Here is a 144,179-nt window from a genome sequence, read left to right as displayed (position 1 = left end):
TACTGTATACTTACTATTTTTCAAGTTTCTATTTATTACCCGATAATCCCGTTTATTCCGTTTTTATCAATCTCTTTCTGGTAAATATTTACGATAAAAGCTTTCAGTCATTTCTTTAACACAAACTTTGCCATTGTTTAAGTGACTATTTATAGATTTAATGAAATATTGCCACTGAATATGCGTCAATCCCCTGACCTGTTGTGTGCTTGTTAAAACGCTCAATACACGCCATTTGTATGCAATAGACGCGACGTTGTACATGCTGCATAATTTTCGCGCTCTTTTTAATTGAGAAAAAGATTCGACACAAAATAAATTTGCACTGCTAATTTGAAGCAAAAATATTTAACGTTGCGGTAACATTTACATACGGAAGTGTGTTTCGGATTAAAACCGCGTTAACATCTACTTACGGTAATGGGTTTCGGATTACAAATTTAATTATTCCCATTTGAGATTCCAACAAATATTAACCGTTGCGTTATAAATTCAACGATAATTTGTTGACACACTTTACGAGTCGAATAAATGTTTTGACGGAATTATGCATGAAATTCACGTTGTCCACGAGGATCACGGCCGGTTGCCATCATCAGTCTTCTAACTATCCATTATCGGACGAAACATTTACAGGTGTGCGTAATTAATTCAACGAAAATTTGTTAAAGCGCATTACGTGTCGAATAAATGTCAGAAAAACAAGGTGAATCAGTTCTATAAATGGACATGTTGAAATATACATGTACTGGAATTAAATAAATTGTTATCACATAATTGTAACCGCTATAATAATTAATTGTTTACCACTTGCAATTAATTTCTCGTATTAATTATGAGTCATAGGTAAAACTTGTTTACAGTAAAAAGGTGTGATGATGATGCCCGAAACCGTCTTTAATGTTCTGTACTGTACTAATTACCGGTTTTATATTACTCAAATGGTACAACTACTTGCTAATCAAGCTGCGATGAACTCTTTCTTCATGCCCGACGTCAATCAAAAATAATGGTCGATAGTTAACCCCGCCCTCATAAGCATTCGCGTAACCGATTGGACGATGAACTTCACAGTTTGACAACTGGAAATTACCAGATACATCCTTGTCAGCATTTAAATGACCGTGTAATGTGGCTAGAATAATCGATACGCGCGTCATGCTATTCTCTTATCAGTGGATTATCCAGTACCCCATGTGGTGTTTATGGCGATTACTTGTGAAAGTAGGTACCGAGTGCTCTTTTAAAACAGGGAATATTGATACACTGATAGGGAAACCTTGATTTTTTTGGACAATCTCCACTTTCTTTTACTGAAGAATACACTGATCGGAAAATTTCCTGCTTAAATGGCCTGGGGAAGACCCTGCTCATAACCATTGGAAAGAGAGCCACCTTGTACAAAACTGCAATATTGGGGATGAATTTATTTATTTCCAGCTAGACAGACCTAGATTTTCTTTCACAAAGTACTCCTTAATGTATTTTTATTTTCTAAAGTATTAACTTTCTGGGTAAGGAGTTCTCAGCTTGGCATCAATTGATGCTTGTAAAACTATAGTGTCTGAAAACAAAGAGTAATTACGGTATTTACCGTTTTTAAAACTTTAGAGTGTCTGAAAACTAAGAGTAATTACAGAATTTACCAATCAAAACACTGTAGTGTCTGAAAACTAAGAGTAACTTCAGTATTGACCATTCTGAATCTTTAGTGTCGAAAAACTTAGAATAATTATGGGATTAACCATGTCTGAAAACTATGAGTAATTACGGTATTCACCATTACTGAAAACTTAAAATGTTCATTCTTATGTCATAGATAAAAATCTAGGATGAATGTGATAGCAAGATGCTCTGCCCTTTTGCCTGAGGGTGAAATACGAAAAACATTTCTTCAAGTCAAGTACCTGATTGAATATTGAGTAATTGATTAAAGTTTGGACCATAGGATACGCAAATACTAATTAGAGATTGAGTAAATTATTTTCTAAAAGCTTTTTTGATTGAACAACATGATTGTAATCATACGATACGCATTTACTCAATTTAATTAGAGAAAAAAAATATTTCGATTGGAAAACGCGATTTACGTCAATCAAAAATCTTTTGCATACATTCTTATTTGTTTTTTTACACCAAGTCAGCTTTTTCTTGACTCATTTAATGTTTGATCATTTTAAATGTTATTCGAGACATTAGATCAAGTGCGGGTCGGTGGTTTAATTGCCGACGCGATTTGCACCTATCATAATTTTGATTCAAAGTGACAGACTTTGGTCAATTAAAGTTTCTTAAAGGTAGGCAATTAGCAGGATTTATGACAGGTATGCTGTCATTGCCATAACGACGCATTATCGCACCTACCGGAATAAACACTATGACACGAGGAACAACTATTTTTAACAATGTTTGAAGCAAATTTCACGAATACAAAGTCTTTGAAATTACTCGATTTTTAGCTCCACTGGCCAGAGGCTAGCGGTGCTTATGTCATGGTCCCTGTCCGTCGTGCGTGTGTGCGTCTGTGCGACTTTTGTATAAGGCATACATGAATGTTATCAGATCAGTAAAGGAACTAGAAGAAATTATCACATACTTTCTATCAATATCTGACAATCCAGATGGACTATGTGAATGTGAGTCAAATAAGTAATATAGATTTTCACTTTTAAATACAGCAGAACATACTGAAACAATCATCACAAGTAAGTATGGTGATTTCTGAAATCCTGATTGAAGAGACTGATGCAATGATGGCAATTCTAAAGTGGCTTGTTGAATACAAACTCCAGATAATACTTCACATTTCTCAATATGAACACTTATGTTTAAAATTTTCACAACAGTTGGCGTCTCATCAAAATTCAAGAGGGCACTTTTGAACTCTCCCTTCTCTTTCAGGCCTGTTATAATTGTCTTGTACAAACAATCACCATCAATAAGCACGTCATTCAAATTTTGTTTTGAAGAGAGTTGTGCAATATTTGCATAAATCAAAGAACAAAGAGCATTGGCAGTACACTGATTTCCTCGAGACTCAACACTAAAATTGTGATCGGCCTGATGAAATGATCCAAAGATGACTGTATGTTTCTAAAACATTTTTATTGTGCATGTAGTTCTGTTTTTTTTGCTCCATATGAGTCTATATCTCCATTTATTAATTAACTTTCAGAACAATCTAATCCAGTTAAAAACTCAACACCTGTTCGCTTGACTGTATTGATAGATGGATGTGGTACTTCTGGGATAAAATTCTCATTTTCCTCTGATGATCTTGTTAGCGGCTGCAATGGGGAGGTAATGGACATCGCATTTGATAAATTAAGAGCTGTTTTATCGCCGATGAATACGTCATCTTCAGTCAAACTAAATTTATTTTTCTTCAACGAAAACTTCTTTAATGAAACCTGTTTTGGTTTCTTAGTTGCATTGATCAGACAAATTCATTTTCAAATCAATTAAAGAGTTCAGACACATCTCAGAAACGCTCAAAACATCAAAAGCATCAGACGGCTTCTGGGGCCGGGCAAGCCCACCATCTGATTTCAAAGATACGCCCTTAGCATCAGATGGTTTGTGTGGGTGGGCAAGCCCGCCATCTGATCTACAAGATACGCTCTTAAAAGCATCAGATGGCTTCTGGGGCCGGGCAAGCCCGCCATCTGATTTCAAAGATACGCCCTGAGCATCAGATGGCTTCTGGGTGCGGGCAAGCCTGCCATCTGATTTACAAGATATGCCCTCTGAATCAACGGCTGTCATATGAAATTCCGAATGGTCGACTTGAACCTGACTCTGGAGTACATTCTTCCTTGCTTTCGAAACTTTCCAGTTCTTCTTCCGAGGCATATTGGTATCAAGGAAACTGCAAAAGAAAGCACATTTCATAAATAATTTGGAATTAATTAAAATTTATTTCTCCTTCAGCAATTTAGCAAACATTTTTGGAAAAGATGAAAATAAGAAAGAGCAATTTCTCCTTTTCCAAAAATGCTTGCTTTCTTCCAGAAAACTGCAATATATTGCTTTTGTTTGTTTGTGTTTCACATTGTTTTCAACTATCTTTTAGTTATATCATGGCGTCAATTCACATATATTCATGCACCCTGGGTTGCAAACCATTACTAGACCAAAGGAGAATTTGTGATTTATTGCAAGCAGCTTTACAAATAGTTTTTTTGTAAAAAAGATTCAATTTGGAAAAGTCTAACAAATTATTGTTAGATTGAAGTAAAGAGTTATTAAAATCCCAAAATGAGAAATGCACTGAAGTCAGCTGCCAAACTGTCACTAAATTTGCCATTAATTTTTGTAAAGACTGCCAAAGAATGAACTCAAACTGTACTATTTATACAGTACCAGGATCAAGGTAAAAGTTTCTACAAATGCTTTTATGAAGCCTTGTGAATAATTCATTGAAACTACCTAGCTTTGACAGTTGTCAAATAACAAATGGCAAAGTGTCTAGTGTAAACTGAACACATACTTTATTTATTCAAAATTGAAGGATATGGCATCAAATTGTTGGTCATCATCATGTTGAAAACATGAAATAAATATTTAAACAAGAAATGTGTCCACATAACAGGGATGACCCCAACTGTAACTTTGTCACTACATAAAAGCATACACCGGAAATACATGCATATTATTGTTATCTCTTTTGTCATAACACCTATAATGTAGAATTGGTCGAAAAATACATTTGGTCTTGAAAAGCCTCTACATTCTTAATTAAACACATTAATTATACGTAAGAACATTTCAGCTCTTTAATACGATTAAACTGCTGTTTAAACATACACATATGGGACAAGAAGAATAGCAAAAGGATCGAATAAAGATACCTTTGTTTACTCGCACGCAAGCCTGAATCCTCGCTCATGGTTATGTTGTGCGTATTTCATAGGTTACTGACAGGTCCATCTAGGTCTTCATGACTGCATTAATGGATGTTACTGCCCTTGAAACGTTTCAGGGGAAAATATTTTGATAAAAACTAGGTTAAATTTACCCTGGCTGCACTAATATTAACAGAAAATATAATTTTGATAGGCGAGTGGATGGTAGTGATCCTAAAATTTCTACAACATAATTTATAATTCTCCTTGTAAAAATGCAGTCCCAGAATGTGTAATATTGTGTCTTCATTTTCCTTACAAAAGGAATACAAGTTCATTTTATATAGCAAACATTTGGTTCCTAAGATTCTGTTAATAATTCTTGTCTGGAACCACTGAGTGTACATGTATGTGTCTCTAGATATAGTAAAAGTAAGTGCTGTATATATCCTTCTGGATTTAGCAGGCACTCTGTATTTGAGCAATATGAGACCATTCCTTTTTCTTAAATGCTATTAAGAGTTCCCCAACACTCTTTATGTTCCCATGCATGGTTAATCATAACTTAACAATTGTGGGGTGGTTTTTTGCACCCAGAATAATATTTCCATCAGACCTCCATATGGCTTTTGCTTCTGATATTTCTCAAAAAATTGTGTTACCCATGTACTTCTGGTTGATTTTCTCATTGAATGCATGTGGAAAGTGGCTACATGGTTAAGCAGGTTAAACACACCTTGATATGGAAAGTAGCTACATAGTAATTCATGTTCAAGCTCATTCCAGTAACCTCTCTTCATAATCATACGTAGAGCAAGCAGGACACAATACCTTGTGTTCACTGATGTACTTTCAAGTATATTTCCAAGGTTTGGACATTAAGAAGCACTTTTTTCCAGTTATTTTTCTTATTGATTGTTTTTGTTTAACCCAGGACATGAAATCTTAAGTTGTTTTGATATTTTTGTAACATGTTTTCCACAGCGTGTTTATTGCTGAGAACTCTCTCTAACAATCGTTTTTCATAATCGTATTTCGAATAGACCAAACATAAAGACGGTTTGAAGTATTTTTCCAAGGTATGTTCATTAAGAAGCACTCTTTTTCCCTTTCCAGTGATTTTTCTGATTGATCGTTTTTGTTTACCCCAGGACATGAAGCCTTAAGTTGTTTCGATATTTATGTAACATGTTTTTTACAGCTTGTTTATTGCTAAGAACTCTCTCAAGCAATCGCTCTTCGTAACAGGGCTTCCTTTGGCTCAAAAATTTCTTTAGCCAACATTTTAGCCAATTGGATTTTTTTGTAGCCAAATTTTAGAAACTGTAGCCAAAGTTTTAGCCAAGCATTTGGGACCGCCTCGTGAAAGTCTAGGGGTGTAAGAACACACAAATAACTACAATATGAAGCTTAAATATATTTATTACTATAATCATCCTTTTAAAATATTGTACATAACAGAATATCAGTTTATAACAAAAAACATTTATAGATATGCATACATCTAGATATACATACATCAATGTAATAATCATACTATTATTCTACATAACAGAATATCAGTTTATACATACATCATAAGCACATGTTCAGTTCACATTGTTTACAAAATAAGCACATTTTCATTATATTAAAGATATTCATTCTTGAGCACATATTTCAATCTTTGCAAAACATAACAGTTGATCAAGACTAAAGATGCTTTATTTTCAAAGCCTCTCACTTCATATTGTTAAACAGTTATATTTGGTCATTTGGATATGATATACATCAGCTTTGACAGCTTCTGTTGTTAAAACATTTTCTGTAAGTGGTGGATGATTTCTAGGCTCAAATAAATGAATGTTTTTTACGCATATTTCTTGACTGAAAGGCCCAGATAATTGCCACCATCCATTCTAGTTGCCTGAAATATGATAAAACATAGTTTTACAAACTATCAACAACAAGCCAACACATAAATGTCCGTATCTTTAAATGTCCGAATTTTTAACATATCCAAAATATATTACAACGAGTGAATGGTATACTTTTTATTTCCGAAATTATTGGTTTCTTAATCAATCTTTACCTTTCCCAAAAAATTATAATAATGAAACTATTAAACAGAAATGCTCTCAAATTCCTGTTGAAACAAGATTTCATGTGTTTTTGTGAAGAAATAGTTTTTTGTTAAATGCTTTTGCCAGGCCCGTGGTATTGACATATTGTTCGATAACACCTTTTGTTTTCACACCAGCAAGCGTTCTATTTATAGATGGTGACGTCACTGCCAGGACACAATGCACCAGCAAGTTTCCTTTGTTTCGATGACCGGTTCTGACCGGTGTTGCTGCAGACTGCGTATCAAATTTTCTGGTTAATAACACGATGATGTATTGACGCACAGTCGACGGTTTAAAGAGTTTACTATCTGGGATGGTACTTGACAGGCAAAAAACGTTTCACCGAGCATTTTCGCCAACCGAGAATTTTATTCGCCGAATTTTTAAAACGTTTCGCCGAGCATTTTCGCCAACCGAGAATTTTATTCGCCAAATTTGCGAAATTTTCGCCAACGGCGAATTTGGCGAACGACAGCGGAAAACCTGCGTAATCGTATTTGGAATTGGCCAGACATAAAGAGCCTTTCAATTGGTTATTTATAGTTTGCACTTTCTGTATCTAGGCCACACTACCATCTCTCCTACGGGGTGTATTATCAATCCATATCCGGACCTGCAGGTAGGGAGACCTTGCAAAGGTGACTTGCACTTCATCAAAGCACACACCTAGTTTAGCGATGCTAAAGTAGCACAGAGAAAATGTGGCGGACCAACTGAAAACCATGTCTAGCTTTCCCTGCAATTTTAATTAGTGGGCCTTACATTTTCCTGCATGAGACCGAGGGCAAGGGCTTTAACGTCACTTGAGTCCCACACCCTTAAGACTTCTAGTTGTGGAGCGACCCATTGACATCTACAAAATCAGTGAAGTCAGAATTAATTCAGGAATGTATGTTTGCCCCTGTGTTTTTCACATGCCTTTTATACAAAGTTTTCATATTTGATGTGGGGTGCATAACACTGCCCCCTTCCACGTTTACTGTCCGTCCAGAGCCATATCTTGGAAGTGCTTTGGCGGATTTCATTGAAACTTGGTTATGAGTATATATATGGATAAGAGAATGATGTACGCCAAATGGCATTGTACACCATCTGTTAATAATGGAGTTATGGCCCTTTGTATCTTGAAAAATTGCTTTTTTAAGTGTCAAATATAATACTTTTGTGTCCAGAAGCATATTGGCGGGGTATATAAATTCAATGAATTTGCTTGTTGTTTTTATTATACACTGCTTCTTTATTGTTTACCACTGATGCAAATGATGAATTTATTTTTCCACCTTAGCATTATGTAGTGTTTTCCAAAGCCATTTGATTTATTATCACTTTCCAGTGACTTCCTCATATTTTGAATATATCAGACATGAAACTCAGAAGTGTTCTTCCTTAGCCTGTGGAATTCATGCGAATAACTGAGATAAAAGAAAAAAATGCAACAACTTACAAAGTCCCTTGAAATGAGTTACAGTGTAAGTTTTCTATTACAAAATTGTGCTTTGATCTATCAAATTTCAGTTTTGGCAACTTCTCCTGAAGCATCTTATTGTCACACAGATCAATGCTTATTGTGACAAGATGTACAATCAGCACCACTCCAGGCACTCGGTGAGCGGCAGGATGTCAGGAGTATTAATGGTAGCAGGTTTTCAAAACATGCTCATTTCTAAGCACTCTTTATAGCACTGGTTCCTCCTATTTGGTATGTGCCACACATACAACACCTTTGCTTCTTACACATTAATTTTTTTACCCAAAGGGCATGTGTTCTTTTCTTAACTGAAGCACGTTATAGTGACATGGATCTATGCTTATTGTGACCAGGTGTACAATAGGTGCTGTGCATGAACAGCATTACTCAAGGCACTTTGTGTGGCAGGCTTCCAGGAGTATTGATTGTTACCTTTGGTAATTTTTTCTGAAGCACCTTATAGTGACAGGGATCAATGCTTCTTGTGACAAGGTGTACAATCAGGTGCTCAAACAGCACCACTCCAGGCACGGTGTGAGCAGCAGGCTGCCAGGAGTATTTTTTTCATTAATCAATTTGTTCATTTGTTTATTGATTCTATTTTCTATTTATTCTCTGTTTATGTACATGTATACAATATTTCTATAACTTCATAAATTAAATGCTGTATTAATTTGATACTTTGCTATCAGAAAATAAAGTGCACAATTCCTTACATAAAAATAAGTGTTACTAAAATAATACAATAACTATTTAAAATTTTGTTAATTGAAATTTATTAAAACTATGTTAATTATTAGGATAAATTAAAATTAGAAAAATTTAAAGATAAAAATGAGATAATAACATAATATCATGAAATTGTAATTTTCGATTGGATTACATGTCTTCATGATGAGGAATTGTACGCACAGGGCAATCATCAGTATCGACACTGGATGAGTGTCAACCACATGGTTCAAGAGTTAACCCAATAGCATGGCTGTTGGAAATGACCCTATTAACTACAATATATTCCTTCTTATTCAGTGGAGTCTCTTTAAGAACTCATATTTATGAAAATATGCAAGAAATTATTAAAACAAAATAAGTCTTTGTATCTAGTTATGTACAATGTTTGTGAAAATCATGACAAACACCTATAAAGGGAATCAAACAAATATAAACCATTTGAAACAAAGAGCACTGTCCCTTGAAATGGCTCTTCTTTTTCAACATGGATTCCCATTGTCTATGTCAGACCCTTTGAATGTTTTTGTACTGTTTTTTCTAACCTCAGAAACATTTTAATTAGGATAAATTAAAATTAGAATAAGTTACAGATAAAAATGAGATAATACGTTATATCATGAAAGTTTAATTTTCAATTGGATTACATGTCTTTGTGATGAGGAATAGCACGCACAGGGCAATTATTAGCATCGACACTGGATGAGTGTCAACCACATGGTTCAAGAGTTAACCCAATAGCATGGCTGTTGAAAATGACCCTATTATCTACATGTACAATATATTCCTTCTTATTCCGTGGAGTCTCTTTAAGTACACATATTTATTAACAGATGCAAGAAATTATGAAAACAAATTAAGGCTTTAGATCTTGTTATGTACAATGTAAATGTGTAAATCATGACAAACACCTATCAAGGGAATCAAACAAATATAAACCATTTGAAACAAAGAGCACTGTCTCTTGAAATGGCTCTTCTTTTTCAACATGGATTCCCATCGTCTATGTAAGACCCTTTGAATGTTTGTGTACTGTTTTTTCCAACCTCAGAAACATTTTAATTAGGATAAATTAAAATTAGAATAAAGTTACAGATAAAAATGAGAAAATACGTTATATCATGACATTACATGTCTTTGTGATGAGGAATAGTACACACAGTGCAATCATCACTATCGACACTGGACGAGTGTCAACCACATGGTTCAAGAGTTAACCCAATAGCATGGCTGTTGGAAATGACCCTATATTAACTACAATATATTCCTTCTTATTCAGTGGAGTCTCTTTAAGAACACATATTTATGAAAAGACGCAAGAAATTATTAAAACAAAATAAGGCTTTGTATCTAGTTATGTACAATGTTTGTGTAAATCATGACAAACACCTATAAAGGGAATCAAACAAATATAAACCATTTGAAACAAAGAGCACTGTCCCTTGAAAAGGCTCTTCTTTTTCAACATGGATTCCCATTGTCTATGTCAGACCCTTTGAATGTTTTTGTACTGTTTTTTCTAACCTCAGAAACATTTTAATTAGGATAAATTAAAATTAGAATAAGTTACAGATAAAAATGAGATAATACGTTATATCATGAAATTTTAATTTTCAATTGGATTACATGTCTTTGTGATTAGGAATAGCACGCACAGGGCAATCATCAGTATCGACACTGGATGAGTGTCAACCACATGGTTCAAGAGTTAACCCAATAGCATGGCTATTGAAAATGACCCTATTAACTACAATATATTCCTTCTTATTCCGTGGAGTCTCTTTAAGTACACATATTTATTAACAGATGCAAGAAATTATGAAAACAAATTAAGGCTTTAGATCTTGTTATGTACAATGTAAATGTGTAAATCATGACAAACACCTATCAAGGGAATCAAACAAATATAAACCATTTGAAACAAAGAGCACTGTCTCTTGAAATGGCTCTTCTTTTTCAACATGGATTCCCATCGTCTATGTAAGACCCTTTGAATGTTTTTGTACTGTTTTTTCCAACCTCAGAAAAATTTTAATTAGGATAAATTAAAATTAGAATAAGTTACAGATAAAAATGAGAAAATACGTTATATCATGACATTACATGTCTTTTTGATGAGGAATAGTACGCACAGTGCAATCATCAGTATCGACACTGGGCGAGTGTCAACCACATGGTTCAAGAGTTAACCCAATAGCATGGCTGTTGAAAATGACCCTATTATCTACAATATATTCATTCTTATTCAGTGGAGTCTCTTTAAGTACACAAATATTTATGAATAGATTCAAGAAATTATGAAAACAAAATAAGTCTTGATCTAGTATGTACAATGCAAATGTGTAAGTCATGACAAACACCTATAAATGGAATCAAACAAATATAAACCATTTGAAACAAAGAGCACTGTCTATGTCAGACACTTTGAATGTTATTGTACTGTTTTTTCCAACTGCAATGGTGACTGATTTGTCACTGCTTTATAATAGATTGCAAACATCTCTGAATAATCTGTTCATTAATTCACTTTAGATTTAAAGCTTCTTTAATCAAGAGAAATCAAGCAGAAGTTGGTGAGGATTGGCATACATGCCAGTAACAGTTTGACATGGATTGAAGTGCAGGGAAATGATGGAGAAAAAGTAACTTTACTATATGCCGAAAGCTGGAGAAGTAAAAACAAGAAATATCTTTAAAAAAGATATACGGCGATGAGTGTGGTTACAGTTAATGAAAGGTAAAGACTTCAATGAATGAGATCAAAGATAGCGAATGTCTTTATCTGTGCAGTTCTTAGCTGCAGCAAACGCAGTACGGGATGATACGCGGAGTTTTCGCGGCTTATTTTACATTATTACATATTGCTGGTCATAAACGCATCGATACAAAACAGAAAACCAAAAGATGAATGGAAGTGAAATTAAAACATATGAGTCAACTGGCCACACGCGAAGTATTTGTACATATTTTAAATATTTATACGCGCGTTCTTCGAACAAACCTGTTTTAGTGGTTTGTCTGGCGTTGCTTCGATTATTAACAGTATCGAGAATCAATGCGCTCATGCTTAATTCATTAGTCAATATGATGGCATAATTCTTGTTAAATTATTTAAAAATAATATTTATCATGGTATTGTTGTAAAACACATTAAGAATCTATTATTGACATACCATATGATATCGCTGGATATCTTCATTTAACATCTGTCTGGTCTAAAGAAAATTCCAGTTCACCTAGTTCACGCTATAGCGTCTTTATTATGTAACAATTATTTTCCTGGCCGCGAACTCCGATCAGCACATAGGGTAGAGACGCAGCGATGACCTGTACGTAAACTCTGACATTCACTCACAGTGGCCGCAAATTGACCCGATGATGTACCTCGCGAGTTGAAATGCATTGCATTAAAGTGAGTCTTCGCTTCCACTGCTCTCTATACTTTAACATGTTAACATGTTGACAGGAATATGGAAGTTAAATATGAAAACATAGCCTTTAAGTGCAAACGTTCTCGCGCTGAAAATCTTCTGAAAATAAAAGGTGGACGCACAAACTGTATTGATGTCGAGATTGAGTGTAAAACTGTTCTATCTATTAAGCCTTTTCATTAGATATAAAATTGTTTCATGCTGAACACGCAGTAAAACAGTGTTACAAAGACGCGGACATGTTTCCAATGTTCTGGTCGTATTCTCAAATCAGCCAATGCAGTCAATTAGGGAAGTTTTATTTGAATTCTATTGGACGCTAACAAAGGTCAGGCTAAGGTGAAAAGCTGGCTTAATACAGCTTACGCCGAACAATAAATGTGTTGTATTTAAGAAGAAGTTTGAAGAAATATTTCAACTTATGGTGGCTTTTAAACCATGGGGCTTTTTAGCCTCTCAATGAGTTTACTTGATTTAAATAAACATCTATTAAAATAAGCAATATTACTTGATATTAGTTAACCTCTATTAAAACAAGAAATAGTACAAAGAATGCATCTACAGAATCAAATGAATTCAAAACCATTCAAAATACTGTTATGCTGTATAACGAAGAAAACAAAGAGTTAATTCAAAGTTTCTACTTTTACTTTCAATTTCAGTTTCATTATTATTTCAAATATAACAAAACGTATATTCTTAAATATCATGTACAATCAACAATAAAATATCCGTACCTGCATCTTATTCTGTAGTTAGTTTATAATAATCTGTTTCTTGTTTAATAATAATGTTAAATAATTTATCTTGACCAGATGTTTACTTTTCAAATCAATATTCCAAAACTGAAACTTGTTTATTTTCGAAACCGCTATTTATACTTTTTTGGCAGTGACGTCAGTGACACATGACGACCGTTAAAGTAAAAATATCTACCAATAAACATTATATGAAATGGCGGATTTAATTAATGAATGAGATGCAAGCGTTAACAACAATATTATACAAATACAATGACAAAAACGCAAGTTAAGCAATAGCCATCGGTTGAAATATATAAATGTGATGTTTATGCATATTGTAAATAACAAGTTATTTTAATAATAAGCATTTTAATTTAATAACGAGTGTTTGTTTACGTTACGCTTTGTATAATAAAATGGGTGGGGTAACGGCAGTACCCTCACCTTTCTAACAATTGTCCCAATTCTTTCGGACCATACAAAAGTTACAAGGTAAGTATATTACTTTAATAACATAAATTATTATGACCGAAAAATGTGTTTTGAATAAATGTCACAATACAAATTTGTCAATATTTATGATATTACTTATTACATGAACGAAATAACTTTCTGGCAAAACATTGATTCTGTTATGATAAAACATACACACATAAAATATTGTTATGACAAATACTTTCATGAGATGTACAACATATATTTGTTGTACAGCATATATTAATATAATCTTACCTTACACTGTATGACAAATGTGACTGTTCTAATACACCAGAACAACATTATAATAAATTGAATATAGACTATGTCAATATGACACATACATTCAAGATAAACAAAACAAAGCAATTAACTTTATGTTTATCAGAGATATTCATATATTATGTTTGATGAACTATGAATTTATATTTAAAAAAATAAAATTAACCTATAATTAGTTTCATACATATACATTTGAAATAAGAGCAATACATACCTATAATTATAATATTGTCTAACCAACAATTAACAGTCCATTTTATTCACAACTTTGTTAACTTAAAGTTTGTACTTTCTACTAAATGTCTTTACTTCGTAAAGATACCCGTCTTCTACGAAGCTGCTCGACTCCACATTCTCTGCAATCAGGGTCCTTGGCCGATTGAAAAGTTCCTGTAATTTTGACTGCGCATTGTCCAGCGATTTCATCTCGTCGTCTGTCATACCTGTTTTGTTTTTTTTCTTTTAAGGAATGTCTACTTGTTCATTTTTTCTCTTCTTTCCTCTGTTTGTCAATTTGTCTCCATCAATGTCTTTTATCATTTCTTCCTTCATCTTCTTCTGTTCTTCTTTTCCTTTCATAGATCTTTCTTCTTCCTTATTTTTCTGTTCTTCTCCATTCATAGCTTTTTCTTCTTTCTTCTTTTCTCCATTCTTTCTTTTTCGCTCTTCTTCTTTTATTATCTCCTCAGTTTTATTTTTCTGCTCCTCTTCTTCCTTCTTTACTTTGTCTTCTTTCTTCTTCTGTTCGTCTTTTGTTTCTTCTTCTTTCTTCTTCCGCTCTTCTTTCTGCTTTACTTTTTCTTCCTTCTTCTGGTCTTCTTTCATTTCTTCCTCCTTCCTTTTTTGCTCTTCTTCCTTTATTTTTTCTTCCTTCTTCTTCTGTTCTTCTTTCATTTCTTCCTCCTTCCTTTTCTGCTTTTCTTTCTTCTTTACTTTTTCTTCTTTCTTCTTCTGTTCTTCTTTCATTTCTTCCTCCTTATTCCTTTTCTGCTCTTCTTCCTTCTTTACTTTTTCTTCCTTCTTCTTTTGTTCTTTCATTTCTTCTTCCTTTACTTTTTCTTCCTTCTTCTTTTGTTCTTTCATTTCTTCTTCTTTCTTCCTTTTCTGCTCTTCTTCTCCCTTCTTCACTTTGTCTTCTTTCTTTACTTTTTCTCCCTTCTTCCTTTTCTGTTCGTCCTCCATTTCGGTTCTTTCCAATTGATCTAATTCATACATCAGGACCTCATTTTCCCAACTCATCTTGAAATTCCTCAAAGTTGTTGTACATCTTATCTTCATCGTCACTCGCCCTTCTCAAAATAAAATACACTTTTTAACAAAATACGCTTTAAAAAGTGTATTTTTTCTGCATTTTTACCGAAAAGTGTATTTTTTCTGCATTTTTTTCATAATTAAGTGCACTAAAGTGCATTTTTTCTGTATTTTCATTATCTTTAAGTGTATTTTACTGTACTTTAAGTGTATCTTCTGTAGACAAAGTGCATCTTTTTATATAATAAGTGCATTTTTTCAATGAAGTGCATTTTTTGTGCATATTAGTGTATCTTCTGATTTGCAAAAAAAATATTCTTTCTGTACAAGTGTAGTTTTAGTGCATCTTCATAAAAAAGAGCAACACTATAGCAAATAACTAAAGTTAAAGGACAGAGATATAGTGTTTAATAGGAGGATTGTACTGAATTCTTTTTTATCTTCACATAATGTTTATGGTCTTATTATTACAATTTGTCTGCTCATAAAATATGTGAATCAGTAGAGCAGCTTTTAAAGGGAAAAGTACAACTAAATCAGGCTGTGGGTAAATAATTAAAAATATTGAAAGTGTCAAAAAAATTATGTGGGCTCGCCAGAATCAATTATATCTTCACAACATAAAAAACAAGTATTTGAACTTTCTTACACTGATATTTAACCCCAATTCAATTAATGTCTACCACATTGACTATTAACATACATTTTAAAAGACAATTTAAATAATATTTATAATATTATATTTATTTCATAACACCATTCAGTATGTTATATTGAAATATTCACAATTACATATAATATGCTAAGTGTGCTGTGTATTATTCAATAAATATCAGATAAGATCAGGATCAGATAAGAGATCAATTAGCATCATAAACACTAATCCCTATCAGTGCTCCATCTAGCCAAAACAAAGGGGTGTTTATAGAATTTTGATTGGTTCTGGGACCATCTATTTGAAAACAAACCACTTTTGATTGGTTGGAGCACAGCAAGTTATTTGGAGCACAGGAAGTTATTTTTGTAAACACTTTGGTTTCAGCAACTTAAATTGAGCTAAATTTTTAGGTATAATTCAGCAACATTAATTCTAGTGTCAAATGTCTTGAAATTCTTTCAGCACATGAACTATTGTGTGATGAAAACAATGTGTATTTACTACAATGTGTAAATCAACAATAAGTTTGTTGCAAAGAAGATTCAAAGTGGGTGGTTAAAGTGATCAACAACTGCCGTTTTTGTTTTTTTGGAATGCTGAAGAACAGCTGTAACAGGTTTGTATTTTCATTTCTGCATCTCTTTTTAATTAAACTAATTATGATCATTATCATATTTATGTATTGTCACTGGGAAATGTAACTGGATGAGTAAATGTAATGCAATTTTAAGGAAAAAAACACCATTTGAATTATTATGGCTGTATTTTATGGTTATTGTCATCTTAAAATTTATTTATACCTATTTCTTGTCATTAATGAACAGATTTCTTTCCCCCATATTTAATCAGAACTTTAATATTTTATATTTGAAGGTTAAACCCCAAGGTGAAATTTACATTGATCGGAAGATCCATTGGACAGAATGTGCATCATCACCTGCCAAAAAAGGGAGCAAAAAGGGGACTACCTGATGTATGGACATGTATACCAGGCCAACTTGAGGGGAACAGAAGTGGGAAACCGTGCCCTGTAGCTTGTCCTTGACCAAGAAAAGATGGATTTGTTGAGAGGTAAAACTATATAATAAAGGTTATTGCAATTCAAAGACGTCACACTTCCGACCAGTCCACACAGCCAAAGGAGACCACATATATTAGTACATTTATTAACAGTATTTTCTATCAAACATAATTTCTTTAAATTATTTATGAAAAGCGTTAAGTCACATGTGATCACGAGATTAAAATTGCAAAAATAAACAAACAAAAACAACAAGCCAACAAACTTGTTTTGATTTAAATTTATGATATTTATAGCAACTGTTGAACAAGATTACCATAACAGCAATATTTAACACTTACATTATAAAATATCTTTCAGGACCTGATGTCAAATGAGATCATGCACGAGAAGCGCCTCGCAGACCATGACAGTAGTATTCAGACCTGATCAGCTGGTGAAGTGCTCTATAAAGGGTTGTTTATGAATGCATTCTTTGTAAGGAACAGTGCATAACAACAAATATAGTGACAGGGGCTAAGCTGCTAAATATTGTCAGAATGTATGCAGTGAATTTCTTTGGAAATTCAAAACAACCTGTACGTACTGGCTCTCAGAAGGGCATGTTTTAGCGCAATAATGAACAAAAAAAGGAAGATCTTAATAATAAGGTATAGATTTATATAAATTTCATGAATACTGTTCATTTATCATATATTTGGATCCAGAATGTCCATATTAAAAAGGGATTTGGAATTAATGTAATATATAAAAATCTAGTAAATGATAGGGAAAACATTTCAGCTTAATGAGGGGAAATCTTTAATATTTTTGAAGTGGAAACCACCTGTATTTGGCTGTTAATCAGTTACCGATAATCAGAAGGGAGAAAAATCACTGGTATGAGCTTGATATTTTCAATTGTTAATTCCAGATAGGCAATAGCCCGTTTGAATCCTCTCTTTTATGTAGATATGTAACATTTGTTTTTGTTTTTTAAGGTTTAACATTCTAATAAAAGTGTGTATTTATCTATTGAATTGTACCTTTTGTTTTTTATGTATGTGTTTACACTAACCATTCATTTAAAGAATGAATGCTGACTTCAAAATGCTGGGATTTTTTTATATTTGGTTAATTTTTAAGCATATTAATTTGAAGTGATGAAAAGTACACTTGAGCGTATAATGCGCTTAAAAAATTCACTTCCGACACTTCAAAAAGTGTATCATTTGTATGACTGAAAATGCACTCAAGTGTATTAATGCGCTTAAAAATTCACTTTTAATATTGTAAGGTGTATTATTTGTATCACCGGGAATGCACTAAAGTGTATTAATGCGCTTAAAAAAATTCACTTTCAATTTTGTAAGGTGTATTATTTGTATCAGTGGAAATGCACTCAAGTGTATTAATGCGCTTACAAAAATTCACTTTGAATACTCAATGAAGTGTATTTTTTGCATGACTGGAAATGCACTCAAGTGTATTAATGTGCTTAAATAATTTGCTTTTAATTCTGTAATGTGTATTATTTGAATGACTGGAAATGCACTCAAGTGTATTAATGCGCTTTAAAAAATTTACTTTGACCATGAAGTGTATTATTTGTATATTCTATCTTTATTTCTGTCTCATCACTGTACAAGTATATACAACAATAAAAGTATTCATATCAATTACAGTGCCAATCATATAATGGATTTATAAGAGACATAACAGTAGTCAAGAACACAATTACTATGCATCAGTTAAAAGTTAACCAAATATGTTAAAATTATAAAACATGGATTATAAAACAATAAAACAATATTGCATAAGTGGAATATTGAGACCTTTGATAGTTTCAATATAAAAATAATCTCATGAAACCTGTGTGTAGAATTTAAAAGTATTAGTTAAGATATTTACTTCCAGAGTGTCATGTTGGAATAATTTAAAGCAACAATCAAAGGTCCTATTCCCTTATTGTACAAAAATGTAGTTTGTTTATGTTATCTACAAATAATTGATAAAATCTAAAAACTAAAATGCCATATAGAATGTGTAACCTATCTATACAAATAAGCATTTCTGGTCATTAAAATATTATAGCAGGCTTTGGCAGTATCTCTTATCAATAATTTGTTGGAGAATAAAACTACCATCTTTTCTATATCTGACATAGAGTTAAAATCAGTAATGGTATGACATTTTTCAAAAAGAGAGGTCCTGATATCAGAATAAAGTGGACAGTATAGCATAACATGAGTTTCTGATTCAACACAAGTTGTACAATTAGGGCAGAATCTATTTTCAACAGGCACATTAGCATAACGCCCAATTTCCAACATACCCGGGTGTACTTTGTCCAGGGTTTTCCATGGAAATCCATGGAAAATATGAGGCTGGAGTATTCGGACTAAGTTTCCAGCCTTTTCCAGCGTCAATATTTAAAAAAAAAGGGTGGAAAATTGTCCATGGTATGTGGAAATAGCCTGGAATAGTTTCCATGGTTTTCGAGGCTCCCTGGAATAATTACCATGGAACAATTTCCAGGGTTTTCCAGCCAGCATGGAATAAATACCGTCCGAATACTCCATGTAATCTGGAAAACCATGGAAAACCATGGATTTTTTTCCAGGGTTTTCCAGATTACATGGAGTATTCGGACGGTATTTTTTCCATGCTGGCTGGAAAACCCTGGAAAATGTTCCAGGGTTTTTCTTTGTTTAATATTCCATGGATGCCTGGTATAACATGGAAAATTGTCCAGCGTTTACCATGGTCACTGAATAGAAAAAGAAATTTCTGGTCTAAAAACAATATTCATGTATTAAATGAATACAATACTCACAGCTTAAATAAATCATAATTTAAGGTTAGATTAAAACAAAACAAAAAATCAACATAATGCCTTAGTTTCTTCGATGTATTATTTTGTTCACAATTATATATTATTCATCAAAATATAACATCAGATTACAAATTGTGTTACATTTATTTAACAAATTATTCAGATCAAACAAGTGTTGTTTAATACATGCTTACAAAGCCTCTAGGTCCATTATCATAAATCAGGCCCTTACATAACAGAACAGGCGCTACTTTAAAAGTTAAAAAGTATAATGCAACCTTAACAACATGTATTCAAAGTAACAAAATACAAGCAAGTCAAGTAATATACAGTAACAATTCACGAACCCTGTACAAACGATATACAAGAAACAAAATGAAAAATTTAAGTTATTTTAGCTACTTCATGTTTGTCACAATATATGTAGCTGCCCATGAGCACATGGATACTATTTTTCTCAGCTACTTTCACTTTAATGCAATTTAGGTGCTCAATTTCATTAAAATACTTTTATATAATTTTATTGTTCAAAGAAATTCAGAACATAATGCATGTACATGTATTACTTTCCAAGTGACAGTTTAAAATATAATTGCAAGTCAAAAACTTGTGAAGGCAGCTTAGTAAATTATAAGTACCCAGGTGGGATAAAATTACAGTTTTTAAAAACTTTTTTGTAAATTAGCTGGGCTTCAGTAGGTCGTGGATCTTTTATAGAACTTGTACTGCTGTTATACTGTACGGCTCCTGCATGATCTCTGAAAGAAAAACAAAGCAAACAATATTACAAGAAAGTCATAAGTTTTTTACATTCATCTGTAAAAGTAAATGTGCAGCAATCATATGATTGAATATCTATACTTCAATGCTCATTCATATTTTAATCTATTTTAGATATTTCATATCACTGCTCAATTCGGTACATCTGGCTTTTTTGTATTTGAGCGAACATTTACGATCCTAAGTAGTTAGCAATTATTTCTTTTCCATTTACTGAAATTTATTCTCTTAAAGTTTGCAAGCGGGCTTTAATCTACTTGCAAACAGGCAACCACACAGGAAAACTGAAACTTTCAAGTGAATAAATTGGTGATTTAACTTATATTTTTATATGACTCTCTTTTATTTTGAAATTTATATTGTTGTTTTCTTAAATGCCCCAAAACGGGGTACACTAGCATGTATCTGGAAACTCAAACATATATAGGAATTTTATATTCAGATATAGCTATATGAAAGATATGCTAATTTGCTAATTCATATAAAAATAACCTGTAATTGAAACTAGACCAAAATATTGGATACCAAAAAGACAAAATACTTTCAGGTGGTTAACACTTAATTACTTATATGAGCCCGGGGCATAACAATATTTACCATGAATTTGTGGCCATGTTAGTCCTCTTGGTAAATGCGCCAAAAGAGCCGCTTTGCTGTCTTGGGTTATTTCCCTGCCAAACTCTGCAGTATCTTCCATCAACTGGTCAGCTACAGTTAAAGCACATAATGAAAATGTATATAGAAAATAATTCAAGTATTGTTTTAAATATTTAGTAAAATTGTCTTTAAATAATAACTTACAATGAAGTTAATACATCACAAAGCATAGCATAACAAAATTTGTAGGTATGATTAGTACAAATTTATTATTGCTATAATTAGAATGATGTGTAATTCTATTGGTATGAAAATGCACAGTGAACCCTAAAAAACAATGCTATTGGTTTAATTAATTTATTTATAAACATTAACAGCATTAATGAGCATTGAGTTCTCATCATGCACAGCACATAACTCCCTTAGCCTCAGTTCCCTAGCCATGCATTATAAACTTCCGATACTACATTCAAGCTTATTAATATCTCCACATAGGACTTCCTTTATCAAGCTGCAAACTGCACTTAGTGAAAATGTGTGTGACAGCTGCTTTTAAACTTCTATATTTGCCATACTTTTACCTAAAATGTCACATAAAAAAGGTCTACAATGATGACATAAGAAGAATAAATTTAAAGGAATATTTAGAAATAATGAAAAGCACAAACCTTCAGTTGTTGTTCTATTCCTAGACAGACTTCTGAAACACTTGTATGCATCACTTTTTAACAACATTTCATGTCACTTTCCAAATGATATCCATACATTATTATTTTAAGAAATTCTTGTTAATGGAAAAACTCATTAACTCTACTGTTTGTGAACATTACATTAACTTCATTTTAACAACAAGATTAACCTGCAAATTTTCTACAATACGCCAGAATTTCAATCTAACAGGTAAACTTTCTGTATTTGAACTCAGCCAATCAGAAAAGGCTGTGATATTTTATAACCAATAGATTAGCAGCAGACATATCGGACTCACACACAGGTTTATCAGATAGTTTGTTAATTGCAAACATGGACTGTAGTTAAATATTGAGTGTGTATACACCTTGAACAGGGTTAAAGAATTTAAACTTGTAGACATTGCTTTGAAAGTTACTACTATTACTTCTACTACTAGTACTACTACTACTACTACTACTACTTCTGCAAAACTACTACTACTATTACAACAGCCACAACAACAACAACAACAACTACTACTACTACTACTACTACTACTACTACTACTACTACTACTGCTGCTACTTCTACTTATACTACTACTACTGCTACTTCTACTTATACTACTACTACTACTACTACTTCTACTACTACTACTATTACTACTACTACTACTGCTGCTACTACTGCTACTACTACTACTACTGCTTCAACTTCTACTAGTGCTTCAACTACTACTACTACTACTGCAACTGCTGCTGCTACTGCTGCTACTACTCCTGCTGCTGCTGCTGCTACTACTACTGATGCTGCTGCTGCTACTACTACTACTACAACTCCTGCTGCAGCGACTACTACTACTACTACTGCTGCTGCTGCTGCTGTTACTACTACTACTACTACTACTACCACTACTACTACTACTACTACTACTACTACTACTACTACTACTACTACTACTACTACTACTACTAGTACTTCAACTACTATTGCTACTACTACTGCTACTACTACTGCTACTGATGCTGCTGATGCTGCTACTGCTACTACTGCTGCTGCTGCTACTTCTTCTACTACTACTTCTACTACTACTACTTCTACTACTACTGCTGCTGCTGCTGCTAATGCTACTTCCTTAACTACTACTACTACTGCTGCTACTAGTATTGTTATTATTATTTATACTACTATTGCTACCGTTACTGCTACTATTCCTGTAAATGCTATAACAACAACACAATAATAACTGCTACTACTGCTACTGTCACTTAAATTTGCACAAATAGTATAATTATCAGTAGTTTAACTGCTTATACAACTTATACAACAACCACTTTTACTTCTACTCCTACAACATATTCTACTGCCAGCCTCAGCATTACTACCGGTACTTCTACCACTACTACTACTACTATAACTACTACTTTTTCTGCCCAAACTATGCACATTGTTTTATGTTTTATTCATATGTTGTGTAAATTGTTGAACTCTGATTTACTTTGAATAAAATGTGTTGCATTTTTATAAGTTATTTTCTCCTCTTATAAAGTCTAAGTTTTTTCCAGGGTCAGCTGAAAATGTAAAGAGTCTTTTCCATGCTTAAAAAATTCTATGTTCCACTTTCCATGCTATCTGGAAATATTTTCCATGGTTATCCAGCCTAAATCCAGCGTTTTCCATTCCTTTTCCATGCTTTTCCATCCAAGGCTGGAAAATGCTTGGAAAAAAAGTCCACGTTTCATGGACATTTCTAGAACAAAACCCTGGAAAACCCTGGAAACTGTTTCAAATTCCAGGGATTTCCATGGAATTCCATGTTATACCATGGATTTCCAGCCTAAGTTCCATGATTACCCTGGACAATGTACACCCGGGTAATTGGGGCTACCCCACATCTAAATTTAGCAAAAGCAGAACGATGTCTATATGGTAATATCATCTTACAATACTCTTCTGTACAATATTCATTCTTGAATTGACAATAGGTTCTTAGCTTGTTTCTGCCATTCCCTCTTATTGCATTTGGTTGTAATACAGTATCTTTCCAATCACTTTTAAACTTACAGAACATAGCACTATCAACCTTGTCACTAAAAGTTTGTTTAGACACAGTAGCTGGATAAATACAGAATTCTTCAAGATTCAAATCTTTAAACATCATTTTCACACTGAACACCCAGTTCTTACACTTAACTCCAGCAGTATTAACAGTCCACTGAAAAACCTTCCTATTGACCCGGTTCATATTCATACTACCAAATCTATGCCACAAATTACAAACATGTTTGTACTGTTTAACTAGAGGTGGTTGCCATCCCATATCACCGGCTAATGCAGCTGATGGAGTATATTTACCAACACCCATAAAGAAGCGTAGGGCCCTATTTTCAACAGCATTTATACATGCATATGTCCGTATGCCCCATATAGCTGATGCATATGAGATAACTGGCCACACTGTAGAATTGTACATCTTGCTATAAACTGCAAATGACATACCACCCATACTTTTATATCTAGCAATAAGTAAGCCAAGTGCTCTACTAGCACTCTGTGCAACAGATTTGGCAGAAATACTAAAGTCCAAATGTTCTGATAGTAATAAACCTAAATAGGAGTATTTGTCAACATAAGTTAATCCATGAACACCACATTTGAAGTTGAATTCAGATCTGGGCACAGAGTTTGGCCTGAAATGCACAATGTTACTTTTATTTGCATTGACCACCATACTATTCGAGGTACACCATTGGCTTAATACATCTAACATGCATTGCAAATCTTGCTCGTTTTCCGCAATCAACACAAGGTCATCTGCATAGCACAATATACAAACTGGCTCGTCTTCAATCAAAACACCTTTACCAACCGCCTTAATCTGCACAGATAAGTCATTAAGGAAGAGATTAAATAGCAACGGTGACAACGAACAACCTTGCCGTAAACCAGTGGTAACTGCAAACCAATCAGTATAATGGCTATTTATACGAACACAAGAGGAGACCGACGCATACAAGGATTTGATTGCATCTAACATTTTTGTTGGGACACCTATACTATTCAACCTCTGCCAGAGTAAATTCCGCTCAATACCGTCGTACGCACGTCTAAAATCAATAAATGAACAAAACGTAGATTTATGTAACTTCTTGCGAACATCTATAATATTGGTCAGTGCAGAGATATGATCTAAAGTGCTGCGCTTTTTGCGAAAGCCGTTCTGTTCATCCTCTATTTTATCATTAAGTTCTGACCAGCTTGACAGCCTATGGTTCAAAATACTTAATTACAATTTATACATAGTACAAGCCAAACTAATACCACGATATTGTAAAGGATCTCTCTTATCAGCAGTGCTCGACTTAGGGATAGGGTTTATGATATTCTTACCCCACATTGATGGGACCATACCAGTTTCATAACATACACAGAATAAAGAATGCAAAAAGGAGACAGACATGTCATTCTTAAGAACTTCATTAGGAATTTGGTCAATGCCCGTCGCTTTATTCAACTTGGCTCGGTCAATAGCTGCTTTCACCTCAAAAACTGAAAAAGGTCTATCCAACTCCTCATGGTACACATTATCAAAACTACTTGTATGCTGGCCGACATTTGAATTAACAGATTGATTCAAAAGATTTGCAAAGTCATTCTTCCATCTCAACAACACATCCTCCAATTTTGAAGAAACTGTCCCATTGTCTAACACAACTTCAAGAGGAATACCCTTCTTACGTTCCTGGCCAACACCACAAGTTCCAATAGTCTTCCAAAACTCTACATCATTATCAGAAGCTAAGTTAGATAATCTAGACTGTGTAGAAAACCAGTAATGTCTTTTGGCCTTTTGTACCGCTCTATCAAAAAACCTCCTAGACCTTATATAGTCAGTCTTAAGCTGAACTTTTAAATGCTTATTGTTACATCTTAACCATAACTTCTCTTTTTTGCACATATCTGACCATAGACTACTTAATTCATTACTCCACCATGGCTTACCAGACCTGCGCTTAAAATTCTTCTACAGGAATCATGAATAATTGTTTTGAACGGAAGTTTATCATACATTTCATCCCGTACAATACCACACCAATCTCCAAATGCCTGATCTATGTCTGATTGTGTTCTGTAACCCTGTTCAAGGTAAGAAATACAGTCGTTAATCTGACCTACCAGAACTTGGTTTAGCAGAAAATCATTAGGAATTCTGGAGCAATCAAATTTATCTGTACTTTGTACTGACCCAGTCTTATCTGTAGCAAATTCCAAGTCAGTGGATTCAATTTCCATAACCCAGGTGAGAATAGAGTGGTCAGGGACACATGTTGGAGCAATACTATCCTGCAATTCAATACTGTTCATAACATCAACAACTGTATGCACATAGAACTGACTATATAATGACAAGTTTTCATAAGGTACTATGCAATAATCTACAACTGATTGACCCTTTACAGAAATTGACGTGTAATCATTATGGACTGTATTACGTCCATTTAACATGCAAAAATTGCAGTTAATTAAAAAATCAATAAAAAGATCTCCATATTTGTTTGTTTTAAAGTCTATCACATCTCTCTCAATAATATTATCAACACCTGCTATGAAGTCCTCCAAATCGCCACAACGACTATTAAAGTCTCCACAAATAAAAGGCAGACCTAGGTTTTGATATTCATATAAGTTTACAAGTATTGTGTCAAAAAAGGCAGTTGCATCTACATGCCTAGCAGAGTTTTCTGGAGGAAGATAACAAACACATGGTAAAAAGCAAAAGTTATCATTTTTGTGTACAAATTTCAGCCATAATATACCATCTGTGGAGTCATTTAAAATAGATACATCAAAAACATCTAGAACACTGTTACCCTTGTCAAAAAATAACCCACTTTCATACCAAAACACACTTAAACCAACATAAAACTGTGTTTTTTCTGAGTTTTTCTTAGCGGAAGTTGGCTTTTGCTAATAAAAGTGAGTTTTATGTGCGCTAAACTGTGCTTAACTGAGTTTAAAGTTGGTTATTTTAAAAAGATGTGTGTTTAAGCGAGTTTTTTTCTGTAAGAAGTCGGTTTTGTGTGTGTCAAAAGTGAGCCTTTTTATTTTTGAGTTGGTTTATGTGTGTTTAAGTGTGTCTTTTTGTTTTATAAGCGAGTCTTTTACAACAGAAGTTGGTCTTTTTATAAACAGAAGTGGGTTTAAGCGAGTTTAACTTGGTCTTTTTGTAAATAAGTTGAGAGCTGCAACGAGGCTTAAAGACTCACTTTAACACACTTTTCAACAAGTTGGTCTTTTGTTTATTAATATAACTCATCAATGAAACAATAATTCTTCAACTGGGTCTTTGTTTGATGTTTATAGCCATAAATAATACAAGTCAATTGTAAAGGGGCTTTTTTACAGCTTGTTTGCCATTGTCCCTATTGTACATTTGTGTGCTCCCCATAATTTTTAGGGAATATTGGATGAAAATGGCTCTTTCAGAACATCACAGGTTCACAGATGGACAACAAGTATCACTGACAAAACTATAACAATGGTCAAGCTTAGTTTTATACATGAAAATGAAAGAGTTTGTGTTTCACTTTGAATTTTTTCTTTATGTTTGTTTTTATTATAAACAATATCTTATGATTGTTTTATGTCTTAATATTTTTTTTTAAACAATCTTATATGATTGTTTATATTTGTTTAAAACAGTATTTACTTATTAAATCTGCATATTTAAATAATTATGGTATTGGAAACATTATTTTGGAAATAATCTATTTATTTTTGTACATAAGTTATGCAAGATTTTGATATTTTCATATGATACCATCATATCCTTTTTCTTAATTTGCAATAAAATAATAAAATGCCAAACATGACCTGTGTTACATAAACTGTTAACAAAATAACAAGACAATACCTAAAAACACCCTTATTTCACACCACAAACAATAAACAGATAACAATCTGTCAGGCATTCAGAGCTAAACAGAGTACTGATTATCTAGGGGTAGATAAGGCTACTGATGGGGTTTGCCTAGAGATAAGACTGTGTGGAATGAGATATGAGGCTTTTGATTGGCTAGGAAGAAAACAACAACTTTTGAAAAACAAGCTGGTGTCAGCAATTGAATATTGAGCTAAATTTAATTCAGCAACATTAATATAAAGAAGTGAAAGACTTATAATGGTAGTGTAAAATGTCTTGAAATTCTGTCAGCATGAAGTATTGTGTGATGAAAACAATGTGTTTTTACTGCAATGTGAAAATCAACAATAAGTTGGTTGGAAAGGAGGTTGAACTGCATGTTGTTTTTTTTGGAATACAGAAGAACAGTCTTAACAGGTTTGTATTGTCATTTCTTCATTCCTTTTTTTATTTAGTTTATTGAATTAATTTTGATCATTATCATATTTATGTTTTGTCACTAGGAAATGTAAATGGATAAGTTATTGTATTGCAATTTAAAGGAAAAACAACACAATTTGAAGCAAAAATAGATAAAGTTACACATGAAAAAGTGTAAATGTTGTGTACAGTGAATAATTATGGTTTTGTTTCATGGTTATTGTTATCTTAAATTTTATTTATAGCTATTTCTGGTTATTACTGATCGGATTTCTTTCCCTCATACTTAATTAGAACTTATATATTTTAATTTTGAAGGTTAAACTCTTGCCACAAGGCAAAATTGACATTGATGGGAAGATCCTTTGGAAAGAACGTGCATCATCGCCTGCCTGATGTATGGACTTTTATACCTGGTTTTTACCCTGCACAAGCTGGCAAACTTGAGGGGAACAAGAGTGGGAAAACCTCGTCCTGTCCTTGACCAAGAAAGCTCGATTTGTTGAGAGGTAAACTATACAGGTTATTGCATTTACAATGCCACCTGACCAGACCACACAGCCAAATGAGATTACGCATCTTGGTACATTTTCAAACTGCATTTTCTACCAAACGCAATTTCTTTTAATAATTGATGAAAAGTGCTGAGTCACATGTGATCACGGGATTAAAATTTCAAAAATAAACAAACAAAAACAACAAGCAAATAACTTAAATTTATTATTATTTAGACAACAAGATAACCATAACAGCAATATTTCATAGTTAAGTGGAACGAAAACATAACCAATCAACATGTTTGAAGAATGCCTTGCCCTTTTGAAAGTGATATGGTATTAATCCATTGCAGATCAACTGGCGTAAGAGATGCTCAAGAGGAGAAGGACACAAGCAGCATCAATGGTACATGTAGCTCCAGCGCCTGCTTTCCAGGTCTCTCTACCAGCTGCTTTCCAGGTCCCTCCACCCGCCAAGATCAGGTCTAGGTCCCTGCACTGGCTGCTGTCCAGGTCCCCTAGCATTCAAGGTCTCTCCAGTGGCTGCTGTGCAGGTCCCAACACCGTATGCCGTCAAGGTCCCTCCATACGCTGAAATCAAGGTTCCTCATTCCACTGCGGTTCAGGTACCTCCAACAGCTGAGATCCAGGTCTCTGCAGCAGCTGCGGTCTAAATACTCCACCCGCAGTGGTCCACTGCGGTCAACCTTTTGCTTTAAAATCTTCCATAAATGTCTATTATTGTATAATGTATTGTAAAAATAATCTGTTTGTATTAATTTGCGGTGTACTATTTTTGTCATATAAACATAATTTTCGTACACATTGTGTTTTTTTCCCTTTTAACCACATGGGGCTTATAATGAACTGTTGTAATAGCTTCACAAAAACCATTTTTTCTAGAATATATCAGTCCAAAATTATTTTTTTTCACACTGCAAAATCCCACAAAAGGCTCACAAAAAACCTACTTTCTTAAAAAAAACTCACTTAAACACTGTTAAAACCCACAAAAATCAACTTACCCAAACCCACAAATTGCTTTTGTTTTCTTCACAGATAAAATACTGTTAATAACTAGGTTTAAAGCGAGTTAAAAGCATGTTTTCACTGTGAAAAAAACTAAGAAAGGCGTGCTTTCAGCTCACTTTTTGCTCACTTAAAAACCGTGTTTAGCCTGCTTATAGCTCACATAAAAACACACTTTTTACCCACTTAAAACCAACTCCACAGACAGTTGGTCTAAGCATGTTTAAAAAACCTCAAAAAACCAACTTGTAGAAAATCATACTCACTTTAAACCCACTTGAGATGGTTAAAAAACCCACTATGTTGGTTTAAAGCGAGTTAAACCAAGATTTAACTCAGAAAAAACCAAGTCGGTAAGCTAAAAAACCCAGTCGGTAAGCTAAAAGCGTGTCTGAAAAACCCGCTTTTAGCACAGTGCAAATACCGCAGAGTTAAACACAGCTGCCTGAAGAAAACTCACTTTAAACCCACTTAAGACGGTTAAAAAACCCACTATGTTGGCTTTAAGCGAGTTAAACCAAGATTCAACTCAGATAAAACCAAGTCGGTAAGCAAAAAGTGTGTTTAAAAGACTCGCTTTTAGCTCGGTGCCAATACCGCAGGGTTAAACCCAGTTTAAAACTGGGTTATAACCGGATTTTGCTCACTTTTTTGACAAGGGTACGGACCAAAAACCCAACTCCACCAGAACCAGTTCTTGCATTCACATGAATATTTTTACGATTATTACCAAACCATGTATAATCAGAAACATCAATACTATTAGAGTTCTTTAAATGGGACTCAGCAATCCCAATTAAATCAAGGTTCAAATGCTTAATACATTGTTCACGTAAAATAAAATTGTCACTAGAGCTCGAACTGCTCCAACCATGAACATTCCAAAAGCCTGTTTTTAACTAATAATTGTCTCCTCCTCGTCTTCCTCTGTTCTGCTGTGCTCTTTGCCATCCCCGATCACTGTTGGTACCACGCCCAGAAGACCCACCGCGTCGAGGAGCACCACGAGGACCATTCCACCCAGTGTTGCGCTGTGAGCCATCACCCTGTGAATGACTAGTTCCTTGGTTCTGCCTGTCATCACTCGACATTGGCCTGTTTCGCACCACACGATTCCCTCGAACACTCACCCCCTCGGCATTCATTGCGCCAACTAAGGTTCTAAAGTTACTCATCATCAAACGCTCTTCTCGCGATTGATCGCACTGGATGTAAACATCAGAATAAGTTCTGCTTTCGTTCAGCTTTGACTTGTTTTTCAACACTTTCTGCCTATCTTCTTGTGACTGCATGGTAGCAATAACAACACCCGGCTTGGAACTGTTAGCACTTGTCTTTCTCTGTGTGTTGCATACTTGCACATTACATTTCATTACGTCTTTGAACATAGATATCACTTTACTGTTCAGATTTTCTCCCTCATGATAGGGAAGGCCACGAATTACCAAATTCTTTGAGATATCCTGACCACCACTGGGTCCGCCAGCTGCAGCCGTGACTGAGGAACACTTTTCACTGACTTCTTGTAACTCTTCAGTAATTTTCTCCTTAAATGAGTCAAGTTGCTCTTGCACATTCGTCTTAATATGACCCAGCTCAATGTTAACTCTCTTGTCCAACAGTTGTGCAAATTTATGGGTCAACTTTTGCTCTATGGAACTTTCAAGTTGATCAATACGATTGTTTATCGAGACATTCATGGCACATATGTCAGTAGAGAGCTTTGATAATAGGGCCTTGAGATCAGAGTTAACTGGATGAAGTTCATTGGACACCGGCTCAGACAGGGAGCTCATTTTATCGCTAGAAGAACTTTCACAAGCAACATCCTCCTTTACCTTCTTCGCGGATCCATGAACTGGGGACGAGTGGTTTCGCTTCCTGTTCTGTTTGACAGGTGTGAACTTGTGTGATGGACGGGCCCATGGTCGACTCGACATACTCATGTGACTCTTTAGTGTCTAAAGATGCCATACTGAAACAACTTCAGGTTTACACAGGTTGCTTATGGGCTATCGAACACTATAATGACAGCAGTTAAAACGGATACAGTGTGTAGAAGATAATAATCGACAATATCTGAACCACGAAAACTGATGACACTTTCGGATTATCCGGATTATCCGGTGCTCAGATACAAAGTTCCCGTCCAAATGGTCCGCTTCTAGCAAACTGATTATATTTCTTCAATTACACAAACTACCATGCACAAATACCACTTTTTCCTTGATGCACAATGTCACATGCCACTTACTGCCTATAATAAACTACTATATAACTTGTTAATCTGTAAGTTTTTCTTAAAATTTTCAATATTTTTCCCCGTCTTCAAAAAGCGCGTGCAGCTTCTAGGTTACAATGTATGTCTTAAAATACACTCAAGTGTATAAATGCACTTAAAAATAAACTTAAGCGCACTTATTATCATAATAAATGCACTTAAGTGTATTATTTTGTGGAAAAAAAATACACTTAAATGTATAAACACACTAGTAAAAAGTGTTTTTTTTTAACAGATTAAAATGCACTTGTTAAGCAAAAAATACGGTGCCAATAACATGCGCATTAAATGCGCATTTAATGTGCATTTAATGCGCATTAAATGCGCATTTAGTGCACTTTTTCGAGAAGGGTCCCCTCTAGGTCCCCCAACAATACGTCTATCTTCTCCTTTGCTTCCTTTCTCTTTTTCTCCATATCTACACATAACTCTTCCCTCGCCTTCTTCATAAACACTTCTGACACCAATTTGTTATGCCGTATAACAAAGAAAATAAAGAGTTAATTCAAAATTTCTACTTTTACTTTCAATTTCAGTTTCATTATTATTTCAAATATAACAAAACGTATATCCATAAATATCATGTACAATCAACAATAAAATATCTGTACCTGCATCTTATTCTGTAGTTAGTTTATAATAATCTGTTTCTTGTTTAACAATAATGTTAAATAATTTATCTTGACCAGATGTTAACTTTTCAAATCAATATTCCAAAACTGAAACTTGTTTATTTTCGAAACCCCTATTTATACTTTTGCGGCCGTGACGTCAATGACACATGACAACCGTTAAAGTAAAAATATCTACCAATGAGCGTTATATGAAACGGCGATTTAATTAATGAATGAGATGCAAGCGTTAACAACAATATTATACAAATACAATGACAAAAACATAAGTTATGCAATAGACATCGGTTGAAATATATGAATATAATGTTTATGCATATTGTAAATAACAAGTTATTTTAATAATAAGCATTTTAATTTAATAACAAGTGTTTGTTTACATTACGCTTTTTATAACAAAATGGGTGGGGTAACGGCCTAGCAATACATGACAGCAATGTTTTATGTTTGCATGGGTGTTCTGTTTTTCGGGACATCATCTTAAGTGTGTCGCACATCAGAATCTTGGACCATAATCCACGGACGTCTAATGTAATTGTTTTTACGTCTCTTATGTTGAATCTCTTTTTTCGCGGAAAATGTCACCACAGCCCCCCATCCCCCCTCCCCATAAAAAAATAATATCCTGCAGAAACCAGAGGAGGCTTTAAATTTAAATGTTTAGCAGTAGCAGTGTAGAATTGAATCAAGTGCAATAAATGTGTCATGCACGTGATTTATTTCCTTGTTCACCTTTACATTAGAAGTTTTTCTTTTTTTTACATATGTTCCAAAGTATGCACATTCCATAAAACTCTTTCCTGTAATGTTTCTTCGTAATCATACCTTGAGCAAACAGGACACAATGCCTTTGGTTTGTTTCAGTTTTTTCCATTGCGTGTTCCTTACGTAGCAATCATTTTTCAAATTTTTCCTATTTGCTTATTTTCAACCAAACATTCCTCAAAATCGTAGTTGGAATCGTCCCTTTGCCTGTTTGGTAAAAAAGCAACTTTCATGGTTTCGAGCATTTCACGGTCCTAGTCTAAGTAGCCCGAGTCCTCAAAATTGCCTACCCAATCTCCATTCTCGGTTTCAGTCCATTGTTGAAGAGTTAATCTACTGGGTTCACCCCCTCTTCTAGCATTAAATAATGTAACATGACTTTAAAGCAAATTCCTTAGAGTTGTAAATTTGTCGCTAGACATAAACTTGTACCTGTCTGATGTAAGTTTCATTATTTGGTTTTGCATATAATTCATTAATATATTCACATTTTTCTCTTAAGGTAACTCTTTTGGTTTTCGTGTGTCTGTGCGAGCAATAACTGCTTGATATTCCATTTCTCTGAATAAAATGGGCCAAAAAGCAGTCTTTTTTCGTTCCATTTTTGTAAGTGTCCTTGAAATCCAAAAATAACTTGGCAATCTGCCTGGCAAAAGTTTCTTATATTTGTTGCAACATCACAGTTTGTTCATTGCTAAGCACTCTTTGCAACAATAAATTTTCCCTGTAATTGTATGTGGAAGAGGCTGGTTTTTTATGCTCCCGGTAGGGTGGCATATAGCAGTTGAACTGTCCGTCAGTCAGTCTGTCCGTCAGAAAACTTTAACAGAAAACTTAAACATTGGCCATAACTTTTGCAATATTGAAGATTGCTACTTGATAATTGGCAGGCATATGTATCTCATGGAGCTGCACATTTTGAGTGGTGAAAGTTCAAGATCAAGGTCATTCTTTAAGGTCAAAAGTAATAAAAAAACAAATCCAAGGGAAGTAACAAGCTATAAAGGGAGATAATTTATATTTATCATTTGGCAGGTACAGATCATTTTGATGCCCCCGGTTTGAAAGATCGAGCCTATATTGTTTTTGGCCTGTCTGTCTGTCTGTCACTGTGTCAGTCAGTCGGTAAGTCAGTCAGTCAGTCAGTCAGTCATTGTGTGTCCCAAAACTTTAACCTTGCTTATAACTTTTGCAATGTTGATCATAGCAACTTGATATTTGGCATGCATGTGTATCTCCTGAAGCTGCATATTTTGAGTGATGAAAAGTCAAGGTCAAGGTCATCCTTCAAGGTCAAAAAAATTAATCAAAGTGGCGCATTAGGGGGCATTGTGTTTCTGGCAAACACATCTCTTGTTACAAGGGAAGTAATATTTTTTAAAGAGATATAATAAAAAAAATTAAATCAATGCGGCACAGTAGGGGGCATTTTGTTTCTGACAAACACATCTCTTGTTAATTGTTAATTTGTTTTCAAATAGTCTGGTTTTGAAATGTACATTTATTTCTTGTATTTGTTTTAAACATATTTTTCCCAGTTAGGTCATAACCTCTTATAGCAGGCTATTTGTTCTCCTGATGACTGTCATGAGGTTCTAGGTTTTTACATTAGTTGTTCATAAAGCTATTTCAGTTTCTCAGAAACGTCAATATATCTTGGAATTATCATTAGGAAGACATGTGACTCAACTTCAGAAACCAAAGTCCGCCTAACACTGCAATGTTTCAGTACATTGTTTTACGCTTCAGTTTATTGTGCAAAAATCCTGTATAAAGAATTTATGCTTGTGGCATTATTGACTCGAAATTAAAAAAATAATCTAACATTAGATGGCGAATACTGATTGTCCTAAAAACGTGGCAGCAAGAAAATCTTGTCTGTAATCATTAGTCACTGTAGTTGACAATGATGTGGCTCTGATCATAGCATGTTTGTTGTTTTAATCTGAAAACCACTGGAACTGAAATGTAAACTTGTTCTGTTATACCACTCTGAAAACAAATATTCCTGTATATTTAAAGTATTAAATTGTGAAAATGAAGACATGTCTGTCACACACAAGGGTCTTAACCATAATCCATGTAGGGTCAATAGTGACATGTTTTAGATCTTTCATTGACAAATCCACTACTGAAGGGATAATTGTTCAAATTTGATCTAAGCATAGTTCTTTTCAGTATAGCAGCAAATTTTGTGAGTCTGCAAGTTTTGTACTGCTATTTCTTTTCACAGGTTAAGTTGAGCAGTTACAGCATATGAACTCTGTTAAGCGCCTATCAATACAGAACTGAAAAATAAAATGTAAATCAAAATCTCCAAATATTAGAATGATGTATTGAACCACTCTTCCAGCCTCTCAATTCTTTTACAAGAGCATTTTTGTGTAATAAAATAAATTTGAGGTTTCTGTGGTAACCACTGTGTATAAGTTCTTGGTTTTATGATAAGTCTTTTTCCATAAAAGTGTATTTTTTCAGTCCTTAACTTCATCGCAAGTTGATGATATGTTAACAGCAAGTCCTGGCCTAATAGTACCAATGAAATTTATCACAAGTGATAATTAATATTTATCTGATTACCTAAAAAAATGCAGATGCTTGTTCATTGCTGAGAACTCTCTCTAACAATCTTTCCTCATAATCATATTTGGAATATATCAGATATGAGCCTTAAATTGTTTCTTGTATTTATTCTGAATCAACATATTATGCACAGTTTTTTCATTGCTAAGCACTCTTTCCAACAACTTTTCCTAGTAATCGTATGTTGAATAGCTGACTGGCTATGCATTATCCTTAATTATCTTATTTAATTGTTGAAAGTCCACACAAAACCTCAATCTGGTTGGTTGAGTTAAAAAGCGTTTCCGGTCCGTTGAAAAACATGGCCCAATCATCATGTAATGAGGTCAAAACATTGGTTTTATTGATATCTCGAACTAGTTCGAAAATGGTCCAGATTGTTGAAAAAACATGGCCACCAAGAGGCGGAGCAGTTTTCTATATATGTATATTGTGAAAACATGTGAACACTCTAGAACTCTGAAATTTGGTCAGAATATTTATGCCCCCCTTCGAAGAAGAGGGGGTATATTGCTTTGCACAAGTCGGTCGGTCGGTCTGTCGGTCGGTCGGTCCGACCACCAGGTAGTTTCCGGATGATAACTCAAGAACGCTTAGGCCTAGGATCATGAAACTTCATAGGTACATTGATCATGACTCGCAGATGACCCCTATTCATTTTGAGGTCACTAGGTCAAAGGTCAAGGTCACTGTTACCCGAAATAGTAAAATGGTTTCCGGATGATAATTCAAGAACGCTTATGCCTAGGATCATGAAACTTGATAGGTAGATTGATCATGACTCGCAGATGACCCCTATTGATTTTCAGGTCACTAGGTCAAAGGTCAAGGTCACGGTGACCCGAAATAAGAAAATGGTTTCCGGATGATAACTCAAGAACGCTTATGCCTAGGATCATGAAACTTGATAGGTAGATTGACCATGACACGCAGATGACCCCTATTGATTTTGAGGTCACTAGGGCAAAGGTCACGGTGACCCGAAATATTAAAATGGTTTCCGGATGATTACTCAAGAACGCTTATGCCTAGGATCATGAAACTTGATAGGTAGATTGATCATGACTTGCAGATGACCCCTATTGATTTTCAGGTCACAAGGTCAAAGGTCAAGGTCACGGTGACCCAAAATAGTAAAATGGTTTCCGGATGATAACTCAAGAACGCTTATGCCTAGGATCATGAAACTTGATAGGTAGTTTGATCATGACTAGCAGATGACCCCTATCGATTTTCAGGTCACTAGGTCAAAGGTCAAGGTCACGGTGACCCGAAATAGTAAAATGGTTTCCGGATGATAACTCTAGAACGCTTATGCCTAGGATCATGAAACTTCATAGGTACATTGATCATGACTCGCAGATGACCCCTATTGATTTTCAGGTCACTAGGTCAAAGGTCAAGGTCACAGTGACAAAAAACATATTTACAAAATGGCTGTCAGCACAACTGAGAGCCCATATTGGGGGCATGCATGTTTTGTTGTTTCCTAGATACGCGAGTTAAGTTGGAAAATGGTTTCGGTCCGTTGAAAAACATGGCTGCCAGGAGAACAGGGCAGTTTTCCTTATAATTATATAGTAAACAAGAGTGCCAAACTGTACCATTTGAGTGGCAAAATGGTATACTTTTGAAAATTAAGAAACACGTAACTTAACTGAATCTTGTTTCGCAGCAACATAGTATATCACAGCACTGCATGCTGAAATCACATCTCATATCTTGAATATGGCAATGAAGGGATTTAGCATTCAGGAAACCTATTCCGAACTTTGATGGCATATTATACAAAAATGTAAATGTAGGCTTTAGTTTTTTTCTCGGAGTCGTTGCATTTCTTTTTTCACTTAAGTGTTCATGGAAATTTTGTTTGGCTCTAGGTTAGTAATGTTCAGGCCATTAATGGTTGTGACTCTGCTCAGAGCTACATAATGGATGTGATCAACCTTTCTTCCAGTTGTCAGGTCTACAATTACTGTATCCATGGTATCGCCCTGTGATCTATGCACAGTTTTTTGTCGCAGCAGGTCTATGTGGGTACTAAAGTCTCTGTATCTGTGCTTGACCTTTCTATCCAGCAGGGATTTGACGTGAAGCTGGGGTAAGTGGTGTCCAAATCCTGTCAATATTCCGCATTATGGCACCTGTTTGTAAGCCTTGTCCAGCAGATTTATCATGAAATTTGACCCTTATTGGACCAACTGCCTCTGCTGCTTCTCTATTCTCTACATCTCTACTTTTCGGTCTTGACTCTTTGTTCTCTGACTTCTTCTTTCCCTTGATTCCTTCCCCTTGGCTGGCTCTTTCTTGGCTGAGTTCTTTACGGTAGCCTTCTTGCTAGCATTCAAAGAGTGTTTGCCCTTTTCTGTTAAAGCTGTTGGTTCTTCCTTTTCTGGAAAGAGATCATTAGCGAAGAAGTCATTGACTGTTTTTTTTGCTGGTGTTAAGTTCATCCTTGGTCTTGTCAAGCTGAAGTTATAGCATTCGCATCATAAAAGTTTTTATAAGATGCCTTGAAGGTCCTTCCTCAGCCACCTTATCTTGACCTGGCTGTCTTTAAGACTTTGGCTTATCTTACTAGCCTCAGATACAATAGTATGTGTCTTCTTCGTGATGTCATCATTATACCCCAATTGCCATTGGTAATGGGGGCTATATAGGAGTCACTTTGTCGGTCCGTCGAGACTGTCCCGAAATCTTTTTTCGGGAAATAACTATGTTGTTCATGAGATTTTAGAATCATTTGGCACATTTGTTCACCATCATTGGATGGTGTGTGGCGCGAAAGAATTACGTCGATATCTCCAAGGTCAAGGTCACACTGAATTCAAAGGTCAAAAATGGCCATAAATGAGCTTGGCCAGGCCATAACTGTCATTCATTGTGACATTTTAAAATCATTTGTTCACCATCATAGTAGTGTGTCGCACAAAAGAATTATGTCGATATCTCCTAGGTCAAGGTCACACTTTGAGTTCAAAGGTCAAAAATGGCCATAAATGATAATGGCATAATAATTCTTAAAAATTGCCATAAATTAGATTCCCTTATTTTGTGAAGACAGCATGCAAAACAGTCTGTGTCAATGTGGCACATGGGGGTATATGTCACATCTGTGACAAAGCTCTAGTATTATTAGTTATTATTTCACCGGAGGGGACTTATGGTTTGCACTCTTTCTGTCGTTCACACTTTTCTTGATCCTGCAATAACTTTAAAAGTTCTTAATATTTTTTCATGAAACTTGGAACATGGATAGATGGCTATATGGACATAATGCACGTCATTTCATTTTGTTCCTACCTCAAAAATTGTGGTTGCTATGGCAACAAATAGACTAGAAATACTGCTGAAAATGGTTTTTTTTCTGGATCCTGCGATACCTTTATAAGTTCTCAATTTTTTTTCATGAAACTTGATACATGGATAGATGGCAATATGGACATTATGCACGTCATTTCATTTTGTTCCTACGTCAAAAATTCTGGTTGCTATGGCAACAAATAGACTAGAAATACTGCTGAAAATGGTGGTTTTCTGGATCCTGTGATAACTTTAAAAGTTCTTTACATTTTTCATGAAACTTGCAACATGGATAGATGGCAATATGGACATTATGCACATCATTTCATTTTGTTCCTACGTCAAAAATTCTGTAATTCTGAAGTCTTTGTAAATAAAATGTGCTGTTAAAATGATTATTTAACCATTGTTTTCACTTTGTTATATAGATTTTCACCTGTTGCAACAAAATTAACTTATTTTTGTGCTCCCGGCTAAGGCTCTCATATAGCAGTTGAACTGTCCGTCTGTCTGTCTATCCGTCCGAAAACTTTAGCATTGGTCATAACTTTTGCAATATTGAAGAAAGCAACAAAGAAAGTATGGGGACAGGGAAATATGCTGTTAAAAATGCCTGATTGTATGCTGTGATTTTGTTGAATGTAGATATGTTATTTAATGTTAATAAATATGTTTATTTACAAAGTTTATTTGCTGTACTTGTTTCAGTTCATATTTACACTGGTCACTTTTCATATCCAAATGAATGTATCTTTAAAATACTCATTTTTCAAAGATACACTTAAGTGTATCTTTATCTATGATTAAAAATACTCATTTTAAAAAGATACACTTGAGTGAATTTTAAGTGCACTAATACGCTTAAAAATACACTTGAGCGTATTTTTCTATAAAATACACTTGAGTGTATTTTAAGTGCACTAATACGCTTAAAAATACACTCCAGCGTATTTTTTTTATAAAATACACTTGAGTGTATTTTAAGTGCATTAATACGCTTAAAAATACACTTGAGCGTATTTTTTATAAAATACACTTGAGTGTATTTGAAGTGCACTAATACGCTTAAAAATACACTCGAGCGTATTTTTTTATAAAATACACTTGAGTGTATTATAAGTGCACTAATACACTCAAAAATATGCTTGAGCGTATTTTTTAGTGTAAAAAAATACGCTTGAGTGTATTAATGCACTTAATTAACGCAGTTAAAATGCACTTAAATACACTTGAAGAGCAGTTTCTGGGGAACAAATAAAACTGAAGCGTATTAGTGCACTTTAGTACACTTAAATACACTTAAAAATACACTTAAGCGCATTAATACATTTGAAAAGTGTATTTTTTGAGAGAAAAATGCAGAAAAAACACACTTTTTTGCACAGAAAAATGCACTTGGTAAAGTGAATAATACGGTGCCAATACCGCTGCGTTTTATGCGCATTAAATGTGCATTTAATGCGCATTAAATGCGCATTTTACACACTTTTTCAGAAAGGGTTGGTCTGTCCCGCAATTTCATCCGATTTTCACCAAACTTGGTCACAAGTTGTATCTAGATGATGTTTAGGTCAAGTTTGAATATGGGCCATGCCGGGTCAAAAACTAGGTCACGGGGTCCCTTAGTGTGTTTTAAACCGAAAGTTTGTCCGGACCATAACTATATCCTTTATCGTTAGATTTTAAAATAACTTAGTACATTTGTTCACCATCATGAGACGGTGTGTCGTGTGAAAAAAGTACGTCAATATCTCCAAGGTCAAAGTCACACTTGGAGTTCAAAGGTCAAATGCTTGTCCGGGCCATAACTTGATCATTTATTGTGAGATTTAAATATCATGTGGCAAATTTGTTCACCATCATAAATGGACAGTGTGTCGCGCGAACGCGTTACATCGATATCTCCAAGGTCAAGGTCACGCTTTGAGTTCAAAGATCAAAATGGCCATAAATTAGCTTGTTCGGGCAATAACTATGTCGTTCATTGTGAGATTTTAAAATCATTTGGCACATTTATTCACCATCATTGGACGGTGTGTCATGCGAAAGAATAACGTTGATATTTCCAAGGTCAAGGTCACAGTTTAAGTTCAAAGGTCAAAAATGGCCATAAATGAGCTTGTCCAGGTCATAACTATGTTGTTCATTGTGAGACTTTAAAATAATTTGGCACATTTGATCACCATCATTGGCCGTTGTGTCGCGCGAAAGAATTACGTCATTATCTCCAAGGTCAAGGTTACACTTTAAGTTCGAAGGTCAAAATGGCCATAAATGAGCTTGTTCGGGCCATTACTATGTCATTCATTGTGAGATTTCAAAATTTCTTAGTACATTTGTTCACAATCATTTGACAATGTGTCTTGCAAAACAATTAAGTCGATATCTCCAAGGTCACACTTGGAGTTCAAAAGTGAAAAATGGCCATAAATGAGCTTGTCCGGGTCATAACTATGTTGTTTATTGTGAGATTTTAAAATGACTCTGTACATTAATTTTGTCATTGGTTGGCGTGTCATGCGAAAGAATTCAAGAGTTCAAAGGTCAAAATGGCCATTAATAATAATGGCATAATAATTCTTAAAAATCACAATAAATTAGATTCTCTTGTTATGTGCAGACAGCATGCAAAATAGTCTGTGTCAATGCGGCACTTGGGGGTATACGTCACGTCTGTGACAAAGCTCTAGTTTAGTACTGTCAACATTTGCATCTTCTCACTATAGTCAGTCCACCGACAGACACTGTGGTCATGAGCCCAGTCATCTGTAGCCCAATCTTCCTCAGATCATCACTTTCCTGCTGTATATTATTCATGATCTGAAAATAGATGCCAATCCATTCAATAGGAAATCATGCAACAGGGTTAATTATAGCCATTGCGCCCAGGTTCTGTGGATATGTACATTAGTCTTTGAAAGCTGGAGGGGAGGAATTAATTTGTTATTGATAGAACAAAAAAAACATTACTTTTTGTGTGAAATAAAAATTAATTTGGATCAGCTATATGTAGTAATCTGTGCTATAGGCTGACAAAAATTGAAGGCCACAGGAAATTTTGTAGAATGAAATTATGTAGATCTGCTAGTCAAAGACGTTTTGGGAATCACATCTTATTGAATTAGGTTGCAAGAAAACATGGATTAAGGACTAAGATAGCCTGATTTTGGATATAAATGGATCTTTGTTATGATTAGTGGATAAGTGGGACTGAATAACTGTTAACGAGCGTTTTAAACAACGAAGCCAATTGCCAAGTAGTCTTTTTTCATTACAATCACGGACAACCAAACACAAATCAATATGTTCTTTATTAATTTGTAATAAAAGCGCAGAATATATTTCAGTCAGGTGTTGATCACACATCGTCATATTTTAATTGCGTTTAATAGTATTGTCTTTAATCTGGATTCTCTGCGTGTTGGCTGTATAATCTGCAACACCCCTGAAAAACACAATACACACAATGGGTAATAAAGTTGTTAACAATTAGCTCTCATCGACACTATTATACCTAAACGAAGTCGACGCATTCGATACAGCCTTATTGCATTCACGTTTTACAGGAAATGTCAGTTGTCAGTACACTGTATAATGTACACCCATTTGTGTCTAAACCGGATTTAACTTGAGTGTGAATAGTCGACTGTTTCATGTTCTTTGTATCAATACCATCTGGGTATCTGTACTATAAGTATACCAGTCTACAAACATTGTTAATAAAATTGAAACTTGACATTTTTATGGTAGAAACAAAATTTGCCTAGTCACATCTATCAACGTCCTTGTGGGGGCCCAGAACTGAACTGTTGGTTACCTTGCCTCGACAAACCCTGTAGACTGAACAGTCTGGTGTTGTTGTGTTGCCTGTTGTATATAAATGTATACCCTGAGAGTCAAATGTTTATTGATCAAAATACCCTACCTTTCTTTAATTAAAGCTATCTTTAAGTGACATCGAACAATGTGTGAGGTGATCCAGGCTGCAGCTCCTGCCTGTGCTTGCTGTGCCTGTGAGGATTGAAGAATCATCTGCAATGGCCGCCCAAGCCATGTAATCTGCACGGCCGACTCCTGGTTGAGATGGAGACACTTTAGCTTTTAGATACTGAATGTTGTTGTGTGAGCTCCACATAATGTCTCCTAACCAGCTATAGAAAGAAAACATGGATTAAGGACTAAGATAGCCTGATTTTGGATATAACTGGAGCTTTGTTATGGATCTTACGAAAATTGTACTGTTATAAATGACTGGAAGGGCTAAACAATGCCTTCTTGTGAGCTGTATCAGTAATAATCTACAAAGCATGAAAGGAAGGTAAGTTTTTAAGAATAATCACTACCCATAGAAGTAGATTGCATCAATACCCCCTGGAACTAAAAGGCCAAGCTCCTGCGACTTTACCCGTTTGATACTTGAAAATGAGAGCGTTGATGTTCATAAATTCAAAAGCGTGGTTCAAAAATCGCCCACATCAGTAAATTTTCTAATTAATACCTTAAGCATTTGAAGAAAAATTTAAACTGCTAGATGTAATTAATTACGTGTCCTTTGACTAGATAAAAACAGCAACAAAACAAATATTAACAATCCTAACCATAAAACAGTTTGAACAATAAGCAGGCAAAATCTTTGCTGACGCCTTTGTCGTAAACGATGGGAGGCACAATTATTTGCATAATTCTACATTAACAAAATTCCTCATTTTTATAGGATTGTTAGTGTTCATGAGTTTTTTTCTGTAGGGGTTCGCCATCTGCTGTATCCGTCTGTCGTAGAGCTGTCCTCATACTGCTTTCAATACGCCTGACTTCTTGTAGGACATCTGAGGCTCTTCTTGCGGCATCGACTGAGGCTCTGGTTGTCGATGACCCTTGACAGCCTTCGCAGCTCCGTAATAAGCTGGTCCTCACCATCTACCTGGGTGGCTTTATCAGCTTCCTTGGCAGATACGTGCGTCGCAGCGACTCCCTGGGTGAACACCTGGGGCATGCGTCTATCAGCCTTTGGTGTGTTCAGGATCTCGTCTAAGAGAGGCGTGCCAGGGGGCCAGACGATGAGTGGTGCCTATGGCCTGATAGGCGACGATTTTGGAGTGAAGATCCTGCTTGTGTGGGGAAAGGTGGTGAACCTGGTGATGGCAGGTACCTCAGGCATACTGTAAAACGTCAGCTCGGGGGCCTCAGGTCGGTACGGCTCTGTAACTCTGGTGCTTGGGCTGTTACTGTACATCGCAACAGACTCAGAGGGAGTGGTCACTACTGGCGTAACCTCAGCTAGCCAGTCAGGCAGGGAACCCAGCTCCTTCTCTGCTGCTACCTCTTGAGTTGTTGATATTAGAACTTTGTCCGCTTCTGTCACGAAACGTGGTGACGGAGCCTTAACCAACAGCTCATGGTAATTCAGGATTGGTCCCATCTTAGCGGCCGCTTGCTGATGCCGACCATAATTTCTCAGGTGTTCATGGAACTTAAGCCTGTCCTGGCTCCAAAACCTGCACAACCGACAATATAATGGCACGTTTTCAAGGGGGACGTGGTCTCTCAACACATGGTCCGTAAGTCTTCCCTTTTCGATCGATCTTTCCGCAGTGGACACACCGGTATTATAAGCAAACCTCTGTTAGCGGACTTCATGCTCATGGTGATCTGGAACGGTATTAAGTTTGTTATAAGTGATTAAGTTACAACCCTTAAATCCAAAGCCTGATGGTGCCTCACAGTGTTTCCCAAAGTAAGAATAAGCATGTTCTGCCACTTTCCATAGTTGTAGGCATACAGTGAGCGAAACGATTTCATTGCTTTTCCATCATACACTTTGGCCATCACAAGGTAGTCAGTCAAATCCTCATAGTTCACATTTGGCCAAGAGGTTGGATAATTCACTGTAAACTTGACATCATCTGGGGGAAGGCCTGAAACAAAAAAGGCTTAATTTTACTTTTGTTTGTTGTATTCTCATTTTGACGTTGGAATACCGTTGAACCTACAACATGCACTGATAGATCTATCTTATAATAGGGATTCCATGAATTTCTTTCAAAAGGCAAAATTGATAACATATAGTACATGTGTGTTTTATTATTTCAAGATGTCTGTATTCGTCCATGTGCTGGCCTGTAGAAAAATATAGATGTCAACTTGTCAATATGAATACATTTTCGGATGGATCTGTTTGTTTGGCAATTTCATCAGTGTCAAATAATTGTCATAGTCCCATATTTGGTAATGTTTACGCGCAATGTGTGACAACTAGCGTTTTGATTGGCTGATAATTATCCAGGGCTGACATAATTGTGCCATTGCGTTACTAAAATTAGATTCAAGCGAGTGTCTGTAAACAATTTTAATCATTATTATTGTGCAACTGTCAAAACAAAAGCTGAAAACAAAGGTCGCTATTTTAACATTGTAATGCATTTAATAGGTCGCATTGATTATTGAAATGTGCATAAAAAGCTGAAATAAACCATCTACTTACTGATGGTTGTGTCTGATGCCATTCTGAATACAGAAAACAGGCTTTTGTAGATTAAAAATAAAATTATGCTAAATCGATGCTGCCGGTGCTGCTGCTGATATCAGTAATCTCATAGCATCGTAATTGCAACTAGTCACGTGACCGGCAAGATGGCAGCCCCATTACCTATGAAACTGACATTGTCTATTTGCGGTTTGGTAACTTTGCGGTTTGGTAAATTTACCTTGACCGTTACTAAACCTGAATAACCGCAAACTTACCAAGGTTTAAAAGTTACCAAGCGGTATCTTTAACCAGTGTTTATACAATTGGGTGCTCATGGGGATCTGTACCTGGCATTTATTACCTCTATGGAAATACAGAGGTGGAGGGGACCCCCGTGTCCGACCATGCCATCTAGCCTTAGACAAATTGTATGAAAAATAAGGGCATTGTAGACAATTAAAGGTAGCGTGTAACCGTATCCAATGTTTTTGATACTACCTTAAAGTAAGAAATATTTCTGTACTGCATCCAAGTACCTGGCAGGTAAAAAGACCCCCACCCAGAAAATTGGGCAAGCTAAATTGGTACACATGTCTGTAAAAACAATTTAACTTACAACAGTCAATTCAAAAAGATTAACAAACCAATAGGCATGTATTTACCAGTAACTACACGAAAATCAAAATATAAACTACAAAATGTTAATATACACGTTAAATTTGTTTTGTTTTCAACACTTTATGATCTTAGAACTATTGCTGTTTATGTGACCGTTGATGGTTAATATTCCTGTTCACCTTAACATTATGTACTTTTTTGAAGCATGTTTGCCTATCACTTTTTCAAGGGACTTTGCCTCGTACTACAATTTGTTCTAATACTCATATTAGGAATACATCAGACATGAAACCTTCAAAACAAAATTCTCAGCCCGAGAAATTCATACTCATGACTGTGAGGTAAAAGGAAAAAAAATGCAACTACTTACACATTCACTTGACATATATTGCAGTGTCCATTCTCAATCACATATCTATGTTGATCTGGCGAACTTTATGTTTGGTAATTTTTTCTGAAGCACATTATCGTCACATGGATCTATGCTTAGAGTGACCAGGTGTACGATCAGGAATGGTGCATGAACATCACCACGCCAGGCACTATGTGCTGCAGGCTTCCAGGAATATTGATTGTAGAATATTTTCCAAACATGCTCATTACTCAGCAGTCTTTATAGCACTGGTTCCTTTTACTGTGAAACCATTTATTTTCGTCAGCACAAAATTTCGTCCTTTTTAAAAAAATGACTGTTTCGTCAGCACTTAAATTCGTCCATTTCTGGTTTTGAAAAAAAAGCGTCCGATTTGTTTGTAATGTTTGTAATACATGTAATACGCGGTTGCGAAAAAATCGTGCTGGGGAAAGAGGGGTGACACTTGGTAGTCACTTGCAGGAGGTGGGCCTTGTTTGGCATATGCCAATTAACAAATCTGTTATTTCAGGTGATAGTAACTGTCCCTTATTATTTTATGTCATTGACACGTTCTTTGTTATGATTAGCGGATAAGTGGGACTGAATAACCGTTAACGAGTGTTTTAAACAACGAAGCCAATTGCCAAGTAGTCTTTTTCCATTACAATCACGGACAACCAAACACAAATCAATATGTTCTTTATTAATTTGTAATAAAAGCGCAGAATATATTTCAGTCAGGTGTTGATCACACATCATCATAATTTTAATTGCGTTTAATAGTATTGTCTTTAAACTGGATTCGCCGCGTGTTGGCTGTATAATCTGCAACACCCCTGAAAAACACAATACACACAATGGGTAATAAAGTTGTTAACAATTAGCGCTCATCGACACTATTATACCTAAACGAAGTCGACGCATTCGATACAGCCTTATTGCATTCGTGTTTTACAGGAAATGTCAGTTGTCAGTACACTGTATAATGTACACCCCTTTGTGTCAAAACCGGATTTAACTTAAGTGTGAATAGTCGACTGTTTCATGTTCTTTGTATCAATACCATCTGGGTATCTGTACTATAAGTATACCAGTCTACAAACAAGGTGCGCGCTTCCGCATATTCGTATTCGGATTTTCAGAAAATTGACCTACGGTTTAGCGTTCATGCCGTCGAACGCATTAAGCAATATAACTCGTTTTTTTTTCACTTCTTTACTTGCAAAAAATACTAGTGGCTTATAACTTACCTTACAATCTTTTTTTCTCGCATTTTGCGAGTGTGCAAGTGTTAATTTCGAGCCCTGTGTATATGCGTGGATTACGCTGGATTTAAATGCCTCATGCCTACGGTAATTCAGTCTTATTTGTTTCAAATATGGGACATGATTGTTCGTTAGGATCTTAAAATCGTCCATCGGTCGAAGGACGAAAAAGACGAAAATTCATGTCTGACGAATAATAATGGTTTCACAGTATTTGGTATGTGCCACACATACAGGCTATCAAGCGGTCATACTTTTTCCTACTTTTTCCTACTATTTCCTACTTTTTCATCAGGATCCTACTTTTTCCTATTTTTTTACCAAATCTTCCTACTATTCCTACTTTTTCATTTTCAATGGAGAATTTTTTTTTTAAAGAGTTTATTTAGTAAACTTGCAGGATGAATGAATCTATGGCATGACTGTATCCCTGTTAATGTGCATTCATCTAGATGAGACCTGACAACCCATGCTGACTGTCTGCTAGCACCTCTTCAGGAGCATAAATATTTATTTCTTATGTAACTTTTAAAATTATTGACAAGTTTTTTTTTGAAGTAACAATAGTGCCTTGTTTACTTCCTTAGCATTTGTACAATGCACACTTCACTACCTTACACAGTTCCCAGTGATGCAAGAGCTGAGGGAACCCATTGTTTATTCCAGTTTTATTTTGTTTCCATTGACAACAATTTGACCAAACCTTATGCATGTTTACATGATATTGCTGTTTGGAATGTAGAGATATAGAGATACATGTATTGTATGAGTGGTTATGTAATATGGAATTTATTACAGTTATTGGAAAAAAGATAAAACTGATGCTTTGCCGAGTTTTCATCATTTACAAATATAATGTAATAAATTCTGTATTACATGACAACGGATATGATGTTCTATTGATATCATAGGTACATCATGTTTAGTAATTAAAGATAAATGCACAGAGCCTAAATGCCCTGATACATTTTTATGCTCCCGGTAGGGTGGCATATTGCAGTTGTACTGTCAGTCCGTTTGTCTGTCTGTCTGTCTGTGTGTGTGTGTGTCCGTCCGAAAACTTTAATATGGGCCATAACTTTTGCAATATTGAAGATAGCAACTTGATATTTGGCATGCATGTGTATCTCATGAAGCTGCACATTTTGAGTGGTGAAAGGTGAAGGTCATCCTTCAAGGTCAAAAGTTAAAAAATACAATCCAAGGGAAGTAATAAGCTTTAAAAGGGAGATAATTTCTAAACCTGCCAAATGATATATTGAAATTTTATTTCAAAGCTGCGCAATAGTGGGCATTGTGTTTCGGACAAACACAATTCTTGTCTAATGATGCCATAGCTAGTGAGGTAACTTCAAGGTGTTAAAGCGAAGTATTAAAATTATTAAACGGCATTATTACACTCCCGCAAAGTCATCAATAATGTAAAAGCCATTATTTGAAACTGGAATAAACAATGTAGTGCAACTGTTTCATTGCCCAATCAATGCTGTCATAAAAGATGTCAGGTGATAAGGTCCTATCTCCAGTTGCATAATCTGCTCTGCAATGACCAGTCATTTTGAATGTAACTTAAGTCATTATAACTGCACCCTATTGTCAATTTAAAGGTTTCACAATGTAGCTGTAGCAGAGCATTTACACTGCTTTATATACTAGTATTAATCTTGTGCAACAAGTTGGTGTATCACTAAATAAATTTGGTCTTCTGCTTAAGGATATAACATGCACAATATAATTACCATTTTTATATCGATACACAGAAGACCTCTAACCACTTATTTGATGATACACCAAAATGAACAGCATCTAATTACATGTATACTTCTTTATCAGGGTAGCTTTGCTTGAAACTTAATTATCATAGATACACTATAAGTGCTAAAATTCCTAGTGGGAAAACAAAGTTTAACCCTTCATGGATGGAGAAGTTGGACAACAGTGGAAAAACACTGGGATCATGGTGCAAGAGAGATACCGGCAATGAGTTTGCAAGATATTGTACTGTCTGAATGAAGTCCATCTTGTAGTAATTCTGGTGCTAATCAACTTATAAGTCATGCAGATGGATAAAAACACAAGGATGACATGAAATACATGCATGATAATTCACAAAAGCGTTTGTTTGGAAGTGCCCAAAAGCCAAGCAGCTCTCAGGGTTGTGGGGATAAATCTATCTGTATGCAAGTACATCCATCACACAAGGAACAGGTACAAAAGGCTGAAATCTTCTGGGCCCTTAAGGTAGCTTCAAGTGGGTATCCATACAGAACATGTGATGGCACTCCTGCTCTGTTTCAAGCTATGTTTCCTGGACATGTGTCTAAAAAATAAGTATTATGTATTCCTACTTTTGAGGGAAAAGTTCCTACTTTTTCCTACTTTTTTCCTACTTTTCTTGCAAAAGTAGTTCCTATTTTATCCTACTTTTTGAAAAAAGGTCACTTGACAGCCTGCACATAAGACACCTTTACTTCTTACATATACTTTTCCCCCAAAGAGAGGTATGTGTTCTTTTCTAACTGAAGCACGTTATCGTGACATAGATCAATGCTTATTGTGACCAGGTGTACAATCAGGTGTGCAAACAGCACCACTGATTGGCAGACTACCAGGAGTATTGAACAATGTCAATTAAGTGAGCAGCACTTTTGCAAAGTCTTGCCAAATTTGTGCACTAGGAGACCTTTGCAGCACATTTCCTAGCTTCACAATTGTTTGATCAAGGTGCTTTTGCTCTGTATGTAAGACCTCTAGAGGTAAGGCAATCTTTTTGTTGAATTTTTTCTTGGCACTGGTTTGAAGTGCTATGCTTCCTATTTTCGATTTCTATTGAGTTGCATATAGGAACAGAAAGTCTTTCACACTCTGCCTTGCATACCGATTTCTATTTGCAACAAACTTTCCCTCACATATTTCAGAAAACTTCCTGATCATTTCGCCAACCTTTTTGCAAGTTCTTGTTTGTTAAAATCTGAACTCCATTCAAACTTCTCTTTTCCAAATATCCAACAACAATCCTCAAAGGTTTAATGAAGAACATGAACCAATCTGGGGTAAGCAAAGCTTCCAAAGTATCCACTGTCTTTTCAGACTCGCATAGATTATTCACCTCAGCCTTTACTTGTTCCAGAAGCCTCATCTTTTAATGAACTTCATTAGCTCTCCTCCTTCCCATCCTTTCAAACTCACTTTTACCATAGTGTATAAGTACCAGGATCTCGTTTAACCTTTCTGCCAACTGAATTCTTCTGTAATGCCCCCAGGACATATGTGTAAAATTCTATATTCTCCGCTGATGTGATTGTCTCACCATGGTTTTATTTACTAGCTCCATGAAGCAGCACCCTTCTTGATTTAATGAATCTTGCAGTTTCTCTTTCATCAGTGATGTTGAAACTAGCTACATGGTTAAGCAGGTTCAACACGCCTTGATATTGAAAGTACATGTAGCTACATGGTTAAGCTCTTTCCTGTAATCTCTCTTCATAATCATACCTTGAGCAAGCAGGACACAATACTTTGTGTTCACTGATGTCACTGATGTCAAGCATTTTTCCAAGGTTTGGTCATTAAGAAGCAATCTTTTTCCAGTGATTTTTCTTATTAATTGTTTTAACCCAGGACATGAAACCTCAATTTGTTTCGATATTTTTGTAACATGTTTTCCATACATGTTTATTGCTTAGAACTCTCTATAACAATCATTTTTCATAATCGTATTTGGAATAGACCAAATATAAAGACGATTTGAAGTATTTTTAAGTATCTTTCCAAGGTATGTTAATTAAGAAGCACTCTTTTTCCTTTCCAGTGATTTTTCTTATTGATCATTTTTGTGTACCCCAGGACACGAAACCTTAAGTTGTGTCGATATTTACGTAACATGTTTTCCACAGCTTGTTTATTGTTTAGAACTCTCTCAAGCAATCGCTCTTCGTAATCATATTTGGAATAGGCAGGTATGTTCATTACAAAACACTCTGTTTCCTTTCCAGTGATTTTTCTGATTAATTGTTTTTGTTTACCCAAGGACATGAAACCTTGAGTTGTTTCAATATTTATGTAACATGTTTTCCACAGCTTGTTTATTGCTAAGAACTCTCTCAAGCAATCACTCTTCTTAATAGTATTTGGAATAGGCCAGACATAAAGAGCCTTTGGTTATATATATTTTGCACTTTCTGTATCTAGGCAACAACACTCACCACCTGTCCCACATATGTTAGCCAGATCATTAATAAATTTTTTTTGTAGAAACCCTGCATACCTATATATTTTCTATATTCTAAAAGGTCTGTTAATCAGACCTGTTTACTCCTAGAGATTTGCTGTAGTTTCTACAAATTTCGAGACAAAATTCCGCAATACGGATCAGCGACGAAAAACTACAATTTTCCACGAAAAAATAAATTTCCGTTTTTTTTTTTCGGGTAATTTTTCTCTTTTCGTCTCTCTTTCCTTCAAATCATTATGTTTTGGTACTTAGATGATCATCATTGTCAATAGGCGCTTATTGCATCTCATAGCGATCGATACCCAGATGAATGGCGTCCTCCAGCTCCAAGCAAAAATTGGATTTGGAAGATAATGAAGTTATTGATAACTGTAAAAAGAAAAAGAATAGTCAAAAGTTTAAGACAACCTACACAGAAACGTATTCATGCCTCACGCGTTTTGCTAAAGGAGAATGCTTTGTGTGTTGCAATATCGGTTGCTGCGATTTTTCACGTGCCCATGGAGGACTAAAAATTGCATGATGCAAACTTTCTTTATTTTATATTCTATTTTCTAGATAAAGGACAACAATTATCTTACCCATTCACTTCTAGGCTGATCCCTGGGGCTGAGTGGACTTTGTTAATATTTTATTATGCATATGTCAAAATCACTTACCACAAACTGTGGCTCATCAGAACAGCAAACACAGGAAATATCCGTAGGAGTATCGTCCAAAACTTGCAAAAGTCATCACTTTTTCTTCCCAAAAACAGGGATGGACTTAAAATATAATCAAAGTTAAATTTTTCTAAATGGTTTTCACATATCATCTTCCAAGCACTATTTGTAATAAAGTATTGTGCTGTCTATTCAAACATTGTATCCTCGCAATCAGTCAGTAACAAACTTACTGGACAGCTAGAGTCTGAAGAGCCGAGTAAGTTTGCTGGGTCACTGGGTGGATGGGAAGACTGCTGGCTGAAGCTTGGACAAGTATTTTACTTGGCCGTAGCTGGGCTGTCAAACAGGTCCTGCTGTGTGTCTGTTATGTCTTTGCTGTCTGAAATATTGTTGCTGATTTACTAAAAAATCAAGGATGATTACATCATTTACAATGCTGTCATTGATGTCTCCATTTTTAGCTCGGCTGTTTTCGGAGAAAACCAGAGGTATTGTCATAGCCAGCTTGTCGTCTGCCGTGATAAAACCTTCACATTGACTCTAAAATCAAAGTGATTCCACCTACAACTTTGAAACTTCATATGTAGATGCACCTTGATGAGTTCTAAACACCACACCCATTTTTTGGTCACTAGGTCAAAGGTCAAGGTCACTGTGACCTCTATAATAAAAAAATTAAAAAAATCTGACAAGCTTTTATTTCATTTATTCAAAACTGCATCCGCAGCCTAGCGTTGGCATCCGTTATGCGGTGCTCTTGTTGTTAACAATAACATTAATAACAAAGCATTTTGATAATTTTTTACATGTACCCCACCCACGTTTATGTTTGAAAACCTTTAAATCAAGCAGAGATCCATATGCTGCTTCAACAAAAGTCCCATCAACCAATCTAAAATCAAATGTATGCTAATGATCAGCTAGCAACATAAAAACAGTGCAGGGTTTCAGTGTTTTGCACAATTAGCCGTTTCGCTTTGATTTGATATGCTTGGCTCAACATCATCTGCAGTCTCCCTTGGTTTCACCTTTGATTTAAGTAGTTTATATGTGTCATATCCTGGGGAAATTCCGGTTACATCATACTTTTCGTTTATAGGCTGTTCATACTTTTGCTTAACTGGTGTGGATAAAACGCTCTCAAATGCATGGACTACTTTCACATGAACATCCATGGCACCTTTTTCCTGCTCTAGATCCTCAATTTTCTTTTCAGATTCCTTTTCTATTGGGTCACTAAATGTTAAGTTTGTTTTTGAGTTGTGCATCAACAATAACTGCTCTGTTTACAGTATATATTTCAGAGGATCGGAAGCTGTTGACAACTGTGGATGGTTTATAAGTCATTGTAAACAGTCTTTCAGTTTTTTAGCAAAATTTAATTTGTTGATAGTCACACCTGTCTGTTCGCGATTGTGTTTTCGCACTGTCTTGTACCACTGCTGTGAGGACCTAACACCCCCTTATCAAGGGGTTGCATTAGATGAGTCGCGTTAGGTACAATTCTATATAATTCAATTCCATGAGAAAGAGCTTCTCGTAATAGAAGTAGTTTTCATCCGATAATCACCATACTTGGTCAGAAGTTGTATCTAGACAATATCTAGGTCAAGTTCGAATATGCGTCATGCCGGGTCAAAAACTAGGTCACTTAGTGCATTTCAAGCATTTAGCATGGTGTCCGCTCTCTAATTGAAGTAGTTTTCATCCAATCTTCACCAAATTTGGTCAGAAGTTGTGTCTAGAAAATATCTAGGTCAAGTTCAAATATGGGTCATGCAGGGTCAAAAACTAGATCACGAGGTCACTTAGTGCATTTCAAGCATTTAGCATGGTGTCCGCTCTCTAATTGAAGTAGTTTTCATCTGATCTTCACTAAATTTGGTCAAAAGTTGTGTCTAGATGATATGTAGGTCAAGTTCAAATATGGGTCATGGTAAAGTAATCAAGTTGTCCAAAACCTTCAAACGGGCGTATCTTGTGACAGTTTGGCACTCTTGTTTAAATATAAATTTCCCTTAAGGAACCTCTAAGCCTCTGGCTAATGTTCATGACGTTTGCTTTCGTTTTCGTTGCTTAAATAGCAATATTCAGGAGTTGCCCATTGCGCAATACGCGACACACAGTGGCCATTTTGCTAATGAAATGCCGTAATTGTAAATCTTAATCCAGCCATTCCAGAATGTAGGAAGACGCACTGATAAATGATTTTGAATGAAAGGAAAATTAAGTATTAAGACTTTAAAATCGTTGTGGATAAAATAATATTTATTGATTATACAGTTGATAAAGAGCTATAAGCATACATAGGTTTAGCTTGCAACAGATACGATATTGGAAGTTATAAATAGCGCTGACCTCTCTACAAATGTGGAGTATTATCAATCCTGATCCGGACCTGCAGGTAGGGAGACCTTGCAAAGGTGACTTGCAATTCATCAAAGCACCCACCCAGTTTAGCAAGGCTAAAGTAGCACAGAGAAAATGTGCCGGACCAACTGAAAACCTGTATGTCGAGCTTTCCCTGCAATTTTAATTAGTGGGCCTTACATTTCCCGCATAATTTTCTCTGAAGCTCCTTATCATCACAAGGATCTATGCTTATTGTGACCAGGTGTACAATCAGGTGCATGAACATCACCATTCCGGGCACTGTGTGAGCAATCATGAGGGCAATCATTAGCATCGACACTGGACGAGTGTCAATTACATGGTTCAAGAGTTAACCCAATAGCTTGGCTGTTGGAAGTGACCCTATTAACTACAATATATACTACAACTTCAAGATATCGCTGTTGAATTAAATTAATTAAAGATTGCGACCGTACACCTCAGTGACAGACACAGGTGTCTTTTTGATGAGAAACAGTACCCACAGGGCAATCATTAGCATGGACACTGGACAAGTGTCAACCACAAGGTTCAAGTGTTAACCCAATAGCATGGCTGTAACGGAAGTGACCCTTATAACTACAATACATTCCTTCTTATTAAGTGGAGTTTCTTTAACTACACATATTTGAACAGATGCAGGAAAAAATGAAAACAAAATGAGGCTTAAGATCTAGTTATGTACAATGTACAATATTTGTGTAGTTCATGACAAACACCTGTAAGTGGAATCAAACATATATAAACCATTTGAAATGAAGAGCACTGTCCCTTCAAATGGCTCGTCTTGTTCATAATGAAATGGCTCGTCTTGTTCATAATGGACTCCCATCGTCTATGTCAGACACTTTGAATGTTTTTGTGCCATTTTTTTCCAACCGCAGAAACATTTTCAATTTTTGATAAGATGTCCTCACATTTTTCAGTGGTAAATGCTTTGTCAAAGTAAAACCCATTGTTTTGTTGTTTTTAAGAAGAAGTTTGAAGACATTTTTCAACTGATTGTGGCCTTTAAACCAGGGGCTTTTTAGCCTGTCAATGAGTTCACTTGTTATTACTAAACCTCTATGAAAACAAATTAAGCAATAATACTTATTAGTTAACCACATTTGAAACAAGAAATAGTACAAAGAATGCGTCTTACAGGATCAAATGAATGCGAAACCATTCAAAATACATGACCTCAATGTTTTATGTTTGCATGGGTGTCCAGTTTTTGGCAACATCTTCTTATGTTTTTCACACATCAGCATCTTGGACCATAATCCACATGTAAAGCTTTTTACGTACCTTATGTTGAATCTCTTTTTCCAGGAATATGTCACCACAGCTGTACATGCATCTTGATGAGTTCTATACGCTACACCCATTTTTGGGTCACTAGGTCAAAGGTCAAGGTCACTGTGACCTCTTATATAAAACTTTAACTTTGCCTCTAACATCATATTGCTTCCACCTACAACTTTGAAACTTCATATTTACATGCACCTTGATGAGTTCTACATGCCACACCCATTTTTGGGTCACTAGGTCAAAGGTCAAGGTCACTGTGACCTTTAATATAAAACTTTAACTTTGCCTCTAACATCACAGTGCTTCCACCTACAACTTTGAAACTTTATATGTACATGCACCTTGATGAGTTCTACACGCCACTCCCATTTTTGGGTCACTAGGTCAAAGGTCAAGGTCACTGCAACCTCTAATATAAAACTTTAACTTTGCCTCTAACATCATAGTGCTTCCACCTACAACTTTGAAACTTCATATGTAGATGCACCTTGATAAGTTCTACACGCCACAACCATTTTGGGTCACTAGGTCGAAGGTCAAGGTCACTGTGACCTCTAAAAAAAATATTCTGACAAGCTTTCGCAGCCGAGCATGGCACCCGTTATGCGGTGCTCTTGTTTCTACATTATAAGCGATTAGCAGTATCAGTATAGAATAGAATCAAGTGCAATAAATGTGTCGTGCAAATGATTTATGTCCTTGTCCATCTTTACAATAGTATACTTGTCTTTTTTCTGCATGCGTTCCAAAGTATGCACATTTCATAAAACTCTTTTCTGTAATTTTTCTTCGTAATCATATCTTGAGCAAACAGGACACAATGCCTTTGGTTTGTTTCAGTTTTTTGCAATGTGCGTTCCTTTTATTGAGCAGACAGGTTTATTGTTTCGCCGGTCTCCTAAAAAGCATCTGGCCTGCCCTTTGCAAACCCCAATTGCCTCCACAGGGAGGACTGATTGCACCAGAGGAGGATCAGTTTTCTATAAAAAACAAGATTTCTCAGTTTAACAAATTACATAAACAATGCATCCAGAAGGCCAAAAGCCCAAGTGGACATAGTAAGCATTCAGTATTTACAAAGTAAATAGTTTATGATTAAACAATGTAATAATACATTTTTATTGCAACAATACATACATGTATTATTTAATAATAGGTTCTTATATTAACAACTATAGATAGTATATATGTAGTAAGATATGTGCAATAATGTCAAAGTCTAATGGAGCTTATTAATTGCAACCATATGTTAGGACTGCATGTAAAATAATATAGTAATACTTTGTACTAACCTCAAGTTACATCTTTCGTTTCATGAGGTACATGCATATACATGTAATATTAAGGTATTAGTTGAATAGTTGAATCTTATTTAATAGCTGTAATACAATGTAATACAATTCCTATAATATAATATAAAATAAAACATAAAAATCTACAATAATGAGGTATGTTTTACATAGTTTCACTTTTTATGCCCCCGGATCGAAAGATCGGGGGAATATTGTTTTTGGCCTGTTTGTCATTGTATGTGTCCGTGTTTCAAAACTTTAACCTTCTTCATAACTTTTGCAATATTGAACGTAGCTACTTGATATTTGGCATGCATGTGTATCTCATGGAGCTGCACATTTTGAAAGGTCAAGGTCATCCTTAAAGGTCAAAGGTAAAAAAAAAATCAAAGCGGCGCATTATAAGGAGGCATTGTGTTTCTGACAAACACATCTCTTGTTTTAAAATTATGAATATTTTAAAAAAGTATAATTGTTTGATTAATTTTCATCAGAATATTTTACTGATTAACAAACATGTTATGTAAATCCTTAGATCAACTATGATAAAATAAATATCCTCTGAATTTGTGAGAATTATGAAAACATTCATCTAATAAGAAAAACTTTAATTTTGATGATGCCACTTAATAAATCCAGAACTAGAAAACACAATTTTTAATTGCACAACACATCAATTTAGGAATGGCAACACAACACACAAAATCAGGAATCTGATAAACACTGCAACTAACATCCCATTAACACGTTTCACAGTTTTTGAACAATCAAAACTTATTTTTCTAACAGCACATTAACATTGTCTCAGAAAATAAATCCAACAGCAAAATGTATTTTCTTCACACAAAAACAAAGAAAACTCTCATCTAATTAGAACAAACTTAATTTTATTGATGACACTTATTTAAATAAATACAAAAATGGAAAACGCAATCTTTTTTTATTTTCTCCATATTTTATTTGCGATGTCAGGCATTTCAATAATAAATCGTTGAACTTTTTTGTTGTTTTGATTTGCCCCAAAGGTCTGGCAGAGCTGCTGTTGGTAGCGCAGACTCTGCGTCAGCGCCTCCAGCACTCAGGTTGTTGACCGACCAATTGAAATTTCAAAATGTTGGAAATTTGTCTGCAATTGCTCATTAAGTCTCAATTTTGTCGCAACAGCATTTATGAGATGTATTATGAAATTCATCTCAGAGAAGTGTCCCCGCGTAATCAGGTGGCGACGGTATAGAAAAGTTGAGTTTACTCGATGGTAATCTTGATGCTGTATACATACAAGTAGAAGGTTGCATGTTAGAATTTGACGTCTCTTGTAACGGTGAATTTATCTTCTCATACATCATATCAGAGTTGTTCTGGTTGTATAGATTATTTTCCATTTTTACGATGGTTGAATTTATTGCACTGCTTGCTTTGTAATATATTTATTGTCCTTCAATTAGTTCATTAATTTATCTAAATTAGTGTTTTTTAATCCAAATAGATGGTGACATTTATCTTCAAAATATTTAATACGTTTTTCCTTAATTTTAGTTTCCAATGAATTGTTTTTCTTATTCTGCCTACTTTTGTGCTTTTTACTTAAGCAATGTTTTATTAACTTTATTTCACTATCAACTTTAAGTTCACAACAAGTTCACAACAAGTGCACAAAATAATAATTATTTCACTTCAAGTACATTCTTTGAACTGAGATGCTTGACAAATCAAAATTATGAAACGATTTTAAAACATCCTTAATAATCCAGATAACACCATGTGATCTTGTATGGTCATGTCCTTTTATAGATATCTTCTAAATTATCCATCAACTATACAAATTAGGCCATGAATTGCAAACTGGAGGTGGTTCACTGGTAAAAACATCCCTCGATGGCCTTCTTCCATCCAGCGGATGACACAACCCATGTACGTCTGGGTCAATACTTTACAACATTGGTCCATCCACAATCAAGTGAATGACACAACCCATGTCCATCTTGGTATTTGCAACGCTGTAATACGTTACAGAGAATGATTCACAAAAAGCGAAGGCTTGAGCTGGTCATTAGCATTGACAGTTATGTTTTAATCGTTCATGCAAAAATGATATGCTAGATCGTAGTTCAAGTTTTGTCTCCACTCACACCCCTTTCGGAGATACTTCTTGACCATTATCCAAATACATATCTTGAATCCTCAGACAATCCACTCTACCAGTGTACCTGTGAAAGTCCGTCTTCACATTTCCCACTCATTATGCAACTGAAAGCATCATGTTTTCAAAATGAGTAAAGGTGAATTCAAAGCATGAGAAATTTGTTCTACTTATTACATGTGTCAGTACATTGTTCGCTCTGTACATTGTTTTCAAACTCCTATGTAAATACTGTATGCTTGTGGCATTATTTTTTTCAGCAATGTAAACAAAATTGTAATTTATATGGCAACCGCTGATTTACCTTAAAACCTGGGGGCAAGGGAATCTTTTCTGTATTAAATTAGCCACTGTTAGTCTCTAATTCACAATGATATGGCTTTGTAAATGAACATAGCCGTTTGGTTTGTCTGTTATACACTGCAGCTTGAATGTAGACATGCTCTACTATAACATTCTTAAAACCATGAAATCGGTATGTTAATAGTATGAAATATGGAAAATGACGACATCTCATGTATATTTTAGTTTTTGCAGCTTGTTTTCTACAGCTTGTTTCATTGTTGATCACTCTCTCTAGCAAGCCTTCCTCATAATTGGAATTGGAATACGCACCCATGACATAAGAGGCTTTTGTTTCTTGTATGTTTGGAAGTACAGCCTTTCAGTCTTTTTTGTATTTTCATATCCTTGAGTCTAGCATGACTCTGAATTTATTGATTGTATTGAAGTGGGCCACTTTCTACAGCATGAGTAGAAGTATGTTCATTCCATGATACTCTTTCTTGAAACGTTTCTTCGTAGTCATACCTTGAACACACTGGACCTTCCGGTCTATGAATTCTGTAATTATTTGTCCAATGCCTGGTCATGTGACATAGGGCTCGTTTGCCAGTGATCATTCTTACTTATTGTCCCCTACCGGTTTCACCGGAGGGGACTTATGGTTTGTGCTCTGTCTGTCTGTCTGTCAGTCTGTCTGTTCGTCACACTTTTCTGGATCCTGCGATAACTTTAAAAGTTCTTAATATTTTTTCAATGAAACTTGCAACATGGATAGATGGCAATATGGACATTATGCATGTCATTTCATTTTGTTCCTACGTCAAAAATTGTGGTTGCTATGGCAACAACAAAAAAATTATTAAAAATCTGAAAATGGTGGAATTTCTGACAAGGGTGGAGCCGGTAGGGGACCATATTGCTTGACAATAGCCTTGTTATCCCCGCCGAAAAAAAATTCGGGGGGGGGGGGGGGGGATATAGTAATTGGTCCTGTTTGTCTGTCCATCCGGCCAAAACTTTGTCCGGAGCATTACTCCAAATCTATGCAATGGATTTACTTTAAACTTGAAATATAAACAGATGGCAACTAGGAGAAGTGCAGTGACCAAGAACCACAACTCTATCTACCTTAGTTTTTTAATATCTCCCCTTTTATATAATTTTAAAGTAAATTTTTGTCCGAAGCATAACTCTAAATCTACTGAAGGGATTTACTTGAAACTTAAAATATAAACAGATGGCAACTAGGAAAAGTGCAGTGACTAAGAACCATAACTCTATCTACCTTAGTTTTTGAATTATCTCCCCTTTTATATTAATTTAAAGTAAATTTTTGTCCGGAGCATAACTCTAAATCTACTAAAGGGATTTACTTGAAACTTAGAATATAAACAGATGGCAACTAGGAGAAGTGCAGTGACCAAGAACCATAACTCTACCTACCTTAGTTTTTTTTAGTTATCTCCCTTTTTATATAACTTTAAAGTAAATTTTTGTCCAAAGCATAACTCTAAATATACTAAAGGTGTTTACTTGAAACTTGAAATATAAACAGATGGCAACTAGGAGAAGTGCAGTGACCAAGAACCACAACTCTATCTACCTTAGTTTTTTTAATTATATCCCCTTTTATATAATTTTAAAGTAAATTTTTGTCCGGAGCATAATGAATTATCTCCCTTTATTTGTTTTTACAAATATTATTCTACTCTCTAAAACAAATGTTGTCATACAAGGAAACACATTTCGGCGGGGATTCGGCACTACTGTGACAAGCTCTTGTTATTTTTGTAATACACTAAACATGAAACCTTTGAATGTTTTTTTTAATATTTTTTGCTACTTGTTTTTCCACAGCTTGTTCATGAGCACTCTCTAGCAATTGTTGTCATTGCGATCCAGTTTGGAATACGCCAGACATAAGATGTGTTTGATTCTTGTTTTGTGTAAGCCCCATAAGGACAGCATATAGTAAATCAATCCATCCATCCCTCTCTCTCCATCAGTCAGAGCGAGATTTTCAAGATAGGTTGAATCCGCTTGAAGTCCTGTCGGACGAAGAGGTTTTTTGGCGGTATCGTTTCCAAAGTAAAAATCTTTCATGCCAAATATCTGAGCTATAGGCCTTGCGGTTTCATATTAGATTTATGAAGTTTTTTCTATATTCACATAAGGAAAACTTTCAGTTGCCATAGTAACCAGAGTTTTGAATAGATTGGCGTAGCAGTTTAGGGGGTTGATGTTGTTGCAGTAAAAATGTTGACGGACGATGCACAACGACGGACAAAGACTTCCACAGTAGATCATTATCAGCTTAAATTCCATCACTTGAACCGACCGAAATGTATAGAGCTGTATGCCCCCTCTTCTTCGAAAAAAAACCTTTGGCTTGGATGAGCTATAATAAATGATATGACTATGACAATGAGAACATATGACTAGTTTGATTTATATTTTCATGATATTGAAATAGAGATATGCATGGAAACTTAACAAAAAATAATACATATTGCTTTGTATAAAAAACAAAAAAAACATAACAAGGAAAATTGAATAAAAAAAAAAAATTGTCAAGATATAACAAAGTTATCACAGAAAATAAATTTCTTTACAGTAATCATTTGTAGATATTTGCAAATAGTTGTAAAGTTGATAAATTGTGCGTACATAGATACTAACAATTAATGTAAAGTTGATAAATTGTGTGTTCATCAAGTATTGAAATTAGTGTAAAGTTGATAAGTGTTGTGTACATATCAAATTAATAACAATTTTCTATTTGCTTCAAGAGAAGTGTTTTGTTTAGTTCATGTAATTCGTTTTCTTTGACCATTTTATTTTTATAATAAAGCTGCTTTGCCTCCCAAGCTCGAACCTTGCTGGTTATTCGCTTGCTTTCCAGCTCTTACAATTCATCCTGTTCATCATTTTGTTTCTTCATCGATTTCTTGCCTGCATGATAATAAAACACAGTATATGATAGTATTTGCTTTGTGATAGATGATGCTTTAAAATGAAAATACCTTCTTTTTTTAAACAAGTTCTGTTTTGATTATGGTGATTTGTTATGAAAAGCGTGTTAACAATTATTTAACATTCAGACATACATGTATTGTTTTAATTAGTATTGAAGTGGCTTACAATCACCTCTGTTTTTCTCTGGAGTCACTCCTGTTGACACATCTGACTCAACGAGTATCTCGTATCTGTTAGAAAATTATTGACCGCTTCGAACCTCCTTGGGATCTGTACCAGGCATTAATTACCTTTATGGAATTACAGACGTGGATGGGACCCCGTGTCCAACCATGCCATCTAGCCGTAGACAAATTGTATGAAAAATAAGGGCATTGTAGACAATTAAAGCGGCGCCGAATAGCCACCCGTAACCATATCCAATATTCTTGATACTTCCTTAAAGTAAGAAATATTTCTGTACTGCATCCCGGTACCTGGCAGGTAAAAGGACCTACAACCAGAACATTGGGCAAGCTAAGTCGGTACACTTGTCTGTAAAAATAATTTAACTTGATACAGTCAATTCAAAAAGATTAACGAACCAATAGCCATGTATTTACCGGTAACTACACAAAAATCAAAATATAAACTACAAAATGTTAATATACACGTTAAATGTGTTTTGTTTTCAGCACTTAATGATGTCAGAACTGATGCTGTTGATGTGACCATTGATGGTTTATTTTCCTGTCCACCTTAACATTATGTAATTTTTTTATAAACGTTTTTTCCTTGGCATGTTATTATACCCCCACAAACGAAGTTTAGAGGGTATATAGGAGTGAGCTTGTCGGTTGGTCTGTCTGTCTGTCGGTCCGTATTAAGTGTCCGCGCTCTAATTCAAGTTGTTTTCATCCGATCTTCACCAAACTTGGTCAGATGTTGTATCTAGATGATGTCTAGGTCAAGTTTGAATATTGGTCATCTTCTGCATGGTCAAAAACTAGGTCATGGGGTCACTTAGTGCGTTTAAAAGATTCAGCATGGTGTCCGCTCTCTAAATCAAGTAGTTTTTATCCGAGCTTCACCACACTTGGTCAGAAGTTGTATCTAGATGATGTGTAGGTAAAATTCGAACATGGGCCATGCCAGGTCAAAAACTAGGCCACAGGGTCACTTAGTGCGTTTTAAACATTGAGCATGGTGTCTGCTGTTTTATGTGAAAACAAAATATTCTGTTTCAATGCTGCATGTGGGGGTATTTGTCACGTCTGTGACAAAGCTCTAGTTTTCTAATTACTTTTTCAAGGGACTTACCCTCATTTTAACATTTGTTCTAATACCCACTTTTAGAATACATCAGACAATGAACCTTGAAAACAAAATTCTCAGCCTGAGAAATTCATACTTATGACTGTGAGGCAAAAGAAAAAATATTGCAACTACTTACACATTCACTTGACATATATTGCAGTGTCCATTCTCAACCACATATCTACGTTGATCTGTCGAGCTTAACGTTTGGTAATTTTTCTGAAGCACCTTATCATCACATGGATTTATGCTGATTGTAACAAGATGAACAATCAGGTGCTCAAAACGCACCAATCCAGGAACGGTGTGAGCGGCAGCCTGCCAGGAGTATTGATTGTAGAATATTTTCCAAACATGCTCATAACTAAGCATACTCTATTTGGAGTGTTTGTTAGATTTGAAAAAGGTATTCTCCAAGAATAAATTTAATGGCAAAAGGAGGGAAAAAGAGAAAACCAATTTGCATGCCATCATCCCCTTGTTTTACTACTTCCTCTTTTTTCATGTCCTTCTGTACCAACCCCAGAAAACTACTTACACATTCATTGACATAATTATTCCAGTGTCAATCCTCTACCACATATCTATGTTGATCTGTCAAACTTTACCTTTGGTAATTTTTTTCTGAAGCACCTTATCATCACATGTATCTATGTTTATTGTGACACGGTGTAGAATCAGGTGCAAAAACAGCACCACTATGCGGCAGGCTGCGTGTAGCTTGCATCGCCCTACTTCCGCCGCTGCGACATCTTTCACGTGACTGTCGATTGTAGAATATATTGCAAACATGTTCATTTCTAAGCACTCTTTTTTTGGAGTGTTTGTTAGACTTTAATTGGGTATTCTCCAAGAATCAATTAAATGGCAAAAGGAGAGAAAAAGAGAAAATCAATTTGCATGCCATAATCCCTTTGTTTTCCTACTACCTATTTTCTCACATCCTGCTGTACCGGCCCCCAAAAAATACTTACACAATCACTTGACATATATTACAGTGTCCATTCTCGATCACATGTCTATGTTGATCTGTCAAACTTTACATTTGGTAATTTTTTAAGAAGCACCTTATCGTCACATGTATCTATGCTTATTGTGACAAGGTGTAGAATCAGGTGCAAAAACAGCACCACTCCAGGCACTATGTAAACGGCAGGCTGCCAGGAGTATTGATTGTTTCCTTTGGTATTTTTTTCTGAAGCACCTTATGGTCACATGGATCTATGCTTATTGTGACCAGGTGCACAATCAGGTGCGCAAACAGCACCACTCCAGGCACTATGTGTGGCAAGCTTCCAGGAGTACTGATTGTTACCTTTGGTAATTTTTTCTGAAGCACCTTATGGTCACATGAATCAATGCTTATTGTGATAAGGTGTACAATCAGGTGCCCAAACAGCACAACTCCGGGTACTCTGTGAGCGGCAGGCTGCCAGGAGTATTGATTGTAGAATATTTTTCAAACATGCTCTTTACCAAGCATTCTTTATTTGGAGTGTTTGTTTGATTTGAATAAGGTATTCTCCAAGAATAAATTTAATGGCAAAAGGAGAGAAAAAGAGAAACCAATTTGCATGCCATCATCCCCTTGTTTTCCTACTTCCTTTTATTTCACGTCCTGCTGTACCAGCAACAGAAATCTACTTACACATTCACTTGACATATATGACAGTGTCCATTCTCAATCACATGTCTATGTTGATCTGTCAAACTTTACGTTTGGTAATTTTTTCTGAAGCACCTTATCATCACATGGATCTATGCTTATTGTGACCAGGTGTACAATCAGGTGCACAAACAGTACCACTATGCGGCAGGCTGCGTGTAGCTTGCATCGCCCTACTTCCGCCACTGCGACGTCTCTCACGTGACTGTGGATTGTAGAATATCTTGCAAACATGTTCATTTCTAAGCACTCTTTATTTGGAGTGTTTGTTAGACTTGAATTAGGTACTTTCCAAGAATCAATTCAAAGGCAAAAGGAGAGAAAAGGAGAAAACCAATTTGCATGCCATAATCCCCTTGTTTTCCTACTTCCTCTTTTTCACGTCCTGCTGTACTGGCCCCAAAAAACTACTTACACAATCTCTTGACATATATTACAGTGTCCATTCTCGCTCACATGTCTATGTTGATCTGTCAAACTTTACATTTGGTAATTTTTTCAGAAGCACCTTATCGTCACATGTATCTATGCTTATTGTGACAAGGTGTAGAATCAGGTGCAAAAACAGCACCACTCCAGGCACTATGTGAACGGCAGGCTGCCAGGAGTATTGATTGTTACCTTTGGTATTTTTTTCTGAAGCACCTTATGGTCACATGGATCTATGCTTATTGTGACCAGGTGCACAATCAGGTGCGCAAACAACACCACTCCAGGCACTATGTGTGGCAAGCTTCCAGGAGTACTGATTGTTACCTTTGGTAATTTTTTCTGAAGCACCTTATGGTCACATGGATCAATGCTTATTGTGATAAGGTGTACAATCAGGTGCCCAAACAGCACAACTCCGGGTACTCTGTGAGCAGCAGGCTGCCAGGAGTATTGATTGTAGAATATTTTTCAAACGTGCTCATGACCAAGCATTCTTTATTTGGAGTGTTTGTTAGATTTGAATAAGGTATTCTCCAAGAATAAATTTAATGGCAAAAGGAGGGAAAAAGAGAAACCAATTTGAATACCATCATCCCCTTGTTTTCCTACTTCCTTTTTTTTCACGTCCTGCTGTACCAGCCACAGAAATCTACTTACACATTCACTTGACATATATGACAGTGTCCATTCTCAATCACATGTCTATGTTGATCTGTCAAACTTTACGTTTGGTTATTTTTTCTGAAGCACCTTATCATCACATGGATCTTGCTTATTGTGACCAGGTGTACAATCAGGTGCACAAACAGCACCACTATGCGGCAGGCTGCGTGTAGCTTGCATTGCCCTACTTCCGCCGCTGCGACTTCTTTTACGTGACTGTCGATTGTAGAATATATTGCAAACATGTTCATTTCTAAGCACTCTTTATTTGGAGAGTTTGTTAGACTTTAATTAGGTATTCTCCAAGAATCAATTTAATGGCAAAAGGAGAGAAAAAGAGAAAATCAATTTGCATGCCATAATCCCTTTGTTTTCCTACTTCCTATTTTCTCACGTCCTGCTGTACCGGCCCGAAAAAACTACTTACACAATCACTTGACATATATTACAGTGTCCATTCTCGATCACATGTCTATGTTGATCTGTCAAACTTTACATTTGGTAATTTTTTCAGAAGCACCTTATCGTCACATGTATCTATGCTTATTGTGACAAGGTGTAGAATCAGGCGCAAAAACAGCACCACTCCAGGCACTATGTGAACGGCAGGCTGCCAGGAGTATTGATTGTTACCTTTGGTATTTTTTTCTGAAGCACCTTATGGTCACATGGATCTATGCTTATTGTGACCAGGTGCGCAAACAGCACCACTCCAGGCACTTTGTGTGGCAAACTTCCAGGAGTACTGATTGTTACCTTTGGTAATTTTTTCTGAAGCACCTTATGGTCACATGGATCAATGCTTATTGTGATAAGGTGTACAATCAGGTGCCCAAACAGCACAACTCCGGGTACTCTGTGAGCGGCAGGCTGCCAGGAGTATTGATTGTAGAATATATTTCAAACATGCTCATTACCAAGCATTCTTTATTTGGAGTGTTTGTTAGATTTGAATAAGGTATTCTCCAAGAATAAATTTAATGACAAAAGGAGGGAAAAAGAGAAACCAATTTGCATGCCATCATCCCCTTGTTTTCCTACTTCCTTTTTTTTCACGTCCTGCTGCACCAGCCACAGAAATCCAACTACACATTCACTTGACATATATGACAGTGTCCATTCTCAATCACATGTCTATGTTGATCTGTCAAACTTTATGTTTGGTAATTTTTTCTGAAGCACCTTATCATCACATGGATCTATGCTTATTGTGACCAGGTGCACAAACAGCACCACTTTGCGGCAGGCTGCGTGTTGCTTGCATCGCCCTACTTCTGCCGCTGTGACGTCTTTCACGTGACTGTCGATTGTAGAATATATTGCAAACATGCTCATTTGTAAGCACTCTTTACCCGTCTGTAGATCTGCCGTGGAATCATATGGAAATCTATGGAAATGGTTAGATGGAATTCCGTGGAGTATTGGCACTAACTTTCCATCCGATTCCATGCAATCAATGGAAAAGTGAAAAAAAAACAGAAGAGGGACTTGATATGGGATGGAATTCCATAAAATTCCGTGGAATTCCATAGAATTCCGTGGCATTTCATATAATGCCGTGGAAATCCATAGAATGCCGTGGAATTCCATAGAATGCCGTGGAATTCCATAGAATGCCGTGGAATTCCATAGAATGCTGTGGAATTCCATAGAACGCCGTGGAATTCCATAGAATGCCGTGGAATTCCATAGAATGCCGTGGAATTCCATAGAATGCCGTGGAATTCCATAGAATTATATGGAATTCCGTGAAAAGCTATGGAATTTAATAAAAAGCTGGAATAAAATAGAAAAAAACAGATTATAGATCAAAGGCATTTTATCGATTTTGAAAAACAAATGTGAATGTAACTAAAGGTTTCATCATAGAAGTTAAACAAGACAAGATCTGGCATCAATCATTAACCACACACATGCAGTCACAGTGCATATTCAAAAATGAGTGGTTTTACATTTTCATAAAGTACCAACTCTCTTAACCACAGGCATGCATGCACACATTAAAAAACACATCCATAAACATGCCCGCATATACAGGTGAGAAAAGAAAAACTTATAAAAGGCACAATATAAAACATAGAAGTAGAATTTTACATTTCTCTTATGACAAGTATACTTCCTTTCTCACATATGTTCATAAACACCCACAATTACATGCACACACACATCACGCACAATTGTTCTAGAGTTTTTTCTCATAAGTTTTAACGTTCAACAACTGTTCCTTATTAATTCTAGAACACTTTCAGTATGATAACAGAAGTTCAGTTCTAGTTGATGTGTTCCAGTACAATTCTAGAAAAGTTCCGAAAGGTTAACTTCAAATATTTAAGTCTGAAACCAACTTTCTAGAAAACAAATTCCCATGCAGACAGCCAGTATTCAAGTACTGAGCATAATTAATAATAATACATAACAAATTAACAACTGTTGTAAATTTGTTATTTATTATACTATGCTCAGTACTGTTGAACACGGACTTTATTCAATTATCCAAGTTTCAAATTCCTAAATTAAAAAAACAAACAAATAAATTAAGACAAAAAACAAACACAAAATACAATTCACAAAATAAATAACTGGTCTTTTTTTATACAAGAAGTAACCAAAATAAAACATGTCACCAGCCACAGACTGCCAGGCTTAACACAGAGGCTAGTTTTTAAAAATGTTTGTCCAAGTCTTCCACTGCCATTTTCCTTTTCTTCTGAGAATATTGAACACCAGTCACTGCCTCCGGGTCCTTTTTGGTATGAGGTACATTGTATACTGCTCACATGTGCTCTACAGAATAAAAAATCATAAAAATGTCTAAAGCAAAGAGTTATTTACATTCAAACTATAACAAGAGATTGCAAAGCAATATGGTCCTCTACCTGTTAAACTTCACTATTTTAAGTTTGTTAAATATATTTGTTGCCATAGCAACCAGAATTATTGCATTATAAACAACATGAAATTACGTGCAAAATGTCCTTATTGTCATCTGTTCATGTTTCAAGTTTCATGAAAAAATACTTAGAACTTTTAAAGTTATCCCAGGATCCAGAAAAGTGTAACTGACTTAGACCAATATATTGAATTCCAAAAAGACAAAATACTTTCAGGTGGTTCACATTAAATAACTTATCTAGCCCAGGGCATGACAATATTTACCATGAATAAATCTTGTGGCTCTGTAAGTCCTCTAGGTAAATGCGCTTAAAGAGCCGCTTTGCTGTTGGATTATTTCCCTGCCAAACTCTGCAGTATCTTCCATCAACTGGTCAATGGTAATTAAAGCACATAATGAAAATTTATAGGGAACGTAATTCATGAATTGTTTTAAATATTAAGTTGTTAAATGGTCTTTAGAAAGAGAACTAAAAACGAAGTGAATACATCGCAAAGCACTAAGCATAACTTAATTTGTTGGTATGATTAGTACAAATTTATTATTGCTATAATTAAAATGATGTGTAATTCTATTGGTATGAAAATGCACACTCAGATACCTAAAAACCAATTCCATTGGTTTAATTTTTTATTTACAAGCAAATACGTTGAATTGATATCCCCCGCCAATATGCTTCTGGACACATAAGTATTATATTTGACACTCAAACAAGCATTTTTTAAAGATACAAAAGGCCATAACCCCGTTTTTAACAGATGGTGTACAATTCCATTTGGCGTGCATCATCCTCTTATCCATATATATACTCGACCAGGTTTCAATGAAATCAGCCAAAGCACTTCCAGGATATTGCTACGGACAGATGGAAAGACGGACAGACGGAAGGATGGAAGGACGGACAGACAACGCCAAAACAATATCCCTCTGCCTATGGCGGGGGATAATAATAAACATTAACACCATTAATGAGCATCACCATGCACAGTACAAAACTTCCTTAGCCTCAGTTCCATAACCTTGCATGATAAAATTCCGATACTACATTCAACATTATTAATTTCTCCACATAGGTCTTATTACTTCCTTTTTCAACCTGCAAACTCCACTAAGTGAAAATTTGATGAAAATTTGGGTGACAGCTGCTTTTAAACTAATATTTGCCATACTCAAACCTCAAATATCACATAAAAAGTTCTACAATAATGTCATAAGAAGATTAAATGTAAAGGAATATTTAGACATAATAAAAATCACAAACCTTCAGTTGTTGTTCTATTCCTAGACAGACTGCTAAAACACTGTATGCATCACTCTTTAGCAATATTTCATGTCACTTTCCAAATGATATAAATACATAAGTATTTTAAGAAAGTGTTTTTAATGGAAAAACTCATGAACTCTTCTGTTTGTTAAATTTCTTTAACTTTATTTTAACAAGTTAAACCAGTACATTGTCCACCATGTTTCATGTTTTAATCTAACAGGTAAACTTTCTGTATTTGAATTCAGCCAATTAGAAAAGGCTGTTATATCTTATAACCAATAGATTTGCAGCAAACATACCCAACATCTGATGCAAAGCACATGCTGGGGTTATCAGATAGATTGTTATTTGACAACCTGGACTGGCTGAGTTTGATATTGAGAAAAAACAGTGTGTATACCACTTGGACAGGGTTAAGGAATTTAAACTTGTAGAAATTGCTTTGAAAGTAACAACTACTCCTACTTCTGCAGAACTACTACTTTAATTACTACAGCATCAACAACACCACCACCAACAACAACAGCAACAATAACAGCAGCAACAACAACAGCAACAGCAGCAACAACAACAGCAGCAACAACAACAGCAGCAACAGCAGCAACAACTGCTACTATTGCAACAACTGCTGCTACTGCTACTTCTATTGCTACTAGTCTATTGCTACAGAAACTGTTAATGCTACTACTTCTACTACTACTTCTACCACCACAACCTCTACTGATATAAAAAACACTACTGCTACTACATCAATTACTACAACAACAACACCTTCTACAACAACAACAACTACTACTACTAATACAGCTACTACATCTACAACAACTACTTCTACTGCTGCTGCTGCTGTCGCTACTATGAAGTCTATTTGGCTATTTGTAAGTGTAAGGTGTTCTATATGTGTTCTTATTCCCCATTAGAACTTTTGTAGAACTTACTGGTTCTTAAAGCGTTCTAGATGTGTTCTAGAACTACATTTTAAAACATTTTTAGAAATTTCTTGACCATAATTTGTCCTTGAAATGTTCTAAAAAGGTTTTTGAAATTATTGGAACAGTTTCAGTCCTAAGCCATTTTCCACAAATGTTCTGGATTTATTCTAAAAAAACTGTTTTGGAACAATTCCAGAACATACGTTTTAGAACACAAATATGGAACAGTTCCAGAACTGTTCCAATTTCTAGAACAAATTTATAATTATCTTTATTGCATTTTCTTTTAAATACATAATACATGATGCAAATAAATTCATATATGTATAAAACTACAAATACATTTCAGACAACCAGCAAAAATTTTCTAAGTTATTTTCCATTGATTTCCATCCAAGAAAATGTATAAGTTATTTTCCATAACGATTTCCGTTGAAAAAAATGGCTAAGTCCAACTTTCCATGGTGTTTTCCATACATTCCGTGGAAATGCATGGAATTTTAGTCGAGATTCCGTGGAATTCCATAACAGATTCAGATGGAAAATTGGCAAGTGGATGGAATTCCATCAAATTCCATGGATTTCCATCGATTTCCGTAGAATTCCATAATATTTTCTATGGAATTCCATAGAAAAGTGCTAATAACTATGGCAGATCTACAGACGGGAATTTGGAGTGTTTGTTAGACTTGAATTAGGTATTCTCCAAGAATCAATTAAATGGCAAAAGGAGAGAAAAAGAGAAAATCAATTTGCATGCCATAATCCTTTTTTTTTCTTCTTCCTATTTTCTCACGTCCTGCTGTACCGGCCCCAAAAAACTACTTACACAATCACTTGACATGTATTACAGTGTCCACTCTCAATCACATGTCTATGTTGATCTGTCAAATTTTACATTTGGTAATTTTTTCAGAAGCACCTTATCATCACATGTATCTATGCTTATTGTGACAAGGTGTAGAATCAGGTGCAAAAACAGCACCACTCCAGGCACTATGTGAACGGCAGGCTGCCAGGAGTATTAATTGTTACCTTTGGTATTTTTTCCTGAAGCACCTTATGGTCACATGGATCTATGCTTATTGTGACCAGGTGCACAATCAGGTGCGCAAACAGCACCACTCCAGGCACTATGTGTGGCAAGCTTCCAGGAGTACTGATTGTTACCTTTGGTAATTTTTTCTGAAGCACCTTATGGTCACATGGATCAATGCTTATTGTGATAAGGTGTACAATCAGGTGCCCGAACAGCACAACTCCGGGTACTCTGTGAGCGGCAGGCTGCCAGGAGTATTGATTGTAGAATATTTTTCAAACATTCTCATTACCATGCATTCTTTTTTTCGAGTGTTTGTTAGATTTGAATAAGGTATTCTCCAAGAATAAATTTAATGGCAAAAGGAGGGAAAAAGAGAAACCAATTTGCATGCCATCATCCCCTTGTTTTCCTACTTCCTTTTTTTTCACGTCCTGCTGTACCAGCCACAGAAATCTACTTACACATTCACTTGACATATATGACAGTGTCCATTCTCAATCACATGTCTATGTTGATCTGTCAAACTTTACGTTTGGTAATTTTTTCTGAAGCACCTTATCATCACATGGATCTATGCTTATTGTGACCAGGTGTACAATCAGGTGCACAAACAGCACCACTATGCGGCAGGCTGCGTGTAGCTTGCATCGCCCTACTTCCGCTGCTGCGACGTCTTTCACGTGACTGTCGATTGTAGAATATATTGCAAACATGTTCATTTCTAAGCACTCATTATTTGGAGTGTTTGTTAGACTTTAATTAGGTATTCTCCAAGAATCAATTAAATGGCAAAAGGAGAGAAAAAGAGAAAATCAATTTGCATGCCATAATCCCTTTGTTTTTCTACTTCCTATTTTCTCACGTTCTGCTGTACCGGCCCCAAAAAACTACTTACACATTCACTTGACATAGATTTCAGTGTACATCCTCTACCACAAATCTATGATGATCTGTCAAACTTAATTTTGGTAATTTTTTCAGAAGCACCTTATCGTCACATGTATCTATTCTTATTGTGACCAGGTGTACAATCAGGACTGGTCCATGAACATCACCACTCCAGGCACTATGTGCGGCAGGCTTCCAGGAGTATTGATTGTAGAATATTTTCCAAACATGCTCATTTCTAAGCACTCTTTATAGCACTGGTGCGGTGCCTCTCATTAGAAATGATTCACACATAAGACACCTTTGCTACTTGTATTGTGTATGCCCCTATCACAGGAACCATATTTCCTACGAGAGATGAAAATAACTTTAACAGTAGAAAGCCGTCCATTGTATTTCCCATAAAAAAATGAGCGTATGCACAGAATAACATATAGAAAAACTGATGTTTTCTTGTAAAATTTCAATTTACATGAAATATAGTGTCAGAGAGGATTTTTTATTTTTGCTTGCTCTTACAGCAACACACGCCTCCCTTCTGTGGCGAACAATTTATTGTTTAGTTAAATTGTTTTAACGGCGGACTGTAGAGTATCACAAGTTTCCCTGCCACATTGGATTTTACTTTAGTTTAAATCCATTTTCAAACACAAATGAAAAATTCTATTAATTTCCACCTTTTAATAGTCCCAATTAAATTCAAACATTTTAATTTTATTGAACGTTCATAATTTCACATTTATTTTATTTTAGTATTTTAGCATCACACTTGTATGAACTTTTAAACTTAACTGAATCAGAACATATCAAGACTTATTAAAAACTTGCTATATGTGAGTTTGAAACAAAGGAAACGTCAAAATCGTGAAAATCAAGAATATTGAGATTAGCATGACAGCTGCGGGGTTTCTGACGGAGCTTATGCTCCGTCAGCAAGTAAACAAACGAACGTATTCGCTATTCACGACTATCCTGCCAAACAAAGTTTACAGACTAAAAATAATACTGATTATATAAACTAAAATAATAATGGTTATAGCTTAAAATAAGATGTACATCTCATTACCTTAAAATGTAACATTTGGACCCTATATACAAGTAATAGAACGATTTAATGTTAATTATTTAACTGAATAATCAACGATACATATTATGATTCTGCTAGTATAATAATAAATCAAACTTTTCAACTTATTTGATTCTAAGTTTGTATTACTTTATACAAGTACATGTCATAATTATTTCAAATATAGTATTACAAGTAGACAGTTGTCATATTACTTTATATGTAGTTATTTTTTAATGTTTTGTGAACATTAACTAATACTTGGTTTCTTAACACATATAACTGTTCATAACGTTCACGTTACAACATTACGTAAATTCCATATTGGTTCCAAATATTATTTGAGCACTTTATTTACGCACACAATTTTGTTTTTATTTTAGTTCAGTTTTCTTGTTCATAGTAGTCATAGTGCGCATTTACTCGCAGAACATATTCCTGTCTGTCACCAATGCAAACACTTTTCGAGACTGCGAAATTCCAAACCTTAGTTTTATATTAGATGTATTTCTTGCGACTTCCCTCGCATCTGGTTCAACAATAATACACAATGTCAGATTTATCTCTGCTATTGTCGCCTGAAATGACAATATAGTCTACATTGCTGGCAGCGTCATCAACGCTTTCTTAATGTTCACTGCCGTTGCCGACGTCGTTATTAAAATTCAAGTCGATTGTACTTTTGACGTCACATGTATTATTCTCGGCAATGTCCTTGATGTTATTCATATTCGCGCCGAGCTCACTCTCACCATCACTTATATTATTCCCGTCAACACATTCGCTATAATCGCTAGAGATATCAATATAGTCCACATTGCCGGCAGCGTCGTCAATGCTTTCTTGTTCATTGTCATGGTCAGCGTTATCATTCATATTAACGTTGATTTCACTTTCAATGTCACTTATAGTATTCTCGGCAACGTTATCCTCTAGGACATAATCAGAGTTGACGCTATGCGTGTCTTGTTCATCAACGTTGCTAACGTCATTACTGTCAACATGGCAACGTCGTCGACAGTTTCCTAAACCTCTGCGCTATCATTATCACTAGTTTCTATTTCTTGGTCAGAACTGCTGTTGACGTTACTCTTGGATTAACTTTTGACGTTATCATTATCAACGTCGAATTCACTTTCAACGTTATCGTTATCAACGTCATCCTCTGAATTAACACCAGAATATCCTGCCACGCCCATTTCGACACTATCATTATCTAGTTAACGTATCACCTGCAGCGTCAGTCATCATATCACTATCATTTGCTTCCATATCATTCTTGTTTTCTTCACTAGGTTCGGTTTCTTCAAACTTGCTCAAGTAAAATTCCTCAATCACAGACTCAAACTCTTTCACAAAGTCATTGTATGAAATCAAATCTTTTATTGAATCGTCTTCACTGACGTCATCATAGTACGCGATCTGAGGGGTCTGGTTTCCCCTAAGTGCTGAGACAGCATCCTCCCAGGCCTTCTATGGCGCAATATCATGTTATCGTGTGGATGCTGTAATCTTCGAATCACAATTGCAGTCCTCCAGTTCGGTATATTATTTGATATTTCAATTGAAAGTCCACTTATTATAACGACCAGCACTTTGTATCAGCACGGACGCTGGTATTTCAATAGTATGCTGTGTTCTTTATATGTGTAATCATATTGAATACACTGGACATTAAGCTTTAAACTGTACTTGTTGCAGCATATTTTCCAGTTTATTGATTGCCCAGATTTCTCTCAAGCAATCTTTCCTCATAATCATAATTGGAATATGCAGGACATAAAATAATAAATTGTTTCAACATATTTTTCAAAGTTATTTCATTCCTGATGACTCTTTCTAGCATCTTTTCCCCAAAATCATATGTTGAATAAGTGTTATATATGAATCGTTTATCATCACTGGCCAAAAGCAGAGGGATATAGAGTTGGAGTTGTCCTTCTGTGTGTCTGTCACACAATTTATATTTGTAGGGGGATATCAATTTTACAAATGTTCTTGTTTCTTGTAGTTTTATGCCACAGAAGGGTGGTTGCAAAATGTTATCGGTCATCTTATTTTATATTTGCATAAAACCAATTGGGTGGTTGCTGTGATTTTATCTTAGAATCACAATTCAGCATGCAGTCCTCCAGTTTAGTATATTATTTGATATTCCAATAGAAAGTCCACTATAACGACCAGCACTTCTAATCAGCATGGACGCTGGTATTTCAATAGTATGCTGTGTTCCTTATATGTGTAATCATATTGAATACACTGGACATTAAACTTTAAACTGTACTTGTTGCAGCATATTTTCCAGTTTATTGATTGCTCAGATTTCTCTCAAGCAATCTTTCCTCATAATCATAATTGGAATATGCAGGACATAAAATAATAAATTGTTTCAACATATTTTTCAAAGTTATTTCATTGCTGATCACTCTTTCTAGCAACTTTTCCTCATAATCAAATGTTGAATTTGTGTGATATATGAATCCTAAAATATTATTCCTGGCAAAAGAAAAAGAGATATAGAGTTGGCATTGTCCATCCATATTTCTGTTTCTTTTGGGGATATCAATATCAATTCAACCAATTTGCTGTTTCTTGTAGTTTTTATACCACAGCATTGGTAATGATTTGTGGAATTCCTCCTTCCCAGGGGTCATTATGTCCCAAATGTTTAGGGATGTCATCCTACATTTGTATTAGAAATGTTAAGAAAATGTTCAACTGATAGTAGCCTATAAACCTGATTCTTATTAGCCTTTCTATGTTTTTTTCATGTAATCAATAGATCTCTATGAACGGAAGAAATAATCCACATATGCATCTTACAGAATTATTTAAATGCAAAATATTAAATCAACAAGACATCCATGTTTCAATTTTTTCCTTTAACCATGTCCGATTTATTGTGGTGACATCTTATGTGTGCCCCCCTTCAGTATTTTTGACATCTTATGTAGGCTCTGATTTTGCAGAAATATGTTACATCAGCTCCAGAAAAATGCCTGCTTAAACCAGATGGGGATTTATTGCTCTTTTATATTTGATTAGATGTAATAACATACAATAGTATCAATTTTAATAAGTGTCCTTGACCACCTTTACAATAGTATACTGTAATTCCTTCGGAATGTTTACCAATGTATGCATATTCCATGTAGCTTTTTTTTGCAACTTTTCTTTATAATCATAACTTGAACATGCAGGACCCAATATTTTTGGTTTCTTCAAGTATTTTTCCGATGCGTATACATTATGTAGCATATAATTTTTGCTACTCATAGTTTTTGTAATGCACTGGAGATGAAACATGAAATTAATTATTTATTGTTTGAAACATGTTTTCCACAGCGTATTGATTGCTTAGCACTCTCTCATGCAATCATTCCTTGTAATCGTTTCGAAAATAAGCCAGACATTATTATTCCTTGTTTCCTGTATTTGTTGCAACATATTGAGTATAGTTTGCTTATAGCTTAAAACTCTTGCCAGCATCTTTTCTTCATAATGATATTTGGAGCATACTGGACATGTAACCTTAAATTGTTTTTTACATTTGTTTTAATATATTTTCCAGAATTTGTCCATCGCTCAGTCTTTTTATCAATCTTTCTTTCAATCCAACATACTGTCCTGTAGGAGAGGGGTACTGTGCTCGGATCTTCAGGACACAGCAACTTGGTATCACTCTCCTAACCCCTGCTCCCAGACGTCCCCACCTCCACAACGTCTAATGGCGGTTCCGCTTGCGGACATCCTCAATTCTTTGGCACCTCCTTGCCAAAACTGCCCTGTAATAATTATGGCCTAAAGCAAGGACCTGTGGATCCAACACTAGTATGTCAATCTTCTGAATTGAGAAAAATAAAAAAATATAAACAATTGCTTGAGAAATAGAGGTAGGACACAGTTATCCTAAAGGTGCAATTAAGATGATAAGTCTTGATGGTCCGAACAAGTATGGTAGACCTGGTTTAGGCTGTAGACTGGTTTAGATAGGTCAGAATATATGGGAAAATCTTCATTCAACATTTTCAGACACTTCCCCTCATCTTGAGGTTTAGCCTCCCCATTCAACTTGAAGAACATGTATTTATCTGGAAGTTGTCTTCTTGTGGATGTCAGGGCCCGTATTTTCCCCAGTTTTCTAAGAACATGGCCGAATATTCACGGGCCAGCAACTTTTGGTTGGCAGTGTTGGCCAATCCAATTGTGACCAACACATCTCTAGGTCCCAAACATAAACTTGATTTCACTCACTCTGGACCAATTTCTTTTTGTCGGAGGACAAATGGGCATCTATCCCCTATCTTTCCTAACTTTTTCAAAGAAATGGCCTCATATTCCAGGGCCAGCAGCCTTTGGTCAGCTGTAAGTTTGCGCCAATCCAATGGTGGCCAACACTTCTCTAGGTCCCCAGGCATACACTTGATTTCCCTCACTCTGGACCCATCCATTCTGGGGCGGGAGGACAAATAGGCATAGATCACCTCTCCAAGATCCATCATGCCCTGTAACATAGAACTGGGGATTCCAATACCTTTGCAATAGACAAAACACTGCTGCTACTCTCTGATTTATCGTGAGGTGGCATTTTTCCCTCCCTTGGCATGAGATTGCACATTTGTATGGTCTGTTTGACGTTCACATTAGCTTGGCATTTAGAGATGGACTTTTCTGATTTCACTAAGTGAGCTTATACTCAATGTTAAAAACATATACTGTGGGCTAGTTCGTCAAACTTGAAAAATTCACAAAATTAAGGGTCCCATGCCCCTTTCAAAATGTATTTGAATAAGAAAAGCATCATTTTGACACGGATTAGAAGATAAAATAAAAGTGCTCTAGGGTGAAAGTTAAAATTTAAGGCATACACACATGCATCATTATTGTCATAATAATTGTGTCATGAAATTTCAAAATGATTATTACTGACGTATTGCAAGAGCAGAATGATGTAACTTATGGTGCTTTTCTGTTGTTTTTGTTAATATTTGAGCCACTAGGTGGATTGCTTTCATACGCCGAGAGCCAGATTACCCGAGTCCAAACTCAGTGGAACCAACATTTATCGAAAATAAAAAAACTGGGAACAAGTCCCTTCAATATACAGAGGAGAACAATTATTATTATAAGATGGAAAATAGAACTTTTATTTTTTCACAGTTGAATGTGCAATGATAAGAAAATCAGTAAATATAGAGTTAGCAAAAAATAAAGCAGATAATAAAAGAATGTTACTGTTGTGCAAAATCTTATTGGTTTGTGGATAAGAGTTTTGCAGTGGCACTAAACACCAAAGATTAACAACTATATAGACAGTCACACACATTAGTTTAGCTAATTGCAACAAAATTAATATCATAATAAAGGTCTCTAGAGTTTGTGTGATCCGTAAAAGAGCAAGTTCACATGTAATTTTCATGAACAGTACAGAGATGATGGCAATAGTCCACAATCTGAGCTGCAACCTGGACAGGTCATGGGAAGACACCTGAAAAAAACAACTTTGCTTATAAATTGGTACTTTATTGATAAATGTAGCTTTGTTCTGGGAAGACAGGGTATAATGCATGTCCGTTATGTGTCTCCAAGAGGAGCCCATATACACTGCTCAGGCTAATTAGGCACAAAACTTAAGGCACATACATCAAGCCCAGATTTCCCTGAGCATAGCTCAATAAATAATCAATTGACCACCAAATATTTCACAATTTGTTTGCTGATCATAAAATATAATGACAATTTAATAGAATTTAATGAAATAGAAACCATTTTGTGTGTTTTTGTTAAAGAAATTCAAAAAACACCTTATTTTGATTTTTTTTAATTAAATTTAATAACCACCATTTATATTGTGTATGAATTTTGTAGTTAAATCATTTAATATGTTGTCAACAAAATAATTTCGTTATGTTGAAATATTCAATCTAAATAAAAAGCAGATATTAGATAAATTCCATGTAATCTGTTTTGAAGGAATTCAGTACATTTGTATGAAATGTATTTATCATCATTCAATATGTTGTTTTTGAAAATCAAATGAAGACAATTTACCTGTAATGTGATGTTTTAATTGTCCACCAATGCGTGTATTGTTATTTAAATGAAATGATTTTCTTTGTGATCTTGAATAGTGCACTTAATGTTCTTTATGAATTTTTGTGATAAGTAAAAAAATGTACTTGTGTTTTTCATGAATAAGATGACAAGTATAAATGCATGTCCATGTTACCGAACATACACACACTTAATGTTAGCACTGTATTACACAGAATTTGTATGGAGCAAACAAGGAATTCTTTAATGCATAATAATGCAGAAAAAGCTTAATTGGGCATATAAATTGTCAGGGGAACAGTCTTGATACATGAAATGTATTTGAAGATTATACCCAATTTACCCATTAGTCTAAAGTGGGTTCATAAGTATCTTGTTACTCATTTAATAAATAGGGATTCTGGAAATATAGTCTGTGTCTGTGAGAGTACGTGATCAAAGGCATGTTTCTCCATAATTGTATCATATTATTATGCAATTCTGTTAATCAAGTAATTGGATGTCAGACTATTGCTGTGGCTCATATGTGGCTCATATGTAATATTTTACATATAATTTGTAAGTTTTTGTTGTAAAAATTGCTTTGGTTATGTTAATATTTATGCCCCCCTTCGAAGAAGAGGGGGTATATTGCTTTGCACATGTCGGTCGGTCTGTCGGTTGGTCGGTCTGTCCACCAGGTGGTTTCCGGATGATAACTCAAGAATGCTTAGGCCTAGAATCATGAAACTTCATAGGTACATTAATCATGACTAGCAGATGACCCCTATTGATTTTGAGGTCACTAGGTCAAAGGTCAAGGTTACTGTGACCCGAAATAGTAAAATGGTTTCCGGATGATAATTCAAGAACGCTTATGCCTAGGATCATGAAACTTTATAGGTAGATTGATCATGACTCGCAGATGACCCCTATTGATTTTTTAGGTCAAAGGTCAAGGTCACAGTGACCTGAAATAGCAAAATGGTTTCCCGATGATAACTCAAGAAAGCTTATGGCTAGGATCATGAAAATTCATAGGTACATTGATCATGACTCGCAGATGACCCCCATTGATTTTCAGGTCACTAGGTCAAAGGTCAAGGTCACAGTGACAAAAAACATATTTACAAAATGGCTGTCACTACAACTGAGAGCCCATATGGGGGGCATGCATGTTTTACAAACAGCCCTTGTTTGTATTTTTATGTGTCATAATTGATTCAGGTTTGAGATCAATTGTGTTCCCATGGAAACAGTACAGTATTTATAATGTAAAAATGCAATAGTATTCACAAATTATTACATGTAATACATTACAAGTATTTTGCAATTGCTTAATCATTTCTGCCATGTGTTCATAGAGATCATTGAGCTATTTTTAGTTGCATATTATGTCTCTGCTAACCACATTATTCCTCTGAAGTATTATATGTGCTCAGAGACTGCTATGATTTGTCTTTATGTCATCTTTTTTTATGTGAGAAGTTGTAATATACATTTGTTCTTCATAACACATTTTTTTATTATGTGTTCTGCTATTATACATGTTGTTTCTTTATTAAAAATAATTATTGCGGATTTGCAGTTTTAGTTGTGTTTTTTTTTTGCCTTTTCTTAATATGTATAAAAGTTGTTAATGGAAGGGTCGACAATATTCAGGACAACATTTAATCAACATCCAATTTGTTAAGACATTTTCAACAAATAGTTATTTTTATGCCCCCCTTCGAAGGGTATATTGCTTTGCACATGTTGGTCTGTCGGTCGGTCTGTCTGTCGGTCGGTCCGTCCACCAGGTGGTTTCCGGATGATAACTCAAGAACGCTTGGGGCTAGGATCATGAAACTTCATAGGTACATTGATCATGACTTGCAGATGACCCCTATTGATTTTGAGGTCACTAGGTCAAAGGTCAAGGTCATGGTGACCCGAAATAGTAAAATGGTTTCTGGATGATAACTCAAGAACGCTTAGGCCTAGGATCATGAAACTTGATAGGTAGATTGATCATGACTCGCAGTTGACCCCTACTGATTTTCAGGTCACTAGGTCAAAGATCAAGGTCACAGTGACCCGAAATAACTCAAGAACGCTAATGGCTAGGATCATGAAACTTCATAGGTACATTGATCATGACTCGCAGATGACCCCTATTGATTTTGAGGTCAAAGGTCAAGGTCATGGTGACCCGAAATAGTAAAATGGTTTCCCTATGATAACTCAAGAACGCTTATGCCTAGGATGATGAAACTTCATAGGTATATTGATCATGACTCGCAGATGACCCCTATCGATTTTGGATCACTAGGTCAAAGGTCAAGTTCACGGTGACCCGAAATAGTAAAATGGTTTCCGGATGATAACTGAAAAACGCTTATTCCTAGGATCATGAAACTTGATAGGTAGATTGATCATGACTCGCCGATGACCCCTATTGATTTTCTGGTCACTAGGTCAAAGGTCAAGGTCAAGGTGATTGAAATAGTAAAATGGTTTCTGGATGATAACTCAAGAACGCTTATGGCTAGGATCATGAAACTTCATAGGTACATTGATCATGGCAGATGACCCCTATTGATTTTCAGGTCACTAGGTCAAAGGTCAAGGTCACAGTGACAAAAAAACATATTCACACAATGGCTGTCACTACAACGGAGAGCCCATATGGGGGGCATGCATGTTTTACAAACAGCCCTTGTTATGGAATTCTATTAATATTAAACATGTTAGACAGTGAAGCTTAAGGCGAGATACATGTGTAGTTTTAAACACAGATCACATTAACAAGAATGTTTTTAACACAGTCCATGCTATCGATGTTCTACAAGCATGTGCTTTGGAAAACTAAAAACCACTTATGGAATGGTAGTATGAAAGATATTTATACTGTCAAAAAACTCGCAGCATGATCACATATCTATTTCTGTCAGATGAATGGTAATTAAGAATGTTCTTATTAAGACAATCTGCTAGTCTATAAATTAAGACTAAAGTTCCAAATGCTATTTATACATTGTTTTAAAGTGATATTATGGGCATCTAACAGTTTATAGGTGTCTATCGCTACCGTTGTTTATTTTTGGTGTTTTCACTTCATATAAACTTATATTTGTTAATGCAGCATCAATATACTAAAACAATATCCCGGAAAGAGAAAAATAATGCATTTGAATATCAACCGTACTTTCGTTTTGACAACTGACGACAGAAATGATTCGATTTACGATGTGAATCTAAATGTAGCTTTAGTACAGATTCGTTCATACGACACAAAGACACTATTTTGTTTTACGGATCATTTCGGCTTAGAGGACTCACCAGTCATGTAAAATATCAAATATAATATATATATTTTTAAAACAACTGGTAGCAAGATGAGTTGCAGATAGTTGGTCAGTAACCACATTTTAACTAACTCTTTTGACCTGTTAATTCTTTTCAGCTCAATTCAACAGCGAAAAATGCCCATCATATCACTTTAAAAAAGGTATTTGATAAAGATAAAATGGGATAAGTCTTTCATTTACTAATTGGGGGCATACATATTTAACAAACATCTCTTGTTTAAAATGATAGGGTAACATTGATTTTTAATGCAGCCATGGATACAGCCATTCCGATCAACAGGTTGAACATGCGAGGCATGTAATTTTAGTTTTACCGCTTGAATGGTGAAGCTACAGTCTGCACAAGTTGCCTCATTTTGAGCAATTGCCTGTAAGTATGACCTTGACATTTTAGCTAGAGACACTGACTTTGAGCGCAACACTTGGTAATCAAATGGATGCATTGTTTTATGTCCGTATGTAACCTTTGAAGTCTCACTGTGACAGTGACTTTTGCGAAGAAACAATGGTTCTACCAATAACATACTGTCCCAACATGGTGAAGTTTTGAGTAAAGTTATTTTAAAGGGCACTATCAAGCTTCATCCCGATCAATATTTGATTTATTATGTTAAATTGTTTGACCTTGAACTTTGAGCTAGCTGTGACTTATTACACCCTACACGCCGTCAATTTCGCCCAAACATGGCTGGACCAACAGACATATCCTGATTTCCCGGTAAAAGAATTAACATGATTATTACATAATTTTATAAAAGGTTGTGTACACTCATAATAGTTCAATAAGTTGTAACATTTACGTAAGCATCATCAAACAATTCCGTGTCGTACAATCGTAGACCTGCGTTTAACAGAATTTGCTGATTACTTTTAAGGTCCAAAGTTTTGATTTGTCATCTGACATGCGCACTTTTCAAGTAATTACTTTCAGTTTGGCTGTCATTGTTGAGATAATTATACTCGTGGTAAAATATAATACATTTGATAAAACGTAAGAATCAAAATATCAAAACTTAGCATTGCAGCTGCTTTTTATTGACTTAGGAAACGATATTTTCGGCTATTAAGGCATTTCTCCACATAAAATTAGAACTAATTATGAATAAAAGCAATTAATAATCACTTCATGTATGGCATTTTACTTTCAATTTGGCATAGTAAAATATGGTATATCGAGTTTATAAAATGAATAAACGTGTAAACATTAAACTGGTATTACAGGAATGACTTTCAATACAGTTAAGCAATGTCATATAATAACAAAGAAAAACATCACTTTGAAAATACAGCTTCATTTATCATTTACAACCTAATAATTCATACTGGTGTTTTATAATGCAATTGGAGAGTTTGGTCCTGTAAAAATATTTGGTGTCCTGTAAAATTTCAAATTTTACTGGACCTACTTTCCTGTTAAAATCTACTAAGTTTTGCATTAACTGTGCCGTTTTCACACGGTGAACATAACTAAGTTTAAAGTGATTATTAAATGGTCGACGGGATAAAGAAAGAAACAACGTATGCCCATGTTACAGTTAGATCATACCGACCACACGAGGCATCGACAAAATCTAAACAAAAACCAACAATAATGTTTCAATCATATGTTTACACTGTTCATGATAAAGGTGTACAAAACATGACTACATGGGCCTATACGTATACAGATATGGGGTCTTGAATTTTACAGGACGAACCTATATTTTTTGGAATGACACATCGTTATTCGGTCCAGCTTGGACGCATTACTAAAAATCATATCGGTATGAAAATAAGACTTAACGAACAAGGCATGGGCAAGGTACAAAAAGAATGAACAGTGTCAGTAGATAATTACAAATCATCGGATACCCGGACTTTTGATATACTAAAGAATTTGATTGAGAACTTTGTATCATCGAGAGCAGCACAAAACAGTTGAGTGTGACCGAGCCTTTACCAAGAGTTCAGAAGAGGCCAAGGTTTATGCCACCCTGACTGACCTTATAACGTATTGTTTATAACATAATTTTACAAAACAGACCATACTAGTGTAGTTGATATGACGTGTGCCTTGCGATCAGGTGGTCAGAGGTTCGACCCCCACACGGCGAACGTTCAAGATGGATCTTTTCAAACACACTAAGTACCGGTTATTTCAAGGAACCGACTGGAGAGTGTCTCCATAAACCCATGACTTCAAATGTAATCAAAATAATATAAACATATTTGCACTTTATTTTACACAGACCTCGTCTGTCTGAATTTGCTGACTCATGCATTCGACCGGAAATCGTGTGCTTCTGCGTCTGACGTCATCACTCCGTCTGTTCCTGGCGAAATCGGCTGCCTGAATCATCATGACATTATCCGCATCATGTGACATGCTTGGGTTGACCTTTAAAATAAGGTCAAGGTTTATAAATGACACCCGGTCAAATGTATTTAATTTATAGAACTTCGGTCATTCTTACACAGTATAAATCGTTGGCGTGCTTATTGTATAATTCGTGTACACTAACGATAAGCATTAACATTTTGTTGTTGCTTACGTAAAATTAATGCCACAATCTACGTATTAATGCAAGGAGCTAGCTACTTTAACCCTACAATTAGTTACACAGGTAATATAGATCTTCTTATTTTAACTTGTATTTATAATAATATTATTATTACAGAACGAAAAAGCACAATATTGATTTATATTAAGCGTCGCTCGTTCTTACTTGTGCAATATTTCAACATCAGATGTAGTTCCACATCTTGTAAGATCCTGTCAAGTTAGCAACCCGCGAAGAATATTACGAAAACATAATCTCATTTGTAATGAAAAACATGCTTTGCGCTGAATTCACGAGAAATGTGGGTAAAGGTAATCGCGACGCGTTCGTCTCACCTTGAAAATCGTGCAATACGCAATGAGAGCAAAAAAAGGTCTATACCATTCTGCAATCGCATTATCCAGACGATGCTGCAAAAAATGAGTAATCAAATGGAGAACGCTTGTGTCTGGATCCGAACTTCAGGACACGTATGCACCAATGCATTCTGAGAACTAAAGGGACTTAATCACAGTTCACAATTACAGTTGCAAAAAATGACATAAATTTAAGAAAAAGATGTTTGTATTTTATTCAAAGACATGTTAAAAATATTTGTTTGTCTATTGATAAGCATTAGTCGATATCAAACAAAAACAAACTTTATTTCGTGTGGTAACTTTCGCTTCTACAGGTCGAGAGTTGAAATCCCAGCTAAGGTTCATTTTTCCCGTTTTTTATATATTTTTTTCAAATTATTCAATCAATGCAATTAATAGGAGTAAGTAAAGACATGCTAAATGAAAATACATCTTCGTGAAACTTTGACGACCAAAGGACGCTAATGTAACGAACCAATCGTGTGAAATAAACAAACGTTATCACTATTAAAGATACTTGTTCATAGATTGCGGCTTTTTAAAGTGCATTAGTAAAAAAATGAGATTTTAACCACAGAATAGTAGAGCTCCATTATCGTGATAGTAATAGAATTTAAAAAAGAAAGAAAATTGTTTGTTCCCGGCGGGGCATGAACTAGTGCCATTTGGAAAACAAGATTACTAACGAAACCATTCGGCCATCCTGACAACTAACATTTAATATTAGGGATTTGCGTATTGAAACAAAATATTACGAAAACAACATAATTATTCCAATTTTTTCAATCGTTTCGCGTTTGTAACGCTGTATAGTTATATCAATTTCAAATGATTATTTTTCGTATTAAGATGTTTTTTAAACATGAGTTTACGGCAGTTGTGGTATTACAATCCCTGATGTATTTATTTTTTTTATATTTGTAACAAAGATTTCGAAACTGTGCATTTCAACCATCCACCATAAACAATGCCCTTTAAAAGGGCGCGCCATTTTCCTTAATGTGTATTTAATAGCCTTAAACTGTTTAATAGAACTCCATTATACGGGCAAAAGCCCGCGTAGCGTGCGTTGACCGTTCATACATATGGGAATTTAGACATAAAATAGACAAGGGATGCATCTCAAAAATTTTCGTCACGCGACATATATTTTCGCGATGCAATTATCTCCCTTGAATACTAATCTTGTCCATGTTCTGCCTTCGTTTGTTTAGTTGCGAATTTATTTGATCCGATAAATTCAATATCTCAATGTTATTATTATCCTCACAAATCAATAAATAAAACTGTTTAAAAATTGATTCGCTGAATTCATGAACCTCGGCGTTTATTTCGAACTCTCAAATGTTAAATGAAGAGCTAACCACTGCGCACACAGCGTCCGGTGAATAACGACACCCTACTGTTTACTTGTCAGAATTCGTGACGCATTTACCATTCGCTCTCAGAAAGCAGTTTTACCCATGATCATGAGCAATAGTTGGGTAAGTTGCGGTTGTTATCCACGAGGAACAGGTTTATTTACCAAATTTAACGTTATTTCGATTTAACTTTTCAGCATTTTAGCTAATTTGAACTGGTTTTAACTTCCTCTGCACTCACATTCTCAATTCTCATTTATTTTCATATAAAAGGTTACATATATTTAAAGATTAGGCCTCAAACCACTTAATTGATTAAAAAACGGTTGGTAATTATTGTATTTGGTTACATAAAATATCAAGGTATTAAAAATGTGTATTTTATTGATTTTTTTGTTTAATATTTAAGAAGATATTCTAAATATTCAAGCACTGGGCGTCACACACTCCATACATTATTCTGCGCAGCAAAACTGACTGGATGCTAAATACTCAAAAACGATGCCATTCTGGATCTATCAAACTTGCCAGTGATGGAAATTATGCAGTTGTGGCCTTCAAATATGGAATAGTTCTGTTGGGTTATTGTTATGTAACATAAGTAGACTGTAAAGAAACTTCAGTTATTATGAAGTGTCTGTATGTCATCACAAAGCAGTTAACAAATATAAGATGTACAAACAATAGTAAAAGAGAAGTGAAATAAACAACTAGCAGATAGCAAACATGTTAAATTTATGTTTATACTAATAGTGTCCATGCATTTATATAATTTTTTATGATAGTCTAGTAGTTAATAAAAAGCATGCCATAAGCATGGAAGCTCACTCAGTTTTGGGATCATTGTATTTTGAAGACTTCTAGCAAGACAATAAACTTTTTAAACAATATTAACTAGCATGTTTTACTATAGAATTCGATATATATTGTGTAATTGAATGTAAATTTTTCTGCTCCATGAGGGCCATGATATAGTGGCAAAATTGTGATTATTTTAATTGCAAAAATGCCTGTTGAGACTGATCTTCGACATATATCTTTTTTATTCTTGCATAAATAATAATTGGACACATCATGCTGTTTTTTATGTTTATGTTTTTTTGTTTCATCAGTTAATGCCATGAGCAATCGCTTTAAATTCCTTTTTCTACTTCTTCCCATAAAGTGCATGGAGCATCGATACATGTTAGGGTAAAGAAAAAGACCACTGTAAAGCTCAATGCAAACAACCCGGGAATCATTGTTGTGTATACTTTTTTGGCCTTAATTGAATACCAAAAAAGTTCAGAGGAAGTAGCACCAGAAAATAAATGAAAGAAAAGGTGTATTTAATAGTACTAAATAAATTTCTGCTGTACAGAAAAAACTCCTTCCGTATGCGTGTTCACTTGCTTGTTTCACTGTAGTAAACACTATTTGATTTATGGTACCATATGAAGATTGAGAATTTATTTAATTTAACATTCTACGGTTATATTAATATGTTGGGTTAGGAAGGAATAATACAATGTTGACATTGAAATCATATTATATACTCGCTTTAAGTAAAAAAATGATCATTTCCCCCTTCTACTTCATCTTCCGTCTTCAACTTATTGAAATCCCTGCATATGTTCAAGAAACATAAAACACAATTTTAATAATAAAAATACATTATTTATATTTTGACTGTTTAGAAATAATTGTGATTTTCGGTGGACAACAACTCCACATATGCATGTTTCCTCGTTGCTCGCCAGAAGTTATATCTATGCTGTATTCACTGCTCCCTGGTCACATGTCCCTCTCCCCTCTGACGCACATGTACATAGTTCATCCTTTGACATACCACAACTGGAATCAGAAAATGAAAAACACCTTTAGGCTTTACAATGACCATACACCTTAAAAAATACTAAACGATCAGATAAATGATACAGAAGCTCAAATACAACAGTACTAAACGCTATTAAACCTTTGGTCTGATCATCCATACGTGTCGAACAGGACCAAGCACCATCAAGCATCACATGAAAACAGAAAACACGAAATAAATAATAAAAATAAATAAACAAAATCGATTAAATCATAATTGTAAATCATTCATGACTCAAAACAGAGGAATAAATATCCATTTCAAAGCAAAATAAATGCTTCCACTTACTGCACTAAACAATTAGCAATAACCACGCACCTGCTATGCAAATTATTGCGCAATTGGTGTTCAGGCGAAAAGAAAACCAAAAATGTGGGTGTTTTTAACGCTCCACTACGAACATGAATGAAGTAATCCAAATGAAACATTTGCATATGTGGGAGGAGATATGTCCAAATAAGCGGTATCTGACCTTGTCATTACCGGAAAAAAAAAATCTTCGCTCAAAAGTGAAAGTAAAAAATTCGAAAGCCAATATTTTGCAGAAAGCAGGCAGATACCCTTGAAATTTAGCTTTTAATAAATCAATTATTGGCGTCGCCCTGGAGGGCGGCGACTAGTATGTAATGCATTTTTTTTCGCTTATGGGAGAAGTTATTTTACGGATCAATGTATATATTTTTGTTTTAAGAATGTCTTGCATAGTGGTGATTTTTTGTGTAAATTAGTGTTAATTAGTACTGCATTTGTGCATATTACATTTATTACAACATTTATTGCCAATAATGCAAAGCTAATTGTTTTAATTAATAACTGATCCACAACTGATCACAGGGGAAAGATCACAGGGACTGGGCAAATACGCGAAACTTTCTGGTTTTGTATAAAAACACATGTTTTGTATAAAAACAAAACATAATCAAAATATATTTATTTTGTGGTTTTTCTAATTTGCTTATTTAATGGAGAATCAATGTAGTACGATATTTGACGACCTATCGCGCAAGCAAGTTTATTGGAAGGCGTAGTAGTACGAAAACGTACAATGTATTAGTTTATTAATAGACATATATAAACGATCGCTATACACAACTTCACCAAATAGCAGTACATAAGTAAATGTCAGCCGGAATAGCTCAGTTGGGAGAGCGTTAGATTGAAGTTGTTTACGCAACAGTCATCGAAAGGCCCCCCAGTTCAATCCCCGGTTCCGGCACGAACGGAACAGTTCGGCGGCTGACAATTTTTTTCAGTGAGGTTAATAAATATAATAAAGCTTTATTTTATGTAGACATTTTAAAATCCATTTTACTACAATTGGACATTTTTATTAAAATTAATGGATGCAACGTGGTGACAACAATGATTGTAACAATGAGTTGCGATAAAGGAAGCAGCCGCTTATCAAGGAGGAGCTGTGTCCCAGCAACCCGTTTCCCTAGAGTCAAGCACTCCTCGGAGTTTTTTTAAGAACCACATATTGAGCGCGAAGCGTGACACGTATTACTATCCAGGTGGTATGGTCCCTTTAGCATTATCCGACCATTACGTCCATAGTTATCTTCCTTAGAATTTTAGAAATTTTGAAATCCTTGTTCGAAGTCCAAAATTTTCATCCGATTGTTCCCAAACTTTCACAAGTTTTTTTTATCAATGAGGACCCAACCCAAACTCTATATGAGCAATATCGGACCATAAGTCCAGAATTATGTCTCTTTGAATTTAAAAATAAAAGTGAAAAACTGCTTGGTTAGGTGAATATGTCAACATTTTTCATCAGATTCTTTCCAAACTTACAGTGTCTTCATATCAATGAGCATTTTTACCTCATTTAAAATGAGAAACATCGGGGCAATAAGTCCAGAATTTTTTTCTATTAAATTTGACAAAAAAAAAACAATTTCCACTTGTTTAAAAGATTTCACAACTTTCGTCTGAATCTTTCCAAACTTGTTAAGTGTTTTTATATCAGTATTACTCGAACCCTATTGAAAATGATTCATATCGGAGCAATAAATCTATTATGATCTTTTACTGAATTTCAAAGTATTGTGAAATGCAGCTTCTTTATACAATTTACAGTTTTCATTCATTTTTTTTTCAAACTTTTACAGAGTTTTCATATCAATGAGTACTCAACCCCTATCGTAAATGAGCAACGTAAGAATAAGTTCAGAATCATCTCCCCTTGACGTTGAGAAAAATATGAAATTACGCTTACAAGATGAAGCAGATTTTTTAAAACCTACACAGTTCTGTTCCATTAATGAAAACTGTACACGGATACCAGTAAAATAAGGAAACCAATGTAAGTAAAATGAACTATGAAATATTTGGGAGTTACAACACAAAATCATAGATAATGGTTATTTGGAGGTTATAACACAACATCATAAATAATGGTTATTTGAGGTTATAACACAAAATCATAGATAATGGTTATACCAGTATCTTTTTCTATTTTGTTTAAAATAATCGGCCAATATATTAATATTTACAGTAGAAAAAAAAACGTTCCATGTAACTTCATTGAGTGCCTTTTACACTGAAATTCCTGACGCCCTTTGATGCTTTGCATCAATACTTATCTTGTTGTGTTGTTAAATAAATCTTAACCACTTGGATCAGGTATATGCGCGTGAAATTATTTATATTTATTTATTTCCAACACCACTATACCCCTCCAAAGGGAGGTAATTTGATCAAAAGAGTTACTCGCATTTTAGCGCTTACGATCTTTTGAGAAGTTTTACATATATCGGTTAGATATATACACGGTATTTGTTTGGCGAGAAGAGATATCATCTCATCTGGTATCGATGCAGGTATGCACTCACTTAATACATTTCAATTATTGTGTTCCTTATGCCAAAGAAAATCTGTCCAGATCGTACCCGCGCCATGTCGTACCGGATTTGTCTTCATTTGTCAAAAAATTTAAAATGTAACTTCTGTAATTGATCATAATCACAAACTTATAAAAGTCAAAGATTTTGATCTCTGCATGATGTTTTAGCCATCTTTGAAGAAGAGAAGTATTGAATCAGTTAGAGCTTGTAAAAACATGTTTGGTTAAATGTTCTGTTCTTTCTGTTTGTCAGTTTCACTTCATAATTAATATTTGCATGCAGTGCACTATTATATTTCAGCATCCTTGGATCTAAGTCCCTTTCATAAAGAAACCAAGCTCTTAATTAATATATCTACAATTATTTACTAAATCCAGGAAGTTGTGTAAAGATATTGAGCTGTTATATGTACATACATTCGCCATTCGCATATTTTCGAAACTTCTTACAGTAATTATTATTATATTTTTTTAATTATTTTATTATATGTTTATCTTTTTTTGAATAGGTGTGTGTGAAACAATTCTAACAAATAGTGTTTTATCATAATTGTGTTTCTGTTTCATCTTACAAAAGTAATTATGTAGTATTTAATATAGCAATGCATTGTCTTTCTTTCAGAATTCCTGGTGCTGCGCCATTCCTTATTTCCTTATCAACCACATATCAGAATTCTGGATAATAATTCAGATTACTGGCTGTATATTCAATCGTAAGTGTTTTTCCTGTTCAATTTAACTGCTAGTTCATAAATAAAATTTTGTTTAAGAGAGAAATAATATTACTTTGAAAATTCCAAAATCTGTGAAAAGGCCCCTTTAAATACCAGGTTGTATCACATTTGTAATCGGTGGGTGGGGCAGTTTTACATGTTTTGGATATTGTTTTTTTTTTAAATACTAACCAAATAATGTGTTTTTTTAACATGTATTCTTGTTTTGTTGTACATTATTTCCAATGTGACATTGAATCACATGCAAATTTGCAATTTAGAAAAATCTACTTTTTATTGTCTATTTCAGGAATTTTGGGGTCTTGAGTTGGTGGGGTGTAACGTGTTTCAGACCAGAATCCTGCCGGACCATCCAATTGCAAGGACATCTAACATAGCTGAAATGTATCAGTAATGAATTATTAAAAGTTTGGATAAAATATGTGTTCTTAAATCATCACTTTAAAAAAATTATACACCCAGGTTGACTTTTTTTTAACAGAAAAATTACAATTTTTACACAAGGGATTTTTCAATGTTTCCGCATTCACTAACAATACTTTAGACAATGTTAGATAGACAAACCAATGAAACCATACATATTTGGAAATGGTTTACTTATATCTATCAGAAAATGTATAATTTAACAAGGTTTATGTCAATTTTCAAAATCAGTGGTTATTGTTAAAACAATATATACATTAAGGCAGACAGAAATTCATATAATCTTACAAATTCCACGCAAATGAAAACGTTACACACTTACCCGATAAGATCCCGTTATACTAATAAATCCTCACAACGTCCATCCTAACACCAAACAACACGTCGCTAGCTAATCTAAGAGCTGATTGATTTAATTGTATTACTTTATTTCTAAACCCGTAAAGACTTAAAGGCTACACTCCACTAAATGATAGCTGAAGTAAACTGTAATAATGACTCTCCGAAGATCCCTTTGCAAAATTACAATTTCTGTGTATCTTAACGACCTCCATGCTAGTAGAATTGCAAATAATGTTTCGTTCTGTATATGTTGATGTTAAGTTCTGTGTTCATTGTATACGTTCCAGTTTATTTATTTTTATTTAATTAACTAATTTATTTATTTATTTTGTCTTATCTATTTTTTTCCCGTAAAGTTTTGCATCTATTGTCCTTTGTTAGCTCCTAATTTTTCGTTTTAGCACTAGGAGCTAATTACAGAGAAAACATAACCCATTAGATAATAGTGTATGCTTTGACTTCTAGGATGTTCTTTGTAAATTGTTTACGTTCCATTCTATTTATTTATTTTTTCTTTAATTAATTTATTTTGTTATTATTATTACTTTTCTTCTCTATTTTTTTCCCTGTCAAGTTATGCTTCTATTGTCCTTTGTTAGCTCCTAATTTTCGTTTTCGCTGTAGGCGCTAATTCCAGAGGAAACATAACCCATTAGGAAACATGAAATGTATTGACTTCTAGGTAGTATCTATTCTTTCGATTGTATATGCTGCTTCCTATAACAATTACTATGTTTTTCCCTTTTATCTGGCAAATATGCTTTACAACTGATTTTCACCTACTCTGTATTAATCCAATGCTATGATTGTTATTAGTGTATTGTAGTGTTCACTTAAATGTTGTATTGTTGCATGTCTTGGCCATAATTAAACTCAAATAGACTGTAAATGGGCAAAGGCAAATATGCCGATTCGCCAATAAATGATGATGAAATGTCAAAAAAATGTCATTCAGTTATTCGTTTCTAGCAGGGTCTATATGAAATCATGGATGTCACACTGCTGTAAATAGACACATGTAAAGATAGATAAAATAATATATTATGTTGTTATGCAAGTGATTTAAATGTGCTCAACAATTTATAATAACATTTATCCTGATATTTAAACATTTATTTTACTTTAAACGCAGAAACTTTCATCTATTCAAGAGGTTTTTAAGATAGAAATTTTAAATATTGTTTATTTAAAAAGTGATCAACCATTAAACTTGATATTAAAATGTTTGTAAACAAGACTAGTGGTTGCTATATCCATGGCCTAAATCTTAAAAAATGGTTTTGGTTCATTTCTCTAAATACGAATTACCTTTTGGGAGCTGGGTTGTTCCATTAAAATGTGCAGGCTTTTATTACTAATCAATATGCAAACTAAAATAGACATCTTTTAAGCTTTTGCTCGCAAATTAGGTAGCAACTATAATCATATTAATAATAAGATTAGATCAATGATTTTTATAAAAAAAGAAATCAAAAGACAAAACGTAATTCCTAACGGGGCATAAACCGATGTCACTTTGTTTTTAAGGCTATTCTGGAACAACTTGGTCCATCCAGGATGATAATTGTAAACATGCGTTCAGTAATTTATTTAAAGGGACCGTCACCCACAAACGACGAAAAAAAAAGGGAAAAGTTCTAAAATACCGTATTTTTTACAATCATTAGTTTATTTTGATTAAAATTTCACGACTGGTATATTACATAACTTGAAAAAGTTAATATTTTCAGTATACTCGGTAATAAAATTTCGCGATGTGAAATCAAAAGTACATCGCGAAAATAGGTGACATAACGATATTCACACTATAAATAACGCAAGTAGATTGATCATTCTATATAATTATAAATTCACTACGCATGCACAATTTGCATTCCTGGGTTTACCTCGTGACGATGATGATCAATCTACTTGCGTTATTGATAGTTAACTGATAGTTACCTGGTACCTGTACCCAGTAAAACTGTATTACCGAATATACTGAAAATATGAAAACTTAATAACTTTTTCTGGTAATGTAATATGCCAGTCGTGATATTGTTTTTTTTATATTTTAAAATGGCGCTCACTTTCCAGCCATATCAGTAAACATGTGATTAACCTTTTTTTTTCGTATTGAAATTCGCTTTATATATTGGCTTTACTCTCCGCAAATTTTCTTAGTCAGTGGAGCCTAAATAAGTTCATCCCGCTTAGAAATTTCGCAGTGAGTAAAGTCGAGATAAAGAGCGAATATCAGCACAAAATAAACGCTAGAATCTTTCTTGCTAATATGGCTGGAAAGTGAGCGGATTTAAAAAAAAAATAATACAAGTAATAAAGGGTATAAAACGGCGAAAAATACCTGCCTATCTTATGGATGAGTCCGGATACAGCCGATGTATCACGATTGTGCTGGTTCCAGTCAAATCCCTGGGTGGAGGTTGGTTTAGTTGTTGTGTTTTTTATTATATGGGAAAAAATACATGGACGTTTTAATTACAATAAATCAATCTCTTGCACGACGGTTACATTACATGTGAGAGCAAGGAACGACTACTCTGCGTGGAGATTGACAATAAATATGATGGTTTTCTCCCTTAGCAAGGTTACACCAAACCCACATCTGGTCACCGGATGTTGATTGAATTGTGTATATGTCAGGTATATAGAACACAAATTTGTGGGGGTAATGTGTTTGAGTGATTGATTTTAAATCATGAAGCGAGTTGGCTATTGGTTGAGCGAGGAAAAGAGCAAGAAACTTAATTTTGAGCGGTGTTTAGAATTGTACAGGTAAGCATGAACACTCACTGTGACAGTGAAGGCCTAGTTTTGTTTTCTTGACATAATCATTATAATGTGTTTTTATTTTGACACTGCATTGTTTTATCGTTTTAATAAATACTCAGTTCATAAAGGGGGTTACTTATGTGCATTATTTTTGTTCGCATTAGTGATAAATACGGACAATATCTACATTTAAAAGTGCTGGCACATAATGGGAAAACCAATAGTTTATAAATAGGCGTAATCTATAAATAGACCCACATCGTATGAAAGGCCAGTGGTTACATCTAAGGTGTGTAGTTTAGTTTGAAAGAAATTCTTAATTTTATGTTTTATAGAGTAAAGGTACGTCAAACTTTACAAGCCAGTCAAAACACGCAATGTATTGAATGTATTTTTATTATATTTGAATGATTATGTATGAATCATGATTAAATGTACGACTTGTGTTTGATATATGAATAATGTTAGAATGTATTACTCATGTTTGAATGTAGGACTCATGTTAGAATGTATTTCTCATGTTTGAATGTATGACTCATGTTTGAATGTATGGCTCGTGTTTAAATGTATGACTCATGTTTGAATGTAGGAATCATGTTTGAATGTAGGATTCATGTTTGAATGTATTACTCATGTTTAGATGTATGAATCATGTTTGAATCTTTGACTCATGTTTGAATGTATTACTCTTTTTTGAATGTATGACTCATGTTTAAATGTATGACTCATGTTTGAATGTATGACTCATGTTAGAATAATTGAATCATGTTTAAATGTATGACTCATGTTTGAATGTGGGAATCATGTTTGAATGGAGGAATCATGTTTGAATGGAGGATTCATGTTTGAATGTATCGCTCATGTTTGAATGTATTACTCATGTTATAATGTATTATTCATCTTTGAATGTATGACTCATGTTTAAATGTATGACTCATCTTTAAATGTATGACTCATGTTTGTATGTATGACTCATGTTTGTATGTATGACTCATGTTTGAATGTATGACTCATATTTTAATATAGGAATCATGTTTATATATATGACTCATGTTTGAATGTAGAACTCATGTTTGAATGTAGGAATCATGTTTGAATGGAGGAACAATGTTTGAATGTATGACTCAAGTTAGAATAAATGAATCGTGTTTAAATGTATGACTCATGTTTGAATGTGGGAATCATGTTTGAATGGAGGAATCATGTTTGAATGTATGATTTATGTTTGACTGTATTGCTCATGTTTGAATGTATTACTCATGTTATAATGTACTATTCATGTTTGAATGTATGACTCATGTTTAAATGTATGACTCATCTTTAAATGTTTGACTCATGTTTGTATGTATGACTCATGTTTGTATGTATGACTCATGTTTGAATGTATGACTCATATTTGAATATAGGAATCATGTTAAAATGTATGACTCATTTTTGAATGTAGTACTCATGTTTGATTGTAGGAATCATGTTTGTATGTAGGAATCATGTTTGAATGTAGGAATCATGTTTGAATGTATGACTCGTGTTTAAATGTATGACTCATGTTTGAATGCAGGAATCATGTTTGAATGTATGACTCATGTTAAAATCTATGGAACATGTTTGAATGTTTGACTCATGTTTGAATGTATGACTCAAGTTTTAATGTATAGATCATGTCTAAATGTATGGCTCATGTTTGAATGTATGACTCATGTGTGAATGTATGACTCATGTTCAAATATATGACTCATGTTTGAATGTAGGAATCATGATTGAATGTAGGAATCATGTTTGAATGTAGGAATCTTGTTTGAATGTAGGAATCATGTTTGAATGTATGACTCGTGTTTAAATGTATGACTCATGTTTGAATGCAGGACTCATGTTTGAATGTATGACTCATGTTAAAATGTATGAAACATGTTTGATTCATGTTTGAATGTATGACTCAAGTTTGAATGTATGGATCATGTTTGAATGTATGGCTCATGTGTGAATTTATGACTCATGTTCAAATGTATGACTTATGTTTGAATGTGGGAATCATGTTTGAATATAGGAATCATGTTTGAATGAAGAATCATGTTTGAATGTATGACTCATGTTTGAATGTATTAATCATGTTTGAATGTTTGACTCATATTTGAATGTGGGAACATGTTTGAAAGTAAAAATCATGTTTTAATGTACGGCTCATGTTTAAATATATGACTCATGTTTAAATGTAAGAATCATGTTTAAATGTAGGAATCATGTTTGAATGTATGACTCATGGTTTGATGTATGACTCATGTTTATATATATTAATCATGTTTGAATGTATGGCAATGTTTGAATGTATGACTCATGTTTAAATGTATAAATCATGTTTGAATGTAAGAATCATGTTTGAATGTATGCATCATGTTTGAATGTACAAATCATGTTTGAATGTTTGACTTAGGTTCAAATGTATGGCTCATGTTTGAATGTAGGAATCATGTTTAAATGTATGAATCATGTTTGAATGTAAGAATCATGTTTGAATGTATGCATCATGTTTGAATGTACGAATCATGTTTGAAGGTTTGACTCATGTTCAAATGTATGGCTCATGTTTGAATGTATGACTCATGTTTAAATGTATGAATCATGTTTGAATGTATGAATCATGTTTGAATGTATGCATCATGTATGAATGTACGAATCATGTTTGACGTATGTTCAAATGTATGGCTCATGTTTGAATGTATCTCATGTTTGAATGTAGGAGTCATGTTTGAATGTAGGAATCATGTTTGAATGTAAGAATCGTGTTTGAATGAAGAATAATGTTTGAATATATGACTCATGTTTGAATGTAAGAATAGTGTTTGAATGAAGGAATTATGTTTGGATGTATTAATCATGTTTGAATGTAGGAATAATGTTTGAATGTATGCATCATGTTTGAATGTACGAATCATGTTTGAATGTTTGACTTATGTTCAAATGTATGGCTCATGTTTGAATGTTTGACTATGTTTAAAGTTTTAACACATGACTCATGTTTGATTGTAGGAATCATGTTTGAATGTAGGAATCATGTTTGAATGAAGAATCATGTTTGAATGTATGACTCATGTTTGAATGTAAGAATAATGTTTGAATGAAGGAATTATGTTTGAATGTAGGAATCGTGTTTGAATGTAGGAATCATGTTTGAATGTAAGGCGCGTGTTTGAATGTATGACTCATGTTTAAAATGTACGAATAAAGTTTGAATGTAGAAATCATGTTTGAATGTATGACTCATGTTTGAATGTATGACTCATGTTTAGATTTATGAATCATGTTTGAGTGCATGACTCATGTTTAAATGTATCACTCATGTTTAGATGTATGAATCATGTTTGTATGTATGACTCATGTTTGTATGTATGACTCAATTGGAATGTATGGCTCATGTTTGAATGTATGACTCATGTTTGAATGTTTGACTCATGTTTGAATGTATGGCTCTTGATTGAATGTATGACTCATGTTTTAATGTATGACTTATGTTTGAATGTATGCGTCATGTTTGAATGTACTTATCATGTTTGAATGTTTGACTCATGTTTGAATGTATGAATCATGTTTGAATGTATGCATCATGTTTGAATGTACGAATCATGTTTGAATGTACGACTCATGTTTAAATGTATGAATCATGTTTTAATGTATGAATCATGTGTGTATTTTTCTTGAAATTATTGAATGGTAATTACAGTGAAGTAAGGCCTCACTAATCAAATATATACCACGGCATTAAGAGGGTCGAGGAAATATTTTATTTAGAGGTTACAATGTCAGGGACCTATAAAAACAAAGGGATGCGCAACATCCTGATATCCCGTAACAGCGCGCAAAAAACAGGTGCGCCAAATTTGCTAATCTTGATCGATTAAGCAATAACTGTATTGATTCTTGTAAAGATTAAACAGCGTTCATTGTTAAAGACTATTTTTTCACATTAGTTTTTGCTGTTTATAAAAATAATTCAAAGTATTGTCTTTACAAAGAAATGCAAATTAATTGTGCACTACACTATTCATCAACATGTAAAAGTTTTTAAAGGGGTCTTTTCATAGGTTTTGGCATGTATTGAAGTTTGTCATTAAATGCTTTATACTGATAAATGTAAATCTTAAAAGCTCGTGTAGAAAATCAAGAATAAAAAAAAACATAAAGAAAAAAAGTAACTATCCACAGGGCTCGAACCACTAACCCCTGGAGTCCTGGAGTAAAAGTCTACCACTTCGACCACGCGGCCATCCGTGCTCATATAATGAAGGACGTATTTTATACTTTATATAAACAATCCTCGTAATTAGACAAAATATAACGATAACAACATAACTCTCTAAATTATTCAATCGTTTCGCGTTGCACGCTTTATAATCTTCAGGTTTTTAAATCGTCAAAAGATGCATATAATGGCTATTTTAGAGCATGGTAAATGTTCAGTATTACTGTTTCCTCACAAATATCATAACTAAAATATTTGGGAATCTGAAACAACTTATTTTTTTTTTTTTTTTTTTTTAATTTACCAAAACGTGAAAAGGCCCCTTTAAAATATCAACATGTTAAGTGTTTGAAATTGCAGAGCCTATTGAAAAAAGCTTCAACATGTGTTAATGGTGTTTTTTTAAATGGCTACAATTCTTCTTTGAGCTTATGTAAATTTACCCGTTTTAAAAAAAACACAAATAAAATTTACATGACGCAATGCATCAACGTGCAACATTTGTAAAAATACCATTTGTAAAAATACAAACATGTGTATTATAGAGCTTGTAATGACCGAGCCTATTGAAAAATGCTGTGGCATATTGTACTAGTACTCAAGATGGTTAACATATTTCAAAATGACACATATTCAATATTTTTTCAGCTTAAAAAATACTTTTCAAATAATGCAAAAACAATGTACATCACACGATGCATCAAACCGTACCATTTGTAAAAATACCAACATGTACAGTATGTTGCTTGTAATCACCGGCCGATTGAACAATGCTGAGGCATATGTTAATCGGACTAAAGGTGGTTAAGATATTTCAACATGACAAAGATTGTATCTTCTTTGCGGTTATGCAAAGTTATGAACTTTTAAATAATGCAAATATAACGTGCACCACACAATACATCAACATGTAACATTTGTAAAAATGCCAACATGTAGAGAATAGAGCTTGTATTAACAGAACATTTTGAAAAAAAGCTGAGACATCCGTTCATCAGATTTAAGGGAGTTAATTTAAAGGCATGACATTTTTGTCATAATTAACATAACAAATAAGCATTGTTTACATAAACTTGGCACATAAAATGTTAAATGGATAACAAGGAATTGAAAATTTTGAAACATGTCAAAATTATAAAATGGAGCTAGTTTTGATGCTTTTAAGTTTATTTACACTATGATCAGTATTGTGACATATCAACTGCAGCAATCATTGTTTGTTGGGTTGCTTTAAAGATGTAAATAAAAAAAATAGTTTCACGCTTTTTATTAGCTCATCTATTTTTTGAAAAAAATATATGAGCTATTGTCATCACCTTGGCGTCGGCGTCGGCGTTGGCGTCGGCGTCCGGTTAAGTTTTGCGTTTAGGTCCACTTTTCTCAGAAAGTATCAATGCTTTTGCATTCAAACTTGGTACACTTACTTACTATCATGAGAGGACTGGGCAGGCAAAGTTAGATAACTCTGGCGTGCATTTTGACAGAATTATGTGCCCTTTTTATACTTAGAGAATTGAAAATTTTGGTAAAGTTTTGCGTTTAGGTCCACTTTTCTCAGAGAGTATCAATGCTATTGCATTCAAACTTGGTACACTTACTTACTATCATGAGGGGACTGGGCAGGCAAAGTTAGATAACTCTGGCGTGCAGTTTGACAGAACAGAATTATGTGCCCTTTTTATACTTAGAAAATTGAAAATTTTGGTTAAGTTTTGTGTTTAGGTCCATTTTATTCTGTAAGTATCAAAGCTGTTGCTTTCATACTTGTAACACTTACTAACTATCATAAGGGGACTGTGCAGGCAAAGTAATGTAACTCTGACTGGCATTTGGACAGAATTATGTGCCCTTTTTATACTTAGAAAATTGAAAATTTGGTTAAGTTTTGTGTTTAGGTCCACTTTATTCCTACAGTATCAAAGCTATTGCGTTCATACTTGCAACACTTATTAACTATCATAAGGGGACTGTGCAGGCAAAGTTATGTAACTCTGACTGGCATTTGGACGGAATTATGGGCCCTTTATACTTAGAAAATTGAAAATTTGGTTAAGTTTTGTGTTTTGGTCCACTTTACCCCCAAAGTATCATAGATATTGCTTTCATACTTGGAACACTCGCAAACTTTCATAAGGGTACAGTAAAAGGGCAAGTTGCATAACTCTGTTTGTCATTTTTACGGAATTATGGCCCTTTTTTGACTTAGTAACTTTGAATATATGGTTAAATTTTGTGTTTCGATCCACTTTACTTCTTAAGTATCAAGGCTATTGCTTTCAAACTTCAAATACTTTCATGCTATCATGAGGTTACTGTACCTGGCAAGTTGAATTTTACCTTGACCTTTGAATGACCTTGACTCTCAAGGTCAAATTATTAAATTTTTGCTAAAATTGCCATAACTTCTTTATTTATGATTAGATTTGATTGATACTTTGACAAAACTACTCTTACCTGACATACCACAATAGACTTCACCCAAACCATCCCCCGTGCCCTCCCCCCCTTCCCCCCGAATCCCCCCTATTTTTTTTTAAGATCATCTCACAAATGACCACCACACCCTCACACTATACCCCCCCCCCACCCCACCCTCCAATTTTTTTTTTTGGAAACGGTTTAAAAACACAAATATTTATTTTTATTATTTATGTTTGAAATACCGTCCAACCATCGCACTTAAGAATCCCACCCCCCCCCCAACTCCCCCCTCCCCCCACCCGAATCCCCCCCCCCATTTTTTTTAAGATCGTCTTACAAATGACCACCACACCCTCACACTATACCCCCCCACCCCCCCACCCCCCCCCCATTTTTTTTGAAACGGTTAAAAAACACAAATATTTATTTTTATTAGTTTATGTTTGAAATACCGTCCAACCATCGCACAATCCCTCCCCACCCCCCCACCCCCGATTTTTAAAAAAAAAAATTGCATTTTTTTTCGCATTTTTGGAAGATAATGTAATAAATGTCCACACCCCCACACTATACACCCCTCACCACTCCACCCCTCCCTCCTTTGTGATTGAAAATGAGAGTCCCTTCACCTTTAAAAAGAAAAATAGATGAGCGGTCTGCACCCGCAAGGCGGTGCTCTTGTATTAAACTTTGTATCTGAATTCATTTTTAAACTTTGAAATCAGAATGGCACTATCTTATGTCAAAAAACTGTTATAAGGAAGCATATTTTATTACTAATTGCGGTTTTATTAGGCAATGTATATGGTTTAACGGATACCCTAGCAATCGTTTCATTAGTTATTAAAAATATGGCTATGCAAGAATATCAGTTAGAAGTGGCAAATTCAACAAGCCTTTTAAATAAGGAATACATCTCGTGAAATATTCGCTTTAATTACTATCGTCTTCTGTATAATTCGTTTCGTGTAAGTTTCTCGCGTTGAATAAAATGGCGACCGTGTACTTTTGCGCTCTCGTCTCGTATTTTTCGTGCGTGAGGAGGCGTTTGCTTGTTATGCGGTTCATTCAAGTTGCGCATCCCTTTGTTATCGCCCGCCATAGGCTGAGGGATATTGTTTGGCGTTGTCCGTCCGTCCGTCTTTCCGTCCGTCCGAAGTCATATCTTGGAAGTGCTTTGGCGGATTTCATTGAAAGTTGGTATGAGTATGTATATGGATAACAGGACGATGCACGCCAAATGGCATTGTACACCATCAGTTAATAACAGTGTTATGGCCCTTTGTATCTTGAAAAAAATGCTTTTGTGTGTGTCCGGAGCCAATTATCTTGGAAGTGCTTTGGCGAATTTCATTGAAACTTGGTATGAGTATATATATGGATAAGAGGATGATGCATGCCTAATGGCATTGTATACCATCTGTTAATAACGGAGTTATGGCCCTTTGTATCTTGAAAAAATGCTTTTTGAATGTCAAATATAATACTTTTGTGTCCAGAAGCATATTGGCGGTGGATATCAATGCAACGAATTTGCTTGTTTTTTATAGGTCACTGACGATGTTCGCGTGCATTAGCCATGGCAAACGAACACGATAGCTATGACGTGTGCTCGCGATAGCTATGACAAACGCACGCGATTGCTGTGACGTGCATTCGTGATAATAATCTCTTGCGCACGGAATTTGTAACAATATGTTTCTGTCGAACGTAACTAGACTGCTCCTTTTCGTTGATATAACAAGCTTTCAATATTATTACGCCAACCCGCGACCCCCCCCCCCCCCCTCCCTCCCCCCCCCCCCCCCGCAAAAAAAATAAATAAATAAAATAATAATATATAGTTATCTTATTTACCCACATGGAACTGTAATAGTATATATAAACTTGTGTTTGCATTTCAGAAAAGCAGGAGTACAGTTAGTCAAGGTATGCCCAGTCCTCCAATTAATTGTGATGCAAAAAAATCTCACCGTGAAATATCATTGATGTTAAGCGTTTGAAATGCTATTAACTTTAACATAAACGATTTATACAAAAGTGATTAAGTGTCGATTTATAGAACTTGAATTTTGTAAGAATGTATGAAAGCATCATATATAATTAAATGTATATTTAATGCGCATAATTTATTATGAATGTTTATGATCATTTAAAAATTCATTTGATACTGTCGATGTTTGAAAATGCTTGATATGAACATGTACACTTTGTAAACACAGGATAAGTACCTTACTAAAAAAATACTGATTTCAAGGCTGTTTTCTGTTCAAAGGGGAAACGTAATATGCGAATTTTGGTCATATGTTTTTAAATCAATGTATGGATTTTAGCATTAAAAAGTAAAATAAAAAAGTAAAAAAGTTTTTCATAAAATTATATTCACTTAAAAACGCTTACCTTGTTGTGAGTGACCTTGACCTATTTCCAGCTAGACCTTGAGACGCCATTGGAAGGTCAGGGACCGTTCCACATGATTCTTCACAAGTTCATTGACATTCTAGCTCTGTCACAACTTGGCTACGAGAGGGAACATCGATATATGAGAAATATTGAGGTACATGTTATAGAATGTGTAATGGAGCCTCGTTTCGGGAAAACTTGACCAAATGCATGTGCGTACAGTGTCGTCCCAGATGCCCGTAAAGTCCGCACATGGTAATCAAAGACGACGCTTTTCGCCTTCACTGGATTTGCGCGCAAAAGAGTCTTTCTAGAAAGCAAACATTCCGTTAAAGCGTTAAGAGATGTCCCTGATGCACCAGCGGATTGCACATGCTAACATGGAAAAACACTTAACGCACATGGATTTAGCCCCGTTTTCCCAGAACAAGGTGCATGTATGATCAACCATTAACAAATAAAGATGTTATTAACAATGGCAGCAAAAATTATCAATGTTCTAAGACCTTATTTTCTCCGTGAAACCGCCAAAGCTCTATAAAGACTGCCAGACGCACTGGTTTATCGAGTTGGAATCTGGTTAAAAATTTGATCTATTTGTGCTTAACACATTCTCAGGGTGAAGGATCAAAGGGGTTTACAGGTGTTTACGCGTAGGCTGGACATAATGAAAACACACCGTTAAGACCTTAATTTTGAAAATATCTCAAGTTATTGAAATATGTTTGCAAAAATCTTTGGTGCATAAAAGACCGTTTTCTTGCAGTTTGTGCCGATATCTTACGATTTAAGAATACATTGTTGAATATGTCTGAAATCGGTGCCAACATTTAACGTTGCGTGCAGTATAACCGTGTATATGATTGCTGTTACACTTCGAAATCTCACCAAGAACACAGATATTAAATAAAGTAATTCTGATGTATTTCACATTGCCATAAGTCGCATAAAAACTGTATTTTATTCACAAGTTGAAATTCTTCAGAAATATTGTTTTGAAATTTATTTGAAAAAGCATCACTTAACGGTGTATTTACATTCATTAACATCAATGTGTAAACCTCATAACGTCACGTGATCCTGCACCTTGATTCTTGCTTCCTGAGAATTTTCTAGTTTATTTTGTCAAACATTGTATCAGAAGGTTCCACATTTTTTTCCAGATATTTTATGTTTTCAGCTTGATGTGTTTGTCTGACAACTTTTTGCACTCCTATGTTATAACTGAATTCACTGTCTATTAATAAAAATATAGTTTATTTAGGTTCACATGTGTGAATAGAAATTCGGTTTTGAAAACTGTGTATTCTTTTTCGTAATATATAATATAATAGATATATACCCATACATATATTAATAACTGAAATCGGCCCTTTTTTTATTTTACTGAAAGTTTCTCATTATGCTGCATGAGTTATATTTGTATTCGTAAATCGGCTAAATCTTCAGGAGTTTATCAGCAGACGCCCGGACTGTATCATAGTGAACCCTCTGGATCGCTTGCAGCAGTTCATTGACAGGAAACGCCTGTTCAGAACGGTTCAGGAATGTTGTAACGAGAACACTGGTAAGGATACTATCATCGTCGTCAGCAGCAACCGCAGCACCACCAACATCAGTCCCAACGTCTTCAACCTAATGAACATTGTAAAAGTGCTCGTCATCATAGCATATTTATCATCATTTTATATTAACATCATTATACCCACATCGTCATGATAAACTTCGTCATCCTCAACATCATTATCATCATAAACATCATCGACTTTATCATCAGGAACAACATCATCATCACTGTCATTGATTTCCTCGTCATTTACGTCATCATCAATGACGGTTTTATCATGGATATCATCATGATTGAATCATCAACATTAACATGATCACCAATTAACATCATCATAGTTAATATCACCATTATGAACATAATTGTTATTAACACCATTAACATCCTCGTCATGAACATTGTTATCATGAATATCATCCTAATTAAAATAATCATAACTCACTAATGCGTCATGAGCATCATCGTATTTAAATTCATCATTATTAGCATCACTGTAAGTAGCATCATCAATACCAACCCTATCTTCATTAATATCATCAAAATTTACATGATCGTGATCAACATCAAGCTCATCTTTATTAACAGCATCGTCATTAACATCATCGTCATTAAAATCAACGACATTATCATAATCATCATCATATAGAGCATCGTCAATGACACCATCGTCATTAACCCCATTTCTAGTATTGCCTACTACTCAGCGGAAAAAAACATGCGGCGGTATTCTTATGTTTTTTTCGGTGTATAGTTGCTCTCTGAAAGCAGTAATGTGTCAAGATGTTAGACAATTTGTAAATTTTGGGTCGTGTGTATTAGCCAATAATTTAAGGTATGGATAATAACAAACAATAAAGCAAAATTACAGTAAATGCAATCTCTATATGTATTATGACATGTTTGTTAAAGATGAAATACAGTTATCATCGATGTTGTCGCAATGATTAATTACGTCCCTCTTAGAGGTCATATAAATGATCACTTCCGTTATCATAGGAACCGACAGATTTCAAACGAAACTTTGCTCCTATACCGTTAAGTTGATAAAGAAATCCTTTGTTTAACATCGACATATCTTTGGCAGATTCTGATGAGCACAACGATTTCTTTCCTTTTTAGAAGTGCTATTGATTGTATAGTATTATGAGCATTAAACTTATCACAAAAAATGCGATTGTTTAATTTCCCACGTGTTCTCAAAGTGACCTAAGGTCAAGTATGTTTCAGACACGGGAGTTTTTCTCCCTCCCTTTGCTGACCTCACAAGTAACGACGTTGACGGAAACCGAGCGAGGCTGATGGAAGCCAATGTTCGGTACCCTTTTGGTATGTTTCAGTTTCGTCAGTCCTTTTGTAGAATTTCAATTAACAATATATGTACGTGTTTTGGTCAACGACATAAAAGATTGTTTAAAGAATTTTAAAATGAATGCAAAGTGATTCGTAATTGTTGTTTCGTGTATCATTCATTCAATATTACGCAATGAAAGTGTATCGCGGTGCATATGATGGTAGGTTTTATGAAAATCCGCGCAATTCTTAAATATTACAGCGGCTGGGGATCGTGAATGTTAATGTCAACAGTTAATTATCTCTTTCATTTCAGTTTGCAAACCGGTCAATGCACATGGAACGGAAGACTGTCATATGGTAAGACACATTCATGCAACGAGGCAATTCGCTTTGAACAAAGACATTTTAGCTTTGCAAAGCAAATGTTTATCAGTTTGCAACGATGGTAATAACAGTATGAACTGGTAATATAAATCGAATCGGAAATGCGTGGGGTTTCATTCCTTAATTGGTCATCAGAGTTGGACTCCGTTTCCAAGTATTAGCTCGTTATAACGAGTGTAGTTAATATAAGTTTATATATGTCGCCGGGTGGTGAAAAGTGTGCAGCCAGTCCGGGACTCGAACCCGGGACGCCTCACAGGGTGAGTGCTCTTATGACTGAGCTAACCGGGTCGCTACACATCTGTCCACCAATCCAGCTTAAGTTCGGTAACGTGACATATACATTTTTTATTTGAGACAGATTACATCGAAAGCTTTTTGCTTATTCAGACACTCAATACGTCCGTTTCCTGGGTGGAACCAGTATGTTGTGTATTTTGAGAAGTTTTCAAGAACGACCCTTTCCGCTAAAACTGGATTTCTGCTTGGTAAAGACTTCCTGAAATCAAAAAATACAAATAAAACGAAGTGTCATCCCTGATTAGCCTGTGCGGACTGCACATGCTAATCTAGGACGACGCTTTACGCTTATGCATTAAGCCCCGTTATCCCAGAGCGTGGTTCATTAATTTATTATATCAATTGTTTGTTTATATCCATCATAATATTGTAAGTGGTATACAACTGTTAAAAGATTTAAAACGGGTCAAAATGTTCTCCCAGCTTACATGTAGCAGGTTTTCTGAAAGCTAGCATATTTACGACATAAGTCTGTCGAATGCTTATGAGGTGTTGCTATCCAGATGGCGATAGTCTTCAATGAGGCCGGCCTGTGTGACGTCACAGCGCCCTGCGTGGCTCATCAGTTCATCAACCACGACGCCACCTTGTACAAGGTGTTCAAGATTGGCCGGAAGCAGTACGTCATTCGGCGCCCCTCGCTACGGAATCTCTTTGTCGAAGACGGTGTGTTCGTGTAGGAACACTTTGAGTTGCTTTCTGAGTAAAGTGATCATAGTGCCTTGCGTAAATTGTCATCCCAGACTTACCTGTGCAGTCCGCACAACGTAATCAGGGACGACACATTTCGCTTGCATGGTATGTTTTATTTAAAGGAAAATTGTTCTTAGTGAAATTTCAGTTAAGGCAAAAAGTGCCGTCCCTGATAAACTTGTACAGACTGCAAATGCTAAGCTCGGACGACACTGTACGCACACTGTTCGCACATTCATTAAGCCCAGTTTTCCCATAAGACTCCAATACTAATGTGATTACATCATTGGCGGATATGGTGTCCGTCTAGCGACCGGGAGGTCTCTGATTCGATTGTTACTCGTCGAGCGTTCTATAGCTCTCACGACAGCAATTGATTTTAATAAACATAAGTTGGATATTATATCTGTAAGTCCCTGGAGGCCGTTTTATCAACAGATCTATCTTAGCGGATCTTATCTTAAATCCTTGACTTACGATTTCATTTACGATCCGCTAATACCCGTTTTATGAAAGCCGTCGTAAGTATCGAGTCGCAGCTAAGATTTTAGTTAAGCGTACGATCTGGAAAATCGCGAACCAGTCGAAAAACCTCACACGATTTCCCGCGTTTATGTCAAAAAAGCAAGATGGCCGACAACGTAAACAGAGGCAAGTAGTTAATGATAGTTATGATTTACTAATAGTAGTACTAAATGTAGGGATATCATGACTTATGTCTTCAAATATTGTAGCGTTTATGTCTGTCAATTTGTCTCGTAATTGATACTGAGTTTTTATTAAATTCATATCGTTATTTTACACCAAAGAATCGAAATGTTTTATGCATTTGTTTTATGTATTTATTTTCTAAATTCTAGTTGCAAGTACTGTTATAACGCAATCATATTTTCCGGCGTTTGGAACTCTCAGCCTTTGAAATGACAAATCGTTATTGTGTGTTTATATCTAATGTTTTTGGCAGAAGAGTATTCGAGTATCAATCAATACATTATTTCTATGCCCCACATTTGAAGAAAACAATTTATTTTTTATGTTTGTTTTTAGAGTAAATGTATCTCTCTTTTCAAGGAACATTCTAATCTTAGACATTTCCGCTTCTTTCGCTATATATTTGTTTTCGTACTTCTTCTTCTACTTCGTACTTATAATGAGAATGCTCCTCGAGTAGGGAGCGAACCCACGAACTCCCGATCGCTAGGCGGACACCTCATCCACTACACCACCGCGATAGTATATACGGATGCCTACTGTATATTTATTTTTGGCATAGAATTTGCTTTATTACCCAGTGTACATAGCTTTAGAATTAATTTTCAATGATTTTCAACAAACCTGAAAACTATCACTCAATTTCAGAGTGAACAGCATTTGATTGTGTCGCCCCAAGATAGACAAAGTTATCAAGAAATGGACGGATTTTAAGGTATATTAACAAATGAAATCTCATGACCCTTACTTACTAACTTACTCTTACCACAAAATGATTATAAAAAAATTCACAAGGTCAGTCACATGTAAGATTTTAAAAATGAAAGTTAGACTCGGAGCAAAAGGTTAATTTTGTACTTTGAATTATACATAAAAACATTTCTAATTAATTTGCACGGAATAATCATTAGGAATAATAATTGTTGTGTATTGTGTGTTTGCTGTTTTCTATTGACACATTCCAGTCCAGTTCATGTATGTAAATATTTTTTAACATATTATGACATATATTTAACATAATTATTTCTTATATTTAGGTTTTTGGTATCCATTCATCACTTTTTTCGTTCAACTGTGGAATGATTGAATTTGAACACTTTGTACTTTCTTTTCAGACGCACAACAACAACCATGTGTAAATGATGAGATCTCATCCATCACATCAGTTGAACAAAAGTTGGTAAGATAATTAATCAAGTACACAGTATAAAGTTAGCACATTTATTCGTGTAGGTGTGTCAATGTTACAAAACACATAAAATAAATAAGGTTTAACAACGTTATCATAATCACAAATTAATTATGTGACATAAATATCGTTATTTATTAAGTTACTTGGTTACAGATACATTTCAAATTGTAATAAATGCATAAATCAAAATATCTTTGTCATTGAATGTACATGTTTGCATGTATGACAGCTCATAAAGATCGATTGTCCATATTTATTAATGAATATTTATCGTTAGATAGAAGTAATTTCGCAAAATTCCAAAATAAAAACATTGGGCATACTTACATATGAGTCCCGCTTTGTGAAAAGGGGGTTTAATGCATGTGCATAAAGTGTCATACCAGATTAGCATGTGCAGTCCGCACTGGCTTATCAGGGACAACTTTCTGCCTAAACTGAATTTTTGCTAAGAAGAGTCTTTCTTAAAACGAAACATATAATACAAGCGGAAAGTGTCGTCCCTGATTGGCCTGTGCAGACTGCACAGGCAAATCTGGGACGACACTTTACGCACATGCATTAAACCCCATTTTCTCAGAGCGCGACTCATATTTAAAGTTATTATGGTGATTTATTAAATACATGTTATTTAAAAACAAGAAACCGTCGGAGACGGTTGATGCTCCCCAAAGTTGTTTTTTGTCACAATATTGCACTATATATTCAGATAAAAGGAAACGTTTTGAGGTCACAGTAGTTGGGGGGGACAATAATTTTTTATAGACAATTTCAAAGGGCCATAACTCTGTGAAATATCATCTGACCAGAATCCGCTGATAATATGCACATCTCCTCTTGGTCGTGAAGCTTTCCATAAAGTTTCATTGAATTCTGGTCATTAGTTGCTGAGAAATAGCCCGGACAAGAATTGCACTATATGTACAGTTAATGGAAAATTTCAAAGGGCCATAACTCTGTAATAAATCATCCGACCAGAACCCGCTGATAATATGCACATCTCCTCTTGGTAGTGAAGCTTAAAGTTTCATTGAATTCCGGTCATTAGTTTCTGAGAAATAGCCCGGACAAAAATTGTGCACGGACGGACAGACAGACGCATGGACAGACGAAGCGGCAACTATATGCTCCCCCCAAAATAAATTTTGGGGGAGCATAAAAAAGGTTAATCACATTTCACAATACCAATTGTAAAAATCAATTGAATATTATTTTTTTTTAGTAAATACAAAAAGGTTATTGTTTTTTACATGGACTTGTAGAAAATAAATTAACGAGTATACATAAGCTAAATAACATATTGGATTACTTATGTTATTTTACGAGTCATATTCATTCATATATAATCATTATAGGAAATCCGCGAAACAGCGCATGTGAGGCCCAGTCATTTGAGTCGGTAAGAAAAAATAGATGTGAGTTCCATGAAAATTAAAGATTAACTTATGAAGTGTAGATCATGAATGTGTAATAATGAATCAACAATCCATCTTAACATAAATGATACAATTCATTCTCAAGAATTTTTTATATGAAACTATTAGTTCCAACAGAACCTTGTCTGATGTGCAGTATACACAGTACATGCTCTTTAAAGAACAAACAGAAACCACATCTCTTTATGTTACAATGTTAACCTTTTATTTCATCACTTGTCTTACAAATACAAATTTTATTAACATAAAATGTATTTCATTTTCAGATAGTGTTCCACTTCATTGTTCCCTAGCTGTAGAGTTGTTGGAGAAAACCCTGTATTGTTATGTTACAAAGATAATTAAATAAAGGAGTAGAATTTATTTTCACTTTGTTATACTATAATGGAAACATATAATCATCGTACGCATTGCATAAATGAATATTGTAAAAAGTGTGTCTTTAATGAAACAAATCCAAAAAAGAACGGCAGAAATTGTCAATATCCACACATACAAAGATGTTGACAACACTTGACCGAAATGCAGCAGCTCATAGACAAGAAATCATTAACTTATTAAGTCATTTTGTATCATTAGCAGAAACATAATGACCATCTTTCATCAACAAAGAGTCAAATATTGAATATTAACACATGTCGCCGAACATAGACTGACCACAATGACTCACCTATAGCACTTCGTGCACATGTGAGCATAAAATAGCAACTACATAAAAAAGTTAATGATGTGTTGTCCATATAAGCTGCATTTTGGTCCTGTTGTGGACTGTGCACAACGTCATCCACTTCTTGTGCCTAAGTAAGTTGTTTAGGCAGTGGCACCTGCTAATCTATGCATAAGTTGTGCAGGCGCATTCATGCAGCCACTGCTTGACAGCACTCATCGAGTCTCATGAATAATTAACCGCCAGTTTTATGTAGACACCTGTCAATAGAGAATAACAATCAATATTAACTAGTGATTTAATTACAATATCCAATTTATTATCAAAACTAATGATTATTATGCATTTTATTTAATTGATTAACATCTTCAGATAATAATTAAATTTAAGACTAAAATGGGTAAAGAAATAAATTCATAAAACAAAATTTGCAATAATCTATGGCATCCATTTTTATCAACACATGCACGTGCATGGGAAAGCAACTTTAAAATCTGTATCAAATGTTTTTTAACTACATGTGTCTCCTTCACTGATGTCCCCATGTCACGTTGAGATACACAAACAAGTCCATCAGTCATTAAAAGACAAATTTCGTCAGTACAAACAACTTGTGTATATATGCTCAAAACTTGAAACACATTTGTGTACAGCTACAATTCATTAACACATTAAGGTCATTCAGCAGTTGCTGTTATGCAAAATCTATCCACAGAGGAACAGACAGACACAGAGGACGAACAGGTGCAATTCTTACGGCTTTCCACGGTGTACGTTTACTAAATTGTTATGATGTAGATGTGACGATTACAATTATGCTCTAAAGATTATTAAAGGCATAAAACATCACACTTTTTATCCAATATTTTGTGGGGAGATTTATTTTGTGCTTATTAAATGGTGTCTTATGTTGATTAACTCAATGTGTTTAACTGTTTTGAACTAAATAAACATACATGTAGTAAGTTTACATACCTAAATCTACTCTTTGGCAGTCCAAAAGCCCTATCAACCACAGTACACTTGACTGGGCATTGTTGTACCTATTGTTGATAGCCGGAGGCCCCCAGTAGGTGTCTCTTGTGGTTTTCTTCCAGAAAAGTCTAATAACAAATTTATAATAAGCTAAGTTTAAGTTGGAAAAATCATTGGTTAAACGGTTTATGAAGGTAGCTATAGGATGTTCGCAAGCTTAACTCAATCTTAAATTCATTTAAATTATAAATTTAACATTGATATGCATATTTTATGTGTTGATACAGTGTGTACACACATACAGAAATATAATTGAATCTTTTATGTTGTTGAAAGAAATTAAAAGTAAAATTATGTATGCACATTAAACACATTATATTTTAGTAATGTGCAATGCATTGATGTAAAAAATAAAATATTTGCATCATCATAACAGTAGTATTCCACTTTTTCCTAGCCAATACTAGCCATAATCCCTCTAATGGTATATCCATAAAAGCTCATTATTTATTGTCATACCTTCAAACCACGGACAAAGACAGAGGCGTCGTGTGTGTTGACCCAAGCCATTTTGACACAATCTCAATGAACCTGCAAATAAACTATACTTTAATATGTTAAATGTGTTTCACTAACTTTGTTGAATGATTGGGGCATCTATTTAATTCACATGTTTTATGATTTAACACTATTAGTTAAGCCACTTCTGACTGACAAGTGACATTGTCATTTGGCAAGAGCGTAACTAGATCAGAATATAACTTTGCTACCTTGCATCTCACCGTGCAGTGTGAGATATATGTTGCTCAGCTACTGTATATATTACTGTACAATTCATAAATCTAATATTGACAGAGCATTGATATTTAAATGTTGGGATTGCAAAGTTTATGCCTTATAATCGTTGGGGAAGATATTGCAGACATTATACAGTGCATTATTTATTATTCATTAGATAGAAAAAACTTCAAAACTTTTCGCGCAAAAGGCACATCAGGATATTGCGTCGACAACTAACTTGTATATCAGCGTCCGAAATGTGAAATATCCGAATGCTAATTCACCCGTTAACATTCAATATTTAATGACAAATGAACTGTTTTACTTCAAAAGAAGCCATAAAACATTTGTTTTGATAAAAATTGAATAAAGATGACTAAATACTTACCTATTTAACGAATTAATTATCCAAACATCACAAATTTCATTTCCCTTGGACGTTTAATGCAGAGAATGATATAACGAATATATTTAACGTTATCAAACATAAATACGTCCAATAGTATCAATATTTCTCCATCACGGAGATCGCTAAATCCTTTCTTTCTCGAAACATTCTCATCTCTCTTGGTTGACCAACGTTTTAAGCGCGTGCAGCCGCCATGTTTACGAAGGTTTACGAACGCTAAGAGTGGTCTTACCCAGTCGTAGCTTTAAGCACAAATCTTACGACATCTTAGCTGCGATTTCTTTGATAAAACGGTACGCAGTACTTACGATAAGCGTACGACAAAATCCTACGAATCTTACGTAAGATCACGCTAAGATCTGTTGATAAAACGGCCTCCTGGCTATCATTGCAGTGTAGCTCAAGTTATAAGGTTTTTACTATATATATATCTAATCTTAAGCTACTTCGAATCGATATATAGATATACATGTTGTTATAGATATATGGATATACATGTTGTTATAGATATATAGATATACATGTTGTTATAGATATATGGATATATGGATGGATGGATGGATGAATGGATTATTAAGTTAGATTCGATTAGACAGACAGACAGGCGGACAGACAGACAGACAGATTGATAAGTAGATGCATTCTAATTTAACTAAGCGAACATAAGCAAAAATACCAGCGAAGCACTTCGGAAATGTTGAACAGGCATTATAAAATGGGTTGAATACCAGAGAATGACTTGGTCTTAAGCTTACCTGAGCACAACGCGCATTTTTGGCTATTTTATGGTAACAATTTGTCAAAGTGCGTAATCAATTTTAGCTCGTTATCGCACTAGAGTCCATATTTTTCATCCAACGTTATGAAACTGCCGCAGAATATTTATCATTAAAATCTATAGGCTGTGTTGGAAACGGGGTAACGTGCGTCCAAAAACAAGGTCAACCGAAAAAATTCGCGGTATCAATTAAGATGCTATACATATGACTCAAACTGGATGAAACTCGGCCATAATGTAAATCTTGACAGCATATAGACCAAGTTCAAGTCTGGGTCATGTGCGTCCTAAAACCAGTTCACCTGGTCGAATCTTAAAAAAATCGTTACCACTGTAGAGGCCACATTTATGTCTCAATCTTGATGCCACTTGGTCAAAATGTATAAATTTACAATATCTAAGCCAAGTTTAAATCTGCGTCACGTGTATTCAACAAGGTCCCCCGGTCAAATCAAAAATAAATGCAGCATGTATAGGCCTCATTTATGACTTAATCTCAATGGAACTTTGTCAGAATTGTTATCTTGACAATATATAAGCCAAGTTTTATTCTGGGTAACGTGTGTCCAAACACTAGGTCATTAGGTCAAACAACGATAAAAAAACTTGTTTGCACTTAAGAAGCCACATGTATGACTCAATCTGGACGAAACTAAGACAGACTACTAGTCTTACACTTCACACTATCTAGGCCGAGATCGAATCTAGGTCATATCATGTGAACAAAAAAAACTAGGCCTGCTTATCAAATCTTAGAAAGACATTGTTACTACTATAAATCCACATAAATCGCTCAATGTTCATGTATTTTTACAATATCTTTGTCACGTGGGTCCAAAAACTACGTCAATTCAACAATTTGTTTACCTGGAACTCATATAACGGAATAGGGCAATCATTGCCCTCTTGTTAATATATTTTATTAAAAAATCCATCTTTTTTCAACAGAACAAATAATAATAGGGAGATCAGTCAATATTATCGGAATAAAATAAATGATAGAGAAATGTATTTTTATTTGAAAAGGGTAATTTACCTGGGACACTAATTTTCTACTTACAAATATGTTTAAGTAATTTAAAATTTTAAAGGTCGGGATACTTAGGGCGTTTATATTAAGTATGTTTTTATGCCCCCAGAACATAGGTTCTGGGGGCATATTAAAATCGCACCGTCCGTCAGTCAGTCAGTCAGTTAGTCCGTCCGGATTAGTTTCCGCTCAATAAGTCAAGCAATTGTCATCAGATCTTCACCAAACTTCATGAAAATGTGTAAGGCAATAACATCTGGGTCAAGTTCGATAATCGGCCTATTTGACTTAGACACTCCTGAGTTACGGCCCTTATATCATCGTAAAATTGGTTTTTTTCTCGTTTCCGCTCAATAAGTCAAGCAATTTTAATCAGATCTTCACCAAACTTCATAAAAAGGTGTAAGGCAATAGTATCTGGGTCAAATTCGATAATCGGCCAATTTGACCCAGACACTCCTGAGTAATGGCCCTTGAATCATCGTAAAATAGGGCTTTTTCTCGTTTCTGCTCAATGACTCGAGCAATTGTCATCAGATCTTCACCAAACTTCATGAACATTTGTAAGGTAATAACATCTAGGTCAAGTTCGATACTCGGCCAAATTGAACCACACACTCCCGAGTTACGGCCCTTAAATCATCGTATTTTTTTTTCTCGTTTCCGCTCAATAACTTAAGCAATTGCCATTGTATTTTTACCATACTTCATGAAAATGTGAAAGGCAATAACATCTTGTTCAAGTTCTATAATCGGTCAAATTTATCCAGACACTCCTGAGTTACAGCCCTTGGATAATAAAAAATTGCGTTTATTCTCGTTTACGCTCAATAACTCGAGCAATTATCATTGTATTTTTACCATACGTCATGAAAATGTGAAAGGCAATAACATCTAGGTCAAGTTCTATAATCGGCCAAATTGACCAACACACTCCTGAGTTACAGCCCTTGGATAATCGAAAAATTGCGTTTATTCTCGTTTACGCTCAATAACTCGAGCAAATGTCAAAGGAGCTTCGCCTACATCTAGGTCAAGTTCGATAATCAGCCAAATTGACCAATACACTCCTGAGTTACGGCCCTATAATCATCGAAAAATTTGAGTTTTTTCTCGTTTCTACTCAATAACTCGAGCAATTGTCATCGGATCTTCACCAATCTTCTTGAAAATGCGTTAAGCCATAAAATCTAGGTCAAGTTCGATAACCAGTTAAGTTGACCTGGGCACTTAAGAGTTACGGACATTAATTTAAAGCAAAATTGCCTTTTCCCATTATTGCTCAATAACTCGAGCATTTGTTCTTGATCTTTTTATGCCCCCAGAACATAGGTTCTGGGGCATATTAAAATCGCAATTTCAGTCAGTCAGTCAGTCAGTCAGTTAATTAGTCAGTCCGGATTAGTTTCCGCTCAATAAGTCAAGCAATTGTCATCAGATCTTCACCAAACTTCATGAAAATGTGTAAGGCAATAACATCTAGGTCAAGTTCGATAATCGGCAAAATTGACCAATACACTCATGAGTTATGGCCCTGGATTCATCATAAATTTTGTTTTTGTTTTTCTCGTTTCCGCTCAATAACTCAAGCCATTGTCATCAGATCTTCACCAAACTTCATAGCAATTTGTAAGGCAATAACATCTAGGTCAAGTTCGATGATCGGCCAAATTGACCCAGACACTCCTGAGTTACGAACCTTGAATCATCGAACAAATTGCGTTTTTTCTCGTTTCCGCTCAATAACTCAAGCAAATGTCATAGGATCTTTGCCATACTTCATGATAATGTGTCAGATCATAAGATCTAGGTCAAGTTCGATAATCGGCCAATTTTACACAAGCACTCCTGAGTTACGGCTCTTGAATCATAAAAAATTGAGTTTTTTTTATCGTTTCCGCTCAATAACTCCACTAATTGTCATCGGATCTTCACCTACCTCTATAAAAATGTGTAAGGCAATAAAATCTAGGTAAAGTTCAATAACTAGCCAAATTTACACAGGCACTTCTGAGTTACGGCCCTTGAATCATCAAAAAATTGCGTTTCCGCTCGAAATATGCTCAAAACTTCTATGTCGCTTCAGATTTAACCTTCATATTTGGTATGCATGTGTATATGGACAAAGCCTTTCCATATGCACATAAATTTGACCCCTTTGATCTTGACCTTGAACTAAGGTTCCGCGTTTAGGTTTCGAAATCTGTGTTTAGGTTTCAAGAAGCGTTTTGGGGGCATATGTCTTCCGATGGAGACAGCTCTTGTTTAATACATGTAAATATATAATGGTGATTATTGTTACGACAGTTGTCATGCTTATCTGGCAATAACAATGCCGTTTTTTAGATACATGCAATTATACCCCAATTACCATTGGTAATTTGGGCAACATAGGAGTCACTTTGTCTGTCAGTCTGTCTGTCTGTCTGTCTGTCTGTCCCGAAATTTCATCCGATCTTCACCAAACTTGGTCAGAAGATGTATGTAGATGATGTCTAGGCCACATTTGAATATAGGTCATGCCTGGTCAAAAACAAGGTCACGGGGTCACATAGTGCGTTTTTAACCGAAAGTTTGTCCGGACCATAACTATGTCATTTATTGTTAGATTTTAAAATGACTTTGCACATTTGTTCACCATCATTTGGACGGTGTGTCGCGCGAAAGAGCTACGTCGATATCTCCATGATCAAGGTCACACTTTAAGTTCAAAGGTCAAACGCTTGTCCGGGCCATAACTTTGTTGTTTATTGTAAGATTTTTAAATCATTGGCACATTTATTCATCATAATTGGACGGTGTGTGGTGCGAAAGAATTACGTCGACATCTCCAAGTTCATGGTCACACTTTGAGTTCAAAGGTCAAAAATGGCCATAAATTAGCATGTCCGGGCCATAACTATGTCGTCCATTGTGACATTTAAAAATCATTGGGCACATTTGTTCACCATCATTGGACGGTATGTCTCGCGGAAGAATTACGTCGATATATTCAAGGTCAAGGTCACACTTTGAGTTCAAAGGTCAAAAATGGTCATAAATGACCTTGCCCGGGCCAAAACTTTGTCGTTCGTTGTGAGATTTTAAAATCATTTGAAACATTTGTTCACTATCATTGGACGGTGTGTTGTGAGAAAGAATTACGTCGATATCTCCAAGGTCAAGGTCTTATTTGGAGTTCAAAGGTCAAAAGTGGCCATAAATGAGCTTGTCCGGGCCATAACTTTGTCGTTCATAGTGAGATTTTAAAATCCTTGGGCACATTTGTTCACCATCATTGGACAGTGTGTTGCGCGAAAGAATTACGTTGATATCTCCAAGGTCGAGGTCACACTTTGAGTTCAAATGTCAAAAATGGCCACAAATGATCATGTCCGGGCCATAACTATGTCGTTCATTGTGATATTTTAAAATAATTAGGCACATTTGTTTACCATCATTGGACGGTGTGTCGTGCGAAAGAATCACACTGATATCTCTAAGGTCAAGGTCACACTTTGAGTTCAAAGGTCAAAAATGGCCATAAATGAGCTAGTCTGGGCCATAACTATGTTGTATATTTTGAGATTTAAAAATCATTTAGCTCTTTGTTCACAGTCATTGGACGGCGTGTTATGTGAAAGAATTCAAGAGTTCAAAGGTCAAAATGGCTATAAATGATAATGGCATAATAATTCTTAAAAATCGCCATAAATTAGATTCTCTTGTTTTGTGAAGACATCATGCAAAATCGTCTGTGTCAATGCGGCACGTGGGGGTATACGTCACGTCTGTGACAAAGCTCTAGTTAAAAATATGCCAATGGCAATGACACTCTGGATGAGCAGACGATTTCTCTTACGGAGGAGTCCGGAGATAGCCGATGTACTAGTATTACGATTGTGACAATGAGTGATCTTGTTCACAGGTCAGACTACAGTATTTTTCAACACCCGAGACGTGAGCAAAAAGCACTCCGCTCATCTGCTGACAAAAGTATAAAGTTTTATATTTATAAATATTGTTTATCTTTGCGTCAGATTTTTACGAAGGGGTCATTCGTGTACAAGTAATTAACATCCGCGTCACGTTTAATTCGAAATTCTATTCAAATAAAGCGTTGGATTCAGAGAACATACACTTGTTGACGTTTAGATTACCGTGTCATTAAAAAAATAATCTTCAAAACATGAAGAACTGAATAATGCATGGTCTCTTAGATGATTTATAGATCATAAAATTGTTGCTTGCTCCACCTTTATTCAGCCAGAACCTTCTTCGTCTGAAAGTGCTCCATTAGCGCCCGAAGCGTACAAACTAGACGTCTTTTGCGAAGCGTTACGTCAGAAACTGGGCGTCGACATGTTTGGCGTTGACGTCATAGTGGACCGCGATACCCACAGATGCGCTGTAATTGACGTGAACTTCTTTCCTGGTAAGATTTGTTTTACAATAATCAGCTATGGGTGATTGGTTAATTTTTATATATTTTCATTGTATTCATGTTTCGTATGAGCCTCGCTCTGAGAATACTGGGCTTTATGCATGTGTGTGAAATGTCGTCCCAGATTAGTGTGTGCAATCCGCACAGGCTAATCAGGGACAACACTTTCCGTCTAATTTCGATTTTCGAGGCTTTCTTAACACGAAAAATAACGTAAAAGCGGAAAGTGTCGTCTCTGATAAGCCTATGCGGAATAAACAGGCTAGTCTTGGACGACGCTAAACGCGCATGTATTAAGTCACAGAACGCAGACCATTTTCATTCATCGTATTTTTATGTGACGTTAGTGCATGATGAACTCAGCATACTGGATGTTCATGGTTTGGGGTCATTTGTGACTGGCCAGTTCTTCATTGTTGGGAGGTAGAGTGATGCTACAAAAATTATAATTGTAATTACGCTTTTTAAAAGTAGACAGTGACGCTACAGTTGGAAAAAATGCGCTTACGTAAGTGATACACACGCCAATGACAGAAGTGGTATTTAACAAATACATGTGTAGAAAAAGAAGAGAAAACCCGAGGTTTTGTCATAGCCAGCTCGTCGTGTCATGTCGTCCGCCGTCCGCGTCGTGCTAAAACCTTAACATTGGCTCTAAAATCAAAGTGCTTCCACCTACAACTTTGAAACTTCATATGTAGATGCACCTTGATGAGTTCTACACGCCACGCCCATTTTGAGGTCACTAGGTCAAAGGTCAAGGTCACTGTGACCTCCAAAAAAATATTCTGACAAGCTTTCATTTATTCAAAACTGCACCCGTAGCCGAGCTTGGCACCCGTTATGCGGTGCTCTTGTTTCATGTCACATCTAATGCTTTTCAAGTTACATCTCATACTTTTCAGGTAAAATCTGATACTTTTCAGGTTATAACGAGGTAGAGACGTTTTTCGCAGATCTCTTGGAGTATTTAAGCTCCTTATTCGCCCGACAAAAACAAGACCTGCCAACCGCGGAAATGCCATAGACGCTCCTATAGGACGTGTTGTGTGTGGACAAGTGTTGGAGCTTCCATAGAAGCCTCGTTCTAGAAAAACTGGGCTTAATGCATGTTCATAATGTGTCGTCATAGATAAGCCTGTGCATTCCGCGTTTTTAATCTAAAATGGCATGTACTGTATAAAATGATAGAAAGGTGGCATTATACTTTTTTTCAAATAAAATATACCCTTAATTCCACTTAATTTTTAAAAGCAGTAAAATAATATATAAGTTCTAAATTATTGGGTTATAAATATTTGCAACTTGATCCGTGCTAAAACGCAGTTATATTACACGCATTACTATAACTTTACCGGGCGCTATTTATATAAAAAAAAATCTGCATATTAATCATCGATATCTGTGTGGTAAAGAACGTTCAATACTATTATACGATATATACTGCAACACGGTTGACTCGCGGTACTTGAGGACTATTCTCTTGCGTCTGGAAACGATCATCATATATCACATAAATGATTTAAAGGACAATCAAATTTAACTTAACTTTATTGGAAAACTGCCTTTTTATGACGAAAATCCTTCAATATAAACTGCCGTAGAAACAAATCCAACACCACTGTCCGCCATTGTTGTTTATTTTTTCTCCCGGTTTATTCGCGGTAAATAGGTTAAACAGCACCAATTTTATATTAAACATGAATAATCAAAGCTCTGGCATATCATTTAAAGTAAAAATCAATAAGTTATATAACAATTTAAATATATGGAATTTAAGACATCAAATAAAATAAATAGCACAGTTATTTTCAAGCAATGTCGTATTGTTTCGTTACGACAATTAACTGAACTATAAAAATTTAAATATTGTTAAAGTCTGAGTTTTATGACATTTAATTACAAAAACATCGCTTCCAATCTGTAGCTAGAGATGTTTTCTGTCAGATTTGATAAGAAGGGCATGCAGGTTTGTTTATTAACAAAATCCAGAGGGCGCCAATGATATACCGCGACTCAACCTGACGGGCGAGTTAACCGGGTTTGAGTATATTATATATTAATTTATAAAAAAAGTAAGTATAACTTGTAATAATTTTGCTATTACTATTTCGCCTGTTAAGAAATTCGGAAATGTAGTTTATATTGTGTACTTTTTTATTTTTGTATATTTTTTTATATATTTATTCTTTTTTAAAGTCAATAAAGGTGTCATCACAGCCCAGCGTTCACCAACATTGTTGCATACAAGTCATAAAATGTGTCATCCTAGCCATGAGTTATTGCTTTGTCTTGCGCATAAGACACATCATTTGGTAGATAATACGCCTTTGACAAAAAAACGACATAACATCTTACACATGGAGTTCAATCAAGATAAATATTGGTTAATCGAAGGTAACGCTATTAAAATCTTATCATTTTTTAATTGACTTGTTGATGATTGTGTTAAATCAAATAACGTTTTCTTTTGATTTGTTAAATTGATTCAAAGTTTTAGTTTTTGCGTGCGTGCGTGTGCATGTGTGTGTGAGTTTATTTTTAATGGAGTGGTAATTCTCTCTTCTATGTTTTATTAATAGTCAATTGAAAATGCATAGGTTGTGTACTGTTAAACACGTACTGACTGTCTTCGACATATGATATGTTTACAGTTAACACACGCTTAGTTCGTTCACCAAATCAAACACATTTGGTTTTGTTTTGCCCCATACATCATGATGCATTTGCTTTGGCGCGATTCGGAAAACGATAATATACATTTCTTTAATGCTTTATTTACACATTGTTTACCTTGACATCTGCTAAAAAAGCGTGTCTGAAACAAAATTGATCTAAAGAAAACAACAGCACACACCAAAGTGCGGTGCAACATAGTACGCTAGCTGGGCTGTTGTCGACAACATTTTACTAGCTGCTCCCTTGACATCTGTGTCTTCAGCGTATGTAGCCAAAAATATATTTACACATTTATGCCTAGCGTCTAGAAAAAAGGCCTTGGCAAACAGCGTAGACCCAGATGAGACGCCGCATGATGCGGCGTCTCATCAGGGTCTGCGCTGTTTGCTTAAAGGAATTTCTGTAAGAAATATTCTAAAAATAGAAATAAATATACCAGACATCCCTAATATTGGAAATAAATTGATCCAATTTAGAAGGATGGGAGAGTCTACTAGGCATAAATGGGTTAAACGTAGCTGTAATTCGTTATGCATCTGACACAGACAAACTAGACCAAAGTAATTGACCCACATTATTTAGTAAATGAAGGACTTGGCATAATTTCCTCTCAATGGTGGATGCTATGATCATGGTCCGGATGTCCATGATCGTGGATGGTCAACGGGCGTCCCAGGCCACTTCCGGGCATCTCCGCTAGCGAATCCAGCGTGATATCTGTGAGAGTCAGACCAGCGTCATGGCCGGAACCCGTAGCATGACCTTTGCCCACCAAGGAGCTGTCATTCTTTGAATGAGCCTGATTGGCTGCGACCGTTTGGTCATTGACCAATGGCGTTGGAGTATTTTGACTATTCTTAGTCACGCCCGGTTTGTCATCTGACCCCGCGTCCTTTGCGTTGCGCTGCTGCTGCTGCTGATTACGAATGTACTGCAGCCACTGGTACCAGGCCGCGGTTTCGCTGGATAGAGCCGGAGAGAAATGGCCTGAAACCGATCACGCAAATATGTGCAAGTAAGTAAGAATACTTAGAGAAAATATATAAAATGAACAAGTACAATAACGTTACATTTACTTTTACTTCATATTGTTGAAGAACTGAATTTATCTTGAAACATAACCGCCATGAAGTGATCAATGTAAAACAAAAATGTTTGAACAACTTACAATTAGTTCGAAATTGTTTTAGTCCTAATTAATGTTCTATTGTTAAGTACGCATGAGTGACATTGTAATGTTCATTGCATAGGTATTCATTTTTTCTGAGATCAATATCTGGGCAGGGTATCTTTATCTCAATCCCGCGTTTGTAGTCGGGTACCGCTAAATCCCGCTTAAAATGCAGCTGTAGTTTTCACAAAAACCCGACCCATACGTACCTCCGACGGTCGGATAACCGACAGGATTGATTTGTGGAGATCGTACATCCGTCCAATACGTGTTGTAGTCTAGGACACCAGTCCCCCTGAAAGTATACAAAACAAAACACCGTGACTGGTTGTTTTTTCTGATACATGGATTGCGTTTTGATTAACGCTCGCGTGTGCCATTAACCCATTTATGCCGAGTGGACTCTCCCATCCTTCCAAATTGGATCAATTCATTTCCAAAATAAGGATGTCTAGTATATTTATTTCTATTTTAAGAATATTTCTTACAGAAATTCCTTTAAGCAAACAGCGTAGACCCAGATGAAACGCCGCATCATGCGGCGTCTCGTCTGGGTCTACACTGTTTGCCAAGGCCTTTTTTCTAGACGCTAGGCATACATGGGTTAATACAATTATGAAGTTTTCGTTGGCTTGGGACACTACAATATGCGCTTACATTTTTACAAAATCAAACGTCTTCAAATAGATTTCAAAATTCCTCAATAAAAGAAAAACAATCCATCGTTTTCATTCAGCTTTGTTATTACTTAAAAAAAATTGTATAAATAACGACATGCAGCGTAAGGGGGAGCGGCATTCGTCACTTCCGTGGTCGCAGAATCCTTAACTTATATACCGGTAGCTATGTGTGAGAGTGGGAAAATGTGTCGTTCTAATTTAAAACGAATAACGTCAATGTGTCTCTTTAACAGTGGTGCATGTCAACTTTTAGGAAGCAGGTTACATGGTCGCCATGACTCAGTGGATATGGTATCCGTATAGCGATCGGGAGGTCATGTGTTTGACCCCCACTGAGAGAGCGTTCTTTACACAAAGGCACCAATAACTGGTTCAGGAAACAGAATCGATAGCGTGTCAAGAGCATTTTGCTTCCCATGCAATCGAGCTACAGTAAATACATTTAAACGAACTCACAGGAACTGCAGCGGTCCCGGATTCCATTCTTCCGGTGCCACCCAGACGACCGTCACTGCGCGATGGGTGCGGCTATTGGTGTGCGTTACCCCGCCGGCCCTCCAATTTCTGGTACTCTCGCAGACGGAGGGCTTCTCGTCCGAAGTCAAGTTTTCGAATCTGAATATTAATACCAATAATTACACTTGAAAAAAAGCGATGTATGATTTCAGGAATATGCGCAAAAGTTTATCTACAAAGGCTGAAAGCACTCTGAAGGAAATCGCTGTTCCTTTACGGCGAAAGAAAATGTATGTAGTTTGTTTTGCATGTGCCTTTTATAAGCCCGAACTGTCAGCCATGATATTTAAAGTTCAAAATGCATGCAATAAAGCACACACAGAACAAAATGAGAAAAAACAACTCGTACTAAATAAGTAAAGGCGACCGTAGTTCGATCATCGATATCAGCTGACGCCCATAGCGTAAATGTATGTAACTGATAAGTGCATGGATGTACTGGCAAATTAAATATTCTCATTACAGAACAATTGTCTAGAAATTACTAGACGTGCATACCGTCCATAAGAGCGTCTGCGCAGGTCCCGGATGTTGATGTCGGCTTGAATCGCCTGCAGGAAGAATCCTCTGATTGGTTGGTTTGATGTTTCTGAGTACAGCGTCACTAAAACATGTGTGAATGTTTCACATCAATATATTTTTTGATAAGGTTCAAACACATTATTTTATAATGAATATTCACTTTATGTACATTTCAATCGTACATAACATTTTAACTTCTCTTTATTTTTCTAACAATTGCCCAGTATACATGTCAGCCAAGCGCGCGATGCTTAAATTCCTACATCAGGATGCAGGAACGTAGCTTTATGGGGTTCACAAATGGATGTTAATGTCAGTAAAAGTAGCTTTTTTATATAACTTTTGAAAACATTTTTCTTAAGGTTTTCAACTAGTGCACGAAAAGAAAGTTTTTTATGAGGTTTATGGCAATGTGAAAAACATAAGAATTATTTTATTTAATGAGCCTGTGATCTTGGCTAAATTCGATAATTTGAGAGAAAAGCAATACCACTATACAATGTTACACTGTCCATGAACATAACATGAAAACAAAGACTACAAAATATTATCCTTAAATTGTATGTAAACGGCGCGCTTGTTAGTTATTTTAAAATTTGAGATATTTGTGCCCACGAAGACATACAGTGTCCGAAAACACATTCAGTTTTCAAAAACAATATAATAATACAGCCCTTCACTGCAAGGAAATTCATCCCTAGGTGTACAATGTACATTGACTTAATAAATTTACTGTATATTATGAGAATGTAACAACATGGACATGTGTTGATGATACGTATTGTCCCCTACGGAGGGAACTTATGGTTTGCGCTCTGTGTGTCTGTCTGTCTGTGAGTCTGTCTGTCACATTTTTCTGGATCCTGCAATAACTTCAAAAGTTCTTCATATTTATGTCTGAAACTTGAAACATGGATGAATGGCAATAAGGACATTATGCACGTCATTTCATTTTGTTCTTACGTCAACAAATTTGGTTGCGATGGCAACAAATAAAAAATGACAATGGTGGAGCCGGTAGGGGACATATATTGCTTAACAATAGTCTTGTTTTATTTATTTTCTTATTAAAACGTACACACAAAATACACCATAAATATTATAATATATTTTCGCATGTACATGCTGTCAATAGTATAACAAAATGCAGCAATTAATGTGATTTGGATGATAACATATATCACGCAACATTATTCAATTTCAAAGTATGCATGTACATTCTTACAGCTTTTATATAAATTAGAAAGTTGAGTAACAATCTACAAATTTAATTTCAATCTATTCAAAATATGTAGAAGTGTACCTCTTATTCGATCGCCGGGGTTAAATGTAGTCGATTCTACCCTTATCCTGTAGGGGTTGGACCCCGGGGACTGTGGCATGATGACCCCCTCGTGCGTGGCGTTGATTGCACGTGTGTGGAAGGTCGATGGGTCCTTGCACGAGAAGTCCGGGGCGCCCGTGCTGAATCCTTGGCAGACGGCCAACAAGCCTATCGCGAATACTTGCAAACGTAACGCCTTTGCCATTTAAAAAAATTTAAACTGTCGTTTATGTTCTGCTAGGTTGAATAATTGCTGCTATATAAGCATGCAATTTTCGAATCTCGCCGGAAGCAGTATGTTTGAACCTGTTCACTTGAACTCTTTCTTTTTGCGGCGCGATCTGGATAAATCTTTCTTAATGTATACTATAATATGTCTTGTACATGCTGCACCGTAATCCAGTCATCCAGAGTGTATACAATTTTTACAATCTTTAATTACATTTATAACCTCTGATTTACAATTATCGATGCCGTATCATTGTATTTAAAGTTAAATTCCAGAAAATATGTTAATATGTATGACTTCCGAGACGAAATTTCATTATCTCTCCTTTTTTGTACGTGAACGTTCGCACATAATTTCACGCTTCTACAGTGTACTATGCCCATCCAACGTTTAATTCTGATGGATCGGGCACGTTAACGTTATTCAGTTGCAAACAATAATAACTGCATTAAACCTTTCACGATTTGAGGTCAACAACTATGATGAAACCAATTGTACTGTTGGTCTTTGTTCGGCTAGCAGGTCACTCATTGTGTAATATATTCTGTTCTGTTCTTTAAAGGGGCCTTTTCACGTTTTGGTAAATTGACAAAATTTTAAAAAGTAGTTTCAGATTCGCAAATTTATCGTTTTGGTTATGCTATTTGTGAGGAAATAGTAATACTGAACATTTACCATGCTCTAAAATATCCTTTATATGCATCTTTTGATGATTTGAAAACCTGAAAATTATTAAGCGTTGCAACGCGAAACGAATAAATAAATTGGAAAGTTCTGTTATCGTTAATTATTGGGAAACTACGAGGATTGCTGATATAGCTAAAAATACATCCGCTCATAGCATGAGCCCGGATGGTCGAGTGGTCTAAGCGGGAAGCCTATTCCCTTTATTCAATTTTATTCTTGTTTTTTCACTGGAGATCTTTGGGTCCAATGTTTAAATTTATCAATTTAAAGCATTTAATGACAAGCTACAACACATGCAAAATTCTGTGAAAAGGTCCCTTTAATACAACCCTGAATGCTGTCCAGTATGGTTTTAACACGTGTAGCTGGCAGTCTTGACACTTTGTCTGACAGGGATGTCATCAACGCCAAACTTGAAAGGCGAACGCCGTCGACTTTTGGTCACTAGTTAATTATGCATTTACATCTTTGTATAAATACGCCAGACATGGTAAACAGAGTAAGTGTTTATACAACAACAGAGCTCATATTGTTGCGTTTTTTTCTATCATACACTATCGAGTGTTCAGAAGATAATGATGTCATATTTACGCATCGAACCAGAATTAAACAAAGATAAAGATTTTGTTTAAACCAATTTAGTTTAGCTAGATTGCATTTAGCGTCTTATGTTGATTGTTAAGTTTCTTTTCTATGTCACACCAGAACCTGGTTTCGAACAAGAAGGTCTTGACAACGCCAACAGCATGCGGATCGAACCTGGTACAGCATGCGGATAGAACCTGGTACGGCATGGGGATCGAACCTGGCTATTTTTTAGCTGGCTAATCATCTAATGAGCCTCGTTCTAGGAAAACTGAGCGTAAGTCTCTTATAAAAGCCTGCGCAGTCCGCACAGGATCATCAGTGACGACGATTTCCGCCTAAACTAAATGCTCGCTATGAAGAGACTTCCTGACTGACTAATGGGGTTATTTACCCTCGGGACTTCGGTTAAAAACCATTGCCCGAGCACACTGCTTAACATAGAACTCTGCATAAAAAGCCGAAAACGGCCATAAAATGGACAGCCCGATTTTACTGGGCTGTACCATTGGTATAAATATAAAACTTTGCAGTGTTGGTGCGGTGCCTTAATAAAAATCTATTGGTTTAAAAATATATAACCTTTATATGAAGCGTTAAAAAGACGCAGTGCTATACAGTGAATAGGCCTAACGCGGTTAAAAAGCGGCGTTTTAATTGGTTGATGCGCTTATATAACGATGGCGCTGATTGGCCGAAATTTCTTATTAAGGATTGCCAGTAGGTCAATCCGTTTTAAAATAGATTTTCCCACGGCTGACTTTGTACTTTTAAGAAAAAGTAAACAATAATGGTTTATATGCAAAAATATAAATGAAAGAACAAGAATGAGTTAATCCAAAAGAAGTTGGAGTTGTTTTTTAGTATTAGATTACTATGTTTTTGTTACGTTACTGTACTTATTATTAATTTATATCATTCATGTTTTTTAAGGAGGAGAGAGAGAGAGAATAGCCCAATTTTTATAAGTAAAGATGGTGAAAACACACATACTGTTGTATGTGGCAGCATCATTACCAGACCCACTGTTCAGTATATACTGCAATTGGTTTGTTGGAGTCTTTAGACTTTGTGATCTGTGGTTTAAAAATTTGAATCCAAATAGGACTATTTTAATATATTAATTATAGAAAAAAGGAATACACAGATGTGTAATATGTTTGTGTAACAATATAATAATATTTGAGGGTTTTCCAGATCACAAAGTGGTTGAACATTGCCACAATATGTTTACATGCATAGTCAAGTACCATTTTTATGTGTATGTTTAAAGTTTAAACTAAGCGCCAAACAACAAGATCTAATCATAAGAGAGATATGTTTATATCTAAGAACATTTATTAATAGGGATGCCAGAGCCTGATTTAACAGCTCTCAAATGTAGAGTGAAGTTGCATGTGCAAATGCAATTATATGAGAAGGAAAGGGGAAAAAAAAGACAATATATGATATCACATAGAGTGTGTAACTCTCAATTATATATTAATATTGCAATTGAGTATTGAGTTGTTAAAAAATTAATGAGTACAAGTTTATGTATGTGGCTCAATGTTGAACACTTGCAGACAGGGAATATAGCCGTAATGCTCCAACATAAGACCCTGTCTGTATGGAACTTAAGGAGGATTGGGCTATGGAAAAGAGAGATCCCCCCAGAGTGGCATTAAAACAAAATTTAAAAGTGGGTTTAGTAATAAACCCTTATATGTTAAGGGCAATAACTTACGTGTCTCCAAACGGTCACCTTCATAGGGCCACATAAAAATTAAGGGTAAGACAATGTACTTTACAGTTAAAAATAAGACAAAGACAGCTAAATTTGTACATTATTTACAATATGTACAGGACTATATGCATTTATATATTTAAAATACATGTTGCCACCCTGGAGGGTTGAAAGAAGGAGAGATTTTATGGAAGTGTAGGCCGATGTGGGTGGGGGAAAAGAAGAGCCAGCAGGGGTGGTGTCACTCAGTTGTACTAAGGGAGGTAATTGTGATGATGAAGTCTACAATGGTTGTTTCCCCTGGACCAGAGGGAGTGCACGGTAAATGAGAAATAGTTTGTATACTATTGAAGGAAAATTGATAATGGTAAAATGTAAAATGGTAAAAAGACCAAATATTACCTAGATACGTTAAGATAAACCCAAAAAGCTCTAATCTATCCAATATTATTAGTATACTGATGATAACATTGTAGGAAATAATACTAAAGTACCTTATATGGTATCCAAAATGACAATTAGACAGTAAAACCGAGGCAAGTTGCTATATAAAATAGCAATTTAATATAAAAAATTAGGATATTTGCTATAAAAGTAGCAATTTTAACATGAGTTAATGCAATTATAATAAAATTAAGGCAATTTGCTATATAAAATAGCAGTTTTCACAAAAATAAGGAAATTGCTACACAAGATAGCAGTTATAATAATCCTTAATGTGCTCCAAGGTACAAGATTAGTACTTTCAGCAAGGTCGACAATACTTTGTCCTAGATAGGGTTAAATAGGTGTTTATAATGGTATAAGGCCCTGCACCGTGCACTCCAGTCCGACATGGTTCTTCGAGTTTGAAGGGGAAAGGGTGGGGTGTCAAAGAGGAAGGGAGGGGGTGCAATGCAGCCAACAATCCCAGGTTACTGGACAGCCTCGTCCTTTCTTGTAGTAAGAAATGCCATAAAATATAATTATATTAAAAAACTGAAAAATGTAAATGGTGGACTAACGTCATGCTCTCATAAAAAATGTATTAAAATAAAGAAGACCAGGTCAATGCCATTGGCCTGATTTAGAAAGGGCGGGGTAGAACAATGAACCCATTAAAAACTAAAATAAAGGTTGTGTAAAAGTGACACAAATCCAACACAATTATTTGATTACATCAGCTTTGTGCAGAGATTACACATTTTTAAAAGAAAACAGTCACAAGACTGTATAATTAGGTGGGTGTTGGCTGCTCTCCCTCCCCCAATGACCTAGATTTTGTCAGTTATTTGACAATCTAGTAAGTATTTGGCGAGGGCAGAGAAGACCGGGCCCCTAGCTGCTCCCTTGGGGTCTAGCACGTTGGTAAGGTTAAAAACTAGTCCATGGGAGTGCAATGCAGCTTCAAGGTGGTCCCTCTGCGCCTTATGGTTAGGACAGTGTAGCAGCATGTGGGGCGCAGTGAGAGGTTCCTGGCACCTAGGACATGCGGGGTCTATACCGAGGACATACTTTCCTGCGCCACCGGGTAATAGGGTGGTTCCCATCCTCAGGCGCGTGACGGCTCTGTCAAGCACAATGCTTGCCGAGTATCTGTCAGGCGGCCTGAGGGTTTTCGCAGGTCTAGTAAAAGTAAGAGACTTCCTTTAAACGAAAAGTTAAATAAAAGCGGAAAGCGTCGTCAATGATTGGCTAATGCGGACTGCAGTCGTCACTGATTGGCAAATGCGGAAAGCGTCGTCAATGATTGGCTAATGCGGACTGCAGTCGTCACTGATTGGCTAATGCGGACTGCAGTCGTCACTGATTGGCTAATGCGGACTGCAGTCGTCACTGATTGGCTAATGCGGACTGCAGTTGTCACTGATTGGCTAATGCGGACTGCAGTCGTCACTGATTGGCTAATGCGGACTGCAGTCGTCACTGATTGGCTAATGCGGACTGCAGTCGTCACTGATTGGCTAATGCGGACTGCAGTCGTCACTGATTGGCTAATGCGGACTGCAGTCGTCACTGATTGGCTAATGCGGACTGCAGTCGTCACTGATTGGCTAATGCGGACTGCAGTCGTCACTGATTGGCTAATGCGGACTGCAGTAGTCACTGATGCTAATGCGTCCTGCAGAAACTAACCTGGTATGCCACTTAACGAACATGCATTACGCCCATTTTTCCCAGAACGCGACTCATATCTATTACGCCACCTCGACCTTTTAAAAGTCAAGATTTAGCCTCTCAAGACCGTTAGTTTCGCAGGCGAATGGTGTCATATACCGTCATTTACATAATTATCGTTAACCGAACATTCTGTTGGATTTGTATGTCTTTTTTTCCAAATAAAAACCGTTTATCGATATTATACCTGTTGTTGTTTTCACTTCGTAAACATGTTGTTTTCACATCATTGTTATGTTATACTGCGGATAGCTGACAATCATTAACTGATCGTAAAATGATAAAGCGTCATTATGAGGGCTAGATTGTTTCCTTATTGTCCAGATGCTAATAAATACCATAAATTATGATCCACTGACGAACGAACATTAACTAGCAGTAACTCAGATGTACGTGGTTATTCACACGTGCATCGCATATGAAATGCGATTTATCCCATCATCAGACGTGCATTGTCGAAATAAACTACTGTGGAATATATTTTTCTTTATTCGGCAATGCTGACATATAGCTGTCACGCGCGGCGGAGGATGGTCATGTTACTCTAAATCAACTATGAAGTAATCATTTTTAGTAAAATCGAATCAGATTCAACAAAACAAACAATTTGATTCCAAGATGTAATATATTATTTACACAAAATGCAACACAAATAGCAAAAAAAAACATTATTTACATTATTAAGTGCGCGTACTTAGGACGTCATTATCAATACGTCAAACGACAAAAGTAATATTCTTTCCCGCTAAATATGCAGTTTTTGAGTGTGTTTTTTTTTTCTCATTATTTCTTTAAAATCGGGGACGTAGAGGTATGATAAACAGAAAAATAGGTTAGTTCCTGATCTGTTCGTAATATAATAGGCTCGGCACGAATAAAATAATAAAACAAGATTTGCTTAAAATAACTTTGGGATTTTCCGTGAATTTCTATTTTCCTATTCTATTTTTAAAGAATTAATTTACGACTAAGAAAATTGATGGGATAAATCGAATACTAGGTCGTTGCCGAATAAAACGAAGTTTATTTTTGAACGGCCCGAAAATCTGAACCACTCGCCAAGGCTCGTGGTTCAGATTTCCTAAGCCTCGCAAAATAAACTTCGCTTTATTCGGCACCGACCTAGTATTTTCGATGTGTTATTGTGATCCCCTCTTTTCCCCTGAGGACATGCTGAAAAAATTGACAAAATTGAAAAAAGTTGTTTCAAATTCGCAATTTTTCGTTTTAGTTATTATATAACAGTAATACTAAACATTTACCATGGTCTAAAATAGCGAGTATATGCATCTTTTGACGATTTAAAAATCTGAAAATTATAAAGCGTAGCAACGCGAAACGAATAAATAATTTGGAGAGTTCTGTTGTTGTCGTTATATTTTGTGAAACTACGAGGATTGCTTATATAAAGTATAAAATACATCGGTCATTGTATCAGGAAGGTATCAAAAGTTAGACTTTTTACTTCAGGACTCCAGCGGTCAGTGGTTCGAGCCCTGCTGAGGGTTACTTTTTTGTTAATCTTATTCTATACTTTTTTACTGGATCCAATGTTTACATTTATCAATATAAACATTAATGACAAACTTTAAAACATGCCAAAAACTGTGAAAAAGGCCCCTTTAAAGTGATACTATGCGCATTTTCCACTGTTGAATTGAGCTGAAAAGAATTAACATGTCAAAAGAGTTATTTAAAATGTGGTAACTGACCAATTATCTACAACTCATCTTGCTACCAGTTGTTTAAAAAAATATATATTATATTCGATAATTTATATGACTGTCCGAGTCATCGAAGCCGAAATGATCCGTAAAACAAAATTGTGTCTTTGAATCGTATGAACGAATCTGCACTTAAAAATAAATTTAGATTCACATCGTACATCGAATCATTTCTGTCGTCAGTTGTCAAAACGAAAGTACGGTTGATATTCAAATGCATTATTTTTCTATTCCCGGGATATTGTTTTAGTAGGTTGATGCTGAATTGACAAATATAAGTGTATATAAAGTGAAAACATCACATATAAACAACGGTTGCGATAGACACCTATAAACATAGCATATACTGTTAAATGCGCATAATATCACTTTAATTTATTTGGCAAACGTGTCGATACTTCAGTCCGATAACATACTTAAATGAGTTTTCAATGTTTCTAGCTTTCAATGATGTTAAAGGGGCCTTTTCACAGATTTTGACAAGTATTGAAGCTTGTCATTAAATGCTTTATAATGATACATTTAAACATTGGATCTGAAAATCTCCAGTACAAAAACAAGAATACAATTAAAAAAGGAAAAAAGTAATCCTCAACTCGGCTCGAACCACTGGCCCCTGGAGTCCTGGAGTAAATAGCTTCCCGCTTAGACCACTCGACCATCCGTGCTCATGAATTGAGCGAATGCATTTTTACTTATATAAGCAATCCTCGTCGTTTCCAAAAATAAAAATAACGACAACAACAGAACTTTCCAAATTATTCAATCGTTTCGCGTTGAAACGCTTTATAATTTTCAGGTTTTCAGATCGTCAAAAGATGCATATAATGGATATTTTAGAGCACGGTTAATCTTCAGTATTACTATTTCCTCACAAATATCATAACTAATATGAACATTTGCGAATCTGAAACAACTTTTTTAAATTTTGTCAATTTACCAAAACGTGAAAATGCCCCTTTAAGACCTGTCCTTAAGTAGTGATCGAAGGATTATATTTAAGCAGTACAAATATATGTACAAAATGCATGGCCGACACAATTTGACGTGAACACAAGCATTCAAAAACATTTTAAACTTAAACAACTGTAATAAATGGTGTAAAAAGGCGAAAAATAATTGTGTCGGCATGGCCGTCTTGACTTTCACGTGTCACGATTAATCCCTCCGATAAGGCATGACCGCGGAACATTCCAAATATATCGGCTATTGTTAATTTATATTTTAAAAAAAATGAAACAAGTATGTATATGTTGAGAAATCTACATAATACACGATGCATGCTGTGAGAGACTTAGGCTTGCAGGAACCACCTGCCATGGGTGGACATATAAATGGGCGTTGTGTTCATTTCCCATGTCTGCTAGGACCATACTTTTTAATTAAAATGACAGTTTCACCCGAGCTGCAACCTCTTCTAGTGTCACTGTTGTTGTAAGAATAAACAGACACAGGGCATTGCAAGGTGAGCAGGGATGCTCCATATAAGGCAAAAGTTATAATTAGATCTGATGTTTAGGGGCCATTCTTGAACGTCGATTGGTCAGGCCTAGAACTCATGCATATTAATTATTTTAATTTCTATTGCAAGTCGCCCAACTCTTCAGTGTACTTAGAACCTTGAAACAAGTAGGTAGGTCACTCATGTGCTAGTAGACTCTGAAACTAGTGGGTCTGGCACGACTGTTAATCATTTTTTGGGGACTACATATAGCAATATGCAGTAAGTAATATTTTGTTATCTCATAATTGTCAGTTTTATGAGAGAAATAATTTTCCTTATCGATAGTATTCCGAATATTTTATCAGTAAATTTTTGATATCTTAATAAGATTAGATTTTTTGGGTAAGGGCAGGAAAACCACGCATAATGTTATATGTTAATTGATTGATTGTATAAGAGTGATCTGTATGAATGTACAATTATGTATTCATGAGATATTGTTTGTAACTTGACCTATACAACCTTTGTTAAATTATGTATTTTATATAATGCATGCGTCTGATTGAATGTTGTATTATGTCTAGGTAACTTTGTTATTTGCAGATAACCGTCTTAACGTCTTCGAGTCTTAACGTATTAACAACTTCGTCGTCTGTACGTCATTTAACATCTGTTGGCGTCAATCAATAAAGTGAAGAATTATATTATACAAGACGCGTGCGTTGTGTTGTCCTCTTAGCCCCCAAAAGGTGATCGCGCCAGGAGTTGTGTCTCTGTACTCCGTGGCACAGATGTTGAATAATTTAAAGTTACTGCGAAAGGAACTTGACAATTATCGCATAGGAAGAGTTACTGCGTAACCTCAGTTTTTTCCTAAAGTTATTGCATAATTCTGTGAAAGACATATTGCAACATGGATATAAGTGAAGACGGGGAGGTAGAGTTTGCCGGAAACCGCCAAGAAGCCAGTGCGGATAAAGCCACTTCAGACAAAGGGTCTTCGCGCAGCAAGACGAGTAGCTGCAGGAGACGCCGTGCCGAGCTTAAACTCGAACAAGCCAGACGGCGCCAAGAGTTGGAACGCCGGCGCCTATAGCTCGAACGCCAAAGAGTCGAGCTACGACAACAGAAAGAGATCCAGGATCTCGAAGATCGTTTGGCCAACGCAGAGGTTGATTCGACGTCTTCAGCCTCATTCGAATCCGGACAATCAGCATCCAGTGAAGTCGATGCCACAAGGACGACGTTGCCACATACAGCTGTGAACAGTGACATATAAGTGGAGGAATACCTTTCAGGACTTAAACAATTCACCAACAACTTACAGCCCAAATGAACCTTCCAAAAACCGGAATTATTAACATTCTCAGGGAACCCATTGGACTATTGCAAATTTCTTTGTAATTTTGAAACTAATATAGAGTGCAGAGTAACAGACGATAGACTTAAGTTAAGTTATTTTATTCAATTTTGTAAGGGTGATGCAAAACGTTCAATTGAGGATTGTGTGGTTCTTCACCCTTAGATGACACGGATCCTTATCAAGGCATACCATGAAACAAACGCTCACATGGGTGCTCATCATATTTTGTCGTTGATGCGACAAAAGTATAGGGTATTGCCAGGTCTTAAGACGATTAAGTCTGTTTTGAACAAATGCATGATTTGTAAGAGACAGAAACAACGTCCTGAATCACAACAAATGGGTCAACTTCCAGTTGAAAGACTTGAGCCGGACAAACCACCGTTTACGTACGTCGGTGTAGACTTCTTTGGACCAATGTACGTCGAATCCGGCAGGAGGCAGCTGAAAAGGTACGGCTGTCTGTTTACTTGTTTATGTTCTAGAGCGGTATACGTTGAAATTACGCACAGTCTGAATACCGACTCTTTCATTGGTGCGTTACAGCGTTTTGAGAGTAGACGAGGCAGACCGGAGAAGATTTTTAGTGACAATGGCACAAATCTGACAGCAGGTGAAAGGAAACTGCGTGAATCGATACGGCAGTGGAATCAGAGTCATATCTCTAAGCATTTGAACCAGAAAGGTATTGCATGGCAGTTCAATCCTCCATATGCAAGTCATATGGGAGGAGTTTGGGAAAGGTTGGTTCGATCCTTCAAACAGGCATTGAAATCTGTCGTGCGTGAAAAGCTTCTTTGCGATGAAGCCTTATCAACTTTGGCTACCGAGGTTGAAAGGATATTGAACGACCGACCAATTACACAGGTAAGTGATGATCACCGTGACCCGCAAGCTCTCTCGTCGAATACACTGTTGTTGTTACGACCGAATAGGTGTTTCCCTCCAAGCGTATTTGACAAGACCGACAATTATTGCCGACGGTGGTGGAGGCAAGTCCAGTACTTGGGCAATATCGGCGCTGGCTTAAGGAGTACCTCCCAGCCTTACAGGTAAGATCAAAGTGGCAACACAGCAGGCGAAATCTAGCTGTGAATGGCATTGTGCTTGTGTGTGACAAGAACTCTTCCCGTTGACATTGGCCTTTGGGAATTGTGCAGGAGGTAATCAACGGCAGAGATGGTCTTGTGCGGACATGCATGGTCAGAGTTAACGGAACTGAAAAGGTAAGGCCAGTGACACAGCTGTACTTATTAGAGCATGCTGCCTAGTATTGTCACAATATGATTATAGCCTATGATGTCCTTTTTTGTAGTATAAATGGATAGTTGAAACTTAGTTCATTTGTGTACTTAAAGTAGTTAGTTATGTATTCATTTTTGTTGTGTATCTGCATGAAAGTTGTTTATGAACAAAGTTGGTCATAGCTTAGTCTCTAAAACTATTAAAGTAAAATGAACTTATATGGTAAGTTCATTGGGTGGCGGTGTGAGAGACTTAGACTTGCAGGAACCACCTGCTATGGGTGGACATATAAATGGGCGTTGTGTTCATTTCCCATGTCTGCTACGACCATAATTTTTCATTAAAATGACAGTTTCACCCGAGCTGCAACCTCTGCTAGTGTCACTGTTGTTGTTAGAATAAACAGACACAGGGCATTCCAAGGTGAGCAGGGATGCTCCGTATAAGGCAAAAATTATAATTAGATCTGATGTTTAGGGGCCATTCTAAAACGTCAATTGGTCAGGCCTAGAACTCATTCATATTAATTATTTTAATTTCTATTGCAAGTCGCCCAACTCTTCAGTGTACTTAGAACCTTAAAACAAGTAGGTAGGTCACTCATGTGCTAGTAGACTCTGAAACTAGTGGGTCTGGCACGACTGTTAATCATTTTTTAGATGGTCGCTTTAGCAACCGTCTAATGTGCTTGATGTAAAATTCAGGTCGATACGGCCTGGGTATGATTACCCCAATTCCCGCTTACACTACGCGCGAAGAAAGAGTTGTATAATTTATGCAAGAGGTTTGAGTTCTCCAATTATGTTTATTCACAAATGGACACATTATATTAATATCGTGTTAAATGCAATAGTTTCGAATGGTGTTTTATAGAAAAGAATAAAAAAAACAATGATCGTATTGCACGTGTCGCGGAGGAGATTGTTTATGAATGATTAAAATAGTCCACTTTCTGCTGCGTCTGCGTGACGTAGTATTTTCGCTCATCTCATTCATAAATCTGAGGCTGGCGATAAACAAAGGGGAGTCCGGGTGAGAATTACGCACTAGTATAAGGTTACGCTTGTTTATATTCACAGGTCTCAATTAATAACACGTTGACCACGAGTTCAACATTTATTACAGGGATACGATAGACAACATAAAAATGATTCATTATCGCTGAAACTGTTAAAAAACATTTAAATATAACAAGAATATTCTCTAAAAAATGTAGTCTTGCTGTTTTGAAATAAGGTTTGGAATTTTGGTTTCTAAATAACTTAATTAAAAACAAAAGTTTAATTATAGTGTTTTTTACTTTTAGTCGCATATTTACCGCATTATAATGTGTGTTATAATAGGCAAACCATACATTAGTAAAATTCAATCTGCCTTCGCACATAGAAGGAATGGGTCAATTAGGTGCTGCGTTTCCTTTGCTTACTTCAGTTAGAGGTCAATTCTTTACGTAAAAGCAATCACAAGGCCCCGGCTTCAGAGGAATTGCGGAGCGTTCTTACATAATTAAAGTCGTAGTCGCATGGTATTTGCGTTTAGCGTCCTATTTGGTCACGTGGTTCTTTTTCGCGGGTGTTTTGGCATTCATGATATGAGGCTATTAATAGATGCGCCTGTCGATAAACAAAGGAAAGTTTACGGGCGATAACAACGCAATAGGTTACGCTCTCACATACAACTCAATGACGTAGTACAGGTCGTAAATTGAGAGATTTGGGAAAAAGTTGACGCTTATTTCTATTCTCAATTTATAAAACGTTGAACATAAGTTCAACAATAACTTCAGCGATACGATAGACTAAAAAAAATCATAATCGCTTTACCCGAATATAACAAATAATTTATAATAATAATACGAATGACCTGTTTCATAGCCTCGTTGAAGCTACTACATCGGGTATTTCTGGAAAGCGTTCTTGGTTCTCAACACATAGCTGCGATCTTTTGTATTTACGGGTGCTAGCAACGCAATAGTAGAAGCTTAGTAGAAGGTTTAGCTTGTTTATATTCACAGTTCTCAATACATTGACAGTTGGATATGAGTTCATCAATTACTCAGGCATACTATAGGCAACCTCGAAAATGCTTTATAATCGCTAAAACCGAAAACAACTAAATATATTATATTAAATATATTTATAACAATTTTAAAAATGTAGTCGGCGTATACGCCGACTTTGAAATAAAGTTAGCAATTTACTTTTCTAAATAATTGAATACAATTAAACAAAAGTTAAACTATTGTGTTGTGTTTTTCACTTGTAAGCTGCATATTCACCGCATGAAATGTGTGTTAGATTTGTCAAACCACACATTAGTGTGAGTAAATAAAAAATATACTACGGGAGAGCACTTCATATGTGTCCTCATATGCCTTGTTATG

At 35.4% G+C, this 144,179-nt stretch overlaps 3 protein-coding genes and 6 long non-coding RNA genes across 10 annotated transcripts; 4 read left to right on the top strand and 5 right to left on the bottom strand.

Moving 5' to 3' along the window:
- Nucleotides 1–14,541: 14,541 nt before the first annotated feature.
- On the bottom strand, nucleotides 14,542–15,318 carry LOC127831104 (uncharacterized). The gene has a single exon (XM_052356094.1). The coding sequence runs from the start codon at nucleotides 15,316–15,318 to the stop codon at nucleotides 14,542–14,544; it is 777 nt and encodes a 258-aa protein (XP_052212054.1).
- Nucleotides 15,319–19,954: 4,636 nt separating this feature from the next.
- On the bottom strand, nucleotides 19,955–21,508 carry LOC127831036 (uncharacterized). The gene is made up of 2 exons (XR_008026373.1): nucleotides 21,202–21,508; nucleotides 19,955–20,582 (listed from the first exon to the last, which is right to left on the bottom strand). It is a non-coding gene; the product is annotated as an uncharacterized LOC127831036 (long non-coding RNA).
- A 6,701-nt stretch (nucleotides 21,509–28,209) lies between these two features.
- Nucleotides 28,210–29,534, top strand: LOC127832515 (uncharacterized). Its single transcript, XR_008026941.1, has 2 exons — nucleotides 28,210–28,725; nucleotides 29,067–29,534. It is a non-coding gene; the product is annotated as an uncharacterized LOC127832515 (long non-coding RNA).
- Nucleotides 29,535–61,276: 31,742 nt separating this feature from the next.
- LOC127881586 (uncharacterized) lies at nucleotides 61,277–83,045 on the top strand. Of its 2 annotated transcripts, none has more exons than XR_008050162.1 (2): nucleotides 61,277–67,206; nucleotides 73,808–83,045. It is a non-coding gene; the product is annotated as an uncharacterized LOC127881586 (long non-coding RNA). The 2 variants fall into 2 exon arrangements; XR_008050161.1 differs by having other exon boundaries at nucleotides 61,277–68,301.
- On the bottom strand, nucleotides 80,595–87,656 carry LOC127881587 (uncharacterized). The gene is made up of 3 exons (XR_008050164.1): nucleotides 87,520–87,656; nucleotides 87,045–87,191; nucleotides 80,595–80,919 (listed from the first exon to the last, which is right to left on the bottom strand). It is a non-coding gene; the product is annotated as an uncharacterized LOC127881587 (long non-coding RNA).
- Nucleotides 87,657–93,625: 5,969 nt separating this feature from the next.
- LOC127881069 (uncharacterized) lies at nucleotides 93,626–94,877 on the top strand. The gene is made up of 3 exons (XR_008049882.1): nucleotides 93,626–93,754; nucleotides 94,400–94,490; nucleotides 94,801–94,877. It is a non-coding gene; the product is annotated as an uncharacterized LOC127881069 (long non-coding RNA).
- Nucleotides 94,878–97,858: 2,981 nt separating this feature from the next.
- On the top strand, nucleotides 97,859–125,963 carry LOC127880886 (inositol-tetrakisphosphate 1-kinase-like). The gene is made up of 10 exons (XM_052428362.1): nucleotides 97,859–98,051; nucleotides 106,608–106,632; nucleotides 107,135–107,260; nucleotides 108,556–108,673; nucleotides 109,901–109,999; nucleotides 110,280–110,323; nucleotides 111,154–111,316; nucleotides 123,229–123,296; nucleotides 123,567–123,735; nucleotides 124,671–125,963. Exons 1-10 carry the CDS (start codon nucleotides 97,975–97,977, stop codon nucleotides 124,769–124,771), a joined length of 990 nt encoding a protein of 329 aa, XP_052284322.1. The 5' UTR covers nucleotides 97,859–97,974; the 3' UTR covers nucleotides 124,772–125,963.
- LOC127880887 (uncharacterized) lies at nucleotides 113,262–117,891 on the bottom strand. The gene is made up of 4 exons (XR_008049800.1): nucleotides 117,493–117,891; nucleotides 116,844–116,915; nucleotides 116,325–116,452; nucleotides 113,262–115,609 (listed from the first exon to the last, which is right to left on the bottom strand). It is a non-coding gene; the product is annotated as an uncharacterized LOC127880887 (long non-coding RNA).
- Nucleotides 125,964–126,513: 550 nt separating the features above from the next.
- On the bottom strand, nucleotides 126,514–131,278 carry LOC127880885 (uncharacterized). The gene is made up of 5 exons (XM_052428361.1): nucleotides 130,616–131,278; nucleotides 129,289–129,394; nucleotides 128,731–128,889; nucleotides 127,804–127,889; nucleotides 126,514–127,410 (listed from the first exon to the last, which is right to left on the bottom strand). The coding sequence occupies exons 1-5, from the start codon at nucleotides 130,839–130,841 to the stop codon at nucleotides 127,034–127,036; spliced, it is 954 nt and encodes a 317-aa protein (XP_052284321.1). The 5' UTR covers nucleotides 130,842–131,278; the 3' UTR covers nucleotides 126,514–127,033.
- Nucleotides 131,279–144,179: the final 12,901 nt, after the last annotated feature.

Source organism: Dreissena polymorpha, chromosome 5 (genome assembly GCF_020536995.1).
Source record: "Dreissena polymorpha isolate Duluth1 chromosome 5, UMN_Dpol_1.0, whole genome shotgun sequence".
Classification (NCBI taxonomy): Eukaryota; Metazoa; Mollusca; class Bivalvia; order Myida; family Dreissenidae; genus Dreissena; species Dreissena polymorpha.
This window is presented reverse-complemented; position numbering and strand designations above follow the sequence as displayed.

Coding starts and splice junctions, on each gene's coding strand:
- LOC127880885 (XM_052428361.1), bottom strand. CDS start 130,841: ATGGCAAAGGCGTTACGTTTGCAAGTATTCGCGATAGGCTTGTTGGCC. Junction 129,395..130,615: donor CCCCGGCGATCGAATAAGAG/GTACACTTCTAC, acceptor CACATGTTTTAG/TGACGCTGTACTCAGAAACA. Junction 127,411..127,803: donor CGGTTATCCGACCGTCGGAG/GTACGTATGGGT, acceptor GATCGGTTTCAG/GCCATTTCTCTCCGGCTCTA.
- LOC127880886 (XM_052428362.1), top strand. CDS start 97,975: ATGAAGCGAGTTGGCTATTGGTTGAGCGAGGAAAAGAGCAAGAAACTT. Junction 111,317..123,228: donor GAATCTCTTTGTCGAAGACG/GTGTGTTCGTGT, acceptor TCTTGTTCACAG/GTCAGACTACAGTATTTTTC. Junction 123,736..124,670: donor TGACGTGAACTTCTTTCCTG/GTAAGATTTGTT, acceptor GATACTTTTCAG/GTTATAACGAGGTAGAGACG.
- LOC127831104 (XM_052356094.1), bottom strand. CDS start 15,318: ATGAGTTGGGAAAATGAGGTCCTGATGTATGAATTAGATCAATTGGAA.